General features: G+C 61.4%; 1 protein-coding gene across 6 annotated transcripts; it reads left to right on the top strand.

Annotated features, from left to right (window-relative positions):
- The first annotated feature begins 59,403 nt into the window (after positions 1 to 59,403).
- IKZF1 (IKAROS family zinc finger 1) lies at positions 59,404 to 138,592 on the top strand. Of its 6 annotated transcripts, none has more exons than XM_070424849.1 (8): positions 59,404 to 59,656; positions 72,542 to 72,595; positions 82,839 to 82,958; positions 112,400 to 112,660; positions 118,678 to 118,845; positions 123,680 to 123,805; positions 127,069 to 127,173; positions 135,709 to 138,592. In XM_070424849.1, the coding sequence occupies exons 2-8, from the start codon at positions 72,556 to 72,558 to the stop codon at positions 136,407 to 136,409; spliced, it is 1,521 nt and encodes a 506-aa protein (XP_070280950.1). In that variant the 5' UTR covers positions 59,404 to 59,656; positions 72,542 to 72,555; the 3' UTR covers positions 136,410 to 138,592. The 6 variants fall into 6 exon arrangements, with proteins under 6 accessions (XP_070280950.1, XP_070280947.1, XP_070280952.1 ...); XM_070424846.1 differs by having other exon boundaries at positions 127,069 to 127,203; XM_070424847.1 differs by lacking the exon at positions 59,404 to 59,656 and adding an exon at positions 64,840 to 64,970 and having other exon boundaries at positions 127,069 to 127,203.
- The last annotated feature ends 534 nt before the right edge of the window (positions 138,593 to 139,126 follow it).

Raw genomic sequence — 139,126 nt, 5'->3', positions numbered from 1 at the left:
CCCTCTCCCTTCCTCTCTCGCTAAAATTCAATAAGAACATTTTTAAAAAGAAATAACAGAAAAGAGGTATAGAAATGGACTCCTTTCTGTATAAAGAAAAATAAAACACGGAAATAAAATGGCTCATTGGTCCCCGACCCAGTGGGATGCCGAGGCCTGTGGGTCATGCTCTGTGGGCACAAGAGCAGCCGAGGGCGGGCCCTGCTGACAGGAAGCTCCCATCCCGGGAGGGGGCCCAGGTGGCCCCGGGGGAGGGGGCCGGTGAGTCACCGCCAAGCCAGACCCAGGTGGGTTCCGGGCTGTTCTGAGTCACTGCCCGCCCCTGTGGGCCCCGGCCCGCCCGGCCGGTGAGAGGATGGGGATGACTCACGGAGGGGCTGCCACCAGCCTCGGGACCCACTTTCCCAGAGAAAGTGATGTTTTGATTCAAACTTACTTTTTTAGCTCAAAATGCCGCTGGGTATGTAAATCACCTGTGAGAAGCTCCCATGAAAGTTCCAAACGTCTGAGGACACAGTTGAGCCGCTAGAGAAGAACAGAGGGGCAGGTCTCTGGTCGCTTCCTGATCACAGGTGTCCGGAGTCACTAAGGATTTCCCTCTATTTGTCCAATGGGAGACACTCGTCAGCCTGTGAGAAGCACAGTTCTTAGTGATTAAAGTGGATTCTAAGGAGGGAAATGCAAGCTGGAATTCTGTCTCGATCGCCAGCTTCTCACGAGTGCCGTGAGCGAGTGGGTTACGGTGTTGCCACCCTTGAACCTGCGTCTGCAGGGCATCGTCCTGGGATAAGGTGGCCTCCCTCTCTGCTCCGGCCGCCAACCAAGGCACGTGCCCTTGACCGGAATCAAACCCAGGACCCCTCAGTCCGCCGACTGATGCTCTAGTCCAGTGATGGCGAACCTTTTGAGCTCGGCGTGTCAGTGTTTTGAAAAACCCTAACTTAACTCTGGTGCCGTGTCACCTATAGGAATTTTTTTGATCTTTGCAACCATAGTAAAACAAAGATGTATATTTTTGATATTTATTTTATCTATTTAAATGCCATTTAACAAAGAAAAATCAACCAAAAAAATGAGTTCGCGTGTCACCTCTAACACGTGTCATAGGTTCGCCATCACTGCTCTAGTCACTGAGCCAAACCGGCCAGGGCCCAGTGTCAGCGTTCTGAGCCCGCCCAAGCTCGGCCAGACTCCACTCGGCCAGGCTCCGCTCGGCTCGGCTCCGCTCGGCTCGGCTCTGCTCGGCTCGGCTCGGCCAGACTCCACTCGGCTCGGCTCAGCTCGGCTCGGCTCCGCTCGGCCAGGCTCCGCTCGGTCAGGCTCGGCTCGGCCAGGCTCCGCTCGGCTGGGCCGCCCTGTGGATGAGGCGCAGTCGGTGCGTTTTCAGCTTCAGGGGGTGCATCACGTGGAGCCATCGGAAGTCCAGGAGGTCTGTGTGCGCCTCCTCCTTTCCTCTGTTCCATGGAGGACACCGAGGTCCATTTCTGAGGACAGGGAGGGCGTCCCACTGGTCCCCATGTGTGTCCGCACCACCTCACACCAGTCCTGCAGGCCCCCCACCGGGCCCTCCTTGCGGGGCCGCCGCCTCAGCTCTGCGCCATCAGGGCTGCTCCCTGGCCCCAGCCTCGCATCTTAGCGAGGAGGCTGATGGCGCAGAGAGGACCCTCATGTCCGGCGCTGCCTCGGTTCCGCTGCATCACACTGCCCTCCCCTCGGCCCCCACTCCACGCTCCCCTCCTCGAGGGGACTCCGGCGGGTGGGCACGGCCTCTGTGGGGTGGAACGGACGCGTGGGCAGCTCACAGGGAGACAGTGACGAGCATGGAAAGGGTCCGCGTGTCCTGCTGTGGGGACTGGAAAGGGGGAAGGACACGGCTTCTCCTTTGGATCCTTAGACGAGGCCTCAGGACGGTGAGCCATGGGGGGGGGGGGGGGAGCCGCAGGAGGGGACCCGGTGGAGCAGGCCTGCCCGGGTGCAGGGGGGCAGGTGCAGCAGGGGGGCAGGTGCTCCGAGCAGCCCGGGCGGGAGGCTCACGGGGACGCCGGGCCCTGGGTGCGGGGCCTGAGCTTGGACCTACGGCCGCACGCGTGCTTTCTGTTTGACGGAGGAACTTAAACTTTCCCCCCCGACAGGAAGAGCTCCGTCCCCTTCAAAAGAGGAATTTGTGAAACCGACACGGCGGTGAAAATAGCGTTTTTCGGACGAGACGTGTTTCAGTTTGCCGAGCTGACGGGTGCCGGGCGGGGATGTCGGTACGTGAGCTCACCTGCCCGACTCGGCCTCCCGCGGAGGGACGGACACACCAGGCCCACGCGCAGGACGGCGAACGCGGGTGTGGGAGGAGGTCCCGCCCGCCGCCCGCCACCTGGCTGTGCAGCCCGACACCGAGCTGCCCCGGGAAAAGGAGGCCGCGCTCAGCCAGGGGAGCCCGCGGAGGCCAGATGGCGTTTCTGAGGTTTGTCGCCGAGTGGAGCCCCGCAGGCAGGACAGCAGGGCGGAACTTTCCCGAGGGGCTTCTGCGAGGTTTCCAGCGCTTCCTAAATTAGCCCGACCAGCGAAACCGCGGGCCTTCCTGGCAGCGCCCGCCCGGCGCTCCCGTTCCCGTCCCAACCGAAAGCAGGAAGCGCCCAGACAAGTCATAACTCACCCTGCCGTCGGCTCCAAAATTATCCGCGAGCGCGTCCCCTGGCACCTGCCCCCCAGGCCGGGCGTCCGATTGGAGCAGGTCCAGGGACCGGCTTGTTCTGGCCGAGCCCGTTGCAGACACACTTCCCGCGCATGGACCTGCCTTTGTCTCGCTGTCACCCCGACCTGAGCTGAGCACGGCCGAGAGGAGCCGCCCCACACGCTGGGCAGGAGCCGCCCGAGCCCGCACCCTGCCCACCTGGGAACACAAGCAGGGAGATGCCCGGCCGGTGTGGCTCAGTGGTTAAGCATCAGCCTATGAACCAGGAGGTCACGGTTGGATTCCCGGTCAGGGCACAGGCCCGGGTTGCAGGCTCGACCCCCAGTAGGGGGCGTGCAGGAGGCAGCCGATCCATGATTCTCTCTCATTGATGTTTCTCTCTCTCCCTCCCTCTCCCTTCCTCTCTGAAACCAATAAAAACATATATATATATAAAAAGACAAGCAGGGAGAACACTGCTTCGAATTCACACCCTCGAGTGCCATCCGCAGAGCTGCCCTGTTGGCGGGTGAGCTTGAACGCGGGGTTTGAGCGGCGAGGTCTCGGTCCCCTAGTCCCGTGGTCGGCAAACTGCCGCTCGCGAGCCACATGCGGCTCTTTGGGCCCTTGAGTGTGGCTCTTCCACAAAATACCACGTGCGGGCGCGCATGTACAGTGCGACTGAAACTTTGTGGCCCATGCGCAGAAGTCGGTATTTTGTGGAAGAGCCACACTCAAGGGCCCAAAGAGCCGCATGTGGCTCGCGAGCGGCAGTTTGCCGACCACTGCCCTAGTCCAGCAAACCGAGACACTCCACACCCATTAGGGTGCCTCGTATCCACAGACAGAAAACACGTGTTGGTGGGGATGTGGCGCAAGGAGAACCGCTGGTGGCTGGGGGACTGAGATGGTGCAGCCGCCGGGAGAGCAAGTCTGAGCTGTGGGCGGTGGCTGCGCCCGTGCGAATGCATCAAAGCCGCTGCACGGCACCGCACAGGGGAAATGGTGCCTTTCTGCTCGGCACCTTCACGCAATTAAGCATTTTAGAAGCTCACGGATAGGGCTGAGCCCTGACAGTTCTTCTCACCAGAAACTCCGTCATAATCCACCTTAGGCTCTGGGCAAAGCTCAGCCCTGCTCACCGGGCAGATGTGAGGGCACAGAACCCCTGCTCTGTCCTCGGTGCCACCCTCGGGGCAGGTGTCCGCTGGGCTCCTGCGAGGGCCTCGCTATCTTGCAGAGAAGGAAGCTGAGCCCCGCAGCGCGAGGCCGCAGAGCCGGCCGCGAGGTCATTGGGCCACGGAACGAGAGGGGGCCAGGAGAGGGCTGACGTGATGGGGCAAGGCTTGGCGCTTGGCTGCTACCTGACTAACCCCCCAAAGCTTTGTGGCTGCAAACAAGGATGAGGCCTGTTGCCCTGGGAGCCCTGGCGGTGTGTTCCCTCTGCTGGGGCCGCCCCCACGGCGGGGGGAGGTGGGGTGGGGGAGGGCTTCTCACTCTCTTTCAACAAACCTACGGCACCGGCACCGACCGGACCGGGACGATGCCCGCAAGGGAGGCTTCCGCTCCGAGCCCATGCTCTCCTGGCCCTGGACAGCCTCCCCGGGAGCGTGCGGCCCTGCTAGTGCCCCCAGGGACAGAACCCCTGTGCTGGCCCGGCCTGTCCCCCAGGGCCTGGAAGCGGGTGGGGGACGCCTGCCCAGCACTCACCCCTGCAGCTCGAGGCCCCTTTCCTTTCTGCACCTCCTTCCTCGTCCCCTCTCTCCACCCAGTGAGCTCCCACGCCCCCCCGTGCCCTCACGTCCCCCGCCCCCTGTGCCGAGGCCCCTTTCCCAGGAAGCCGGCTACACCCAGGCCAGTAACCCCCCCACGTGACCTCCATGTGCGACTGTTCCCCGGTAACCACACGCCCACCCGAAGTGCTGCTCACCAGCCGGTCCCGTTCCCAGTCCCGCACGGTCCTGCCTGCGGGGAGGTTCAGTGACTCCCTGTGAGGGAGGGAGGGAATGAATGAGTGAGTGAATGAATGAATGAATGAGTGAGTGAATGAATGAATGAATGAGTGAGTGAGTGAGTGAATGAATGAACGGACGAGTCCCCTGCGTGGCCTGCAGGGACGTCCCCTGAGCCCATCACTGGCAAAGCAGGGCCCTGCTCAGACCTCGTTGGGTGCAAGGCCCCTCCCACCAGGCTGAGCCCACCTTCATGCCTGATCCCTCACCTCTTCCACCTGCAGCCCCAGAAGCCGCCTCGTGGTCCCGCCCGCTTGGCCCGGGGAAGCCTGGGAGCCGCGCAGGTGACCTGTCTGCTGGCGCCTCGGACGCCCCGAGCCCGGACCCAGGCCCCCGTCGGACAGAGAGGTAAGGGCTGTGTGCGCGAGGTGGGGCGGGTGTTGGCGTCTCCGAGGCCCCTGGTGGTGCTCAGGGACCAGACACGGGGCATGGGGAGGGAAGCTGGTGAGCGGGCCGGGCAGTGGCAGACACGGCCGCCCTGCAGGCCACAGGCTGCTGAGCGGAGCAGGGCAGGCGGTGTTTCTGGGGCCGAGGTCACGGGGAGGGCGGGGTCCGGCAGCTGCGCCCTGGGGGGGAGGCAGCCTTGTGTTCCGTGAGCTGTTACCCTCACGGGCCGTGCCGGGGCTGCTGCCCTCTGCAGGCTGCGACCTGCGAGCGTGTCTTCCCGGGGCCTGGGCGAGTCCAGTGCTGCTGGCGGCCCCTGCCCGCCCCACCTCCTGCTCGGCCCCACCTCAGGCAGGCATCTCAGCGGCCGGAGGGCACTGGGGCCGCAGGCGGCATTGGCGTCAGGAGCTGCCCCGCGGACAGGCCGTCTGGGCTGGGGTGCGAGCGCGGAAAGTCAAGTCCTGGGGAGAGCATTCCTTCCCCTCGCCCTGGAGTCCCGCTCCTTCCCCTAAAATGGGAACAGCAGAGCCCAGCCTGTAAGTTGGGTAAACGGCCAGCAGGTGGCAGTAGTGACTGGGCCTTGCACACCCACGCCCGGGCCAGCTCTGGTGGGGAAACTGAGGCTCGCCCCTGCACGTGAGCCCCCACCTCGGGTCGGGTGGTCAACCGTCCCTCAGAGTCCCTTCTGTGGCCGGGGCTGTCCCCCGGCTCCCAGGCACCCAGTCCCTCCCCTCGCGCCCTCACGGCCTGATTCCGAGGTGGACACCCACGTGCGAGGGCACCCACAGGCAGAAGGCACCCACGTGCGGAGGGCACCCATGTGTGGAGGGCACCCACAGGCAGAGGGCACCACGTGCGGGGTGGCAGGCAGGCCCAGGTCTGCGGGGAGCTGCCCTCAGCCCCCACCCTGGAGCCGGTGGGCCCTCCGGGCACTGCCCGCATGGAGGCCCTGCCCAGTTCACGGGGAGCCGTCTGGTGGGGGATAGGTGGGGCGGGGTCGGCAGGAAGAGGGGCAGGTTCTCTTCAAAGAGGGGGTGACATTTGAGCTGTTTGTAGCCACAGTGACTCACCTCCGGGCGGTGGGGCAGGTGAGGCTCTTCAGGCGCCTAGGACCAGGTGCCGCGGGAGCGGAGGAGGGGCTGGGAGGCCCCGGAGGGCAGCCAGCCGTCCTTACCTGGGTCACCTGGGGAGGGACAGACGTCAGGACGGACAGATGGGCCCGGACAGCAGGGCCTGAAACCCACCCACCCTCCCAACACCCACATCTGAGCCAGGGTCCCCTTCCTGAGCCCCCACAGCCCTCTCTCCTGTCCCTCCCCTCAAGCCCTCACGCCACAGCCTCTCCCGCACGCGTCTGTCCCCTGGGCCGGGTGGTCAGCTCCACGAAACTGTCGGACACAAGTGTTCGTTCCTGTTCCTCGGTGCCGCCCATCCCGGGACCCACGTACGGGGCGCTCAGTACAGGCCGGGCCTGATGGAGGGGGTGCGGGGGCCGATGCCTCTGAGTCCTCTCGGCCACGGGGTCTCCACTCGGCCGAGTGTGAGGAGGACGGTAGGGGGCACCCCAGTGCGGAAGGAGCAGGTCCAGGGCCCGGGGTGCTCAGAGGCAGATGGAAAACGGACCATTTATGTTCACATCCACCCTGTGCCTCACTCAGAATGAGGGGCCACTCTGAGCACTGGGGGGCCCTGGGGTCATGGGTCTGTGCCCTGGAGCCACACCCACTCCCCACAGGGAACTCAGGGTGCAGTGGGTGGGGCTGAGCAGTGGGCAGAGATGAAGTGAGGTTGGGGACAGCGCGGTGGCCCTCCGTGTGGTCAGGGAGGAGGCCCTGTTCCCGGCAGCTGGACGGCAGGGCGGCCGGGGCTCCCACACCTGAGGAGGAGCAGGCCCAGGAGGGGCGCTGGGCCCGGGGGTGGGGTTTCCCTCTGCGAAGGAGGGGCTGGGGCTCAGGTGAGGCTGACACAGCCTAGAGGCCTGCGCGGCCAGCCCTCTCTCTCGGAAAGATGGCGGCGGGATGAGGGTGCGGAGCCGGCAGGTGGCTGGTCGGCTGGGGCACCGCCTGGGAGAGCAGAGTCTGTGGTTTGATTCCTGGTCGGTCAGGGAGCGGATGGGAGGCAACCGATCCACGTTTCTCACAAAATGTCTCTCTCTCTCCCCGTTCATCTAATCCAGCGGTTCTCAACCTGTGGGTCGCGACCCCTTTGGCGGGCCGAACGACCCTTTCACAGGGGTCGCCTAAGACCATCCTGCATATCAGATATTCACATGACGATTCATCACAGTAGCAGCATTACAGTTATGAAGTAGCAACGAAAATAATGTTATGGTTGGGTCACAACATGAGGAGCTGTATTAAAGGGCCAGGAGGTTGAGAACCACTGCTCTAACTCTAAAAATCAATAAAAACGTGTCCTCAGATGAGAATTTGAAAACACACACAAAACCGAGTGAGGGAGCCAGGCACAGGGTTGCAGGTGTGGGACCCCGGTCTGCAGTCAGGTGAGGACAGGGCACGGGGCGGGGGCGGGGGGGGGGTTTGAGGGTGAGGGTGAGGGCACGGGGGGGGAGGTGAGGGTGAGGGTGAGGGTGCGGGCACGGGGGGGAGGTGAGGGTGAGGGCACGGGGGGGAGGTGAGGGTGAGGGTGAGGGTGAGGGCACGGGGGGGGAGGTGAGGGTGAGGGTGAGGGTGAGGGCACGGGGGGTGGTGAGGGTGAGGGCACGGGGGGGAGGTGAGGGTGAGGGCACGGGGGGGAGGTGAGGGTGAGGGTGAGGGTGAGGGCACGGGGGGTGGTGAGGGTGAGGGCACAGGGGGGAGGTGAGGGTGAGGGCACGGGGGGGAGGTGAGGGTGAGGGCACAGGGGGGAGGTGAGGGTGAGGGCACGGGGGGGAGGTGAGGGTTAGGGCACGGGGGGGTGAGGGTGAGGGTGAGGGCACGGGGGGGAGGTGAGGGTGAGGGCACGGGGGGGAGGTGAGGGTGAGGGTGAGGGTGAGGGCACGGGGGGGGAGGTGAGGGTGAGGGTGAGGGTGAGGGCACGGGGGGGAGGTGAGGGTGAGGGCACGGGGGGAGGTGAGGGTGAGGGTGAGGGTGAGGGCACGGGGGGAGGTGAGGGTGAGGGTGAGGGTGAGGGCACGGGGGGTGGTGAGGGTGAGGGCACGGGGGGGAGGTGAGGGTGAGGGCACGGGGGGGAGGTGAGGGTGAGGGCACGGGGGGTGGTGAGGGTTAGGGCACGGGGGGGGTGAGGGTGAGGGTGAGGGCACGGGGGGGAGGTGAGGGTGAGGGCACGGGGGGGAGGTGAGGGTGAGGGTGAGGGTGAGGGCACGGGGGGGGGAGGTGAGGGTGAGGGTGAGGGTGAGGGCACGGGGGGGAGGTGAGGGTGAGGGCACGGGGGGAGGTGAGGGTGAGGGTGAGGGTGAGGGCACGGGGGGGAGGTGAGGGTGAGGGCACGGGGGGAGGTGAGGGTGAGGGCACGGGGGGTGGTGAGGGTGAGGGTGAGGGCACGGGGGGGGTGAGGGTGAGGGCACGGGGGGAGGTGAGGGTGAGGGCACGGGGGGTGGTGAGGGTGAGGGTGAGGGCACGGGGGGGTGAGGGTGAGGGCACGGGGGGAGGTGAGGGTGAGGGCACGGGGGGAGGTGAGGGTGAGGGCACGGGGGGGGTGAGGGTGAGGGCACGGGGGGAGGTGAGGGTGAGGGCACGGGGGGAGGTGAGGGTGAAGGCACGGGGGGGGGTGAGGGTGAGGGCACGGGGGGAGGTGAGGGTGAGGGCACCGGGGAGAGGTGAGGGTGAGGGTGAGGGCACGGGGGGTGGTGAGGGTGAGGGCACGGGGGGTGGTGAGGGTTAGGGCACGGGGGGGGGTGAGGGTGAGGGTGAGGGCACGGGGGGGTGGTGAGGGTGAGGGCACGGGGGGGAGGTGAGGGTGAGGGCACGGGGGGTGGTGAGGGTTAGGGCACGGGGGGGGTGAGGGTGAGGGTGAGGGCACGGGGGGTGGTGAGGGTGAGGGCACGGGGGGGGGGGGTGAGGGTGAGGGTGAGGGCACGGGGGGGAGTTGAGGGTGAGGGCACGGGGGGAGGTGAGGGTGAGGGCACGGGGGGAGGTGAGGGTGAGGGCACGGGGGGTGGTGAGGGTGAGGGTGAGGGCACGGGGGGGGTGAGGGTGAGGGCACGGGGGGGAGGTGAGGGTGAGGGTGAGGGCACGGGGGGGGTGAGGGTGAGGGCACGGGGGGAGGTGAGGGTGAGGGCACGGGGGGAGGTGAGGGTGAGGGCACGGGGGGTGGTGAGGGTGAGGGTGAGGGCACGGGGGGGGTGAGGGTGAGGGCACGGGGGGGAGGTGAGGGTGAGGGTGAGGGCACGGGGGGGGTGAGGGTGAGGGCACGGGGGGAGGTGAGGGTGAGGGCACGGGGGAGAGGTGAGGGTGAGGGTGAGGGCACGGGGGGTGGTGAGGGTGAGGGCACGGGGGGTGGTGAGGGTGAGGGCACGGGGGGGAGGTGAAGGTGAGGGCACGGGGGGTGGTGAGGGTGAGGGCACGGGGGGGGTGAGGGTGAGGGCACGGGGGGAGGTGAGGGTGAGGGTGAGGGCACGGGGGGTGGTGAGGGTGAGGGCACGGGGGGTGGTGAGGGTGAGGGCACGGGGGGGAGGTGAAGGTGAGGGCACGGGGGGTGGTGAGGGTGAGGGCACGGGGGGGGTGAGGGTGAGGGCACGGGGGGAGGTGAGGGTGAGGGTGAGGGCACGGGGGGAGGTGAGGGTGAGGGCACGGGGGGAGGTGAGGGTGAGGGTGAGGGCACGGGGGGAGGTGAGGGTGAGGGCACGGGGGGTGGTGAGGGTGAGGGCACGGGGGGAGGTGAGGGTGAGGGTGAGGGCACGGGGGGGAGGTGAGGGTGAGGGTGAGGGCACGGGGGGGAGGTGAGGGTGAGGGCACGGGGGGTGGTGAGGGTGAGGGCACGGGGGGGGTGAGGGTGAGGGCACGGGGGGAGGTGAGGGTGAGGGCACGGGGGGAGGTGAGGGTGAGGGCACGGGGGGAGGTGAGGGTGAGGGCACGGGGGGGAGGTGAGGGTGAGGGCACGGGGGGTGGTGAGGGTGAGGGCACGGGGGGAGGTGAGGGTGAGGGCACGGGGGGGGTGAGGGTGAGGGCACGGGGGGAGGTCAGGGTGAGGGCACGGGGGGAGGTGAGGGTGAGGGCACGGGGGGTGGTGAGGGTGAGGGCACGGGGGTGGTGAGGGTGAGGGCACGGGGGGAGGTGAGGGTGAGGGCACAGCTGGGGGCACAGCTGGGGGCTGTGTGGAGTGGAAGTGAAGCCGGGTGGGGCGGTGGGAGGGGAACTGGGTGAAATGCACAGAAGGATCAGTGGGTGGAATCGGAGGGATGAGCTGGGAGGGGGCGGTGACGTCATCGAAGACCTTTGGCAGTTCGGGCTGAGGTTTCGGGCTGATGGAGGCCACACTTCTGTGGCTGGGGGTGAGCGTCGAAGGCCCCCTCATGACTCACGCAGGCGGCCAGTCCCCGCTGCCCAGCGCCTGGGCCACCCGACCTCATCGCCGGCGGCTGCTCCCAGCACTGGGCCTCCTCTCATCTCTTTCTCTTTTTTTAATGTTTTTATTGTTTCAGAGAAGAAAGGAGAGGGAGAGAGAGACACATCCATGATGAGAGAGGATCATGGATCGGCTGCCTCCTGCACCCCCACACTGGGGTCCGAGCCGCACACAACCCGGGCCTGTGCCCTGACGGGGAATCGAACCTGACCTCCTGGTTCCTAGGCTGACGCTCACCCCTGAGCCAGGCTGGCCGGGCTGGGATGTAGAATTTGAGGGTCTTCCCTGCGGAGCTGAGGGCTGTAGGGGGTGTTTCTGGTGAGACGACGGGCAGGGAGGGGCAACGCAGCCCTAGGACCAGACAGAAGACGCGCTCAGGTGGCTCCCGGGCGCTCTCTGCCTCTGGAGGCCGCCGCCCAAGGTGCGCCCAGCTCAGGGGACCCGCCCTCCCACGTTCAGCCTCTGCACCCTGTCTGCCCTTTCTCTGCCCGAGGCCGCTCGTGCCCTCCTAGTCGTATTGTCAGAGTTTGCCCAGAGCCCTCCCACCGGGACGAGGCAGACCTGGGAGCATACAAAGGCGTGGCATCCGAGAGCCCCTGAAACACACAGCTCCGCTCCTTCTGAGCCCGAGACTGGGAGTGCCCCACCCGCCGCCAGCCCAGCCCATTTCCAGGTGGGAAAGCTGAGACCAGGCCAGGGAGGCTGGTCCCTGTCACGGGCAGATTCCCGGCCCCAAGGCCCCAGTGCCTGTTCCCACCTTCCAGGGTCCCCATCCCTCCCAGGGTGCGTGTCCCTCCCCGCCCGGCCTGCTCTCCTCTCCTCTCTCCCTGGCCCATGGCTCCTGCCCCGGCTGCGTGGGGGCCACACCAGGTCACAGAGCATTTCACAGGCTCTGTCCTGGGCGGGCACCGGAGGGAGGTGCAGACAGGCCCACAGCTGCCCCGAGTGCCTCCCTGACCGGCCAGGGAAGAGGAGAGGCCGGCCACACGGCCTGGCCAGATGCCCTGGGATGGCCAGGTCGAGGGGACGGCTGTCTGTCTGTGAGGTGACCATGGAGACAGCACCAGTGCCATGAGGACCTGAGGGTGGAGGGCCCGAGGGGGCCTGGCTGGGCCTGAGGCTGTGGGAGCGGCTGCTGAGATGGAAGGAGCCGGCTCAGGGGGTGGAGAGGCGGGGGCAGGGGGGCCTGTGTCCTGCAAAGGGGCCCGATGGCCAGGCAGGCACCGCAGAGGACTGGGCACAGGAAGGCCAGGTGCTGCCCGGGGCCAGGGCCGAGGAAGCGACAGGCAGGACAGAGGCTGCCTCCTGCTGAAGTTTCAGGACCATCCCACGCAGACTCTGACTCTCGGAGCAGGGGTCCTCACGGAGGCAGCAGCAGCAGGGGCAGGGCACTCCGGAGCCGCCGGGTGGGGGTGCAGGAATTGGGGTCTGTGCCGTCACCCCCTCCCTGCTCCCGGCTGTTATCTCCCCATCAGCACGCAGGGCCAGGAGGCACCGCGCTGGGCCTCCGGGTGAAACCACATCCGCACCTCGGCTGCCGCTGGAGCGCGGCCTTCCCAGCTGCCTCCGCTTCCTGCCAACAGCCTCCGCTCAGCCCGGCCCAGCTCCCTCTCCCGCTCCCTGGCCCTGCTCCCCACTCCCGGCCGCGGGGCCCAGGCCGCAGCTCAGTCTGCACAGCCAGCGCCCTCGCCCCGTCCACAGCCAACCACGTGCCAGCCCAGCCTCTGTCTGCACAGCGAGGGGCCCGGCCCCCCGAGAGCAGTGCTGACCTCGCTTGGGCAGGTCACAGCTGTTCCAGGCATAGGCCACGAGCGCCCACGGGCTGAGCGTGGAGAGTTCACACGGCCAGGTCTCCTAGGCCGCTCTGGGGGGTGGGGGTGGGGGGCAGGACCCGGCCTCCCTGCCGTCTCCCGTGTGCACCCCATCTTAGAGCAGCCTGCGGGAGAGGGCGGACCGGGGGAGGGGCCACATCAGGGTTCGCGGGCACCACCCCCCACACAGGGGGTCAGGAGCCTCTGGCCAACGTGGGCCCTGCCTTGTCCATCACGGGGTCCCCTCTCTGAGCCCCGTGTTCTGAAGCCACCGAAGGAGGCCAAGTGGCCTCCGCCCACGTGGCTCCCACAGCCATGGCCGCTTGGACGGAGACCTCGTGTGACTGGGCGGCCGTTCTAAGGGCCTGGGAGTAAGTTCCGCTCCGACCGACGCGTTGGGAAATGTTCTTTTTGCCCGATTTCTCCCGAGAATCGACCACCCCTCGCAGCCTGCCATGTCCAGGGTACAAGCCAGGGATGTGGTTAAAAGGCTCCCGAGAGGTTTTGGGGAAACATTTTACTGAGCCTCAGCCTCGGCCCGTGAAGACCCGAGTGCGGCGACTGCCGGTGGCCCCGCGGCCCCTGACGCCGGCTCTCAGCTCGGCCCCTCGAGGTGCTGTGGGTCTCAGAGGACCTCGCGGGCCATTTGACTGACACTGACGGCGTCCGTCTCCGATGATGATGATGACGGCGGCGGCGAGCCTCCTGCTCATTCCCCGCCGCCATCAGGGACGAGGTTTAAATGCCGAGAGGAAAGGGCCGGGAAATGATGCAAACCCGCCGATTGCGCCGCTGCCGGAGGCGATTTCATTACCTCCCGCTTCCTACTTCTAATGTAATGGCCGGCCTTTTCCTGTTGCCCAAGGGCAGCAATTTCCACCGGAGACATATTTCTTGCCCGGCCTTTGGTAATCATGGATGCCCGGGCGATTGCCCTTCTCGGCACGAGAGCGGCGGCTTCCTCGCTCGCAGCCGGGAAACCTCGGCCCACAGTCTGTGTGGCATCTCTCGCAGAGGCGAAATCAGAGTGGTCTCTTTATATATATTTTTATTGATCTCAGAGGGGAAGGGAGAGAGAGAGAAACATCCATGATGAGAGAGAATCATCGATCAGCTGCCTCCTGCACGGCCCCCACTGGGGATCGAGCCCACAACTCGGGCCTGTGCCCTGCCCGGGAATTGAACCGTGACCTCCTGGTTCAGAGGTCGACGCTCAACCACTGGGCCACGCCGGCCGGGCTCGGCGTGACCTTTAGATGCTTAGCAGGAACCACTTCTCAGGTTGCCACTTGTCACTCAGCCTCCGGGGAGTGCGGGCCGGAGCCCCCCCTCAGAGGGCAGCATAGCAGGAGGGAATGTGCCCTGAGAATGAACGCAAAGCCCGTTCAGCACAGAAGCAAGACCCACTCTCTCCAGTGGGCAGCCCTGTGGGTGGGCGGTGTCCCGCAGTGTCCTGGGGGGTGCAGGGCCCCGCCAGGTGCGCCCAGAGCCCCGGGCCCGGGAAGAACCAGGTGTGGGGGCTGCAGTCCCTGGGCCACAGCTGAGAGCCTGCGCTGGGGCCAAGCCCAGGCCCCAGGGATGTCCCGCCTGCTGGTGGGGTCCCCCGATAGGGAGGCCAGAGCCTGGCTGGGAGAGGGGCTCAGGGGGGCACAGGAAGGGCCCGGTGGGAAGGCCCTGGACATCCATGACCTCCATCCTCACGGGAGCCTGGGAAGCTGGGAGTGGTCCAGAGACACAGGCAGCTCAGAGGGCGAAGGGATTTGCTCGCGTTGATGAAGCTGACGAGGGGGAAGCCGAGTAACCACGGTGGACAAGCCCGCGATGCTACCGCTACAGCCTGTCACTCAAATCCACAGCCGGCAGCACCGGGGTCACCTGGGAGCTCCTCAGAGATGCAGGCCTGAGCCCACCCCGACCTCAGATAGAGTGGGGTCCGCAGGGGGTGGGTCTGCCTTCCTGGGGAGCGCCCAAGGGCTCTTCAGGGTCAGGTCTCAGCATCCAGGGCAGGGGTGGCGGTCCGGTCTGGAAGGGACTGGGGACTCCCTGGAGGGCAGCCCCATGAGGCCACGTCAGCAATGACATCCTGAGGAGTTGGTGTTCCAATCTATATATATAAAAGCCTAAGAGACCGTTAGGACCGGTCGACTGAACGACCAGGTGACCGGTCGCTATGACGTGCACTGACCATCATGGGGCAGATGCTCAATGCAGGAGCTGCCCCCTGGTGGTCAGTGCGCTCCCACAGCCAACCTCCCGTGGCTGGCCAACCTCCCGCAATCTCTCCCCCCGGCCGGCCAGCCCTGATCAGCCCTGATCGAGACTGGGTGAGACGGCCCCAATCGGCCCCAAACGCCGGCCAGGCCAAGGGACCCCACCCGTGCACGAATTCGTGCACCGGGCCTCCAGTGTGATAACAAAACCCGAAGAAAGTCATGCGCAGGTGAGAGTTCACGAAACACGCACGGGCCAGGAGATGTGGCGTCTCTAACGGACGTGGGGCTTACAGCTTTTTGTCCATCTCCCCATCCGACCCTTCGTCGGGATGGCTGAGGCCGATGTGCTGGGGGGACCCAGTTCTTGTCCCACTTCTGTCTCACTTTACCTGCTCGCTCGGTGCCCTGTGGTTATCATCTCGGAAGTACCGGCAGGAGCTAAAGGAATATGCCCTCAGACGTAAGCTGAGCCTCTAGGTCCGTGGTCGGCAAACTGCGGCTCGTGAGCCACATGCAGCTCTTTGGCCCCTTGAGTGTGGCTCTTCCTAAGCCTTAGGAGAACCCTAATTAAGTTAATAACAATGTACCTACCTACATAGTTTAAGTTTAAAAAATTTGGCTCTCAAAAGAGATTTCAATCGCTGTCCTGTTGATATTTGGCTCTGTTGGCTCATGAGTTTGCCGACCACTGGCCTAGGTTCAAATGACCCAAACCCTCACCTAACGGCATGTCCGTCCGTGGTAGTTGCTATGAGATGGGGCGTCTCATAACCAAAGCGAGAGAGAGCGAGACCCCACTGAGGAGAGGGAACTGGCACAGGAAGGTGGTTTAGAAAAAGGGGGGGCCAACACGTGAACGGATGCTTGTTAACTGCCCAATACAGGGGCAGGGCCCGGCCGGCGTGGCTCAGTGGTTGAGCGTCGACCTATGAACCAGGTCACAGCTCGATTCCCGGTCAGGGCACAGGCCCGGGTTGTGGGCTCGATCCCCAGTGTGGGGTGTGCAGGCGGCAGCCGATCCATCATGCTCTCTCATCATGGATGTTTCTCTCTCTCTCTCTCCCTCTCCCTTCCTCTCTGGAATCAATAAAAAAATTTTTTTTAAAAGGGGGTTGGGGGTTGGACGGACATTAGCATTCAGTCACATGAACAGTCCCGAAGCTCTCCTGGGCGTTGTCCCAGGGCCCTCGGGTGTCGGCCGTGTCCCGGGCCCCAGTCACCTGGTGCTGCTGAGGTGGGAGCGGCCGGCAGCACCGTGGACGGGCACTGGCAGGAACAGCTCCCGCCGTGCGCGTGAGAGCCAGGCTGGGGCTGCCAGGCAGCGCCCTGAGGGTGCATATGATGCGCTTGTTTCTGGGAATGTGGTCGCTGTGCGATGCTGGGACCATCGTCCTCTCCAACCTGAAGTGATGAGGCCTTTACCTGACTCGGAAGCTTCCCCACATGCCAGAGTGACGGAGCCTGGTGACCGGCCCGGTTTCCTGGCGGCTGTAACCTCACCGCCCTCTGTCTCTCCCCACCAGCGGCTCGAACTTCAGGTACATAGCCGCCTGCACCCAACCACGCACCCCGCCCCAGCCTCCGCTCCTGAGCCGGTTTCACCGCGATCCCTCGCTCGGCCCCCTCTCCTCCCCCCACCCAGCCGGTGGGGCTTGGTGGCGTCACTGCCCTCGCGAAGCTGCACGGGGCTCCTGCTCGGGCCCTGGTCTCCGGCGGCCCCTGCCTGCGGACGATGGCTCCCTTCTCGGTCTCCATCCTCCAACCCCTGGGCTTGAATCTGGCCTTGGGACACCTCACATGGTGGCGAGGACCTCGTCTCAGGAAACCCACCTTCCAGATGTTTCCATCCCCCTGACATCCTGTGTGCTCGTGGTCTGTCCTTCACCCACCCCTGGGAGCCGGCCACCTCCTGCCACTCTCAGAGCCGACAGCTTTCCTGGAACCGTGACTGAGACGGGCCCCCCGACACTCTGTCCACCTCCCCCACCCCAGGCGGTGTGCTCAGCCCCGTGGCCTCCCCCAGCCCCCGTCGGCATGTCCTGCTGAGCAGACTGAGCCCCCCTGGGCTCTCTTCTCTGCCTCCCCACGTGGCGGAGGGTGGTGTTCCTTCTGTCAAGCCCTCCCCATTTCAAGGTGGAGGAGCCGAAGGAGCAGCAGAGTGCGGGCGAGTGAGGGACGACTTCCTGTGGGGAGCATCTGACACACGTCATGGCGGGGAGTTGGGAAAGGGGTGGAGGAGCATCTCCGAAAAGAGGAAGTGGAGCAACACCAGCAGGGCCTGGGCAATCGCCGCCCCAGGAAATGGAAGGAGACTCCTGTATGGGGAGCCGCCGGGTGGGACGGGACGGGACGGGACGTGGGGAAGGTGTGGCTGCCGGGCAGCGAGCGCGGGGTGGTGGGTGGCGAGGCCCCCTCCCTCCAGCTCTGCACTCAGGGGCCAGCCTTGAGCGCATGCCACTTGAGAGACGCCAATTAAACATTCAAGGTTCAGATGTCAGAGCTCAGCTCTGTCAGAGCCACTGTGATGATGAGAAATAAGGAACCAAAGATGAGAAATTGATTTCCAGGTACCAGTGCATTTTTTAACCCAGGAAAGCAATGTCTACCATAGACTTAAGCCGCCCCGAGCGTCTCTGTGGGCCACCTGATAATTCTCATTAAATGTTCACATGTAGAGCTATGTCTAATCATAGGCACAGACATACAGACGTGTCTATCAATGCATACGTGTGTGTGTGTGTGTGTGTGTGTGTGTGTGTGTGTATAAAGCACACACAACCTGCTGGGAAGAAATTAAGTGAGTAATGCCATGTGGTTACAATCTCAAAAATGTTGGCAGCCGTAGCATCTTGCTTCTCACTCACTGGTTCCGCTTAACGTAGTGATTGGAAAAAGAATCCTGACATTTCCTGGATCCTGACTTCAGCCAAACACACCGAGACAGGCTGGTGATGCTTTGAATAGGCTTTTCACCGATCATTCTTTAAATAGAGAGAGATAAAGGGGCTGGAAGGTCCATGATCCCAGATTACTGCGTGTCGTGCACAGCTACAAAGCTTAGCTCTGCCTCTTTAACCAATGCGGAAATTAATTTATACCTGGGATAAATGGATTAAGGGAGCTTTACATCCAAGTGTGAAGGATCAACGTAAACCAGTGTCCTGTTCTGCGCTGTCCTGTCATTGGAGAAGTTTCTCTGGTTGGCTGGGAGCCTGGGAGCACCCCCCATCCCCCCTTGCTCCCTTGCCTCCTGTGGACTCTGAAATCCTATTGTCACCAAAGAAAACAGACCAATATCTCTTAAGGATATTGTTGCAAAAACCCTCAAAAATACTAGCAAACCAAAGCTAGCAATATATTAAATGAATAAAAAAACATGTGTATACACACCAAGTATATATACTTGGCTTGTATATGGCACGTATAAATATATTTGGTGTACATAGTGGATAAAGGAATGCAAGGTTGGTTTAACATTTGAAAATCAATTAACATTATACAACTCAGCGATGGAATAAAGGACAAAAACATAATTACCTAAATAATGCAGAAAAATCATTTGACAAAAATCCACTCCCTTTGTGATTAAAATAACATACACACACAAAAAAAAAACTAATAATGGTTCACTAATCTGCTAGGGCTGTCGTAACAAAATATCATGGACTGGGTGGCTTAAATAGTAAAAATTCATTTTCTCAGTGTTTTTGAGGTTAGAAGTCCAAGATTAAATTGCCATCACATATGATTCCTAATGAGGCCTCTCTTTCTAGCTTGCAGATGGCCTCCCTCTTACTGTGTCTTCACATGACTTTTCCTCTCGGGGGGGGGGGGGGGGTGGGAGGAGGAGAGAGAGAGGATTCTGGTATCTCTTCCTTGTATAAGAACAGTCCTATCAGATTAGGACCCCACCCTTATAATTTCAGTTAACCTGAATTATCTTCTTAAAGGCACTGTCTACAAATGCAACCACACTGAGGGTTTTGGCTTCAACCTATGAATTTGGGATGAACACTATTCCGTGTACAGCAGACGGGACTTCCTGAACCTGATAAAAGGCACCCATAGAAAGCTCATACTAACATCTTACGTCATAGGGAAAGATCGAAGGCTCTCAGGAACGGGACAAGGGTGTCCACGCTTGGCCCTTCTATTCAGCCTTGTGCTGGAGTTTCTAGTTAGAGCAATGAGGTAAGAAAAGGACAGGAAAGGTATTCAGATGGGAAAGGAAGAAGTAAAACTATATTTGCAGGTGACATGATCTTGTATATAGACTGTCCTAAAGAATTCACAAGAAGTATTAGACTTATTAAATGTCTTCAGCAAATTTTCAGGAAACTAGATAATTGTGCAAAAATAAGTTGTAAATCTATACACTAACAATGAACAATCCAAAAATGAAATTAAGAAAACAGTTTTATTCCTCCAACTTTGTTCTTCTTTCTCAAGATTGCTGCAGCTATTTGGGCTCTTTTTTAAAAATTCCATACTAGAGGCCCAGTGCATGAAATTCATGCTCAGATAGGGTCCCTAGGCCTGGCCGGCAATCAGGGCCGATCCGGGGCCTTCCAGTTGCTAGGTGGGGCCTTCCTTCACTCCACGCCGCCCCCTGGTGGTCAGCGCACATCATAGAGATCGGTCAAAATCTCGGTCTCCCGGTCGAACTCCCGAGGGGACACTTTGCATATTAGCCTTTTATATAGAGAGATGAATTCTTGTGATGTTTGTTCTAAATCTGTTAATTAAGCCGTTGGTATTTTAATAGGGATTGCGTTGAATCTATAGATTGCTTTGGGTAGTATGGACATTTTAATGATGGTGATTCTACCAGTCCTGTAGTTTTCCAAGTACAAGTCTTTTATCTCCTTGGTTAAGTTTATTCCTAAGTGTCTTATTTTTGTTGTTGTTGTTGCAATGGTAAATGGGATTGTTTTTAGTTTCTCTTTCTGAGGACTCATTGTTGGTGCATCAAAATGCCTTCGATTTCTGGGTGTTAACTTGGTATCCTGCTGCATTTACGCTGCACTTTTTTAAAAGTTTGTGTTATGCTTTAAACTTCACAAGATGTTTGCACGTGTCTGAAAATTTTATTTCATAACAAACAGTCTGGAAGTCGAGGAAGTAGCATCACAGTTATTTCATAGCATAAAAAAGACACAGTGAGCCCTGGCTGTGTCCGTACGTGAAAAGGTCACGGGTTCGATTGATGGTCAGGGCACAATCAATCGCTGCAGGTTCCATCCTGGGACCGGAGGCACCTCTGTCTCTCTCCTTCTCTCTCCCCCTTCCTCTGTCTCTGAGAATCAATGAATATGTCCTCAGGTGAGGAATTTAAAAACAAAGACACAAGTGCAGTGCTTTACTTAGGACCTAAACCTGTGCCTGAAACGTCCTAGAAACGTAAAAGATGAATGAATGAATGAATGAATGAATGAGCGAGCAAACCAATGCGGAAAGTTTAACTGACAAGTTCCGTCGCTGTGAAGGGGTGCGAGCTGCAGTTAACCCCACAGTCGAGCCAGAATGGGAGCCAATGCCTGCACCCCCGCCGGGCACATCCATCCCGCAGTGTCGCGCTGTCTGCCAGAAGTATACTCCCCGCACCACCGTTCTGTTCTGCCAGGAGCTGTAAATAATTCAGGCAGCAAGCGCTGTACATCCATCTCCCCATGAGCGCGGGCCGCCGAAAGCCGAGCCGTCGGCCAGACGAGAGCCAGGCTTTCTCAGGCTGGAAGGCACGGCTGTCCTGAGCGGAGCTCTGATGAACGAGCAGGGAGAGCACGTCCTCGGAGCCTCCTGCGCACGGTCCCACGGCACCTGCCCATTATGGCCGGGGCGTCCTGACACCCGGGCGTCCCGGGGGCTGCGGCGGCCTCTCGCCTCCGTTCAGAAGCCCATACGACAGAACAGGAATGGTCCCAGTCAGGGGCTTGGCTGCTCGTCACTGTGGCTCATGCATCGTGCGTGACGTGTGATGTCAGCCCGGGACCCTTTCCTCTGGGCCCCAAACACCTTAAAACTGAAGAGACGTGTCCAATTGTCAAAGGCTGTTTACGTGGCACAGGCATGAGCATACGTGTGACTGTTAGATCAGAGAGCGTGTGCCATCTGCACACTGGATCCCAGGGGCACGTATTTACACACGCAGGCTTGGCGGTCAGTGTTGCGACGGTGTGGCACCCAGGCCCAGGGACGCAATGGCATGTCCTGGGTGGGAGTCCGGCACCGCTGCTCCGCGTACTTCTTGGTCTCCGTCTGTGAAATGGGCTCACGGCACCACCTCAGAGTGTTGGCGCGAGCATCACAGGGCAGAGTCGTGCAAAGCCCTTCGCACAGCGCCTGGCGGGCGGTGATCCCCCCGCGCTGCAGGCTTCCGTGAAAACCCACCTCGAGGCGATGGCGGCGGTCACGCAGGCCCCGAAGGAAGCAGCCGATAAAACAGTGGGCAGCCCCGACGACACAGACCTGCAGACTCGGCTGCCCTCTCGCACGGGTTCCAGGCTCAGTCGCATCCGCATGAATTAACAACAACAATTTGAAAAGCCGCGTTCCGTGGTCAGGACTCTCAAAAGTCACTTTGCTCCAGGAGACCGGGCCTCGCTCAGAAATCCAGCCCCAGTTGGGACTCAGATCCTCGTACGAGACGGCAAAGCCGCACAGCCAGGGCCCAGGTATGAGCTGCTGCTCGGCCAGCAAGTGAGGGGAGGGATGCCGAATGCAGCCGAGATGCCCTTCACAGGTTGGAGGACCAGGTGAGGGATGCAGGCCCGGGGCCGGGGCCGGGGCCGGGGCTGGGGCTGGGGCTGGGGCTGGGGCCAGGGCCGGGGTGTGCGGGGAACTCCTGCTCTCAGGACAGTGAGGCCCAGGTGAGCTGCGTGAGGCCCAGGGGCCGATGCAGCAGTTCAGGCCCAGGAAACCCACCTTGGGCAGCAGGGAAACTCTGGAGCAGGTGCCCAGCCCTGGAGGGCGGGGTCGGCCTTGGGCGCACGGACCTACCTCACAGTCCATCCTGCCTCCTGCCCTTGGGGCGACTCTCTCCCTCAGGGCCCCTCTGGTTGCCCGCGTGAGAACGGCAGTGTCGGGGTGCAGCACACACTAGCCAGCCGCGGCCCTCTTACCTCCCAGATTAGTAATTTCATATGGTGCAGACTCAAGCTTCGTCGGCACGCCTGTTAACGAGGAAGACAGCAGATAGCGTGGGCGGTCAGCACTGACGGCCTGGAGGGCCCTGTGCCCGGTGACACAGTCAGACAGGAGGACCAGGACCTGTGATTTCACCTACATGCGCGATTAACAGGAAAGGTAAACTAAAGAACAGAATGAAAACAGACTCACAGGTACAGAGAACAGACAGCTATCAGGAGTCGGGGGGTGGGGGACTGGGTGAAAAAGGTGAATGGATTAAGCAAAAAATAAAATAAATAAAATCCATCGGCAGACAGCAGCACGGTCATTCCCAGAGGGAGGGCGGGGGTAGGCAGGAGAGACTAAAGGGGGATGAAGATGATGGAAGGAGACGCGGCTTGGGGTGGGAACACAGTCCAATACACAGAAGACGTATTGATAAAAGTGTACGCTTTAAACCTATGTAATCCTATCAGCCAGTGTCCCCCCAATAAACTCAATAAAAAAGGGAAACCCAGCTGGGGGGGCGGGCATACACTTGAGCCTCGGTCGGCTCGCGCCCATTGCCTGACCCCCGCGGGAGGACGGGACAGGCCGGGGCGGGAGAGCAGGGCAAGGCCTCCCCTCCGTCCCCACAGCTCGACGCCCTCGCACCTTGATGCCTGCAGGGTCCCACCTTGTTCTCGGGGTGGGGGGGGGGCGTGCTTACAGCAGCAGCAGTTGGAGCTTTGTGGCTGCGGCTGGCCCCTCTCCGCGCCCCCGAAAGCGAGTGTAGCGGCCTGGACAGCCCGCGCGGGGAGGCGAGGCTGTCGCCCAGGCCTCTTTTCAGGCTCAGGGCGCATCCTCGGACCCTGTTCACAGGGTCGCCTCCGGGGATGGCCCCTGAGGACCGCCCGCCCCCACCCTCCCCCGCTGTCGGGCCCAGGGAGGCCCCGCCCCGGGTGCCCTGTGGGAGGACAGAGGGGCTCCTCGCCTGAGTGGGTGGTAAGTCCCAGTGTTCCGGGGGCTCTCCCCACCGGGGTCTCCCTGCGTCACGGCCTGAGGGGAGCGGGGATCTGGGCGGCGAGCTGGCACTTCTTAGAATCAATCCCCTATTTCCAACCAAAGGTCACCTTCCCCATTTCGCTCTTTCCACGATGGTGGCCACACTTCCTGATGCTGGTTGGCGAGGGGGAGGGAGGGGCGGCTCCGTGTACCTAGTGGGGAACACCGGGCGCCGTGGGTGCCGTGGGGCGGGTGCTGTGTCCCGCTGCCCCGTGGGCATGGAGCAAACGGGTGCCGCGTCCTGCCTGGTGTCTGAGCTCTCGTGACGGCTCTGACCCCGGCCCAGACACACAGGTCCCGGCCCCTAACCAGGCAACGCAACTCGCCGGCACCTCCCGCTCTCCTGGGAGCCTGGGGCCCTCGGTGGCGCGCACCGCACGGCAGGGGGGACCCCCTCCAGCAAAGCCCAACGGGACCCTCCCTGACCCGGCCCATTGGTGGACACATCCCCCCTTCACCCCCTTCAGGAGGGAAACGGACGGGACAGGGACAGCTCCTCTGAGCCAGGCCGAGCCTGGACTGTCCCCTTTAACGATGGCCACATGGAACTTCTTCTCCGGGTTCAGCAGCTCATTGCATTCCCACGGGGGTTGACCTTGGGAAGTGGGGAGATCAGCGGGACCCCCCCCACCTCCCCCCGCCCGGCGAGAAGCGTCCCTCTCTCTTCCGCTCTTCCGCTGGACTTTAGGGTTTAGCGGGAGCGAGTCTGGCCCGAGCCAGTGTGCTCAGTGGTTAGAGCATCGGCCCACAGACTGAAGGGTCCTGGGTTCAATTCCGCTCAAGGCCCTGGTTGCAAGCTTGATCCCTGGTCCAGATCAGGGCGCATGCGGGAGGCAACCAACCGATATTTCTCCCTCTCTGTCTCTTCCCTCTCTTCCACTGCTCTCTAACAAATCAAGGGAACGATATCCTCAGGTGAGGATTAACATAAAAAATAAAAAATAAAAATAATAAAGGGAGCAGGTCTCATCCTGGAATGTGAACATCGCTCTCCCCGGCTCCAGGCTCCGCGCTGCCTCCTGGCGGGACTGAGGGCGGCCGGGGTCCAGGCCCGGATCGCATCCTGCCGGGCCAGCTCTGATCAGCCTCTAACGCAGCGGTCCTCAGCCTTCTGGCCCTTTGAATACAGCTCCTCACGTGGTGACCCAACCATAACATTATTTTCGTTGCTACTTCATAACTGTCATGTTGCTACTGTGATGAATCGTCACGTAAATACCTGATGTGCAGGATGGTCTTAGGCGACCCCTGTGAAAGGGTCGTTCGACCGCCAGAGGGCTCGCGACCCACAGGTTGAGAACCGCTGCTCTAACGTGCTGCCTGCTCCGGACCCTACTCCACGCGTCCTGTTAGGGAAACCCCACTGCCAGCCGGTCACTGGGTATTTTGGAGGCCAGGCTGCCCGGAATCCCAAACACGGCACTTCTCAGGGGGACGCGTGCCTCGCGCCGAGGGAACATTCCGGAAGCGAATTCCCCTGGAAGCTAGCCAGCTCCTCATAGTGAAGCCTGCAATTAGAGCGACCTGCCACCAGGAGGCAGTGGTGTTGACTCGTGGCCTGGCCTCGGTTTTTAATCAGAAACCCGCAGAGCACAGCACATTCTCTGTTTTCCTGACGCCCTCAGGGCCCGTGCCTGGATGGAAACCAGCCGTGCCCTGTGTAGGGCCTGGACAAAACAGACACGGTCTTGAAGTCGCCGGGAACGCGCCTCCCGGAGCCGCCGTGGCGGCACTGCTCCCTTGCCGGCCGTCCCCTGGATGTGCATTTCCATCGCCAGGATCTGCGTGTGTGCACACTTGTCAGCAGGTAGCCCTGACCCTCTCCGGTTCAGGAGGCACCGTGCTTGGTGGTCAGCGTGCTGGGTTTCACTGCTGGCCCCGCGACTCAGACCAAGTGACCGAGGGGCTGTGCTCTGCCATGTCCCTCCCCGCCCGGCCCAGCGTGCTCCCCGCGGGTCAGGAACCGGAGCCAGTGCGGGCGGCGGGGCGGCCAGCCCTGGGCCTCCCCTCGGGGCTGGTTTCCAGAACCTGTGTTTTCCCAGTGACTTCACTGCTGTATCTGAATTGTCCAACTGAGTGGCAGGAAGCTGTTAACAAAACCCTCCTGTTAGCTTTTTAACATCGATGGTCTCTGTAGGAACGTCCCCTTTTTCAGCCTTAGTATCAACTAGTTGTGCATGCTGCTATTTTGTTATTCTTTTATCTGGCCAGGAATTTGTCCATTTGATTGACTTTTTAAAAAAAGTAACTTTTAAGCTGTTTCCTTATATCTAAGGTGGGAAGTCTTAGGCTCTCTCTCTCTCTCTCTCTCTCTCTCTCTCTCTCTCTCTCATCATGTTTGCTTTAGTCTGACAAGCGCAGTCATTTCACTCGGAATGTTTTTAGTTCCCATTATTGCAGCTAATCTTACATTCGGGTTGAAATCCGCCATTTCATCGTTGGCTTGCCATGGGCTCCACAGGTTCTGCGCTGCATTTCCCTCCTTTTGTATGTCTGTATCTTAGATTTTAAAATTAATCTATTTTGAATTTCATTGCTCTTCCCCCTCTTTCCATGACAGCGTCGCTGTCTCTGACCGTCCCTCCAGCAGCCGCTGAGGTCTCACAGCTTATCGAGAAGCGTGTGACCACTTCCTAAGCATGCGAACTCCCTTCCTGCCCCGGCCAGGGTTTTCGTGGTGGGGGTGGGGGTGGGGGTGGCGAAACCTTTTGATAAGGATATTGTTGTGGATTCCCCGCAGGAGCCCGGGCCCCAGCCCTCCTTGCATTTTATGGCCCCGTCTTGCCAGACTGTAGCATCCCACCACCACCACGGCTCCGACACGGGTGCAGCCCACACGTCTCCTCCAGGCTCCTCCTGTTACTCACATGTGTGGGCATTAGCTCTAGCCGTGTTGTCACGTGTGTGGGTCCGTGTAGCCACCACACAGTGACGATTCAGTGGAGCTCCCTCGCCACGCGGTCCCCGCGCTGGGTACTACCTTCCTCCCAGCCACTCCCTCCCTCACCCGCACGCTCACCTCTGCTCTTGGACACGCGTGTGCCTTGGTCTGTGTGTACGGTAGCTAGCACCTGGTGCGTTTCTTTGTGTGGTGTTCTTAGCGGTGGCTCTGAGGATTGCGATTCACACACCACACACACCAGTCCCCTGTTGGCAGCCTGCTAGCAGGCAGAGGGGAGTGTGGAAACCTCACTCGCACTCAGGGCCCCTTCCCTCCCCCACATTGTTTCAATCATCAAATATCATTTATAAAACTCATGAGCTCTTGCCAGTGTGCTCAGTGGTTAGAGCATCGGCCCACACATTGAAGGGTTTGATTCCTGGCCAAGGGCATGTACCTGGGCTGTAGGTTTGATCCCTGGCCCCAGTCAAGGGCAAGTGCTGGAGGCAACCAATCGACCTGTCTCTCTCACATTGATGTTTTTTCTCTTTCTCTTTCCTCCCTTCCTCTTTCTCTAAAAATCAATGTGAAAAATATCCTCAGGTGAGGATAACAAAAAAATAAAATAAAACAAAACTCAGGAGGCCCTTTATATACTAATACTAGAGGCCTGGTGCACGAAAATTCATGCACTGGAGGGGGGTCCCTCAGCCCAGCCTGCCCCCTCACAGTCCGGCAGCCCTCAGGGGCGGGAGGCAACCCGGCATCAGGGGAAGGCGACGCCCCATCAACCTCTGCTGATGCCACTGCCGGCAGCGCAAGCCTCGGGCGGCCCTGGGCGGCTGGGGGGCTGAGGGGACTGGGGGACTCCGGAGGCAGGCACGTGGAGCGGCCGCATGCCTGTCTTCCTGGCAGGGCTGAGGGGACTGGGTGTCACCATCTTGTGGCTGTGGGTGCCACCATCTTGAGGGTGGGACAGTCAATTAGCATATTCCCTCCTTATTGGCTGTGGGCACCGCCATCTTTGTGATGGCGCGAGGGTCAATTAGCATATCCCCTCTTTATTAGATAGGATTTATGTTCTTTCTCTTGCCACTCAAATAGACTGAGAAAATACAGAATATCAATAAAAAGATATAAATTACTATTAAAAAACAAATGAAAATTCTGGAGTTGAAAATAATAATCACTGAAATTAAAAATTTCCTAAAAGGGTTTTACAGTGAACTGGAGATGGTGTAAGAAAAATTCAGTAATCTTTCAGACAGAGTAATAAAAGCATTCAATTTGAATATCAAAGATAAAAGATTGAACAAAATGAGCAAAGCCGCAGAGACCTGAGTATAACATCAAGTGTATCAGCACACAGGAAATGAGAGTCCCAGATGAGCAGGAGAGAGAGAAAGGGGTATAATACTTATTTGGAAAAAATAGTAACTAAAAACCTTCTAATTGATTAAAAAATATCAATCTCTAGATCTGAAAGCTCAATTAATTCCAATTTGGACAAACACTGAGAGTTGCACAACCAGACACATCTCAGTTAATTTTTTAAAAGATAAAAATGAGATAAAATCTTGAAAACATCAAGAGAAAAAGAATTTATCCTGCAGAAGAGAGAAAAACTCAATTGATGCTCTCTTCTCTTTAGAAACAATGCAGGCGGAAAGCAATGGGAAGCCACATTTAAGGAGCTAGGAGAGAAAGTGTCAATCAAGAATTATGCACCCAGTAAAACTACCCATCAAAGATGAAAGAGAAATAAAACCATGCCCAGCTAAACAAAGACTCAGGGAACGTGTCGGCAGCAGGTCTGCCTGCCGGGAACTCCTGGAAGAAGTTCCGAAAGCAAGTCGACCAGAAGGAAATTCAAACCCACAGGATGAGATGTGGGTAAATACCAAACACTCTACAGGCATATTTTTCTTATTACTTTTCTTAACATCTTTAAAAGGCATAAGAGAGTGTAAAGCGATGCTTAAGAATACTGTGTTCTTCAGTAATAACCGATATAGCCGTAACCCATATGACAGTAATAACTCTAAGGAGAAAGGAAGAGAAGGAGGTGCAATTGAGCAATGTTTCTATCTGAAGTAGGTTGTTGCGATCAGTTAAATATTATAAACCCTACTATCGTCATTAAGAAAATAAAACTTCAAAAATGTATTTTAAAAATCAGAGAACTTAAAATCCATTTCTCAACAGAAAAACAAAAAATACATAAGACAAGGGGAGAGCAAATGTTAAAAACTGACACCCGTCCATCCATCTGTATCAATAACTATATTCAATATAAACGGATGAAACACACCAAACAGAAAGTGCAGATTGGCAGACTGGTAAAAAAATAATAATAAATAATAATAAAAAATAAAAAAGCGAGACTCAGCCATATGCTGTCTGCAGAAAATACATCTTCGATTCAAATACACAAATAGGTTGAAATCAGAAGGATGAGGAAAGAGATCCGTACAGACAATGTCCATGAGAGAGACGAAGTGCCCACACTCGTCGCACAGAAAAGAAACTGAGAAAAGGGTTTTCTTAGAGACAAGGATAGCCGTTTCGTCGGGATGAAGACCATCAATATATCAGGAAGATGAACCAGGAGAAACGCATGTGTGTGCTGAGTAACACTAAAAATACACCAAGCAAAAAGGTGACAGAACAGGAGAAATAGACAATTCGTCAATAATAGGCATTTTGACAATTCTCCTTCAATAGTGGATGGAAGAGCTAATCCGGAAAGTAGCGGGAACTCAGACGACTTGAACAACGTTCCCCACCCGCTCGCCCCCAGTGACCTCTGAGGCCCTCTCCTCGCAGACACGCTCCTGGCTGACCCAGACCCTGGGCCACAGGACAGCCGACCCTGAAAGGACTGACGTCACGTGAAATACGCTCCCTGACCGCGATGAAATTAAATAAGAAATCCACGGCAAAAACAAATCTCGGGGATAACCCCGATATTTGGAAATTAATCAACACACTTCCTTTTTTAAAAAAAAATATATATATATATTGATGTCAAAGAGGGAGGGAGGGAGAGAGAGAGAGAGAGAAACATCAATGATGAGAGAGAATCACTGATCGGCTGCCTCCTGCTCACCCCACACTGGGGATCGAGTCGCAACCCGGGCATGTGCCCTGACCGGGAATCGAACCCTGACCTCCTGGGTCATAGGTCGACGCTCAGCCCAACCACTGAGCCAGGCCGGCCGGGCTCAGCAACACACTTCTGGATAACCAGTGCGTCAATGAAAAAATTAGAAGTGATTACAAATATTTTACATCGAATGAGATGAAAACGTAGACGTCAGAGTGCGTGGGCGGCAGTTCAAACTGGGCTTCCAGGGAATGGACAGGTCAACCTCTGTGTGAGGAGGGGTGGGTGTTTCAGACCAGTGATGGGAGCTCCAGCGGACACTCTGGAAGGAGAAAAGCCCCGTGAGCCGCGGCCGGCCCAGGGCACCTCACCCGCTGACGCTGTTCTCGGCATCACGCACTCGCGCACCATCTGACGGAGCCGCGGGGAGGGGCCCGTGTGCTTTTTCTTTCAAGGGCCAGGGAGTACATATTGGGAACCCCCCCCCCCAAAAGTACGCACACACTTTGAATAATTACAAAGGCAGTGTTTATTAAAATGCATTTCATTTTCAAAATTGAGCCGGTCGGCTGCTACAGTGCGTATCCGTTTCGGGGACGCCCTGTAGTGTAGGCGTTTCAGCCACAGGCTCTTTGTAGCAACTCCTCAGCCCTGGGGTGACAGCGTGAAAGCAGCCATTGACACGATTTAAAAACGCAAAAGCACCCTCAGCTCAGAGGCGAGAGCAGTCGGTGGTGGACCGAGCGGGCGGACAGAGCGGCCTGGCCGGGCCTGCACACTGGGCGGGTGGTGGGCAGGGTCAGGCAGAGGTGCCCTGTGAGCCTGGAGCCACCAGGAAGGGCTGTGTTCTCAGTTCTGTGCCTCCCGCCAGCGAGCCCGGGCGATGACGGGTTGAGGTGAGGGCAGCTCCTCACCTCCCGGATGAAAAGGGAACCAGCCTTCGGGCCAGAAGTAGCAGTTCCTAGAAATGTGCTCTTGGTTTGGGTGAAGGCGGGAGGAGGGAAGGTCCGAGACTGGCATCTGCGTGCAGTGCGCGCCGGGCCCCACGGCTCCACCTCTGCACAAACAGCTCCCTTTACACTCGGCCCAGCGGCCAGCCGTGGGGAGAAGTCGGGGAACCCGCCCGGGATCCCCAGGAGGAGGGATGGGAGCGGAGAGGGTGGCAGCTCGGGACCTGGGGTTTCTTTCCTGGAAGCGGGCTGCTCTCCCTGCAGCTCCCTCTCAGGCTCGCTCTCCCACCTCCTCTGTTCCTAGAACTTCTCTCTCACTATTAACGTGGGGAGACCAGGGGGAACCACAGCCGGGGTTCTTGGGGTTCTCGCAGCAGCTCTGGCGTCTTCCCTCAGGAGCCGGGAGCTGCCACTCCGCAGGGTCGGTCCCGGAGTGGCCCAGCCACGCGTGGTCCTCACCATCTGCCCGTCTCAGGGGGGTGAGGAGGAGCCAGGAAAAGCGTGGGAGTGAGTGTTCTCAGAGCCACAAAACATGGTCCGGCCGGTGTGGCTCAGTGGTTGAGCATCAACTTATGAACCAGGAGGTCAGGGTTCGATTCCCGGTCAGGGCACAGGCCCAGTTTGCGGGCTCGATCCCCAGTAGGGGGGGTGCAGGAGGCAGCTGATCCAGGCTTCTCTGTCATCATGGATGTTTCTCTCTCTCTCCCTTCCTCTTCCTCACGGAAATCAATAACAACATGTTTTTAAAAGTACAAAACATGGTGCAAGTGTCTGCCGGGCGGTCCATCCTCACCCGTCGGCTTTCGCCTTGTTTTCTGTTCCAGAAACGGACACACCTTGCGAGCCAGTGGCTGTGCCCTCGAGCCCAGCAGGCTCCCTCCCGGGGGTGGAGAGATCTCTATGTGTGGGTGCCCCGAGAGCGAGGCCACCCATGCTGTCCACCCACCACCCAGCTCTGACGGACTGGGTTGTAACTTTCCCTGGCGGCCATTCTGGGCAATATTTGTTCCTGGGAAGCTGAGCATAAAGATAGGACCGTCCCCAGCTCCTCCCAAGGCCTCGCCGCCCGGGGGGGAAAAATGCCCATAAAACCCACGCCCCATTGGGAGTGGGTCCCGTGGGCCCTGGCGCTTGAACCTGCGGGGAGAGAAGCATCAGACGCTCAGCTGGGAAGGCTGAGCTCTTGCTGGCTGCCTGCTTGGGTAGGAAATTTCATGCGAGCAAGTCTGGCTGCCTGGTTCCCAGGACTTCCTGATTTTTGAAGGTGTCAGAAATTCTTTGAAAACAGAAAAAAAAAAAGCCACGGTGGTGTCCTGCGGGCGTGAGGGAGGGCGGTGGGGAGGACCAGGAGGAAGTGTTCGGACCCCCCTTTTTCCATCCCTGACGGGCGGGCCTCAGCGTCACCTGGGCCGGCGGAAGGCAGGGCCCAGTCCCCTGCCTGCCCTTGGGTCTCGGGTCCGAGGCCTCGGGTTCAAGGTCTGTCTGTCTGTCTGTCTGTGCAGAGAGGGCGGAGCAGGCTGCCCAGACCTCCCCCTGAGAGACCCTCCCAGGCCTCCCCAATAACCATGAACGGAGACACCATCTCCCCAGTTCTCACCGATTAACCAACACAATGCACACGCCACCTTGTCGGCTCTGCAAACGCCCACCGTCAACACCCCACTTGGTAGCCAGGGACCTGCGCATTCTGTTTACGCACAGAGTGTACAGAACACGGGCGTGTTCTCCCACTGGGGGCTGGTGTGTAGTAAGGGGAGCGCCCCAAAGAGGGTGGGCTGTGGCCTCGCCGGCACTCGGCCCGTGGTGGAGGGCTGAATGGGTGGGGAATTCCGCTGCGGCCCTGGTTCCCAGTCTGCCCCCAGGAGGGTGTGGAGGTGGAGGGGAGGGTGGGTGTGCGGGCAGCGGGCACAGCGGGTCCTCTCTCCCCGGAATAGAGCTCCAGCTTCAGGGGGGCCTCCAGGACCGGCTCGCTCAACTCTGCCTTTCCATCCGCTAATCCACTTCCCAACATTCCCAACCTGTAGTGGGGCTATTCCCGTCCACGCAATGCTGGGGAAGCAGGAGGAGAGGGGAGGAGGGAGGAAGAAGGGGAGGGGGAGGGGGCGAGGGTTCTCCTCCTGCCCCTCTTTTGTGGCTGAGGGAGCCCATGAGTCACCCCTGGGTCCAGTTCCGTGGCCACAAGGCCGTCCCCCCTCCCCCGTGGACAAGCAGGAAGTGAGGGAGGGGCGGGGGGGGCATGGAGTGCTCTCAGCAGGAACCTCGCTGCCAGCTCCGAGCTGGCCCTTCAGTGTGAACCTGGGCTCCTCTGTCTGGTCTGGAAGCTCCGGAAGGAAGGGTCCGGAAGGGTCTTACTTTGTCACCAGCGCCAACACCCTCTCCTGCTCCTTCCCTCTCAGTGCCTGTCCCCTACAATGACCTGCGCTGGGAAGTTGCTCTCACCATCCAGCCCGTGGGGGTATCGGGCCTGGGCTGTGTCCATGAGTCCGTCCCTCCGGGTGCCCCATGTCAGCACTGGGACGGCTCCCGAACACGGAGGCGTCGAGTCTTCTCTGGTGGCGCTTGGCCGCGGTGGAGCCGGGGGCCCAGGGGCCATGCGTCCCCACATGGCACGTGTCGGACAAGGGCCTGCTGTGCTGACGGGCGCATCCATTGCACGTTTATCAAGGACCTGGTGGGGAGCGATGCCCAGGCTGGGGCCAGGGACGCTCCGGCCGCACCATCTCGGAGGCAGGGCTGGTCGGAGCACCCACAGGTCGCCATGTGTTTGATGACGTTGGCTTCTGTCATCACGGCAATGCCGTTTCACTACAGAAAGAGGACGTGCGTGTGGGGCACAGGTGCAGGCGGGTCCTCCTGCTCATCCGCCCACCTCCTTCCTGCGGGAGGGCCTCGGGGAGCTCAGGAGGCCACGGGAGGGACGAGCGGGGGGATGGCGAGAGGAAGGCCTGGGGCTCGGGGTGGGGGGGGAGGCGGGCGACAGGGCCTGGAGAGGCGGGGACCAGGGAGGCCATGCCAGACGCAGGCACATGGCAGTCAGAGGGAGCCCTTCGGACCTGGTTCTGAGCTGAGAATAGGGAACTGGGACGATGCTAAAAGGGCAGCCGGTTTTCTAGGAAAGTTCGTCAGGCTCCGTGTGAGCTAAGTGAGGAGGGGACAGTCCAGAGGTAGAGAGCAGGGAAGGGGGCCAGGGCCCGGATGGGGGGCTGTGGGCCTGGCTGAGGGGGTCACTCACTCATCATTCATTCACTCACTCAGTCACTCACTCATTCATTCATTCACTCATTCACTCACTCACATATTCACTCATCCATTCACCCATTCACTCACTCACTCACTCATTCATTCACTCACTCAATCATTCACTCACTCATTCACTCATTCATTCATTCATTCATTCATTCACTGTCTTGAGTAACCTCTTACGCTGCCCTTCTAGATACTCAAGTCACAACAAAGGAACAAGGCACACAATGCTTTGCCTAACGGCACCTGCCTTCTAGTCAAGGAGACTGACAATTAATAAAAAAGAAATAACAGGTCCTGGCCAGGCAGCTCAGGTGGTCAGAGCATCATCGTCTCATAGGTCAAGGTTGGGGGTTCCATTCCCTGTCAGGGCACCTGCAATAGCAACCAATGAATGCATCCATATATGGAACAACAAGTCGATGTCTCTCTCTCTCTCTCTCTCTCTCTCTCTCTCTCTCTCTCTCTCATCAATAAAAGTAAATAAGGAAGAAGTCGCTGCAGGGAAGGGTGGACGGATGCAGGGCCCAGTGGAGGCTGGGCCAGGTGTGCATGGTAGAGGGGAAGGCTCACTGACAGAGGCCACAGCAGCATGGACGGCCTGGGGGTGAGCACAGGTGAGGGTGGGAGGGTCAAGGCCGGGACAGAGGGGCCAGCATCCAGGCAGCAGCAGGCAGGGGCTCTGGGACGGAGGACTGGGATGGACTGTGGGGGTGAATGCGAAGGGGGGAGTCTCTGGAGACAGCGGGGCTGGTCCGTGCCGGCTCCGCAGGAGGGTAAGGAGAGGCTGGGCTGGGGAGCATCCAGGACGAGGCCGCAGGAAGGCGAGGGAGCCGTGCCCTGGGGGAGGGGAGCGTCAGGTGTTAAGAAGAAGGGAGCAGGAGCAGAGGTGGCCGTGAATCCTCTGTGGCCGGAGGCCTCTGTCTTCTGAGGGCAGCCGTTTTCCTTCGCACCAACGTGGAGTTTCCGACAGTGGACGGGCCGGCGAGGCCACACACGACCTTTGGGAGCCTGAGCCGGGGGCAGGGCGGCCCCACCCACCTCACCAGCAAGGGATGCGGCCAAGGGACTAGACACGGGCGTTCTCCATCGGAACACGCCTCACTAGCCTTCAAGGTCGCGCCATCAGAGAGCGGCCCTGACTCAAAGGTGTGTTCAAGGTGGCTCACGCCCTGGCTGGTGTGGCTCAGTGGATAGAGCGTCAGCGGCTTTCCCCACAGGGAGGGCAGGGCCAGGGCCAGGCAGGTGGTCTGCAGAGCCCAGGGGGGTGCGAGAGGGGCCGGGGAGGGGTGAGAGTGGGTGGGACCTGCAGGGAAGGGCCCTCAGGGCTCCTCCCAGCAGGCCTTGCAGCGGCAGGAAGCCACCCACCCCAACAGCAGAAACCACAGGCTGCTGCAGGCGGCCGCCCGCTGTGCCCTGACACAGGCACGCCCGGGCCGTCCCCATGGCGCCGCCTCTTTCCTTTCGCTGCTGGAACCCGCGGGTGCTGCTCGCTTGGGGCCACGGGGTGTGGACAACCAGGTCCCCACCCCCCAAGGGCCCGGCTCCCTCCCGGCTGCACAGGCCGGCCACCTGCCCTGGTGGGTGTGTGGAGAGCAGGTCCTGTTTGTTGGCCGTGGCTCTAAGCAGTCAGGGTGTGTAGTTTTTGTTTTTGTTTTTTTAATATATTTTTGTTGAATTCAGAGAGGAAGGGAGGGAGAGAAGCATCCGTGACGAGAGAGGATCACGGATCGGCTGCCTCCTGCACGCCCTCCACTGGGGATGGAGCCCGCACCCGGGCCTGTGCCCTGACCGGGAATGGAACCGTGACCTCCTGGTTCATCGGCCGACGCTCAGCCCCTGAGCCACGCCGGCCGGGCGGGGGTGTGTTTTTAGCTGCCCCGTCGCTGTCACTGTGGGACCCTGTCGCTCCGTGGACGAGGACAGGCGGCCACGGCTGAGAGCTGCAGACCCCCCTCTGGGCCTCTGCCCAGAGCCCCCTCTTCCCGCGCCCCTGCCGTCCCTGCCCAGCCCAGGCCCCAGTCACACAGCGGACCGGCTGCTCCACCTCCTCCTGCCTCCCCTCTGGCTTCCAACCGCTGGGAGCTGCCCCGCCCGGGGCTCTGACTCCCGGGGACACACCATCACCCTCCACCTCTGGCCCTAAAGGGCTGGGAGGCAGGGGCCACTGGTGCCTCCGCCGTCGGGGGCGCAGAGTTGAAGCAGGAAGGGTCCAAACCAGGGCGGCCGCTGGGCAGAGGGGGCTCCACAGCCGCCCCCTGGAGGCCCACGGAGGCCGGGGCCCTCGCTGGCCAGCCGCCCCCAGCGTGGAGGCCTGGGGGCCTCTGTGGGGACCCCCCGACTCGCAGGCTCAGGGGGCTCTTGCCGGATCGCACCACCTGCAGAGGCCAGGCGACCAGTGCCTGCAGCCGCCCTGGCAGGGCCCTCGCCGCGGTGCTGGCCGCTGGCCTCGGCCGCTGAGCCCCTGGCACACAGGCCCCGCAGTTAATGGCCACCTGCCCTGCCCCCACTGCCACCAGAGCCTGCTGCTCCCGCTGCCCACTGGGCCTGGACCTGGGAGTGGGGACCGCCCGGCCTGGCCCCGGGGGCGCTGAGGGTCTGCAGGTACCCCGAGGGATGAGACAGCAGGGACTAAATAAAAAACATTACGACCAGTGAAGGGAGAGACAGAGAAGGAAAACATGTTTCCATTGCCCAAGGCCCAGCCTGCTGCTGCAGCTCCGACTCCCACAGCCCCCGCGCCCCACTCCCCACAGCCCCACCTGCTGCTGCAGCTCCGACTCCCAGAGTTCCCCCGCCCCCCCGCTCCCCCCAGCCCTACCTGCTGCTGCAGCTCCGACTCCCACAGCCCCCCCGCCCCCCACTCCCCCCAGCCCTACCTGCTGCTGCAGCTCCGACTCCCACAGCCCCCCCCGCCCCCCACTCCCCACAGCCCCACCTGCTGCTGCAGCTCCGACTCCCAGAGCCCCTGGCCCCCTGCATTCTAGATCGCAGCTCTTCGTAGGGAGTGGGGAGGGCAGGGGTCAAGTGGCAGCACACAGCAACCGGAGACTCCGAGGACACGGAGCCCGCCGGCCCCTCTCTCTGCAGCCTGCGTGGCCATAAGCCAACAGCCCTGGCGACTTGGGGCCAGGCTGCCTCCTCCCCAAAGGCCAGAGGGTGGCTGGTGCCTGAGAGCTGCATCTCAGCCCTGTGTCTAAATTTTTGAGCCAATATAACAAATTTTTGTTATATTGCGACTTTGCAGCTGCAGCTATTTGTGCTGGAATAAGGAGGTGACGTTCCCACCGGCTGGACGTGGAGTGAGTGGAGGCCCGGGAGCCTGAGAGCTGCTCCGGGCAGACAGCGATCGGCCTCGTCTCCTCGCCCAGATGCGGGAAAGAGCCAGACTCCCCCGGGGAGGGCGAGGGCTGGCCGCGGCCAGCAGAGCAGGCCTGGCCTGTGGAACACGTGTGCCACGCGGGGACGGTCAGCACGGCTGTGTCTGCCCTACGGTCCTCCCTGCCTGTCCCCTGCTCGCAGTCCTCCCCTCGGGGGGCCTTCTGTCCGTGCCCGGGCCTCTGTGAGGCTCTGAGTCAAAGGGGGTGACACCTCTCTGTTCTTGGCGTGTTGGATTCCTGCCCTGGGCACGGCTTGTGGAGCGTCTGAATGGCTTCAGCAGCCTCCTCTGAGGTGACATGCGAGTGGCACTGAGTCCACGGCCAGTCATGGGGGCGTGGGCCCTGCACAGCCCAGACCAGCTGTGCATCACCCCGCTGGCCACAGTGTTCCCCTAGGAGCCCGGGACACCTCCTGGGCCCCGTGGAAGGAGAAATTCACTCAGGGCTGCAAGAGTGAACATTCACCCTTCCACACGGTGTGACTTAGAGCGTGCGGTCTGGGTGGGAGGGCGGAGCTCATCCCAGGGAGAGCCACCTGTGGGGTCCAGGGCGGAGGCCGACACTGTAGAAGGCGGCCACAGAAATGGGAAGTCACCGATTTCCTTTCTGGTCCACTGGACCCAGCTCTTCCTGCCTCTGCTGTTGACTCTTACATTGGAGCTGATACATTTCCAATATTGTTTAGATAAGTTTCAGTTGTTTGTTGAATTTTAAAATTTTACCGACTCATCAGGTATTAAATTATTGTTCAAGCTGCATTTTGTTGTCATGAGGTTAACTGTTAACTCGTCTTTTCTTGAGCACATGGCACACAGTAATGTTATGAGGATCCATATTCAATCTCCGTCATATTCATAGAAAACATTTCCCCTGAAAAACATTTCCCCGTTTGTTTTCCTTTTCCTTTATTTTATTTTTATTAAATGCTTGTTTGATAGACGTTTCCTACGTTTATGTTCCATGTCATTTACTTGCTTTCTTCATAATTTATTATATTGGCTCAAAAATTTGGAAATAGGAAAACTTTCTGATATATACTTTACTTTGCTATTTATTTCTGGAATTGATAGGACGTACCAATTCTATAGTTTGAAAACTATCAACTATTCCATGTCATTAGTTTTTCTAAGATTCATGCCTTAGACTTATCTGTCTATTTTGTCTCTGTGTATTTTCTATTGTATTCTCTCTTCTTTCATCACATTTCTCAGGGGCCTGTCAGTTGCCCGTTAAAGAAACTCAGTTTGAACGGCCATGTGTAGTGCTAGGTGACTTAGTAAAAATCTAACAGTGGGAACTGTCACCCAGCCCACCGTTCTTTTGACCTGGTTTCTGTAAATGCTGCCTCTGACTCATATGCAGCTTGTAGACAAACAGCATGTTTGTATGAGAATCCTAGGAACTGCCCTGGCCGGTTTGGCTCAGTGGTTAGAGGGTCGGCCTGCGGACAAAGGGTCCCAGGTTTGATTATGATCAAGGACACATACCTTGGTTGCAGGCTCCTCCCTGGCCCAAGCCCTGGCCGGGGCACGTGCAGGAGGCAACCAATCGATGTGTTTCTCTCACATCGATGTTTCTCTCTGTCTCTCCCTCTCTTCCACTCTCTCTAGAAGACCAATGGAAAAAATAACCTCGGTGAGGTTAACAAACAAACAAAAAAGAATCCTAGGAACTACCTTCAGAAGCTGTAGACTCCCAGATGCAGGAGAGTTGCTGACCTTCAGCCATGGAACTAGGATGACAAAGACCAGCCCTTCGTGTGACTGGCTTTGAGGTCCTTATCGGGATGGACTGCTCTGCATGTAGAGACCTTTTCACCCCCCTCCCCTTGATTTTGTCCTGCTCCCCTCTCCCTCCATATAGAAACCTCTGCCGCACTGAGCTGAGAAGTGGGGATGGCCTTGTGACAAGAGTCCCCCATCTCCTCAGGGGACCGGCACTTGAATAAACCCCTTTTCTTTTGCACCAGCACCTGTCTCAGGAGTTTGGTTTCTATCCCGGCAGGCAGCCGGACCTTGGTTCCAGTTACAAAAGGTTGTTGAGAAGGTCACAGCTGGGAAGGACACGCTGGCGTGGAGCGAGAAGAAGACCACGGTGGTGCGGGTGGGGCATGCAGTGCGCTCTGCCTCCCTTCCTCTCGCCTCCCAGATCCTGGTTTTATCCCTGTTTCCAGTGCGGGTGCTTCTCCACACGGAAGAGAATGTGGGTGTGGAGCTCTGGCCTGACCTTTCACAGCTCCATCACCCGGGCCATGGGATAACCTCTCTCTGTCCAGCCGGGGTGCCCTGCTGGCCCAACACACAGAATCAAATGGTAACTGGTATTTCCTCAAGAAGGAAATTCTCAACTCTCAGTAGTGAGATGACTTTAAAACTCCCCACTTTAGCCCCGACCAGCATTGCTCAGTGGTTAGACCATCGGGGGATTCGATTCCAGTCAAGGGCATTGTACCAGGGTTGTAGTTTTCCCACCTGGGGGTGGGGGGGGGTACGCACGGGAGCCAGCCAATTGATGTGGCTCTTTCACATCGATGTTTCCCTCTCTCTCCTCTCTCTCACTACCCCTCCCTTCCACTCTCTCTAAAATCAATGGAAGTATCCTCTAGTGAGGATTAACAAAAAATGAAATAAAAAATAAAAACGCGCCACTTTACATCTGAGCCCTTCACGACCCAAAGCCCCCCGGGACCTGAGGCAGCCTGCAGAGGGACTAGGAGCCCAGCAGAGCTTCCGTCCTGAGCAGCACGGCTCCAAGGTGAGCCCTGCCAGGCCCCCTCCTCCCGGGAACGACCTTGGCCTCCGGCCTGGGGTGAGAGCTGGGCTTGCCCGAGCTATGGGGATGTGGGGGGCCTCAGGGCCACTACGGAACCCCCACATCTGCCGTTTACTCTCGGAAAGAGATGTTCGTCTCTGAGTCTAACTCTGGACGCTCGTTTTATGTGAGCGAATTGTAAAGCTTTCGGGTCAAGCTTTTCTCTGTTATTTTAACGAGGAGGAGGAAGGCCCGGAAAACTACAGTCTTTACAGAACGTCGCCTGGGTGTCCCCGTCTGGGTTACTATCGCCGTGTCGTTTGTTCATATTCCCTCGGCCCGTCCTCCTTCAATGAGCTGCCCTCGTCCTGGGAGCTGGTCTGCGGGGAACTGCCGAGCCCTCCGCCTCCCCAGTGCAGGCAGGTTGACTTGATTTGCGTCGCGGGCTTCGGGGTTCATCACACTATCAATAACTCACCCTCCACGGAAGGCGCTGGGGGAGGAGGCCTCTCTGTGCTCCGGCGGATTTCGGGGGGATGATGTGTAAGGCTGGGCACCCACATGCTGAGAATGAGGGACGTGGAGGGGCCGGCGTGGGTCCTGCTGCCCCGCCCGGGGACCTGTGGAGCGTGGGGGGCAGTGCTCAGCCCACTGGTGGGGAGCGGGCGGTGTGGGCAGCCGGGCGGCCCTGCAGGTCCTGCTTGTGTGAGGAGCGGCTGATTTCCCGGAGAGGCCCTCGCGCCCACCCACAGGGCCCGGCTTCGCCAGGTGCCGCTCCTTTCGCTCGTGTCCAGGGAGCCTGTGGGAGGCAGCGGATCCCAGCGAACCCGGCACAGTCAGGTCAGGGCGGGAGCCACACCCCAGGAGGGGTCTGCCCACACGCGGGACCCAGAGGAGTCTCTGGACAGTTCTTCTGTAATCCTTACCGACAACCTTTTTTCCATCGATTTTTAGAGAGAGGAAGGGAGGGAAGGGAGGGAAGGGAAGAGAGAGAGACACGTTGATTGGTTGCCTCCCGCACGCGCCCCGACCAAGGCTGGGGATCAAACCTGCAACCAAGGTGTGTGCCCTTGACCAAACTCGAACCTACAACCCTGCCGGCCTGGGCCAAGGCTCTACCCACTGGGCCGCCAGCCAGGGCGACGGCTCATTCTTAAGTGGGGAGGGAAGTAGGAGGAGTCGTGCCCAAGTAAGGAGAAAGCTGCTGGAACATTCTAGAGAGGACGAAGGGAGACAGTCTCCGCTCAGATCCGCGCGGCCGGAGCTGCTTACAGGCAGGTGTGAGTGCGCACAGGGTGGTGTCGGCCAGAGTCCTCTCCAGTCCCGTCACAACCTCCACGCCAGGAGGGTCGCCGTGGGGGGGATGGGGGACCCACGGGGACGTGGACCTGAGAGCTCAGGGCGCCGGCCACAGACAGGCCCGGACGCCGCTCGGCTGCAGCTGCACCGGTGGAGGGAGAGCCAGGAGGGCGTCCAGGTGGGTTCGCTGAGGGCTCCGTGCTCTCAGCCACGCGCCTGGGCCGTGGGGGAGCAGCCAGCGTGGGGCACAGAGCCTGGTGGGGGGAGTGGGAGCCAACGAGGAGGGGGGACCTGGGGCAGGGGGAGGGGGGACCTGGGGAGGGGAGGGCCTGAGGGCCCACTTCCCTGCATCCTGTCTTCACCACCCACGGGGGACGCAAACAGGGAGGCGCCTACAGCGTCGTCCGCCGGGCTGTGGGCGAGCAGAGAGCAGGTGGTGGGAAAGGAAAGAAGTTCATCCAAAGCAGACACCCTGAGGTCAAGGCCTAACTGGACGGCTGGCCGCGGAGCGAGGCATCTCACCCCTCTGCCAGGCGGGCAGCGGCATCTGCCTCGGGGCGTGAGGGGCGTGAGGGGCGCTCATGAGGCAGCAGGACTGTCCCTTGGCGTCTGGAAGGCGGTGACTGGGCAATGCCCTGTTTCTCCTGGGGTCCCTCCCTCAGGGACCAGGAGCTTGGCCAAGCGCCCTGGCCCCTCCCTCCCAGGCTGCGAACAGCCTCCCACGGAGACGGGAGCAGGAGCCCCCGGACCCAGTGACCAGGGGCCTCGGGCCCTCCGCTCCGCACAGTTGGGGCTCAGGAGCCGTTTTCCTAACGAGGCTCAGAGCACACGCCGTCCAGGTGGGGGAGAGGGGCCCGTCGGCCTGGGAGGCGGGGAGGGCGTGCGGGGCGGACGGCCCTGGGCGTGTCGGTCAGCAGGAGACGGTGTGAGACGCGTGTGGTGAGACGAGCACACGCCGGTGACCGCTGTCCCGTGCGCTCCGCAGTGACGGTTCCGGGGACGTGATGGCGGGAGGGCAGGCTCTGTGTTGGGCTGGAGTGTCCGTGAAGGAGGGAATTGGGTCCCCTCCCAGCCTGAGAGCCACGTGTCTGTGAGCGGAAGGTGTGAGAACGCCGTCCACACGCTGCCGGCCGCACAGGCACAGGCACAGCAGCCAGAGAAGACCCACTGCGGGCGCCGGGCTCCGCAGATGAAGTGCAGGCGGATGGTCAGCGGGAGGGAGGGCAGAGGGACAAGCTTTTCTAACCTGACTGGGCAAGGCCCGATGGCTCTCGCTCACCCCCTTTCCTCTGTGCCTGAGTCCACACGCACGCATTTTAAAATTTAAAATAAAAATAAAATATATGTTTATTGCTTTCAGAGAGGAAGAGAGAGGGACAGAGCGACAGAAACATCAATGACGAGAGACTCATGGATCAGCTGCCTCCTGTGAGTGCCCCATTGGGGAACGACCCCACAAGCCGGGTATGTGCCCTGACTGGGAATCTGACCGTAACCTTCTGGTTCATAGGTCAATGCACAACCAACTGAGCCATTCCAGCCAGGCTAGAAAAGTATTCTTATTTTCCAATATTTACCAATAGTATGTTACTTGATTTTTCTATCTTTGGACTTTTACGTGCCTTTGTGACTTGCTCTGTCCACTCGCAGCTAAGTTCCTGGCACTCGTCGTGGTGGCGTGGAAGGCGGAGTTCGAGCTCTCACCTGCTGAGTGTCCCACCCTGTGCACGTCACAGGTCCCGACGACTCACCTGCCAGGGGAACTTCTGGCTCCTACGGTTTTGTTATTGCAAATGGTGCTGCTCTTCGTTATCTTCTTGAATACTTTAATGTCTTGCCATCTCGTTACATGATAATACAGTTTTGATTTGCATTTACCTAATGACTAATGAGTCGAACATTTTTCATGTGTTCGTGTGTCATTTATGGACCCTTTTGCAATTGCCTATTCAATACCCCTGTCGGTGTGCGACTGCTTTGCTATCAGTTTTAGAATCTGATTCTAGGGTTCTTCATCTGTTCGGAAAGTGAGTAATGCGCATTCTGCATATACTCTGGAGATGACTGTTACACGTATTTGTGAAGGGCTCATCCACTTCCAAGTTTGTCTTTTCACTCTTTTTTATAGACGTTTGCAATCTTTTCCTTTCTAAAATGTGTTTTTGTGTTAAAATTTTCCTTACGGTGACGTCACGAATGGATTTCGCTGTATTTTCTTCTTAAAAAGACTTCGTGCTTTATAATTTGGTTTCTAATGATTTGGCCTAGGGGACTGGGCGGAGGAAGGGGTTAATCTTTATTGTTTTGACAAATTATTCCCCAACTATGTCATAGAAAAACCTTTCCTTCTCCATTATTTGCAAACCTATCTCCAGTGTTACGTTTCCACACGCCTCTGAGTCTGTTCCATGGATCGATTTGTCTGTTTCCGCACCAAAACCCAACCAACTTAGCCGGCCAGTCCTCCACACGTCTCGTTAGCAGAGGAGGCTGTGGCCCCGTCTTCCGGCTCAGGCTGCCTTCAGCTGCCCTGAACGCCGCGGAAACGCTCTTGCACATGAATGTTAGGACTCTCCCGGCGAGCTCCTTAGAATGAAGGAGGTTGGCGTGGACTGAACTGAATCCCTCGATCTGGAAGTCCAGCACCGTTCGCACATTGAGTTTCCCATTCATGAACATGGTACACATCTCTATGGAAGGCCGTGATGGTGGTGTGTTTACTCTCCTTCTCTCGTGTGTGTGTTTATATGTGATGAGGCTTTTCTTCCTTCACGGGGTGAGAACTATCGTATTTGTTGTTGCCAGTGATGCACTAACTTCATAGCTCTCTTTGCTGGAGTCTCTTTTGTCTGGTAGGAATAAAGCTGTTTGCTTGTTTGTCTGTCTGTCTCTCTATGTGACCGCTCTGTCCTTCCCCCCAGTTTTGTTTGGATCCTTCTGAAATCATCCGTTGCGTGTCTATTGTAAAACGTTTGGTTTATGTTTAAAATCCACCCTCAAAATCCAATCCATCTCAACAAGAGAATTCAGCCTTTGGAAAGAGATTGTAAGTAAAGAGATATTCTGATCATTTATGTCACTTTGCCTTTTCTGTCTGTTCTGCTTTTTTCTTTCTTTTTTCGTGTCTCCTTTTGAGTTCAGCGGTACGTGTGTTCTTCGATGGTAGCTAGGACGTTACTCCTGTTCGCTCAGCGGTCGCCACGGACGTGTTACCATGCGCACTTCACACACCAGGGAATGACTATTTTTTACCTCGACCCCGATCGTGCTGAGCCGGCCAGCAGCTCAGCGCCAGCCTCCTTCCTCCTGACTGACATCCTGTTGCAGCCGCAGCCCAACGGAGCTGCGGCCAAGGCCTCAGGTTCCACCTGGGCCCTGTTGTTCCTGAAGCTGAAGTTCATTTCCAACGCCACCCTCAGCTCTGCCGGATGCTCCATCGCCGGCTTCGACGGAATAATCATCGGTGGGGGCGGCAGGGGGCCGCGGGGGAGGAGATGGTGTCAGCTGGGCCTTTGCCCGTGGGGAGGGCCGGCGGGTCTCCTGGTACCTTCCCTGCCCACAGGTGCCAAGTGCAGCCGCGTGGCTCGGAGGGGCGCTCAGAAGCTGCGTCCGTCCGTCAGCACCTTCTAAGTGTGGGGGCTCCGTCTCCTGAGAAGGTCCCACAGTCACTTTCAGGGGAACTCGGAGCGGAGGCAGGAAGTGGTGAGCTCACCCGGGAGTCAGTTGGCAGAACCAGAAATAGACTTCAAGCTTCAGGTCTCACTCTCACTCAGACAGGCAGGGCGCTCTGCTCAGATGCAAGGCCCGGGGGGGGGGGGGGGGGGGGAGCGGGAGGCAGAGAGATGGAGAGAGAGAGGGAGAGAGAGAGAGAGAGGTGAAGAGAGAGAGGGAGAGAGAGAGAGAGAGGTGGAGAGAGAGAGAGAGAGAGAGAGGTGAAGAGAGAGAGGGAGAGAGAGAGAGAGAGAGGTGGAGAGAGAGAGAGAGAGAGGTGGAGAGAGAGAGAGAGAGAGGTGGAGAGAGAGAGAGAGAAAGGGAGAGAAGGACAGGGAGTTCACAAACACCAACTTGAGGTGGAAACAAGAGAATTGTTTGCCTAAGGACAGCCCCCCGCCCCCGAGCATCTGAGGACCTTCTGCCGAGTGAGGGGGTGGGACCATTCCCACCAGAGGACCCCACGGGCCGGGGCCTCAGCACCTCCAGCTGCCCACTTGGTCTTGTCATTTCTGAGTGGGAAATTGTCCGAAGACTCCGTCCCTCACCAGCAGGGCGTCCCGAGGACGGGCGTGGAGGGCAGCGGATGGTGTCCGAGGGCCCTGGGGAGCCAAGGGAGAGGTGCGCTGTTTGTTCAGTCTCAGCTGACAGTCAGCATCATTCTGTACTGGAGGCGCGGTGCGCGATATTCGTGCACAGATCAGGTCTCTGGGCCTGGCCGGCGATCAGGGCCAATGGGGGCCTTCAGGCTGCCGGCCGCCGGCCGGGGCCTTCCTTCGCTCTGCGCCACCCCCTAGTGGTCAGCACACATCATAGCCAGTGAGCGAACTCCCGGTCTCCCGGTCGAACTCCCGGGATGACACTTTGCATGTTAGCCTTTTATGTACATAGATTAGTGTCAGGTGTGCGGCAGAGCGGGCAGACAGCCGTGTGCTTTACCACGTGTCCCCCGATCGTCCCGGTGCCGCCTGCCCCAGGCGTGGTGATGACAGCATCACTGACCATGTTCCCGGGCTGAGCCTCGGACCAGCCCGCACGCTTGCTGGGAGGGACACTCCACGTGCCTCCCCCAGCTCCGACCGGGTCGGGCCGAACCGCGGGGAGCAGGCGGTGCTCAGCTCTGAGCCTTTGCAGAGAGACTGGGCTTGAACTCTCTTTGGCTCCCCCACCCCGTGTGGGAAGCCTTCCGCCGGGGGGCCTCTTGCGGCCCCGCACACGGGTCCCGAGGGGAGGCCGAGGGGAGGCCGAGGGGAGGCCGAGGGGAGGCCGAGGCTCCACAGGTGAGCAGGTGGTTGGAGAGAAGCAAGCGCCAGCCAAGCAGTCCTTCCGACGGCCGCTCTTTCCCAGAAATAAGAGGCGACAGAGGAAACACACGTGGGATCTAAATCTGGTCAAATTTGCAGAACTCGGGGTTTCGCTGGGTCAGGACCCAGTAAAAATAGTCTCGGGTGACTCCGGCCAGGAGAGCAGGGAGAGGGGCGGGAGAAGGCACTGTGAGATTTCACTTTTCCCAGCTTCCTGTTATGGTCACTTCTGTCTCTGAATCACCCCTCTTTCCAGCGGCCTCAGAGGCCCTGGGGTGACCCGGCGGGACAGACACAGTGCCCGGGCGTGGCAAGGGGAGGGAGGGGGTATATTTCAAGGCTGCCCTGGAGGCGGGTCCCCGGTGACCTGGGAGACAGAGGTGGCCAGACAGCTGCTGCAGGCAGGACCCCCCTCACTGCCTGTGGCCGGAGCCCTGGGCGCAGCCTCAGGGAAGAAGAGCAGGAAGGGAAGGCCCTTAGTCATCGGAGCTTCCAGCCCCGGCGGTGTCATCTGAAGGCCTTGCGAGGGGCATTCCCGCCCGCTCCCAGGCTGGTTCTTCCTGTCAGCACTCCCATGCGAGTGCTCCTCTGTCGTCCAGCTGTCCTCCCCAGGCCTCCTCCCCACATGGCCCTGCTCCAGGCCGGGTCGGAGCCCCAAATCGGGGACTACAGGTTCCTGTCGCGCATTATTCCACGGAAGGTGGATGACAAGACCAAGCCACGCTGTTCAGATTTCAGTGCTATCTTAACTCAGCCACTGAGCTGTCTTCGTCGTTCAGGCTGCGCCAACAAAACACCATGGACCCAGCAGCTACTAAATAATAGACCTTTACTTGTTACAGTGTTGGGGGCTGGGAGTCTGAGATCAGGGTGCCCGCAGGATGGGGTGAGAGCCTCCCTCCCCTCACAAACTACTCATGTGCCTCACAGGGTGGAAGGGGCGGAGCTCTCTGGTGGCTGTTTTATGAGGGCGCTAATCCCATACAGGTGGGCCCCACCCTCCTGGCTTACGCACCTCCCATAGACCCCACCTCCTAATACAAGCACATTGGCAGTTAGGGTTTCACATGCATTTATGGGGACACAAACATGCATTTATAAAGAAGCCCCTGGCCCTAGCCAGTGGGGCTCAGTGGATAGAGCGTCGGCCTGTGGACTGAAGAGTCCTCGGTTTGATTCCGGTCAAGGGTACGTGCCCGGGTTGTGAGCTCAATCCCCGGTAGGAGATGTGCAGGAGGCAACCCATCAATGATTCTCTCTCATCATTGATGTTTCTGTCTCTCTCTCCCTCTCCCTTCCTCTCTGACATCAATAAAAATACATTTTAAAAAACAAAGAAAGAAGCCCCTGTCTCCCTCAAGGCTTTCGACATATTTTTCTCCTCTTCTTCATAGCAGTCCCCATCCTTAAGGGCATCCGAGGTCACGTGTGTCTTCCTCACTCATGTTTAGGGCGCTGGAGTGAAGGCATCGTATCTTAGTTCTCCTCCCATGTCACCGGCGTGGGGCCAGGCCCGTCGCTGGCATATAGCAGTGAACAGGTGACATTAGATGGACGAATAAATGGTGGAGAGAAGCAATTAGAAATTGAAGGTCGGGCCAAGCCGATACGGCTCAGTGGTTGAGCATCGACCTATGAACCAGGTCAGGGTTCGATTCCTGGTCGGGGCACATGCCTGGGTTGCAGGCTCCACCCCCAGTAGTAGGGGGCGTGCAAGAGGCAGCCAATCAATGATTCTCTCTCATCATGGATGTTTCTGTGTCTCTCTCCCTCTCCCTTCCTCTCTGAAATCAATACAAAGATGTATATTTTTAAAGAGAGCATGGAGTGCGCACACAGGCTGGTAGGAATTCTAAATGGTGCAACTGCTGTGTAGAGTGGTTTAGTTAGCAGGCCCTCAATCAACTGAACAGAATTACCATATAGCCCAGCAGGTGTGCCCCTAGCAGATGCCCACAATAATTCAAAACAGGTGTGCAGACCAAACCCCGTCCACAAATGCTGGTTATGGCCGCTCCACTCACATTCGCCGAAAGGCAGGAGCCGCCCAACCCGACCGGCGGGTGCGTGGACGAGCGACACCCGTGGGGTGGAGTGTTGCTCCGCTGTGAACGGCCCGCGGCGCTGCCACGGCTGCCACATGGGTGAACGTCACGCTCCAAACCGTGTGCTCAGGAGGTAGACCAGGCGCGGAGGCCCACAGACCGGTTCCCGTGGCCGAGGGGAGGCCGGGGAGGGCTGGGTCGGGGACGGGCCTCAGGCCGCTGAGCTGCCCACTTCACGTTGGCCGCGACGTGGATGCCATGTTCTGTGCACTTTTCTCCCAGTTGCTTCGTAAGAACCATGTGCTCCTCTCACGTGTGACCTGCACACTCACACGTTCTCTGTGCTGAGCTTTGGGGAGTGTGGGCCTCTGAAGCTAAAGGCCGTGGCACTTCTCATTTCCGCTCTGCCGCAGCTCAGTGTCTCCAACGCCGTGCGCCTGTGCTGAGGGCCAAGGTTTTCCTGTGCGTTTTCCGTGCTGTGGGCATGTCCACAGGCAGTTCTGCTTCAGGGACCAGGGTTCCACCGGGTGAGGTCGGGGCTCTGCTCTGTGTTCAGCTGCTTCTCGATGGAGCGGGCGTGTCTCCTCCCTCACCTCCCCCTCGAGCCCCCGTGCACCGGTTAACAATGCGGATTTTGTCATCAAAGAAAACACGGTCATTTCAAGAGAAACATCAAAAGTGCTTTATTCAAAGTCATGTCCATCGCTAGCTACACATTTCCCCCATCTTTCAGGTAATTTGTGGAGACCGTCCCAATGGAGCTTTTCTTGTTTTGAGGCAGACCGTTCAGAGACCCAATTCCACTTCTTCGTACGTTTTGAAGTGCTGCTCACTGATCGGAACAAGTGGGAATCGGAAGGAGCAAGGTCTGATGAATACGGGGGGTGGGTTAATACTTCCCAGGCAAGATCTCTTAATGTGTCTTTAACTGGTTTTGAAGTGTGTGATGGTGCGTTATCATGAAGCAAAATTACTTTGCCATGTCTTCTGGCCCATTCTGGCTGTTTCACCATCAAAGCGTGGTTCAAATTGGTTATTTGTTTTTGGTAGCGATCAGTTTTAAGGTTTCACCTGGTTTTAGAAGCTCATAATACACCACACCTTCCTGATCCCACCAAACGTAGAGCATTGTCTTCTTTCCAAAGCGATTTGGCCTTGCAGTCGATGTTGATGGTTGACCTGGATCAACCCATGATTCTGAGCGTTTGGGATTCTCAACATAAATCCACTTTTCATCGCCAGTCACAATTCTATGCAAAAAAGACTTTCTTTCGTGCTGTTGAAGTAACATTTTACTGATGACTTTTCAGTTTTCCATTTGTCTTTCGTTCAGTTGATGTGGCACCCATTTTCCTTCCTTTGAAATCTTTCCTATTGCTTATAAACGATCGGAAATTGTTTCTGGGCAACGTTTAATCTTTCTGCAAGTTGCTTTTGGGTTTGACACGCATCTTTATCCAATAATGCTTGTCATTGTTGGTCTTCAAACTTTTTTGGTCGACCTGGACATTCTTTGTCTTTCACATTAAAATCATCACTTTTAAAGTGTTTAAACCAGCGTTCACAAGTATCTTGAGATGGAACATGTTCACCATAAGCTTCCCGAAGTATACGATCACTTTCAGCAGCACTTTTCTCCAAAATAAAGTAATGAATTAAAACTCCCCGCCAATGCTCTTTTTTTGGCACGAAATTCAACATTTTTTAAGCATAAAAATATCTATGCTGTTAACACCTTCAGCAAATTTGACATATGAAGTTTTGAAGCTTGTTGTCAATACAACAAAATAGCATACATATCAAATCGCATCTATATCAACATATGTGTAACTCCATCTATTAAAAAAATCCGCATTATTAACCGGTACACCTTGTTTGTGTTAGAGCGGCCAAATCATACAGCTATCTTTTCCCGTTAATTTGGCCTCCACACGTGCATGCTAAGTCTTGGGTCCCAGATGCGTGGCGGATGCGTCCCACATGCTCTTGGAGATGTAAGCATGTGTCTGATTCTATAGCTCCACATGCTCATGTGTGGAGACCAGTACCAGCATCTCTCCTGTGATGAGCATTGAGATTCTGCTCAGTTTTTCTCTAAAAGCCTCATTCTAATGACCATTTTACACACACACACACGCACACATGCGTGTACACACGTACACACATGCGTGCATACACACACCCTTTTTTGAGCATGTACAAGGTGCTTCTTGAAGTTACAAAGTGAAGGTACACATTTTACCTTTTGCTTCCTAGTGACGTGGAATCCTACACTGTCCTCCAGACCAGTGGTCGGCAAACTGCGGCTGGAGAGCCACATGCGGCTCTTTGGCCCCGTGAGTGTGGCTCTTCCACAAAATACCACATGCGGGCGCACGTACAGTGCAACTGAAACTTCATGGCCCATGCGCAGAAGTCGGTATTTTGTGGAAGAGCCACACTCCAGGGGCCAAAGAAGCGCATGTGGCTCGCGAGCCGAGGTTTGCCGACCACAGCCCTAGACGACTCTACAAATGTCACCAACGAGCCCCAACGTCTCCATCCCCTTAACAACCTTCCAGGTGCCGTAAGTAAAACTGCCTATCTTGTCACTGATTCTCATTTTCAGTGTCTAACCAGGGGTGGGCAAACTTTTTGACTCGAGGGCCACAATGGGTTCTTAAACTGGACCGGAGGGCCGGAACAAAAGCATGGATGGAGTGTTTGTGTGAACTAATATAAATTCAAAGTAAACATCATTACATAAAAGGGTACGGTCTTTTTTTTTTTTTAGTTTTATTCATTTCAAACGGGCCGGATCCGGCCCGCGGGCCGTAGTTTGCCCACGGCTGGTCTAACCTCTACTGAGCGGGATAGATATATTTTTGCATTCCGTGGTCTTTTGTATTTCTTTTGTTAACGGCGTGATTAAGCCCTTTATTGAGTTATTTCTTTTTATTTTTTATTCATATGTAAGAGCTCTTTGTATATGAGCAAACGTAACCCTCTTTCCTATTCAGTGTGAATATTATCTCAAAGTATCACTGTCTGTAAACAGTGGTCTTCTTGTCTTCTTTCCTTTCTTTTAAAAAACCACTGGGTTAGGCATATTCAGATGTACAGAGACAGGGCGGGCCACACATGAGCTCCCACACGACGTCGCCCAGCGCGAAGGCAGACACTACCACCCAGCGCCATCTCACAGCCGCCCCTTTTGCGGCCGTCGCTGCTGCTTTTGTTTGGCCGGAGTATTTGAAGGCCGTGCTCCTTTTACCCATAAACTCATCGCTGATCGACAAGCACATTTGGCAGATAACCACATGCTGTTTTCCCAGCTTGGCCTCCTTGACTAACAACAACATTTACCGCCCTGTAGACCCTTTCGGGTGGCGCATGTCCACTCCCATACGCACCTGGGGGCCACTTTCTTTCGCCTGTTTTGCCTATTAACCCGGAGACAGTGGGGTGGACGTGGCAGGGTTTCTTGAACTCGGGTCTGTAATGCTTATCAGAGTCTCTTTTCCTACCAAGAGTCTGTCTCCACTCAGGTGTGAGCTGCACACTCACCCCCTGCTCTTGGCTGCGCTTTGGGGAGTGCGGGCCTTTGAACCTAAAGGCAGTTGCAATTCTTATTTCCACTCAGTGTTTCCAGCGAAGTGAGTTTGTGCTGAGAGCTCAAGGTTTCCCTGTGAATTTTCCATGTTGTAGGCATTTACATAGGCATTTGGGGAAGTTCTGGGTTTTCCCCACAGCATTTCCCACTCCCCACGCTGCCTCCCTCACAGGCGCAGTCAGGATTTCCCCCAGATCAAGGCACTTGTTTGCGCCCCGTGGGAGCTCATCCCCCGCCCAGGGGGCAGGCAGCCCTTCCCAAGAGTCCGGTCCTCACAGGTGTCTCCCTCCTTTGACTCGGGGTGGACTTTCCCGGGAAACCCTGCCCCGGCCGCACATGGCGCCCCCCTGTGCGGGCACTGCCCAGCCCGAGGCAGCTGGCTCTTGGTCGTCAGCACCATCTGCTTCGTTTATGCTTCGGGTCAGGGGATCGCTTCGGTGCTTCTCTCCCTCACGGGAGTCCAGCCGCCCAGGTCTGGCCAAAGGGTTCCGTCAGGCGTGAAGGTGGTGGTGGTGTCTGTGTGTCCTGGTGAGCAAAGGCCGTCCTCCCAGCTGAGTGCGCCCTCAGTGCCTGGGGCCTGGGGATGACATGGCCCTGGACGACGGAGGTCGGTGGACTTGGAGACCACAGGCCTCCCCCGGGGCTGCTCTCAGCTCCGCGCCATCCACAGAGATGAGTGCCCTGCCAAAGCCAAAGTCAAATCATGAAGTCATGGAGCACCAGTGAGGAGCCATCGCAGAGGTCATCTCGTCCACCAGGCTGACCTTGGGAAGGAAGACACCAACGCTTAGGAAGGTCAACAGGACGACGAGCCCAAGGCTGGAGAGAGAAGCGGGACCATGACCAGGTCTTCTAACTCTCACTAGGGACCCTCTCTACCTACCAAACCAAACCAAAGAAGCCAAGTCCTCCCAGGCTGCGGACTCTCCATCTCCCCAAGCTCTCCCGCAGCTCAGGAGGCCGGGGCCACCTCCCGGAAGCCGTTTCGTTGATGGCCAAGCCCAACATCACCTCAGTTTGATGACGGGGTTGACCGCCATCATCAAACCGCGTCCCGGGAACTTGGATTAGAACTCGCTCGATCTGGGGTCTCGTTGACTCAAGTCTAGACCCTCATGGCGGACCTCAGGAAGACGGCCTCAGGGATGGCCCGGTTGGGTGAGCCGACGTGTGTGCCGAAGCAGAAGAGGGCAGTTGCCTCGGATCAAGACGGAAAATATACCCCGGAAGAGAACACACTGTGGGCCCAGGTGTCCTTAGAAGGCCCCGGTCCAAAGTTGGGTCCCACCCTACCCTTGACCTGTGTCGGTCCTTAAATTCCTTGGCCTTTTGTCTTTGAAATGGCAACAGGGTTGGGTCTTTAAGAGAAGAAATAGATAGTTCAGTAGTTCTCCAGGTTTTGTGCAGCTGTGTCTCGTGTTTGACAATCTTACGCTCCCCGATCTGACAGTCTGCTGTCACTAACCCGTATGCATATAAGGTGTATGTTACCCCCATGCCTACCCGAGTCTCACTTAGCCACCGACGTCTGTCTTGCAACTGTCATGAGCGCTAGAATAATTATTTTTCTTTTGTGGTGTCAATTCCTCTTTCTGTCATTATTCACCTGGTTACACACCCTCCTCCCTCCCCGATGAAAGCATGAACCGAGCACTGAGCCTTCAGCGTCCCCCTCAGCACACCCCGATGGGGAGAGAAGAGCTCGTCTCGCTCTCTGCTTCATCAAACATCTACTGCACCCCCTCGACGGGGAGGGGGCCTTTTTGTACATTTAACGAATTCAAGCAATTTAGCGGGGGGCGAGGTCTATGTAAAGTGCTCCAACACGAGGGGAAGGCAGACACTGGCCCTCTGTCTCAGAACCGGTTAATGGAAGACGTGAAGTCTCCCGGCGCGTCACGGTGGGTTCGCACCGTGCGCCTAATGCACTGCTGGGAGGACCCTGAGAGGCCTGCACCACGGGGCGGGGGGCGGGGGGCTGACAGGCTCCTTCCCTGTCAGCTCGGCGGTGGAGGCCCCGATGCATGCTACCAGGAAATGCTCCCTGCAAAGGGACCTGGGAGAAGCGGAGGAGCGCGGCCACATGGTCGTCCCTCAGCGCTGTCCATGGTCACCCCGAGGCCATGGGGCAGTGACCACGGACACGCCTCTATCTATCCCAGTCAGGGAGTCAGCAAGGAATGGGTCCCGTTGGCCTGCCTGCACCCGTCCATTTGCCAAGCCTTAGCTACAAATATACAGATCAACAGGCCCGGCCGGTGGGGCTCAGTGGTTGAGTGTTGACCTATGAACCAGGAGGTCATAGTTTGATTCCCGATCAGGGCACACGCCTGGGTTGTGGGCTTGATCCCCAATGTGGAGTGTGCAGCAGGCAGCCAGTCAATGGTTCTCTCTCATCATTGATGTTTCTATCTCTCTCTCCATCTCCCTTCCTCTCTGAAATCAAGAAAATTATATATGTGTGTGTGTGTATGTGTACGCACACACACACACGGTGTCCTGAAAAAATGTATATAAACTCGACAGCTGATAGCTCAATGGATGTTTCTTTCTTTTCAGGTTAGCCCATTGGACCCATTGGGATCCATAATGATTGGAAGCGTGCATCCGTGTGGGGGACCCGGCTATGCTCACAGAGCAGAGTGGGCTCCTCACGGGGGGCAGCCCAGTAACCGCACACGCGGCGCCCGGGAGAAGGTGAGGCATCAGCCGAAACCTGCGGGTCATGGCGAGGCGGCACCATTCCCTGTGCTTCACCTGCCGCGCTGGGAGCTGCTTCCCCCAACCTCCGCGTCCAGTGAGAGAAGAGCCGTAAGGGATCCAGCTCCCTGGGGAGGAGACGAGTGATGAGTGATGGGCCGACGCAGACATGAATCACCCCCTTCCCCAGGTGCCGGCGCCCTCCCCACAGCCCCCCACGCTCGGGAGTGTCCAGGAGTCTGCGCGGGGAGCCGGCCAGCGACGCGGGCGATTGCTGATGCCCTTCCTGGTCCAGCGGCCAGTGCTGAGTGTCTGCCTATCGACCGTGTGCTTGGCTTCGCTCTGAGCGCCGGGTCGGGCGTCCAGCTCCCAGGGCATCCATCATGTGCTGCTCGCTGTGTCTTGCGGGCTTAATGGCCTTGGCGTCCTCGGGGCCAAGAGCGGCTCTTCCCGGGCGGGAGGGGTGCGGGGATCTGCCTGGGCTCGCAGATCCTGTCCAGTCGGGGAGCAGTCACACCTGCATGCAGGTCTGCGGAGCCGCGTGCAATATTGATGAGATGCCCGACGGCTCGTCTGCACCCGACAGCCCAGCCCGGGCACGGCACCCTCAGTGGCTGGGCGTGTCCCCTGCTGTAGCCCGCGATCTCACCAACGCGTATAAATCCCCTTTCTCTGCTCGCCCCGAAGAGCAGGGGATGCCTTCTGCTCGACCCCCTTCGCTCTGTCTATTAATCACAAAATGCGGGGTCACTCGCTGCAGTGCCCTGGAAACGGGGGCGCTCGGCGGAAAACGCTTACGAGACGTCGTCATGGACATAAAGGGATGTTATGATGGGAAGTCAGCCCTTCGAAACACTGATTGGGCGAAAGGAGTGTGTTTGGGCCGGGAGTGGAAGGAAAGTCACCCTCTCCTGAGTTGCTTCGCATAGAATATGAGTGCTTGTCCTCGCAAGGGAACCGTGTCTGCAAGGACGAATCCGACAGTCAACACTGAGGGGACACACGGCCACTGGCCAAGTCGCTAGGGACCATGTCGCATCGTCAGTAATTCCCAGCTCACCCACCGAGAGAGACGGGCTCAGGGCTTCCTGTGATCGCCCGCTCCTCACGCCGCCCAGAGAAAGAGGGGCCGGGTCCTGGGACGACCGCCTGCAGCCGTGCGGGCTGGGGACTGGGGGCCGGGAACGTTCGCTGGGGCTCTGAGGGGCCGCATTTCAAGTTCTTTGCTTCCTTCTTGGGCGACAGCGCGGAGGGAGAAGGACGCGTGGAAGGGTGGGGAGCGTGAAGCGGCCACGTGTCTGAGCGCCAGGAAGGCAGAGCGGGCCGTCTGGCTGGAAGTCCTCGCCGAGCGAGCAGGAGCACGGTGAGGAGGGAGCATGGGGCTGCGCCATCTCGCAGGTCCAGAAGGACAGAAGGACAGAAGGAGCTCCTTCCAGCTCCAGCCTCGGGAAACAGCTCCCCTGGGACTGGAAGCCCTTGTCATCTACCCTTTGCCTGAGTTAGAAAAGTCAGAGAAAACCCTTCAAAGGCAGGACCGATACTGGGAATGTCTGTGGAGCGTCCGGGCTCCTGGCGCTGAGGACACAAAAACCAAACCAAATCAAATCTCTGTCTTCGCAGAAAGTAGACAGATCATGTTAATGACACGCACGTTAAGGGGTGGTAGGTGGTGTGAGAAACGGGGAGGGAGGGGGGGGTGGGCAGTGACGCCTCAGAGCCCAGCTGACAGTTGAGCAGCTGGAAGCAGGTGACCACCGGCAGGGAGCTGTCCAGGGGCCAGCAAAGCAGAGCAAACTGCTGGACGCCTGAGCAAGGGGACAGCAGCTGGCCGGGAGTCGTGGGGCACAGGTGGGGAAGGAGGGCGATCGTGTCCTCCTGGGACTCGGGCTGCAAAGAAGCTAGGATCCGACTCAGCTGTTTCTGGGGCTCCCAAGTGCCGGGGGCAGGGACGGAAGGTCTGCAGGTGACAGGGGACCTTTGCTGGGGCCAGTGTGGTTGCTACGGAGACCAGGGCTGCTGGGCCTATGGCACCTGTTGGAGGCGGAGCCAGCGGGAGGGTGACGGACCACATGGTAAGAGGTAGACAGGCATCAAGGTGCCTCCGAGGGTTTTGGCCTCAGCAATTTCCAGTCTCTGTTGGAGGAGGAGGGGCGGGGCCGAGAAGCAGGTTCAAGGGAAAGATCGGGGTTCAGGTTGGGGACGTGGTAAGAGTGAGATGCAGGGAGACAGGGAGACCCACCAGGGACAGGTGTGGGGGAGGCTGTGGGGCTGAGCCGCAGGTGTGGGGACATGTTGGTGACAAGGAACACTGTGTCCTGGCCTCGTCTGGGAGGCCCAGCGCTTTGGGGAGGACTCTGAGGAGCAGAGTCCATGGGCTCCTGAGCTCCTACCTGCCGACCTTCGACCCTCGGGTGCCAATGCGATGCTCGTGGGAGGTCCTGTAACTTTAAGCCCCGATAGACGCTCCTGGAGCCGGGACCTGGCACAACCTAAGCTGCCCCTTGAAGAACGCGGCGAGCTGCCGCCCGCTGCCACGCGCGTTCCTCCCTCTCCCCACGTGCAGCGCTGCCCGGCTCCCGTGAACGCGGACAGGACCGCGGATGTGTTTTCTATTCTTCACGACACCTTCTTTTCTCCAGTTCACCCAGCGGTTCTCAACCTGTGGGTCTCGACCCCTGAAAATACATCCTGCATAGCAGATATTTACATTCCGATTCATAACAGTAGCAACATTACAGTGATGAAGTGGCAACGAAAATAATTTTATGGTTGGGGGTCGCCACACATGAGGAACTGTATTAAAGGGTCGCGGCACTAGGAAGGTTGAGAACCAGTGTGTAGTGCTTATAACATACAACATGTGTGCTCACTCGCGGTTATGTCACCGGCCAGGCTCCGCACAGCCGTGGGCCAGGAGCAGGTCAGTGCTGGGGAGTCAACGTTACAAGCGGATGTTCAGCTGCCAGGGCGTCGGCGCCCGCCCCTGCGTTGTTCAATGTCAGCTGGCGGCCAGGTCAGGGTGAGTCCCAGCTGTGAGTCCGGGAGCTCCACACATGCCACCTTCCTCGCCGGCTTTCCGGGGGGGGGGGGGGGGGGGGGGGGGGGGGGCGGGGGGGGCGTGTCGCCTCCTGAGAGTCTCCGTGGGGAGAGGGGGAGAAGGAACCACGTGGGTTCCAGGTGTCCCCACCGAAGACAGAGCCCTCAGGTCCTCCTGCCAGCAGCAGCGCCGCTAAGCCTCCGCTGCGGGTTCAGCGGGAACCTGGTTCTCGGGTGAAGTGACTCCGCTGAGGGCCTGCAGGGAGCCGCGTGGGCCGGACGGACGCTCCGTGCAGAGCCCGCAGCCCAGCCCCTCTCCTGCCGCCTCTGAGACTGGCCGGTGGACCTCAGAGGTATTAGCGCTGGAGAGAGAGGCGGGAGCAATGCAAAACACCGGGACTAAGTCCCCAGGTGCTTTACAGACGGAAAGCCGGCCGCACCTTCCTCTTCCCTGCGTGTGCCGACCCCGCGGCCCTTTATCAAGACCCATGCTCGCAGCCCTGGCCTGGGTGGCTCAGTGGTAGAGTGTCGGCCTGTGGACTGAAAGGTCCTGGGTTTGATTCCTGGTCAGGGCACATGCCCGGCTTGTGGGCTCCATCCCCAGTAGGGGGCGTGCAGGAGGCAGCCGATCAGGGATTCTCTCTCATCATTGATGTTTCTCTCTCTCCCTCCCCCCTCCTCTCTGAAATCAATAAAAATGCTTTTAAAAAAGGAAGAAGCAGAGGCGCCCCACACCCCCTGGGGCCCGGCACCTTCTGCTTGGCCTCCCCCGCCCCCCCCCCCCCCCAATAACTCATTAGGATGAAGCATGTTTATTTCTTGTGCAGATACGGACAGTGAGGGCAGGGGTTCAGTCACTTGCCCCCGGCCCTGCAGAGTAGGGGGTCTGGGAATGAGAGTCTTGGTCTATACCTGGCCCTGCCTCTTCTGGGCGTCGGGCAGGGAGCCAGCTGGTCGCGGGCCCAGGAGGTCCCTGCAGGAGGAGTGGGCTGGGGCCGGGGTGATGGACAGGCGTCTGGGATGTGCATGGAGGGTGGGAGGGACTTGGGTGGCACCAGGGAATCGGCTGTGGGTGCCAGGCCCGCCTTCCCTGGCCTCTGCTCCCTCCGCACTTAGCTGCCGAAGGGACATCTGGGCTGGTGCCCCGCTGGCTCTTCTGTCCACCTGGAGGCCTGACACCTGTCCCCTCCCTGCGCCCAGCCTTGCTCTCCCGCAGGGAGGCAGCCCAAGGCCGGCTCTCAGCTCACAGGTGCTTGGCTCTCACCAGCGCCCTAGGACTCGCCCCAGGAGCCCCCCAGACAGTATCTCAGCCCTCCCTCCGCCTCCTGGCAATGTGGTTGAATTCAGGATGATGCGTCTTCTCTCTGAGCACCTGCCGCCTGGCTCAGGTGGCGCTGCGCACCAGGTGATGGGCTCCGCACAGCAGAGCAAGGAGGTGCCACCCTGCCCCCTGCCCCCTGCCCCCTGCTCCCTGCTCCCTGCTCAGGGCCACCTCGGAGGCGCACAGAGCCGCGCAGCGGGGCCACCTTCGCCATCGCCTCCTCCCACCGCCCTTCACACCCGCGTGTGCGCAAGGCCCGGTGGAAGGCGCGATCCTGACTCGCGCGAGCAGGTGGGAGGGAAGAGCGCCCAGAGGTATTCCATTGGTTGTCTGGGAAGAGGAGCCGCGTTTCCCGCCCCAGCGGGGATCCATTGTCCCTCCCCTCGGGGGGGCATCAGAACCGGGGGTCGCAGCCCAGTCCGGGAGCCCAGTGGCCCTGTCCCGGGGCGGCGGGGCTGGGCGGGCAGGGGCGCCCCCGGACGCGGAGAGCGCTTCCCGGTGTCCGTGCCCGGCGAGGCCCCTGCGCCTGGCGAGATGCGGGGCCTAGACCGGCGGCTCCGGGCGCGGGATCTGACGGCGCGTGTCCCCTCCTCCCGCGGCCACGCCCGCGCCGGGCGCCCAAGGGTTAAGCGCGGGTCCAGCCGCGCCGCGGGCGATCCCGCCGCCAGTCCCAGGCGCACAGCACCGGCCGCCGCCTGCCGCACGGGGCTGCGGGGCGATGCGGTGCTGGAACGAGGAAGCGCGGCGGCGGGGGGCGGGTCGGGTGGCGCTGCGCGCGGGGGCGGCGGAGGCGCGCGGGGCGAGGCGGGCGCGGAGGGCGAGCGGGCTGCAGCCGGCGGCGCCAGCAGGTACGGCCCGAGCCGCCCCGTCCGGGGCCCTGGGGGCCCGGCCAGCCCCGGGCCGCCACAAAGTTTGCGCGCGGGGCCCCGGAGTTGCGGTCGGGAAGGTGCCGCGCGCGGGCCACCGGGCGGCGGGGCGGAGGCGGGGCGCTGGGCTCCCGCCGGGCTCCGAGTCCCGCACCCCGCGCCGCGCCTGGACCCGTCCCGCTCGGCGTCCCGCGCGTGTCCCGCTCAGCGTCCCGAGCGGCGAGCGGCGAGCGGGCGGGGGCCGGCCGGCTGCTGGCAGGTGGAGCCGGGACCCGCGCGCGCAGCCCCGAAGTTGGCGGGGCGCGGGGCGGCGGCCGCAGGGGGCGAGGCGCGCAGGGCCAGGGGCGCGGCCCGTGGGCGGCGCTGTGCGCGCGGGGCAGCGGCCGGCAGGCAGCGCGCGCAGGTCGGAGCGGCGAGGGTGGGGAGCGCGGAGAAATGGGGAACAATGCGAGCGAGCGGGTCCAGGAAGTCGTTGTGAAAGGCGGCCGGGAAGCGCGCCGCCGACTTCGACGGGCGCTCTAACCAGCGCCTCGCGCCCGCCGGCGGCCACTGCGGCCACAGCCCTGGTCCCCGAGCGCGGCCGGCGGCACGCGCGGCGCCTGGAGCCCGGCGGGCGCTCGGCCCCGGCCCCGCGGCTGCTCTCCTGCCCCAGGACCAGTCTTGGCCCCCAACGTGAGCCGCACACATCCACGTGAGTGCTTTGGATTGGATCTCAAAACGGGGAGTCGGCGGGGAGAGACGGGAACAGAGGAGGGAAGGGAAGGAAAGGCCGGCGGTAAGAGGGCCCCCTGGTCCCCGCGGCCGCCTCTGCTCTGGGGTGGGGAGCGCGCAGGTGCAGGGCCTGGCGGGGGGACCGCGCTGGGTGCCGGCACCGGGAGGACCGGCTCCGGGTCGCGTCTGAACTGATCGGAGCTGACGCGTGAGGTGCGGGTCGGCTCTGGGCGTCATTCACAAGGAGGTGTTGCTGTGTTTCTCTCTTATTTTTTGGGCGAGAGCTTTTGCTTTTGCTGTGCAACACATGAGACTGCGTCCGCGCCTCTTTCTGCGGAAGAGAGTTCGCCGGTTCGAAAAGTTGGCCGTACTTTTGCCGGCTGCGGTTTGGGCTCCCAGCTGCGATTTGGGCTCCCAGGTTCGGAAGCCAACGCCTGGGTAACCAGGCATCGGGTTACTTGCCACAAAATTTGAAATGTGTTTCCAGGATGCGTTGGGGACCCTGGGTGCTTCCTCAGGGCTCTCGGGAAGGTGTGAGGGTGTTTTGTTTTTCTGCTCTGGAGGCAGAGGGTGGCATCTGGGGATCTCCTAGGGTCGGGTCAGGCCCAGCGTCCAAAGGCGGGGCGGCCTCCCTCGGGGTGCACGCTCAGGACCCCTCCTGGCTCCCCACCGGGTGTTTCAGCTCCCCGGTGCCTGGCTTTGAACTTGAGAGTCAAACTGCTGTTGAAACGTCTCCTCGCTCAGTGAGATCAACTTCTGTGCAAAGAGGAGGAGAGGGTGGAAGTTGAAAATATTTAATGTGCAGGGTCTGTGAGCGCGGATGGAAATGCAGATGGTGGCGAGGGCTGTCGCTTTGGCTAATGAGTTGAGAGGAGACAGGACCTGCAGGGAATGGTCGGAGCCTCTTGAATTTATTTCTTTGTTTCAAGATGTTCGTTGGGGAGGGTCCGAGGGCCCGCCTTCTACATGGGATTTGGGAAGTAACCGGGTAAACATTATTGATGTCCCATGTGTCAGGATGGCTTCCGCGACCGAGCAGAGGATTGCGTGTGTGGCTTAAAACTTAAACATTTAAGGCGATTGAAACGTCACAGACTGTGCGGGCCGTGCTGAAAAAATACTGTGTGCGCCCAGGTAGAGAGAGTGATGTCGCATGGTAAAGTCCGGGGCTGTCCTGGTCTGATGGGACATATCTGGTTTCAAAATTTCCCACAAACGTCCACGATGATCCCTTCTTTGACGTGAAAAACAAGCAAACGTGTGCTTCCTGGTCTGAAAGGCCACCGGAGCCGGCGCCTGAGACATTTCCCTGCCGGACCCGGTCCTGCTTTCTTCCCTTTTTGTTTCACGGGGACGCGCCGCCCCGCCATGCTGCTGGGGTGACTCCTCGGTGTCTGAGCTCCCGTGCTCCCGCCGAAAGCTGCCCCCGCCCCCCCCTATGCCCGAGCCCCGTGCGGTCAGAGCCCCGGCTCGGCGGAGCCCACGGCCCGGGAATGAGTGTGTGTGCCATGGCGGCCCGGGGAGAAGTTGGCCCCCGTCTCCTGGGGAAGGTGCACTGTGGCTGTCCCTGCAGCCACTTCCCTTGTTGGGAAATGACCAGGGCGAGCTTCCAGGGCCAGGCCGGAGCCCGCAGGTGGGGTGCTGGGCCCCGCGCCCCCCTGGCCGGGCTGGAGGCAGAGTGGGAGGACGGGCTCTGTGGATTGGGGACTCTGTCCCACGTGGCTCGCCGTTGTCGGTTTCACATTTGGCGGGTGTAGTCGCAGCTCGGCCGGGTAATGGCAGGTTTTGAAATGTGAGAGAGCAGCGTGTACACCCTGCCCGCGGACGGCCACAGCACCCACCCCGCCCCACCCCGCCCCCGGACACGGACTGTCTGCTTCACGGCTCGGTGGGCACGAGTGGATCGGGACGTGGGCACACACACACACACACACGCATGCACGCAGCACGCACGTGGCATGCAGAGGGCGCCTGGGGCAGGTGGGGGGTGTCAGCATCGCGGGAACGGAGCTGGTGATGCAGCCGCTCCGCTCTCGGTTCCGTGTGCTTTTGGCCTTGGAGTAAAGCAGGCTGGGTTTTCGCACGGATGACGGTCCGTGTAGGCACCGTGCGTGGGGCCGCCATCGCTGCGCGCTCCGGGTGGGCGCGGCGGCCCGGACCTGCCTCGGACGCGCCCTGGGAGGCGCTTTGGGCTCCTCCTCCTCGTCTGTGCGCCGCGACACGAGCCTGGCGGTGCAGCCGGGTCCGCAGGCCGGTGCCCGCGCCTCCAGCTCATGGAGGGCCGCCCTCTCACGGCCTTGCTGCCTGTCAGACTCACAGGCCTGGGCGGGTCTGTGTCCTGCGACCTGGTGCTGCCCCCGTCCCCGCCCACCACCCCCACCACTCCCCGCCCTGCGCCCTGCTCCCTGCACTGTCCCCGCGTTTGCAGGGGCACAGCCCAGGTGTGCGTGATGTCCCTGAGACAAGTGACCCACCGCACAAGCCCAGGCCCGCTGGGCCGTGACCCCTCGAGCAGGTCCTGCTGCTCGGCGGCACCTGTGCGCTGGGCTGGGGCTGAGCCAGGCCGCCCGGGGTCAGTGTCGGCCGAGGAGGGAGCTAGGACTGGCGCTCGCAGGGACTCGGCAGCCCCCCCAGACCGGTGGTACCTGCTGTGGGCTCACCACGCCCCCTCTTCTCCGAGGACACCCCTGTTCCTGCTGCCGTGTGGGGGAGACTCCCGCCCCAGCCCCTCCTCCTGTAACTCGGCTTGGCCTTCGGTTTCCCGCGCTGTGGCTTCAGCAGCTGAGGTGGCGCGGTTGTTAGTGTTTGGTGACATTCAGACAAATATTTGTCAGATCTTGTGACACATTAGGAGTGAGGACAAGGGGGCTGCATAGACGTTGCCAAGTGGAGAGGAGGCCTGGCCCGCCCTGCGGTGGTCTGTGTCCCTGTCCCTTCCCTGTCCCTCCCCTGTCCCTATGCCTCCCCTGTCCCGTCCCTGTCCCTTCCCTGTCCCTATCCCTCCCCTGTCCCTTCCCTGTCCCTGTCCCTGTCCCTTCCCTGTCCCTCCCCTGTCCCGTCCCTGTCCCTGTCCCTGTCCCTGTCCCTGTCCCTTCCCTGTCCCTGTCCCTCCCCTGTCCCTTCCCTGTCCCTGTCCCTGTCCCTATCCCTGTCCCTTCCCTGTCCCTGCCCCTCCCCTGTCCCTGTCCCTGTCCCTATCCCTGTCCCTGTCCCTTCCCTGTCCCTGCCCCTCCCCTGTCCCTGCCCCTCCCCTGTCCCTGTCCCTGTCCCTGTCCCTTCCCTGTCCCTGTCCCTATCCCTATCCCTATCCCTTCCCTGTCCCTTCCCTGTCCCTGTCCCTATCCCTATCCCTGTCCCTTCCCTGTCCCTATCCCTATCCCTTCCCTGTCCCTTCCCTGTCCCTATCCCTATCCCTGTCCCTTCCCTGTCCCTGTCCCTATCCCTATCCCTATCCCTATCCCTTCCCTGTCCCTATCCCTATCCCTTCCCTGTCCCTGCCCCTCCCCTGTCCCTGTCCCTGTCCCTGTCCCTTCCCTGTCCCTTCCCTGTCCCTATCCCTCCCCTGTCCCTTCCCTGTCCCTGTCCCTGTCCCTGTCCCTGTCCCTTCCCTGTCCCTGTCCCTCCCCTGTCCCTTCCCTGTCCCTGTCCCTGTCCCTATCCCTGTCCCTTCCCTGTCCCTGCCCCTCCCCTGTCCCTGTCCCTGTCCCTATCCCTGTCCCTGTCCCTTCCCTGTCCCTGCCCCTCCCCTGTCCCTGTCCCTGTCCCTGTCCCTTCCCTGTCCCTGTCCCTGTCCCTTCCCTGTCCCTATCCCTATCCCTATCCCTATCCCTATCCCTATCCCTTCCCTGTCCCTTCCCTGTCCCTGTCCCTATCCCTATCCCTGTCCCTTCCCTGTCCCTATCCCTATCCCTTCCCTGTCCCTTCCCTGTCCCTATCCCTATCCCTATCCCTGTCCCTTCCCTGTCCCTGTCCCTATCCCTATCCCTGTCCCTGTCCCTTCCCTGTCCCTATCCCTATCCCTTCCCTGTCCCTTCCCTGTCCCTGTCCCTATCCCTATCCCTATCCCTTCCCTGTCCCTTCCCTGTCCCTGTCCCTGTCCCTTCCCTGTCCCTATCCCTATCCCTGTCCCTGTCCCTTCCCTGTCCCTATCCCTATCCCTATCCCTATCCCTATCCCTGTCCCTGTCCCTTCCCTGTCCCTATCCCTATCCCTATCCCTGTCCCTTCCCTGTCCCTATCCCTATCCCTTCCCTGTCCCTTCCCTGTCCCTGTCCCTATCCCTATCCCTGTCCCTGTCCCTTCCCTGTCCCTGTCCCTATCCCTATCCCTATCCCTTCCCTGTCCCTTCCCTGTCCCTGTCCCTGTCCCTTCCCTGTCCCTATCCCTATCCCTGTCCCTGTCCCTTCCCTGTCCCTATCCCTATCCCTATCCCTATCCCTGTCCCTTCCCTGTCCCTGTCCCTGTCCCTGTCCCTATCCCTGTCCCTCCTCTATCCCTGTCCCTTCCCTATCCCTGTCCCTTCCCTGTCCCTGTCCCTGTCCCTGTCCCTTCCCTATCCCTGTCCCTTCCCTGTCCCTGTCCCTTCCCTGTCCCTGTCCCTGTCCCTATCCCTGTCCCTCCCCTATCCCTGTCCCTTCCCTATCCCTGTCCCTTCCCTGTCCCTGTCCCTTCCCTGTCCCTGTCCCTGTCCCTTCCCTATCCCTGTCCCTTCCCTGTCCCTTCCCTGTCCCTGTCCCTGTCCCTGTCCCTTTCCTATCCCTGTCCCTTCCCTGCCGAGGGCTTGAAGGGAAGCCCTGAGGCCCGTCCAGGGTGGCCGCCTAATGGGTCGTTGCCTCCTTGTCCTTCTCACGTTTTCCTGTGACAAATGGGCGAGGCCAGGGGTGCCCCACACGGTGGGAAACGGCCCCCTCGGGCGGACACCTGGGTGGCAGGTGCGGGGCCGCTCCAGTCCCGCTCGCTGGGGCCTGGCCGCTTCCCCTCTCCCAGGCCTGCCTGTGGGGAGCACTGTGCCTGCAGGGCCCGCCCCCCACCTGCGACTCATCGCAGCCCTGATCTCCGCTGGGGAGCAGGAAGCCGCTCCTTCCCTCTTCCCTCCTTTTTTGCATATTGGCCTGTGGGTCCTCCTTCCTCTCTGCCCGCCCCCCCCGGGAGGGAGCGTGAGGGCGGCAGACAGGAGCCAGGAGCGGTCACCGCCAGGGCCTCCCGGAGCCCAGTGCAGGGGACCCCGCGGCCTGAGGACCCCCCCCCCGCCGTCCCATCCACGCCGGGACTCCTGTGGGCAGTGTGGGCTCAGCGGTGAGTGCCCCCCGCCCCGTGTTGTCTGCTGGGCTCCCCTGGATGGAGGCCCAGTGTCTCCTGCCCCAGCGCCCGCCGCCCCTCCCAGCCGCTGTCGGGGTGACGGAGAGGGTCCTTCAGACCCGCGGCTCTCTGCGCGTTGGGGTCCCGGGGGCCACCTCCTGGCGGGGAGCCGTGGCCTGGGGAGAGGCAGGGGAGGGCCGCCCGTGGGAGAGCGCCTCCCCCACTTTCTCACCAGGCCCATCCGGTCCTCCCCGCACCCCGTGGCGGCCCACGGAAACCGGCCCCTTCCTGCCACGCGGTGCCCGGGTTCGCTCTGCTGACGGGCAGACGCGGTGCGGGGGCCCGGGGTGCGGGGCCCTCACTTCTCCCCCCACCTGCTGGCGTTCACGTGAGGGATGTTGCTGGGACCACGGAACCGACTGAGACGGCGTAGCGCGGTCTTCAGGGCCGTAGACGCACCGAAGTGAAGTGGGTGTTTGCGCCCCGTCTCTCAGACCCGGCCCAGCCCGCGCGCAGGGCGTTTGCTGTTCGTTTGAAACCGTTTACACGTGGACGATCCGGCGGACGCAGTCCCCGGGGACAGCCAGGCGCTCCCTGGTCGTGGCCTCGCCAACTGGGGCACATCTTTGTGGTGAAATCTGGGGCACACCGGGGCGCCGGGGCCTGCCTGTGCCCAGCAGGGGGTCAGTTCCCAGCCTCGGAGGAAGGAGAGGGAGGCGTGGGTCTCCGGCTCCCGGGGTCCTGAGGGTCCGCCCAGCCGCCCAGGGCGCCCCCGGCGGCCAGCAGCTCTCCCGGGACCCGGAGGGCCCTGCTCGTGGGCTGAGTGCTGCGGGCAGCAGCTTGGAGGGCCTGCACCGATACCCAGCCTCTCCCAGCCTGTAGTGCAGCGGTTCTCAACCTGTGGGCCGCGGCCCCTTTGGCGGTCGAATGCCCCTTCCACAGGGGTCGCCTGAGACCATCCTGCGTATCAGATATTTACATGACAATTCCTAACAGGAGCCACATTACAGTTATGAAGTAGCAACGAAAATAATGTTATGGTTGGGTCACAACCTGAGGAACTGTATTAAAGGGCCAGAAAGTTGAGAACCGCTGCTCTAGGTGCCGTCCGCCCTCGCCCGCGGGCTGTGGGAGCTGCCGGACCGGGCTTTGTGGTTTTCCTGCCTCTGCCCGGGATGTATGTTTCCCCGAATTTAAAGAATTTTCAGATTAATTTAGAGCAGACAAGGCTTTGGTTAAAAAAAAGTGATTTGCTCAAAAGGAAAACTTAAAACAGTGAAGATGAATTATTGAAGCGCCTGGAGGGGCTGCGGGAGCCTGGGGGGAGGGGGGGGGAGGGGGGGGGTGAGCTGGAGCTGCCCCGCCCTTGAGGGCATTTGGCGGATTATAAATAAGGCCCCGGGCGGAGCCGGAGGAGGAAGTTGTAGCTCCTCCGAGGTCCTGCGGGTGCCCCTCCCCCGGGTGCGTGGGGCCTGGGCTGGAGGTGGTGGCGGGAGCCCCGGGCTGCACCGCTGGGCCCGTTCCCTGGGGTTGGGCGGCCATCTCGGCGCGTTGAGGTCCAGGCTGAGCTCTCCTCACGGGATGAAGTGGAACCGGGAACGGGTCCTGCTCACGGATCCGAGGACAGAGCCCATCAGAGCGCCCGGTGCCGCTCCCCCCTGTCTTCTTAGGCTCCTCGCCCAGCGATCCTCGCTGCCCGGCCGCGGTCCGTGGAGGGTGATGGTCACTGTATCACTCAAGGGGCAGAGCGAGTGCTTTGTAGCTAAGCCGATGGCGTGGGGGTGGATGAGGTGCGTGCGGAGGTGCTAGGGCTCCTGAAGCCGGAGCTGGCCGGGCGGGATCTAAGTTTGGGGTCTCCGTTCTGTCCGAAGGCGAACAGGGGTCTATGACGAGGCACCTGCTCACTTGCTGAGAGCTGATCGCTGTGCGGCGGCGGCAGAGAGCGGCGCCCAGATGCCGGTCTCGCAGGAGAAGCCCCGACAGCCCGGCTCCACGCGGCCTGAACAGTTGGGAGGGCGTCCGAGGGTCAGGAAGGCCGCCCCCTCCTCTCCTCCTGGGGCTCCCGGGAAACACCCAGCATTAGAGGGGGCGGGCAGCCTTTGCACTGCGAGCAGCAGGACCGCGCAGGCCCCGGCTCACAGCGCACCCGGATGCGTTGTCCCCAGAGCCCATTTCTCTGTGAGGCTGAGATGTAGGAAGTAGAGACGGTCCCCAGCGTGAGAGACGCTGACGGCTCCTCCTCCGACGTGCTCAGTGGGCTGGTCACGGAGGTCCTGGCGAGCGGCACGCACCTGCCTCGGGGGGGTGGGGGGGGGGGGGAGATGGGGAGGCGGACTGCTGGATGTGCCGCGAGGATTTGCATAATTTCACTCCCTTGGGTCTAAGCAGAGCAGGGCCCTCAGCACAGGGGGCAGAGCCCGGGAGCCGCGGGGCAGAGAGCGGGGCGGTGGGGACAGCGGCCTCCTCCAGGTGCTCCGGGCTGGGCACGCGCCTCCTGCACATGGGGCCGCGGTGACCGGCTCCTAAAATGGGAGAAGCGCGGAAACAGCAGGAGCCGCGCTGGTCCCTGGTCCTCGCCGCCTGATAACCACAGGCCAGGCCGGGCGGCAGCGGGGCTCTCGCGGCCTCACTGGGGCGGGCGATGCTGTTACCTGTGGGTGTCATGGTGTCTCCCTCCTGCCCTGCACCGAGGCGTCGGAAACCGGGGAGGTGGGAGGAGCGGGTCTGAGCCTAGATTTTCACTGAAGGGACGAGGTGCACACAGCCCCGAGGTTTGAGGGGCTGCTTAGGGAGTGGCCCGGCGAGGGCGAGGGTCAGACTCGGGGACAGTGGCCCACGCGTGTGAGTTGTGAGGCTGGGTGCGGCGTGGACAGGACTTTCGGGGAGTAGTGAGAGCCGGGGTGCGGAAGGTCCCCACAGGCGGCCTGCCCCTCCCGGGGGCGGGGGGGCACAGGACAGGGCAGATACGGGAAGGACATGGGAGAAACATAGGACATGGGACGGGCAGACACGGGAGGGACACGGGGTTTGCGATGTCAACTGTCCTGGCCCGCGGCTCCCGGCTCCGAGCCTGTCCCGGCTGCAGTCAGCGTGTCTCCAGCCCCCTCCCTCCATGGTTAGTGGCTCGTCTCCCGCCGTCTTTCTCCGTCCCTCGGAGGCAGGCGGCTCCACGCAGCGGGTACGGCCGTGGTCCTTCGTCTCCCGTGGAGCGCTCCTGCTGAGAGTGTTCTCGGCCACGCAGCTTGCGGCCGCCTCTGCCCCGCGCCGGCCCCCCAGCCCCCCCCCCTCCCGCCTTAGGAACAAATGAGCTCACCTGCCCTCAGACAGCAGGTTCACAGAGAACCAGCTGGAGGCGTTTTCTGTGGCTCAGTTTGTGGGGCGCGGGGGGGCAGGGGGGTGGGGGGGGCACAAGCTGGATCCTGCCGCCCGTGTGACTGGCGCCAGCCGCCCCTGTGGGACAGTCGTGAGCATGTGTGGTCGGCAGCTTGTTTTTGAAAAATGAAAAGGACCCAAAAGGAGACGAGGGCACGGAAGTCTGTGCCCCGGCCGCTCTGTCAGGCCGTGGGGAACCCCGTGAGGTCCCCGGGACGCGCCCCGAAGGCCGCGCACACAGGGCGGGCTGCCTCTTTGAGGAGACGGCGTCCCTCACACTGACAGGACAGGCCCCGGGCGTGTCGTCTCCTCGTTGGCAAACGAAAGGGCAGAGCTCGCTGTGACCTCAGGCGCCTGACACAGCCCCGCCCGGCCCCCGGGCCGCCCCCACCCGCCCCTCGAGGCCAGCGTCACTGTGGGCCAGGAAGGTGCCAGACTCACTGAGAGCAGATTGGCTGGTGGCGGGGAGGGTCGGTGCTGCCAGGGGACCAAGTGACCAGGATGGAAATGGATGGGGGGGGGGGGGGGGGGGATGGCAGAGTCTTCCAAAGAGCGTGCGTGTTTCCTGCTGAAATCAGGGTGACGCTGGGCGCTGGGCTTCGAGGTCCCGGCCGGCAGGAACCGTAGACTGAGAAGGTGTCACCATCGCACGGTCGTGGGTTCGAATCTCAGCTCTGTGGTCTCCGAGGCGTGTGCCCGCACGGGCCCCTTCTCTCTCAGCCTTGGGCTCCTCATCTGTGAAATGGGAATGATGACATGGACTGCGCACGAGAGCTGTACCGCCTCAGGGTGAACACCCACACCTAGCACGTGGGCCCCGCGTCCCGGCCTGGCACGCAGACACCCCGGAGGCGGTTTCACTGGAGCCACGGAACCCCGGCCCCTTTCCGTCTCCACGTGTATCTGGCCTGTGTGACGTCCCCAAGAAACGCTGTGAAATGTTACTGGGCAGACAGTTACCTAGACAGTGTGTGTGGGGGGAGTATTCGCATGTATGTGCGTGTGTGTGTGTAAATATGTATGTGTATACATGCATGTGTAAGTATATGTGTAATTATGCGTGTGAGCATATGTGTGCATATGTGCATATGTGTATGTGTGTGTCATTTTTGTCTCTTGTGCTGAGGAATAGCTGGCACAGAGCATTACATTAGTCCCAGGTGTGCACTGTAATGACTTGGCAGCTATATATTTTTATTCGGTGCAAAATGACCTCGAGATTGACTGACATCTGTGGTCACACAAAGCTCCAGAGCCCGTGTGTCCTGGGAGGCGCTGTGGCGGTCACCGTCCTGCCTGCGCCGGGCCTGGTGGCTGTGGACTGTCGTCCTGCCGGCCTGCGTTTGCTTTGGGGGAAGAGGCGGGAGCTGCTTGAGGCTCATGGAGCAGAGCTTTCCCGGGGGGCTGAGCCGCGAGCTCTGTGAGCGGCCGCGCGGGGCTGGGACCGTGGGCGCGTGGATCGGAGGCTTGGAAAGGCACGCGCCGTGGGCTTCCTGGGTCTCTCGTGCTTTTGAGTCCGCTGAGGCAGACTCCTCACTTCAGGACCATGGAAGAGCCGGGATTTCAGGCAAACACTGGGGCGGGTGCTCATCCTGGAGACAGGAGGGGGCGGGGCATGGGAGGGTCCGAGGCTGCCGCCCCCTGCAGACTGGCCCACTCCCCGCTGTCCTGCCCAGGGCTCTCCGTGCGCCTCCCAGGGACAGGCAGCTCCCGCCCCTCGTGGGTGTGGGAGGAGGAAAGACAGGCAAGGTCAGGAGGGTGTTTCCAAAAGCCTCATCGTCCCCAAGAGAGAGACACAGAGACACAGAGACAGAGAGGGAGATGGAGGGAGAGACGGAGAGACACGGAGAGGGAGGGAGCAGGGAGAGGCAGAGCTCCCCCTCGGTGGGGGAGGTGCGCAGTGAGGGCGAGTGCGGCCTGGGGGACACCATCACAACGCCGTCCCGTCTTCGCTCACCTCTGCCTCCGTTTCCCGTTTCCGTGTGCGAGACAGACGTGCGGCTCCGCGGACGGTGCGCCTCGGGCTGCAGGCTCACGCAGGGGGGGGGGGGCTCGCGCAGGCGCTTGTTCCCGCTGCGTCCGAGGCGGCTCGGCCTCAGGCCTGAGGTCTGTCGTCTGGGCTTCCAGGGGGACAGCACAGATGCTCCTGGGCCCCTCCCCACCCTCCCCTCTGGCCAGGGAAGGCAGGGACATGTTGTGAGTGCGCGTCTGTGGCCCAGCCCCTCCCTGATGGGGAGCCCCTCCCAGCGGGCCAGGCTCTGAGTCTGTCCTCTCCCTGACACGGCTGCTTCCGGGGGGCAGGAGCGGGGCCTGAGTGGGGAAGTGACAGGCATTGTCTGGCCTTGATACACGAGAAGAAGTTGTGAGAAATTTGTGAGAACTGGGTCACTCGGGAGGAAGAAGCCCAGGCCAGGCCAGCGCTGCAACGGGGTGTGTCCAGGATCTGCTGCCCGGAGACCAGCCCCCACCGGCCACCCACTGGGGATCGAGCCGCAACCCGGCCTGTGCCCCCTGACCAGAAATCGAACCCTGACCTCCTGGCTCATCGGTCGACACTCAACCACTGAGCCACGCCGGCCGGGCCTGGGGGACGTCGGACACCTGCTCGGGTGACCCTGGGCCTGGCGCACTGCTGGCCGCTGGGGCTGGGCGTCTGCCTCTGGCTGCTCTGTCTCCTGGGTCCTGGGGCCTTTTCCCCTCTGTGGCCACCAGCCGAGCCCCGGGCCACACGCAGCCTTGGACACGCGTGTCGCCCCTGTGACTCCGTCGGCAGCCTTCACACATAGGGGAGCCCCCTCCCCATCCAGAGAAACCACGGCCACTCGTGTCTTCATGACCAGACGGACATCTCGGGCTGGAGATCTGTGCCCCATAAACACAGGCCTGGCCTCTGCCTGCAGGGCGGTCACCCTCGCTGCAGAGGGCGGGGTCCCCTGAGGGCCCCCCCTTGTCCAGGTCTCTGCTGAAAACAGGCCACACAGCTCAGACCCACACATCAGACCAAAGAGACAGAGGAGGCCCCAGAAAACTGACCTGATTGAGATTCAGGAACAGACCCAGCCAGCCGGCCAGCGTGGCTCAGGGGTGGAGCTTCGACCTATGAACCAGAGGTCACGGTTCAGTTCCCTGTCAGGGCACAGGCCCGGGTTGTGGGCTCGATCCCCAGTGGGGGGCGTGCAGGAGGCAGCCGATCCATGATTCTCTCTCATCACTGATGATTCCATCTCCCTCTCCCTTCCTCTCTGAGATCAATAAAAATAAATAAAATAAAACAGACCCAGGTTGCTGGGTGGGGAGAGGCCTCTTCTGAAGGTGCCCAGCCGAGCAACGGGGAGCAGACCATGGAGGTCCCTGCGGGGTGGTCATCCGCGAGGCCCCCGAGCCCTCCAGGTGCCGGCCGGGCCCGGGTGCAAGCACAGCACAGCCTGCCCCCTGCCCACGTCGGGGTGGCCGCCCGGGCGGCCGTGGGCCATTTGCCGTCGTCACCCACGGGCACCCCGTCCCGGCTGCTTTCTCTTTTTAAACCGTCTGGGGAGCCGGCGTCTGTCAGCAGAACAGGAAGCCGGGCCTCTCCGGCTTGTCTCGCTGCCGCGGTGGCTCGAGCGCGGCGAAGGCGGAGGCAGGGCCCGGAGCAGCGCGGGACAGAGATGAAGCGCCCGCGTGGCCCATCTGCCAGGCGGGAGGTGCATTCATTATTGATGGACGGGGCGTGCGCGGCTCCGCTACGCAGCCCGCCTGGGTAAATGAGACATTCTTCAGCAAATTGCTTCGTTTTTCTGATTGCTGATTGTGCGCGTGTCACCGGGCTGACTCAAGGTTCATCGATGCATGCTCAGTAAATTAGAAAGAACATAGCTGTGGATCAGCCGGGAGAATGAATGCGGGCCCTACAATGACCCGGGGCCATTTAATTTTCTGCTTAATTTTGTTGCAGTCAGGTTGCATTTTGGGTTATTATGCAGCAGGAAATTAACAATAAATAACAAATTTGGTCCTCCTGCGCCGGTAATGATATTTTTATAAATCTTTGTAATGCCGCCTTTTCAGGGTCCCGGTCTGTGCCCGTCCCAGGCGCCCGGCGCGTGTGCGGGAGGAAGGCGCTTTATCCGCACGGATCACCTCGCTCACGGCCGGCTCTTTAGCGCGCGCTCACACCTCACCGGCCTGCGTGACACTAACCCTTCCTCTCTTCTCAGGTAACCCGAGGACCATGGACGGTGACGAGGGCCAAGACCTGTCCCAAGTTTCAGGTGAGACCCTCGGAGGCCCTGTGGGGGTTCCGGTTATGTTCCCGGGGCGGGGCGCGGCGGGCGGGGGCCGGGGGGGGGGCATGCGGGGCTGCTGGGCAGAAGGGAACCCCGTGATGGAGTTGGTGTCAGTGTTTAATGTCAACCCTTCGAGGCCGTCCCAGCCAGAGAAGCTGAGCTGAGAATCTCCAAGTTACGATTAGCTCTGCTCTGAAGCCCGAGAGCAGCTGGGAAGGACTTACTGCACGTGGGTCCCTTGGCGGGGGGGGGGGGAGACTGGTTGATCTTCTCTGGACCCGAACACCTGCCAAGGCCCTTGTTTAAAAGTGAGAAAAAGGGACGGACAGGAGTGGGGCGGGGGGGGGCGGTGGCGGGGGGAGAGAGAGAGAGAGAGAAGGGGAGGAGAAAGTAGCTTGGAAAAGTTTGGGGGCACAATTTAGAATCTCTGCTAAGCCTGGAAGCAGCATTGCTTGCCTTCCCCATATGTTTATTTTTTTTTCTTTTGTTAATTCACCTGAGGATATTTTCCCATTGATTCTTAGAGAAAGTGGAAGGACAGAGAGAGGGAGAGGGAGAGGGAGAGAAACATCAATGTGAGAGAGACACATTAATTGGCTGCCTTTCACAGCCCCGACCAGGGTTGGGGATGGAGCCTGCAACTAATGCACGTGCCCTTGACGGGAATCGAACCCCAGACCCTTTAGTCCATGGGCCGATGCTCTACCCACTGAGCCACACCAGCTGGGGCCCCTTATGTGTATTTCAAGCCGTGTTGGACGCGGCCCTTCTCGTCACAGGGACAGCAAGTGGAGCAGTGAGCAGTAGGAGGAGGCCGAGGGTGGGTCACCGGCCGTCCCAGCGGTGGCACTGCAGCCCCGCTCCCAGGTGTGTGGGTGAGGAGCTTCCTGTCGGTGCTGTGCGTGTGGGGGCAGCAAATGGGCCCCCGGGGGTTCCGCCTGTTATACTTACAGCCTCGGCTCACGTCCGCCCAGGCCGCCGACCTGCCCACCGGTTCCCCAGGTGTCACTGCATCTGCCTCTTGGTCTGATCCATCCCCGTGATGGAGACCAGGACCTGGGGTAGGCCCTGCCCCTGGCTGCTCTGAGCTGTGCCCACCTGGAGACGGACCCGCTGCGGGCACAGACGGCCTCTCCTCCGTGCGGCTGCGCCTGGGGGGGCAGGCATGGACTCGCTCTCAGGGCTGCAGCGACCAAGCCGAGAGCCAGCTTTTCATCGCTGGCGCTAGGCCCTGGGAGTGCCGCTGGGGGCGTGAGAATGGGTCCGAGAGTGTGGCCTCCTCTCCAACTCAGGGGTTTCCCCAGACACGCCCTCCAGGTGCACAGAGAGGGTGACAGGCGGCGCTGGCGCTGGTGCTAACGTTTGAGATCCATGGACGTCCGTGTCCTCTTCATGCAGCTCTGGGCAGTGAGGGGATCGGGATTCGCTCCGTGGGGAGGCGTCAGGGCCATGCGACGTGAGAGTGCAACCTGCACCCTCATTCCTTCGCATGAAGGAGACCACACACACGCACACACTCGCATTCACACACACACTCACACTCACATTCACACACACACTCACACTCACATTCACACACACTCACATTCACACTCACACACACATATGCTCACACTCTCACACACACATTCACACACATACACACACATCCAACTCACACACATTCACACTCACACACATTCACACTCACACACATATGCTCACACTCACACACACATTCACACACATACTCACACATTCACACATACACATTCACACACACGCTCACACATACACACGCTCACACACACACTCACAGAATCACACACATAGTCACACAAACACACCCCACACATGTACACAGTCTCACACAATTACATACACTCACATTGTACGCTCACATGTATGCCGCACGCGCGCGCACACACACACACACACAGGCGCAGGGCATCTGGAGCATCTGTGCTTCCTCCGGGCTGCCTCCTGGAACCTGGGGCAGAGGAAGGCTGTTGTGGAAGAGACGGACGGCTCCTCGCCGCCCCTCTCGGCTTTATTTGAACTGATTTCCCTGAAGCACATGCTTTGTTTTGTAAAAAGATCTGTATCAACGAGAACCGAAAGGATGTCGTGAAGACAGAGCTGGGCTCTGAGTCTCGAGTGGCCTGGCTCCGGGGGGTCTGGCTCTGCCGGGGGTGACGCTGCAGGAGGGTACTGTGAGCCCTTCCCTGGGAGGGGCCCCCCGCACCGCCCTGTGTGTGTGTCTGTGTGTGTGTCTATGTCTCTGTGTGTGTCTGCGTGTGTGTCTATGTGTATCTCTGTGTGTGTCTGCGTGTGTGTCTCTGTGTGTGTGTGTTTGTGTGTATCTGTGTGTGCGTGTCTGTGTGCGCACACGTGTGGATGGGGGTGAGAACGTCAAAGCCACAGGAGGTTACACATTCCACAGCAGAAGGAGGCTCCTGCATGGCCTCCGCCCCTCGGCCCTCACCTGGGTGCACCGGGGACGGTGCCCCTGAAGAGGAGACCCCGTGGCCATGGGTCCCCTGCCCGGGCCAGGGCTGAGGGCCGAGGGCCGAGGGCAGCCTACATGTGCTCTGTGTGAGGAGCAGCCGCTCAGCTCTGGCCGTGTGGCCTAGAGCAGAGCCCCTTCTCTTCTCCTCTCTGGCGTGCCCTCGGCCTGACGCTCACCCCCAGGGGACCTGCGCTCCGCTGTTGGCGGGAGGCCCTCGGGTGGGGCCCTCAGACCGGCTGCCGAGGAGGCAGCTCCGTGGGAGGACGGAGGTTTGGTCTGGAATCAAGTTTGTACCGTTGGACGAGGACGTGCGTCCTCCGAAACCTCATCACACTGCGGGTCCGTGCGGAGCCCCAGCGCTCTGGGCGGCGACTAGAGCCTCTACAGGGCCCACACTTTTCAAAAGACGTTTTTACTGGTTTCAGACAGGAAGGGAGAGGGGAGGGGGAGGGAGAGGGGGAGGGGAGGAACATCCGTGATGAGAGGGAATCACGGACCGGCTGCCTCCTGGACGTCCACACTGGGGACGGAGCCCGCACCTGGCCTGTGCGCTGAGGGGAAGAGACCCCTGACCTCCCGGCTCACAGGTCAGCACTGAGCCACCGACCACACCGGCCGGGCAGGTGCCTGCATGTGTCCGCAGTGCACGGTCCGTGTGTCGTCACACAGCACGGAGGGGGACAGTGCTGGGCGCTGCACATGCCTGCTGTTCCCGTGGTTACGTAAACATGTGCCCAGTGAGCGTGTGAGGGTCGCTCACCTCGCTGTTCTCTTACCCTCATGGCGGCCCTGCGAGGTCAGCCAGCACCCGGGGTTCGGCCTCATTTCCCTCGTGAAAGAGCTCTAAGGAGGCGACTCCGTCGCGTCCCCTCGGTCTCGAGGCCACAGAGAGCTCGACCCCGACCAGCCGCCTTCCCGTCCCAGGGCGCCGCCTGCGGCCCGAGCTGGGGTGACTCCATAGCCGCCTCTTCCCACCTGCTCGGCCCTCCGTGGATTGGCCTGGGGGAGGGCCACCGCCCACGGGTGGGAAGTCCACACCTGCAGGCTCTGCCCATCGCGAGGGCTTCCATGAAGGGGCGCGTGTCCAGCGCGGAAACCTTCAGCGCGAGGCGTCCTGGGGCGCCGGTCTCAGCGGCCACCCGCAGACTCGGGGCTTTTAGGCAAATCAGGGGCCTCTGAAGGTGCCGCGAGGGGGGCGAGGGGAGGCCGGGGACGGCGAGGAGGCTGGGGGGCTCCGGCTGCCCCCGCGCAGGCTGAACACGCTGTCTCCCCCGCCTCCCGCTGCTCCGCGGGCTCCTGTCCATCAGGCTGCCCGGGCTTCGCGTCGCACCCCCACTGTCTGCATTAGTCCCTCCTCCCCCCGCGTCGCACACAGTGAAGTGGCGGCCGGGAGGCGTCCTCGGCCAGGTACAGCCTGTCTTGTTTTCTCATAAACAGATTGGCCAAATTTTTCTTTAATTTTTTAAATCATTTTTTTTTTATTTCTTGACGACAGTGGGTGCGCACTGTTGTATGCGTCTCAGGGTGCAGCCAGCGATGAGAGTTATACACCTTGTCAGGGGGCCGTCTGAAACCTCACCCCCACCCGACAGGAACCTGGCCGTTAGAATACGCGAGACCTGTGCCCTGGCTGCACGCCCACCCGTGGCTGCACCGTAACCACCCTCTGCTGCGTCCCTCCCTGCACCCACCCCCCACCCTCCTCCCACCGGGCCATCCGCAAAAAGGTCCACTACATTTTATTTTGAAATAATTGTTTATTTTCAAAAGTGTGTTTTTATCCCTGGAAACAAGTTTCAGCATAGTGATTTCAAACGATAAATTGATAGAAATAAACTTCAATGAAAATTAGGTTTTATGGGCTGTGACCATGTACCTTGTGTGTGAAGTGCTCATTGAATACCAACTTCTTCCTCACGTAAACCTGAAAATGGGCCGTGGCTACTTTCCTGTCTGCCTGTATTGCCAAACCAGTGGTGTGCACAGCTCTTCAATTTTTCCTAAACGCTTCCGTTTTCCTAAACCACGCCTTCTGTTCCCGGGATTGGGCCTCAGTGTAGTCCAGCGTTCAGGACTCGCTCTAAGATTTCCTTTGACCTTACGGTTTAACTCAGTGGCTTGGCTTCTGCTGCTCCTCCCATTTTTTGTTGTTATTTATTTATTCTTTTCTTTATTGATTAAGGTATTATATATGTGTCCTTATCCCCACATTACCCCCCATCACCCCCACTCATGCCTTCACCCCGCTGGTGTCTGTGTCCATTGGTTGGGCTTATATGCATACAAGTCCTTTGGTTGATCTCTCCCCCTAACCCCCACCCTCCCCTACCTTCCCTCTGAGGTTTGACGGTCTGATCGATGCTTCTCTGTCTGTGGATCTCTTTTTGTTCATCAGTTTATGTTGTTCATTATATTCCACAAATGATTGAGATCATGTGATATTTATCTTTATCCAACTGGCTTATTTCACTTAGCATAATGCTCTCCAGTTCCATCCATGCTGTTGCAAATGGTAAGAATTCCTTCTTTTTTACAGCTGTGTAGTATTCCATTGTGCAGATGTACCACAGTTTTCTAATCCATTCATCTACTGATGGGCACTTAGGCTGTTTCCACATCTTAGCTATGGTGAATTGTGCTGCTATGAACATAGGGGTGCATATGTCCTTTCTGATTGGTGTTTCTGGTTTCTTGGGATATATTCCTAAAGGTGGGATCACGGGGTCAAATGGGAGTTCCATTTCCAATTTTTTGAGGAACCTCCATACTGTCTTCCATAGTGGCTGCACCAGTCTGCATTCCCACCAGCAGTGCACAAGTGTTCCTTTTTCTCCACATCCTCTCCAGCACTTGTCGTTTGTGGATTTGTTGATGATAGCCATTCTGACAGGTGTGAGATGGTACTGCATTGTCGTTTTGATTTGCATCTCTCGTATAATTAGTGACTTTGAGCATGTTTTCATATGTCCCTTGGCCTTCCTTATGTCTTCTTTCGAAAAGAGTCTATTTAGGTCCTTTGCCCATTTTTTTTTATTGGGTTGTTTATCTTCCTTTTGTTGAGTTGTATGAGTTCCCTGTAAATGTTGGCGATTAAACCCTTATCGGTGATAACATTGGCAAATATGTTCTCCCATGCAGTGGGCTTTCTTGTTGTTTTGTTGATGGTTTCTTTTGCTGTGCAGAAGCGTTTTATTTTGATGGAGTCCCATTTGTTTATTTTCTCTTTAGTTTCCATTGCCCTAGGAGCTGTATCGGTGAAGAAATTGCTTTGGCCTATGTCTGAGATTTTGCTGCCTGTGGGTTCCTCTAGTATTTTTATGGTTTCCCTTCTTATGTTTAAGTCCTTTATCCATTTTGAGCTTATTGTTGTGTATGGTGTGAGTTGGTGGTCTAGTTTCATTTTTTTCAGGTATCGGTCCAATTTTCCCAACACCATTTATTGAAGAGACTGTCTTGACTCCGTTGTATGCTCTTGCCTCCTTTGTCAGATAGTAACTGAGCATACTGGTTCGGGTCGATCTCTGGGTTCTCTGTTCTGTTCCGTTGAAGATCGATGACATTTTAAAAAGCAGTCGGGGTTACAGGGACACACCAGCGGGAATTGGGCAGAGAGGACGGGCCCTCCTGGGGGCGTCCTGGTTCCCTGTGGTGCCGCCCGGCTCCAGCCCGGGACCTGAAGGGGCCCAGGCCCCAGAGCGCCATGGAGCACCCCAAAGTCCTCCAGGGGGGCCACAGGAGAAACCGGGGTGTGCCTGTAGTGTCTCAACTCCCACCCCGCAGCCTGAGAACCACAGCTGCTCAGGACAGACGCGTGCACACCCCACACTCGCCCCGCATCCGGCCATCGGTCCTTCGTTAGACAGGGTCTCCACTCTCAGGTCTGTGGAGCCCCCAGGGGGTCCCCGAGAAAGCGAGTGGCCTGGGTCCCTGGTCGCCCAGCCTCCCCACTGTGGCGCCCCCACTTTTCCCAGAAGACGGTTTCACCCACTGAAGTTCTGTGTGAGATCATTCTCACCAAGAGATGAAATAAAAGTGAAAAGACTGCTCTGACCACCCCCTGTGGCCCCCGAAGGGTAAACCCAGTGCGGGAGGCCTCCGCGAGCTGTCACGTGGCGTGTGCCCCCCCCCCCGCACCCCCCCACCCTCCTGCCCGAGTGCTCCCCCCCCCCCCCCCCCGCACCCTCCTGCCCGGGTGCTCCCCTCCCCCGCACCCTCCTGCCCGGGTGCTCCCCCGCCCCCCGCACCCTCCTGCCCGGGTGCTTCCCCCCCCCCGCACCCTCCTGCCCGGGTGCTCCCCCGCCCCCCGCACCCTCCTGCCCGGGTGCTCCCCTCCCCCGCACCCTCCTGCCCGGGTGCTCCCCCCCCCCCCCGCACCCTCCTGCCCGGGTGCTCCCCCCCCCCGCACCCTCCTGCCCGGGTGCTCCCCCCCCCCGCACCCTCCTGCCCGGGTGCTCCCCCCCCCACGCACCCTCCTGCCCGGGTGCTCCACCCCCCCCGCACCCTCCTGCCCGGGTGCTTCCCCCCCCCCCCGCACCCTCCTGCCCGGGTGCTTCCCCCCCCCCCCGCACCCTCCTGCCCGGGTGCTCCCCCCCCCCCCGCACCCTCCTGCCCGGGTGCTCCCCCCCCCCGCACCCTCCTGCCCGGGTGCTCCCCCCCCCACGCACCCTCCTGCCCGGGTGCTCCACCCCCCCCCGCACCCTCCTGCCTGGGTGCTTCCCCCCCCCCCCGCACCCTCCTGCCCGGGTGCTTCCCTCCCCCCCCGCACCCTCCTGCCCGGGTGCTCCCCCCCCCCCACGCACCCTCCTGCCCGGGTGCTCCACCCCCCCCGCACCCTCCTGCCCGGGTGCTCCACCCCCCCCGCACCCTCCTGCCCGGGTGCTCCCCACCCCACCCCCCCCCCCCGCACCCTCCTCTCCTCGGGAAAGAAGTGAGACAGGCGGAGCCCTCGCTGCTCTCCGTCTCCCATGGCGGCGATGACGCATTAGTGACGTCACGCGCCTGGACAAGGCCGGGGTACAGCCCAGCAGTTTCACTCCGGTCTCCGGCCTTCGTTTTCCGGGGGAAATTCCCACCGTTCAGCCGACCTTAGTCCCTGCACCGGCTCCCGGTGTCCCCACAGCGCCCGCCCGCCCGCGCGGCCTCCGGACTGACCGCCTGCGGAGTCCCAGGTTGGCCCCGCTCCAGCTCGGCCTCCTCGGCCCATTGCGGGTCCTCCGGGAAGGGCGTGTCCGGGGGTGGGCGTGTCTCCGGTAGGCGTGTCCCGGGGGTGGGCGTGTCCGGTGTGGGCGTGTCTCCGGTAGGCGTGTCCCGGGGGTGGGCGTGTCCCCCCAGTGGGCGTGTCTCCGGTAGGCGTGTCCCGGGTGTGGGCGTGTCCCCCCAGTGGGCGTGTCTCTGGTAGGCGTGTCCCGGGTGTGGGCGTGTCTCCAGTGGGCGTGTCCCGGTGTGGGGGTGTCCCGGTGTGGGGGTGTCCTGGGTGGGGCGTGTCCCGGATGTGGGGGTGTCCTGGGTGGGGCGTGTCTCCGGTAGGCGTGTCCCGGGGGTGGGCGTGTCCGGTGTGGGCGTGTCTCCGGTAGGCGTGTCCCGGGTGTGGGCGTGTCCCCCCAGTGGGCGTGTCTCCGGTAGGCGTGTCCCGGGGGTGGGCGTGTCCCCCTAGTGGGCGTGTCTCCGGTAGGCGTGTCCCGGGGGTGGGCGTGTCTCCAGTGGGCGTGTCCCGGTGTGGGGGTGTCCCGGTGTGGGGGTGTCCCAGTGTGGGGGTGTCCCGGTGTGGGGGTGTCCTGGGTGTGGGGGTGTTCTGGGTGTGGGCGTGTTCCGGTGTGGGGGGTGTCCTGGGTGTGGGGGTGTCCTGGGTGGGGCGTGTCCCGGATGTGGGGGTGTCCTGGGTGGGGCGTGTCCCCGGTGTGGGCGTGTCCCGGTGTGGGGGTGTCCCGGTGTGGGGGTGTCCCGGGTGTGGGGGTGTCCCGGTGTGGGGGTGTCCCGGGTGTGGGGGTGTCCTGGGTGGGGCGTGTCCCCGGTGTGGGCGTGTCCCGGTGTGGGGGTGTCCCGGTGTGGGGGGTGTCCCGGGTGTGGGGGGTGTCCCGGGTGTGGGGGTGTCCCGGTGTGGGGGTGTCCCGGGTGTGGGGGTGTCCAGTGTGGGGCGTGTCCCCAGTGTGGGCGTGTCCCGGTGTGGGGGTGTCCCGGTGTGGGGGTGTCCTGGGTGTGAGCGCCCAGGCTCTGAAGGGTCAGGCTCCCCGCCTCCCACCCTGCGCTCCGGGCCACCAGCAAACCCCTCCGGCCCGTGGCGCGGCCCGCCTGCCGCAGACAGGCCACCGGTCGCTCCTTCCATCGTCGCTTCTGTCCACCTTCCGGGGGTCCGTCTCGCCTGCTCCCCTCCCTGAGGGTCATCTGCACGAACGTGGGGCCTCGCGGCTGTTCCTGGCCTGCGGCTGACCTCTCCTCCGTGTTGAGGCAGGTGGACAGGTTGCCATGGCGTCTGGGGCGGTGTCTGGGGCGGGGCCTGGGCTGGACCTCCTTCTCCCCCGTCAGGTAGACACGGGGCGTGGGGAGCCCCGGCCTTGGTAACCCTGCTTTGTGGGGGTCACACTGAACTTTCATGCTTCAGAGATGAGGACCCGCAGGCAGGATTGGGTGAGCCCTGGGGACCCACGGGCCGGGGCGGCCTGTCCACTCCCCAGGCTGCCCCCCACCAGGTGGGTCAGGCCAGGCAGCTGCCGAAACATCCCGACAAGAAGGCGGACACCCCACACCGTGCCTCTCAGCAGGGGCCCAGCCTGCCGACCTTGACCACGAGGTCAGGGAGGGTGTGGCGGCCGGGGAGGCCGGGAATCGGACACTCCGCAGGCCACCCCACCGGGCACCCTGACGGACACCCCGCAGAACAGCCGGCAGAGGGCGTGGAGCGGGACAGGCTGCCTGGCGGGGCCTGGACTCCTGGTGCTTGGACTCTGGCGAGGTCAGGGTCGTGTGAATGGGGGCCCGCCACGTGCTGTGAGATAAAAAATAAATAGAGCCCTGGCCAGTGTAGCTCAGTGGATAGAGCGTCAGCCTGCGGACCAAGGGTCCGGGGTTTGATTCCAGTCAAGGGCATGTACCTCGGCCCTGGTTGGGGTGCGAGCAGGAGGCAACCAATTGATGTGTTTCTCTCTTCCACTCTCTTTAAAAATCAATGGAAAATTATCCTCGGGTGAGGATTAAAATAATGATGATAATAATACAAACCAACCTAAGTTCCAAAATAGAAGGAGGATTTAAATCGAAGCTGGTGCGCCTGCACAGTGGGTGTGACACAGGCGTTAACTGAAGGGTGGCCCTGTGGTCACGGCAATGTCTTAGGCAGGAACTTCATTTTTATGAAGAGCATGTATCACCCCGTGTTGTCTACAACATGTAAATGTGTGGGCGTGCACACACACATGCACGCACGCACGCACACGCATGCACGCACATGCACACGCACGCACACACGCACGCACACACATGCACGCACATATACACACGCACGCACACGCACGCACACACGCACACACACACATGCACGCACATATACACACGCACGCACACACACTCCAGGGCTGTAACAGTGGGATCAGCAGTGCATGTGGTTTACGTGTTTGGCCTCCTCCTCCTCTGAGGCCACACCAGGGGAGCCTAGGCCCCGAGCCTTCCCCGCTGGCCTCTGCCCAGTGACCAGGGCCCCCAGCGATGGCCACACCCCGGAAACTCACCTCTCGCCTCTCTCCACAGGGAAGGAGAGCCCGCCAGTGAGCGACACCCCGGAGGACAGCGACGAGCCCATGCCGGTCCCCGAAGACCTGTCCACCTCGTCCGGAGGCCAGCAGGGCGCCAAGGCCGACAGGGGCACGGGTGAGTCGGTCGCGGCCGGCGGAGGTCCCTCCGTCTGCTCCTGGGAACTTTGTCTCTGTCCTTCTCCCCACTGTTTCCCTCGGCCGCACGCCCGGGAGTGCAGACCCCAGGACAGGCCCTTTGTCCGATAGACGCTCCCCGCAGCTCGGCCCGGGACCCTGCGGGCAGCCCCGGGGCCGCGTTGGGGGCAGCCGCCTTGGGGGCACATCGCCAGCCCTGTCCTCCGTCCTCCGTGCCCGGCGTGGGGAGATGGGGGTTCGTGGGTTCGGCTGCTGACAGTCACCATCCCGGGTGTCGGGGAGGCCCCCTGTGCTGGAGCTCAGGGCGAGAGGGTGCACACCCGCAGGTCACGCTCTCCCTCCCGCACGTTCCTCAAAGGCGACATTTAACTGAAAATAGAAAATCTGAAAATCAGAAAAGAACAGTTGATAAACACACATCTCGGACAGCTCAGTGGACACACTCACACCCGGTCCATGGAGGCCCAGACCCTGGTTCCCGGGCCCTGCTCTCTGCACGTTCACATCGACACACACGCCCTTAACTTGCCCGGGACCCGGAGAGGGGCCTCGGGCCTCGGGCCTCGGGCCAGGGAAACCATGTGGACTCGCACCCACTAACCTTCGAAATGACCCGTGCGCCGGACATCCGAGTTAGGGCTCTGGGGGCCATCCTGGCGGCACAGGGGAGCTGTCCCCCAAGTGCCCTGCAGCCTGGGGGTCAGAGTCCCCACAACATCCCTTAGGGCTGACTCCTGGGGGGGGGGGGGGACAGCACACCTGGCGCCAGTGGCCAGCCACGTCCCAAAGGCCCACGGCCTCTCTGTGGGTGGCCCCTGTGGGCCCGAGTGCTTGGTGCTGTGCCCCTGGCAAGAGCCCCGGCCCCCGGTGCTCCTGACGTCCCCAGACTGCGTTCTCGGGGCACCTGGGAGCCGGCGCTGCTCCTACCGCATGGGCGTGGCTGCGGGGGGCGGGCCTGCCAGGCCAAGGTCTCCTCCAGGCGCCCCGGCCACGGGGAACTCGACTTTGATGCTGCTTCTCCTTTCACGATCAAGTTGGTAAAAAGTGAGCTTCGGAGTTTAAGATGGAGAACACCCGGCAGACCTCTGGGGGTGCCCAGCCGCTGACGTGGGCGCTGGGACAGTCGGGAGCAAAGGCTCTGGGGGCACAGGCCACGCCGGGGCCACGGCAGGGAAGCCACGGAGGGCAAGGCCCAGGCAACACCTGTTTTCTCATGAGGGTGGACCAGGCTCCTGGAGTTAACGGGGAGCCCGGGGCCGCCCCAGGGAAAGGCAGGACGGTTTCTGCAGAGCAGGGCGTGAGCAGGGCGTGAGCGAGTGAGGAATGCAGGGCCCAGCCCCCACCTGCCCGCCCCCGGCTTAGAGGCCGTCCTTCCCGATGGGGGTGGGCACGGGCATCCGCGTGCGGAGTGTGTCACCTCCCCGGTGTGCGCTGTGTGTGGGAAGCAAGGTGAGCGTGTGGAGAGCATTAGGAGCCCGGCCCGCGTGGCTCTGTGGCTGAGCGTCGGCCTCTGAACCAGGAGGTCACGGTCCGATTCCCCGTCAGGGCACAGGCCTGGGTTTCGGGCTCCATCCCCAGTGAGGGGCGTGCAGGAGGCAGCCGGTCTGTGATTCTCTCTCATCATGGATGTCTCTCTCTCTCCCTCTCCCTTCCTTTCTCTCTAAAAATCAATAAAAGTAAAACGTTTTTACAAAGAGCGGTAGGAGACGGTGTGAGGCCAGGGGATGAGGGAGCTGAAGGGGCTGCTCCTGGCGGGCTCAGAGCAGGAGGGCCGGGCCAGGACAGGAAGGGGAGCGCCCGCCCTGCAGAGGCAGTGGGGCCCGAGGAGGGAGCGCGGGGGGCGGGGGGAGGGTCCTGGCAGAGCTGGGGGAGGCACCTCAGACGGAAGGAAGGAAGCACCAAGTCCGAGCCCCTCTCTGGCCCGACCGAGCCTCGGGTTCCTCATTTAAAGTGGCGGCAGCAGCTGAGCCTGCTTATCTCCTGGGCAGACGCGTCCCCAGCACCGCGCAGGGTGGGTGAAGGGAGCAGCAAGCTGGGCTGCGGACAGAGTAGCACAGACAGAGGGAAGGGACGGACAGACAGAGGGACAGGGCAGGGCCGGGCAGAGAAGATGGCAGCTTAGGCAGACGGAACAGGTGGAATGATGGCTTATGAAGAGGGTAGCGGACCCCAGAGCGGCCTCACCGAGAGAGGGGAGGGGAGCAGGGCATGTGGACACCTGGACGGAAGAGGGAAGCGTTGATTTTAACAAAACGATCCAGGTCCTAACCGTGAGCAAGGACCCTGGGCTCCCAAGGCTGTGGCGACCCCCTGCCCGGAGGTGCCTGTCCCCTCGGAGAGGAGGGGTTGGGGCTGGGGCTGGGGCGGCCCCGCCCCTGAGTGCCAGGGCTGGAGCAGAGATAGGGAGGCTCAGAAGCAGGGCACCCACCCAGCTGTGCCCTGAGGGAGACCCGCAGACACGCTGAGCAGTGAGAGCAGAAGGAAGGGGAGTTGGTTTCCTGCCCGGAGCACTGGACCTGGGGCAGCCATTCCTACTGGGAGGGTGGGCAAGCGTGTTGAACGCCGGGTTTGTCTCTAGGACGCGCTCAGCTGGCCTCTGCTGCCCGGTGCCCGCCCGCGCTGGGCCCGGCTCAGGTCGGGCCCCCTCCCCACAGTCGAGTCGAATCGCACCGCCTCGCACCGCCGTGGGAGCAGGTGGCTTCTCGGAGCCTTTAGCTCACCTGGTCCTTCCCTTCTAGGAGCTGGACCAGGGTTTCCCTCACCCTGGCCAAGATGGAAAAAAACAAGAAAAGTAGAAAGAAACCTTTATTTTTCCCCCCTCATTGGAATCCAGAGAAATGGTTAAGTGTGGAAAAACAAATTTTCTTTTTTGCTCCAAGAATTCTAAGTAAAAAGCCCTTCACCGGGTCTGAGTTGGAGGACAGAAGGGGGCATGGCAAGAGGGTTTCCTGTATGTCTGCTTGGTTACTCAGTGTCAGATCTCACCTTGGTTGTAAGGTTTCTGACAGGATACGGAGGCCTTGCTGAGGGTGGAGGCGGCTGCGGCCCGGCAGCCTGGGGGGAGGGGGTGGCCGGTTCCACCGTGGAAGGTGGAGGGAGAAGCTGGGCCGGCTGCCTGGAGGCGGGCAGCTGGTGGAGCGGATGCGCTATCTCGTCAGCAGTTGCAGGAAGTGCTGCTATCTGCCCGCATCGCCCGAGCCGATAAGCCCGAGCTGGGCGTTATCTGGCGGCATCTGAACGGAGCTGCAGCAGCTCGGGGTGCAGGGGCCGCTCTGGGGCCGCCGCAGGCCAGGCTGCTGGACCTCAGGGCCGGGCCCGTCCGGGTTGGATTCTTATTTTCCCCTGAGAAATACCGGCAGGCACCTCACCTCCCTGCTTCTGGCCGCTCCTCTTCAGGCTGAAGGGCCCGGTGGTTTGGGCGGCGGCTCACGAAGCCCCGTTCCCACCCTGTGACGTGGTCTCTCGGGAACGCCTGGTGGAGGCCACAGGTGTGGGCAACTGGACGTAGCCATGCCAGGCCATTCCAGTTGGAGAGACGCCCATTGTCCTGAATTCCCAAAAACTGGGACCTGGCGTTCAGAAAAAGTATGTTGCCAACCAGTAAGTCCCGCAACTTTTGGAAACAGAGGCTGTGGGGGAACAGGTCGAGGCTTCCCGCTTAAAGCAAATGTTAGGTTTTGTGTTGCCTCCCCTCGATGGTCGGTGGCGACCGGCGCAAGTCAGACCTTCACAGAGGCCGTGAGCGCCGTGAGCACTGTGAGCATTGGCACTGACATTAAATCCGTGAGTGTGTGCGCCGGGGACCTGCAGAAGTGTGTGGGATGGTATAGAGGAAGGGCAAGGAAGGAGGGGAATGAGTTTCCTGATTTAGGGGAAAGGTCTAGAAAGAAATGTGGCGGGAAAGCCCCTGGGAAAAGGGAGCAAAAAGAGGGGCAGGTGAGCAGGACGAGCTGGAGAAGGGCCCTCAGATGGTGGTGAAGTCCCAGAGCAGCTCAGGGGGTGGAGGCGTAGGTGGGATGTAAATGATGGTGAGGGTTATGGAATGAGTGAGTGAGTGAATGAATGGAGTGAGTGAATGAGTGAGTGAATAAATGAATGAGTGAGTGAATAAATGAATGAGTGAGTGAATAAGTGAATGGTGAATCAACAAATGAGTGAATGAACGAGTGAATGAATGAATGAAGAGTAAACTAATAAATGAGTGAGCAAGTAAATGAGTGAATGAATGCATGTGTGAATGAGTGAGTGAATAAATGAATGAGTGAGTGAATAAATGAATGAATGAGTGAATAAATGAATGAGTGAACAAGTGAATGGTGAATGAACAAATGAGTGAATGAATGAATGAGTGAGTGAATGAATGAGTGAGCAAGTAAATGAGTGAATGAATGAATGAATGCATGTGTGAATGAGAGTGAATGAATGAGTGAGTGAATGAGTGATTGCATTTGGGGCCTCCCTCCTCTCGCAGGCGGAGGCTGTAGGACAGTCGGAGAAGGTCAAGTGGGTTAGGATTTAAGCTTCACCAGGCAGATTATTTTAGGTCGGTGTATCTCACTGGGCACAGGTGGCATTGGGGGCAGAGCCGATTCCTCCCCGGGTGGGATATTTAGCCACCCATGTCCCACCTCACCTCGGTCATCATGCCCCTCCAGGTGTCCCCCATATTTCCCAGGTGAGAACCCCACTGCACCCCACCATTTCACCCAATGCCTTGTCAGCCACGCGGGTCAGCTCGCCTCACGCCCGAGAGCCCTGCCCATGCAGAGGGCAATTTGCAGCAGGTTAGTTGAGCTTTTTAAATGTAGCCAGCGTATCCCCAAACCTGGCTAATGAATTAAAAGAAGAAAAGAACATCTGCAGCAGAACTGGACCAGAAAAAAGTTTGTCAAAACTGGATCGTGGCTTTTCTGACCAACTTCCAGTTTTAACTTTCTGCCTCTGAAGGTGTTAACGGAAAAGTTGCTTATTTTTACAAACAGAAACCAGTGTTCATCTTATCTTCGCTTCATACTGGCAGCTCCTAGGCCCGACCACCTCGCGCCCAGCTGAGTTACGAGGGGAAATGCAGGCTCTCCCGCGAGAGGAGACGAGTCTGGTCCCGTTCTCTGCTTGGCTCCATCTGTGTGGAGAGCAGAGCTAGCTGTGTGCATCAAACAACCAACCGACATGTCGTTAACTTTCCTTTTACGTGAGGTTTCAGAAAGAAATGGAAAAAAAAAAAAAAAGGTTTTGAGCTGTGGTTGCCAGTTGCCACCTGTCCCATCTGGTTAGGACATTTTCTGATTTGGGAAGTGTAAATATAACCCAGAAAAAAAAGCTTCCCTCTTATGCAAAAGCAGAAAGGTTGAGGCAGAGCGGAGCCTACCCAGGGCCCTGCCGTTTCCACAGAACCAGTGCTGTTCCGAGGAACTGTGGCCCCGGGGATCCGGCCTCCAGGACGCCGCCCGCAGCCTCCCGGGCCCGGCCTGCGTGCCTGAGGCCAGGACTGTGCCGTCCAGATAAGCCCAGAAGGAACCACAGCTCCCACGTCATCCAGCTCTGGCCGAGCTCTGACCCTGTGCTGTTGGGATTTGAGGAGGTGGAGCGGGGAGGGTAACAGAAATTTGCAGGCAGCTCAGGAAGTGCATCCCGGGGGTGGCCTGCTGGGGCCAGGGCAGACAGGGACCATACAGGTCCAGAGAAGCCGTGGGCTCTGGCTCAGCTGTGGGTAGCTCAGAGCAACGTGGTTGGAAGAATTTACACCATGGCAATTGGCAGATGCCGGATGAGGCTTTGGCTTTGCTTTGTGGGGTCTGGGTTACCTGCTCTGCTGGTGCACCTAGAGCTTTGGCATCTCGACAGCCACCTTGGGGAGCAGGAATCATTGTGTGGGTGTGGGTGTGGGTGTGGGTGCGGGTGCTATGGGAGAAAGAGCCTGTGGGGGAGCTGTGGGAAGGGAGGGGTCAACGTAGGTTGTCCAACAAGGGTTGATAACAAATGACTCTGGGCTGGGGCTGTCACACACTGGGAATGTTAGGCCGACTAGACTCTGTAGGTAGGAGACTTCTCGAGTTCTAGTTGTGGTGCTGGGAGACTGTGATTAGAAGGGGATTCTGGGGCATGTTATTATTATTATTACTGCTAGGGGCCCAGTGCACGAAATTCGTGCACAGGTAGGGTCTCTAGTGGCTGCCGGCTGCCGGCCGGGGCCTCTCTTCACTCCGTGCCGCCCCCTGGTGGTCAGCGCACGTCATAGCGAGCGATCGAACTTCCAGCTGGTCGAACTCCCAAGGGGACACTGCATATTAGGCTTTTATATATACAGATTATTGCTGCTGCTGTTATTTTGGTGTGAAGAACTTTGAAACGCAAAGCAGGACTGGTCGGTACTCCATGAGTATGTCACTCGCATCCCAGGGTTTCCCCAGGAAAGCATTAGCCCCGTGACAGCCTTCAGGACTTGGACTTGGTGTTCCGAACGCAGCGTGAATTCCTCGGACTGAGCCCCGCCCTGAGGTGTGTGCAGAGCGAGGAGGGCCTCTCCTGGGGTCCCCGGGCCTGTGGCTTCCTTAGGACTCTCTCCGGGGGCGTGGCCGCACGCAGGTGGCTGGCCTGTGGGAGGACGGGGCTCTCTCCGCGGGAGGCACCTGGCACTTGCAGCAACTGGAGTCACTCAACTGCCGCTTCTGCCCTACTTTCAGGGCTGAGCTCAGCTGCAGGACCCCTGGCGGCAGGTCTCGGGCAGGTCTCCAGGCGGCCTAAGGGGGGCGGGGGGTTGGGAGGGGACGACTTCCCCTCCAGGTACCTGACTGCAGCCTGCAGTGCCCAGGCGTGATTCCCGGGAAACCTGGGCCACCTGTCTGTCCCCGCGGCCGACAGTCACAGCGCCTGGCCGGGGCCACCGTCCCTTCTCAGAATGAAGGACTGGCGCATTAGAGGAGAGAGCCTGCTGAACGGGAAAGGACTTTCATTAGGGCCCTGCAGACAGCTGTGACGGTTTATGATTGTTCTCGGACCCAGCGGAATGGGGCCGCTTTCGCCTCTCTCTGCCTCGCTCGCCAGTGGAACGCACAGCCATAGAGGTGATTCTGCCGCCCGGAGCGCTCCGGCCTCCGCCCCCTCGCTGTGAAATAATGACCAAGAACCGAGACCCGGCCTCGCCACCACTGGCCGCGCCCGCGCCTCAGTTTCAGCGTTTCAGCAGCCGCGGCGAACGCGCTCAGGGCAAGGCTGTGGCTGTAGTGGTTTCAGTCCCGAGATGCCCACAGTTGTTGTTTCATCCTCAGCCGGCGTTTCCGCACAATGGGAAGCAGCTGCCGTCACCCAGCCGGTCTCCACGCTCACGCTGTGTCTGAGGCTGTAGCCGAGGGCGTGGAGGGCTGTCCGGGGCGTGCGCCGGGCTCGGCGGTTCCCGTTTCCACCGCCGCTTCGTCTCCTGATCACCTGGACGGCAGCGGCCTGTGCATCGCCGCTCCGTGTGCGGGCGGGCGGGTGCGGCCAGCCGGGCCTCGGGCCTCGGGCGCCCTGGGGAGTCGCAGCCACCAGACGGTCCCCTGAGGCTTCGTGCGTGAACGACAACCCGCACTGGGGGCGTCTGTGTGAAACATGGACCTGTGTCCCAGGGCAGCTGGGCTCCGAAAGAGAATCAGGAGCCCTGCCGGGCGACCAGCGTCCAGTGGCCGCGTTAAAAAAGAAAGTCGGGCCTGTGGGTTCGCTTTAACATCCTTTATTCAACTCCCTGAAGCACCTCAGCGTCAGCCTCACGGGTGTTCTGGTCCTTTTTGCACCGCGTCCTGAGGCTGGTGAGTCCTTTAGCTCCCGGCCCCTCCCGTCCGGGCTCTGACGGGGCGGCCGGGCGGCCTGCGGGCACATGGGGCTGCGTCCTGCACAGGAGCGTGTGCGGGACCCTGGGAAGTGGAGCCACAGCCGGTCGTTGATGGCGTCGCGAGCGTAGTGTCTAAATCCGTTGTCTCTCCAGGGCTTTTCTCAGTCGTCATCACAAATGACTGAACCTTCGCTGTGCCCCCTCCACTGCGGGCCGCGCTGGTTTAGACGGTCTAGGTCCCGCCCCGGTGCAGCCTCTGGTTTATTTCACGCGGCTCTGCGCTGCTTGTCAGGCCTACAGGCCCTTGGCTAAGTACCAAGGGGCGCGGACACACAAAACATGACACCCGCCGCCCGGAGCCCAGCAGCCGGTCATGCGGGAGGTGTCGCCTGTGGCCTCGCTCTCGCCAATCAGTCTGTGCTCATGCGCTCACTCCCTGCGTCGTGTCCGGGCGGGAAACCCCTTCGATCCTGGAAACAAGGTGTTGCTCTGTGGACACACAGTCCATCCGCGCAGAACGCATGGTGGACGGGCACCAGGGAGCCAGCCTCACACCGAGGCCCAGGTGCCGGGGGGCCAGGGGCAGTGCTTTCATTCTTTAGGGCAGGGGTCCTCAAACGACGGCCCGCGGGCCACATGCAAATACAAATGTTGTATTTGTTCCCGTTTTGTTTTTTTACTTCAAAATAAGGTATGTGCAGTGTGCGTAGGAATTTGTTCATAGTTTTTTTTTAAACTATAGTCCGGCCCTCCAACGGTCTGAGGGACAGTGAACTGTCCCCCTGTTTAAAACGTTTGAGGACCCCTGCTCTAGGGGGTGGGGAGCAGTGTGAGGAGGGAGCAGCGTGAGGGGGGAGCAGCATGAGGAGGGAGCAGCGTGAGGGGGGAGCAGCGTGGGGGAGGGAGCAGCGTGGGGGAGGGAGCAGCGTGGGGGAGGGAGCAGCGTGGGCGAGGGAGCAGCGTGGGGGAGGGAGCAGCGTGCAGGGAGGGAGCAGCACGAGGAGGGAGCAGCGTGAGGGAGGGAGCAGCGTGAGGGAGGGAGCAGCGTGGGGGAGGGAGCAGCGTGGGGAGGGAGCAGCGTGGGAGGGAGCAGCGTGCAGGGAGGGAGCAGCACGAGGAGGGAGCAGCGTGAGGGAGGGAGCAGCGTGAGGGAGGGAGCAGCGTGGGGGAGGGAGCACCGTGGGGAAGGGAGCAGCGTAGGGGAGGGAGCAGCGTGAGGGAGGGAGCAGCGTGAGGGGGGGAGCAGCGTGGGGGAGGGAGCAGCGTGAGGGGGGAGCAGCGTGGGGAGGGAGCAGCGTGAGGGGGGAGCAGCGTGGGGGAGGGAGCAGCGTGAGGGGGGAGCAGCATTGGGGAGGGAGCAGCGTGAGGAGGAGCAGCGTGCAGGGAGGAGCAGCGTGGGAGGGAGCAGCGTGGGGGAGGGAGCAGCGTGAGGGAGGGAGCAGCGTGGGGGAGGGAGCAGCGTGAGGGAGGGAGCAGCGTGGGGAGGGAGCAGCGTGAGGGGGGGAGCAGCGTTGGGGAGGGAGCAGCGTTGGGGAGGGAGCAGCGTGGGGGAGGGAGCAGCGTGGGGGAGGGAGCAGCGTGCAGGGAGGGAGCAGCTTGGGGGAGGGAGCAGCGTGAGGGAGGGAGCAGTGTGCAGGGAGGGAGCAGCGTTCAGGGGCAAAGTCTCTGCTTCCCCTCAGCTCCCTCGTCCTGAGCACCCACGACCCAGGCTACACTGCACCCTGTGGCTGTGCTGCTATTGTCTTAAGGTTTTTTTTTCCTTCCTGTCTCCCTCCCTCACCCCCTCCCTCCCTCCATCCCTCCTTCCCTCCTTCCTCCTCTTCCTTCCTTTCTTTTGAAATTGATCTCAGACACAGTTTCATGGAGACACTGGTCCTGACAGGAGGGTGTGGTCCCGTCTCACCTGGACGTCTTCTGTGACGAGGGAGTGCACGTGCCAACCTGCAGGCCTGTGCTGAGGTCGCCTGACGCCCTGGGGCGCCCGCCTGTGGGCCAGGCTGACCGTGCGGAGCAGCGCGGCCCGTGGTGCTCATCCGGCCGCATCGGACGCCGCCCCGCCGGCTGCCGGGCCTCGGGCCTGTGCCGTGGGCACTGCCACCCTGGGGAAGGCCCGCCTGGAGGGAGCTGAGAGCCAGGAGGCAGCACGCCACCGTCAGATGAGAGTGTGGACACAGAAGGGCAGGGCCGGCCCGTGCGGCTCACTGCTGGGCGTCATCCCGGGCACCCGGAGGTCAGGGTTCGGTTCCCGGTCAGGGCACAGGCCCGGGTTGTGGGCTCGATGATCCCCAGGGTGGGGCGTGCGGGTGGCAGCCGATCCAAGATCCTCTCTCACCACTGATGTTCCTCTCTCTCCCCTCTCCCTGTCCCTTCATCTCTGAAATCAATACAAATATATTTTTAAAAAACAACAAAAAATATTTTTTTTAAAAACCAAAGGGCAGGGAGCAGCCCTTACTGAAACCGTGTCCCTGAACACGTACGTCAGACGCAGATGGAGAGTAAGGGAAGTGACTGTTTTCGGTTCTGCCGCGTGACTGGAGCTGGCTTCCCGGTCGGGAGCCTGTGGAGGTCACCCCCCACCCCCCCCCCCGTCCCTAAGGGGACAAGCCACCTGAACCCGCAGCATCGGGGGTCTTGGCCATGAGCCGTGTGCCTCCATGGAACCGCCTCTCACCGCACGCTCCCAAGGAGACCGGAATGTTCTGGCCCCTCAGCCTGCGCCCGGGGAGCGGCCGGAACGCGGCTGGCGTGGAACCCCAGTTGCCATCCCGTCCTGAGCCCATCGCCAGCTGCTGGCTAGCGGCCCCGGGCGCCCAGCTGGGAGGCTGGTCCCTGGGAGCTAAACGGGGAGATGCCAACGCAGCCCAGCACCCCTCCAGGGGGCCGAGGGCGTCCGCGTCCGGGAGGCAGGGGGCTCCCTGCAGGGTGGCTTTGGGGGTTGGTTGGTGAGAAGAGGGCTGGGAAGGGCCCGCTCTGTCCCAGGTGCCCCGAGAGGCGTGCGAGAGAGAAGCTTCTGAGGCTCAAAGCATTTGCCCTCCGGGAGACAGCTGAGCAGAGAGGAGAGTGGTCAGAAGGGTGAACACAGGAACAGCGCATAGGACACACCGTCTGCCCTCCCGCTGACAACCGCCTGGCCTCACGCACCTGCTGGTTGGTGTGGTTTCTTTTTTCTTTCCTTTTTTTTAAAGCATATATTTTTATTGATGTCAGAGAGGAAAGGAGAGGGACTGAGAGAGAGGAACATCAGTGGTGAGAGAGGATCATGGATCGGCTGCCTCCTGCACGCCCCACGCTGGGGGTCAAGCCCGCAACCCAGGCCTGTGCCCTGACTGGGAATCGAACCCTGACCTCCTGGTTCCTGGGTCGACACTCAGCCACTGAGCCAGGCCGGCCGGGCCATCCATGGTCGGATTTGAGGGGCAGAGAGCGGGGAGGAGGAGAGCGGCCCTGGCTCCACGTGCCCTCGCTCCTGCGTCCTCAGGTCTGTGCGGCCTGGACCGCGGTCCCCACCCTGGAGGCCGCAGGTGCCAGAGACGCATCTCCCTCCTCCCCGCCTGCGCCTGGCTGCCGGCCTCAGGACGGGCTGGGATGGGGCTGTGTTGCTGGGGCTGTTTCACGGGGCGGGGGTGGGGGGGGGGGGGTTGGAACACTGACCAGCAGGCCCTCAAGTCCTACTCTTATTTCCACAGCCTCTTCGCAAGGCGCCGGCAGAAAACGTAGCATTTTTAATTTTTTAAAAAATATTCAATTCATCTGCTTTGTTAGTGGTATGAGCTCCCGGGCCGTCCGGACAGCGTGTGGGGACAGAGGCAGTTCACGATAGTTCGTCTGCAAACCGGGCCCAAGGTCAAAGCCGGGCTGAGGAGACCATGGGAAACCATGTACAAGTTCCTGAAAGTGACCAACACTCATGCCAGCATCAAAGCAAGAGCAGAAGCCTCGGCCGTTCCCATGGACCGTGCCTCCCGGGCACGCCCTCCGCGCAGCCGCGTCCTGGCGGCCTCGCGTCACAGTTCCTTTTGCTGATCGGCTGCAGTCCCTCTTCTTAATGGATCTTTATCGTGGAAAGTGTTACAGAGCCTCTCCTCCCCCTCCGCCCGGCCCTGGCCTCGCTGTGTCTGTGTCCACGGGCCGTGCACGTGTGCACACGAAGGCTCTGGCTCATCGCGTCCCCCGCCCTCCCCCCTCGGAGAACCCTCAGTCTGTTCCCTGCCTCCGCGTCTCCGGGTCTGTTTGTTCCTCAGTTATTTTGTTCACTGGCTTCCGCGCTGAGTGAGGTTGTGGGGTCCGGGTCTTTCTCGTTGGCCTTGTTTCGCTTAGCGTGACGCTCTCCGGTCCCTCCGTGGCCTCGCAGGGTGAGCGGTCCTTTCACGGCTGCGTGGGGTCCCCGGTGTGGAGGTTCCCGGCTTTCTGTTCACGCGCCTGCTGATGGGCCACAGGGTGGCCGCGTTTTTTATCAAGTTTCATTTTCACTCTCGTAAGTGACACTGCTTCCCTGTGACACACCGGTCCTGCCGGGATCCGGCCTTCCTGAGCCGGGGGGCGTGTGCGGGGTCCCACGAGCTCACAGCTCGATCAAGAGCAGGGGAGCCAGGTGATGGGGGGTGAAGGGGTGGGGGGGGAGCCAGGTGACGGGAGGGACCTGGGAGAGCATGTGCTTCCAGGGGCGCTGGTGGCCGGCTCGCCACGGGCCTCTGTGCGGTCGCCGTGGCAGGTGGCGATGCTGGTTGACTGTCCCTTCCCACTTGCCCGAGTCCTTGGGTCAGGAAGGCTCCCCTCTCAAGACCCACAGAGCAGCCGGAGCCTAGGCCACAGGCCACGCAGCTGACCCGGGAGCCGTGGCAGAGCCGCGAGTCCCGCCGAGAAAGGGAAAGGTCGCTCACGCCCTCACGCGACGCCCCCTCAGGGGCTGTGAGCAGAATTCTCCCTCAGCCCTGGCCGGTCGCTCAGTGGTTAGAGCGTTGGACTGAAGGGTCGAGGGTTCGATTCCCAGTCCAGGGCACGGACCTCAGTTGTGGGTTTGATCCCCGGCCCCAGTCGGGGCACGTGCAGGAGGCAGCCAGTCAGTGTGTCTCTCTCACATCGAAGTTTCTCTCTCTCTTTCTCTCTCCCTCTTGTCTCCCCCTCCCCCTCCTTCCCTCCCAAAACGCAATGGAAAAATATCCTCAGGTGAGGATTTAAAGACAAAACCTTCTCCCCCGGAGGAGAGAAAAGGGTGGTACACACTGGGACCCAGCTCCTGGGGGCTGGAAGCAGACAGCTCTGGGCGGGCTGCCTCCTGCGGGCGGGCGAGGGCAAGGCTCAGACCCAGGAGGCAGGGCTGCGAGGCCGCGGGCGTCATGGCCACACAGAGGCTCTGCCCGCGGGACACGCAGCCGCTCTGTGTCAGGAAGGAACCCGCTGACCCCGACAGGGGTGGCACCGCAGGCAGTGACGGGGAGGGGGGGGAGCCCCCACAGCAGGACTTGGGTTCCGTAGTGGACGGTCAGCCAGTGAGTGTATCTCACGCAGCGAGAGGACCCACCCACATGTGCAATCGCTGCGCCGGGCCCTGCGCTAAGGATGCCAACGGCGCTGGAGCCTTTGCCACCCACCCACCCACCCACTCACCTACCCACCCACCCACCCACCCACCCACCCACTCACCCACCGGGGAGAGCGGCGCTGGTCCTGGCGACGAGGCCCATCCTTACATTCCGTGTCATCCTCCATCTCCTGGGCGAGGAGGCCCAGCTGTGTTCCCGCACCACACGCCACCGCAGGCAGCACTGGGAGGGATCAGGCCTCCTTCTGGCTCCATTGCTGGTTCTAAACCAGCGGTTCTCAACCTGTGGGTCCTGACCCTTTGGGGGTCAAACAACCCTTTCACAGGGGTCGCCTAAGACCATCGGAAACACATATATAGTTACATATTGTTTTTATGATTAATCACTATGCTTTAATGATGTTCAATCTGTAACAATGAAATTGGGGGTCACCACCACAGGAGGGACTGTGTTAAAGGGCCGCGGCGTGAGGAAGGCTGAGAACCGCTGAGCTAAACGGCCGGGTTAATTCCCGATCCAGCCACACAGCCTGTGCGACCAGCCTCTGCGATCCCAAGGCTTTTGTCCTCTGGCCCCGTGGCCGCCCGTGTTTTCTGCCTGTGCTGTGGCGACACCTCCTCCGAGCAGCGCCGGGGGCACTGTGGGCCGTGCTGGCGCCCGGGGGGGCAGGGGGGAGTGAGGGAGGGGCTCCCGATAGCCCCTGTGGTCCGGCCTGTGGGCAGTGTCTGCTGGGCGCACGGTGAGGACGGGGTGAGCAGGGCCCACGCAGGCCTCCCTGGGGACGGGACGCAGAGGCCGCAGGGAGGTGGGGGACCCCGGAAAGACAGCAGCACGGCTGTCGGAGGACCTGGTGCACATCCAGTCCCTGCAGCAAGGGGGACTCGGAGAGGCTGACAGGTGAAGTGGGGGAAGCAGAACCCTGGCCCGGGGAGCGCCGTGGGGCCTGGCTCCGGGCGAGGGGACGAGCCTGCCAGCTGCAGAGCGGGTCTCCCGACCGCGGCCCCAGCAGCCGAGCGGGGCCAGGGGACCGACTGGGTGTCAGCAGCAGAGCCCCCCCCCCGCCCCCCCAGTGACTGCCAGATGGAGCCTGTGATCCTGTGGCCGCTCAGGAGGTGGTGGGTGGGTGGCCCAGGGAGCCTGGGAGAAGGAGGGCTCATCCCCGTGTTGTCAGCGATGCTGGGATGTGTGGGGGGGGGGCAGAGGACCCCTCCGTGCGAAGCTGGAGTCAGGGCTTGGGGACAGGCCCGCTTGTCCTGCTCCTGTGTCACCGGGTCTGGCAGCCCAGGGGCCGTGTGAGAGGTGGAGGGGGCCGGGCCAGCGAGGGGGCCTGGGCTCGAGCACCCGGTGACCCTGCGGCCCTCCTCCCGCCCAGCAGGCACGCGCCGCTGGCCGCACAGCCGGGGAGCAGGGGCGCACGCTGGCCTCCACCCCGTGCCCCCCCTCCCCCCCGCGGGGCAGCACTGGCCTCCCTGGCGCGGCCCCCTCGGCTGGTGCTCAGGGCGCAGGAGCGGGTGCCGGGGGGACGTCAGGCCCCGCTGGGACGTGAGTGACTGACCCTGACCGGGTGAGGAGGTCACGTTGCCGAAGAGCCAGCAGCGGCCTTGCCCGCGGTGAGGGGCGGTGGCAGGTGCCGTGCAGCCGGGCAGACGCCCTGGGCTGGGTTGGAGGCGGGGGGACGGGGCGATCGCAGGTTGGACGGGAGCTGGACCCGGTGCCGGGGTGACGCCGGCAGGCGTGGCCACGCCTCACATCCTGCCCCGCGACCGCCTCCCCCGCCGTGAGAGACGTGAACCTGGGGGTGAATATCCACACTGTGAGGTGTCCGTCACCTCTGCGCCTCCTCCCTCATGTGCATCCTCGGTGACTCACAGAGGCGGGTCTCAGGGGCGACATCTCCTGCGCTGAGCGAGGGCTGGGGCCTGCCGGGGCCGGGGAGACCCCCACACGGCTGCCCCTGGGCCCATCCATTCCCTCCGAGAATTCCATCTCTCAGCAGCCAGCCCAGGACGAACTGTCGGTGCTGAGCCGAGGTCGTGAAACACTCCCTACCGCCCCGTTGTCCACCAGGTGCTGCCTCCTCTTTTTTTTTTTTTTAATATTTTAATTGATTTCAGAGAGGAAGGGAGAGGGAGAGAGAATCCTTGATCGGCTGCCTCCTGCACACCTCCCACTGGGGATCGAACCCACAACCTAGGCATGTGCCCTGACCAGGCATCGAACCCGGGACCCTTCAGTCTGTAGGCCAACGCTCTCTCCACTGAGCCAAACCAGCTAGGACTCTCCTCTTTAAAAAAAAAAAATGTTTTAAATTGATTTCAGAGAGGAAGGGAGAGAGAGAGAGAGAGAGAGAGACATCAGTGATGAGAGAGAAACGTCAATCGGCTGCCTCCTGCACGCCCCACCCTGGGGGTGCGCCCTGACCCCCTCTTTTCCTGTCAGTGAACAGAAAACCATGGGACCCCAGCCCCTGCAGGTCTAGGACAGGGGAGGGGAGCGGGTGTCAGCATGTGAGGACTGGGTGTTTTCCTGTTAAAAAGTCATTTATCACCGGGAGCAACCAAGTGTCCCGGCCCCTGATGAAGAGGCCGTGCATGACTGCACCTTCGGCGGAGGCGCAGCTCGTGTCATCACTCCCAGCAGGGCGCCAGCTCACCCATTTCCTGTTTTTATCTCAGAACTAACGTCCTGTTTTCCTCCCCCTCGATTTCCTGGCAGCGGGACCCGGGAAGCAGGTGACACGGGCCCTCAGGCCCCGCCCGAGGTGCATGCACGCTGCACGCGGTGGCAGCCAGTCCCCGTCTTTGCACAGGACGAGGGTGTGAGGGGCGAGCTTCCGGCCTAGGACACGGGAAGGCGCCCCGCAGGCTGCCAGCTCCTCCTCCTGCAGCTGGGGGGGCGTCTCTGCACCCCGACACTTTCTGAGCTGCTCCCACTGCCTTCTCCATTGTTGGCAGATTTTAACCCTCTGGACAAGGAATCGTTCCAGAACGTACTAGACCCACCAGGGATTCTTTCAAGAATAGCTTGAGCCCAGCCGGCTGGCTCAGTGGTCGAGCATCCACCTATGAACCAGGAGGTCAGGGTTCGATTCCCGGTCAGGGCAGGCCCGGGGTTGCAGGCTCCATCCCCAGTGTGAGGTGTGCAGGAGGCAGCCGATCCATGGTTCTCTCTCATCACTGATGTTTCTCTCTCCCTTCCTCTCTGAAATCAATAAAAACATATTTTTTTTAAAAAAAGAACAGCTTAAGAACACCTTCACCTTGTCTTCTTACCGCAAGTTTACGCGTGGACAAGCCAGCGTTGGAGAGGCCGTCTGGGCCCCGGCCTGGCTCACTGTGAGCTCGCAGGCAGGGGGCTGCCCGGCATTTCATGCACCTGCTCATTCATTCACTCACTCACTCACTCATTCATTCGCAAACATATCTGCCCCCAAAGGCGCCGGCTCCGTGCCCACGTTTTCCATCGGCTGCCGACCGATGGCAGCCACGTAACCAGGAGGAGCCCCTTGGCCAGGTGCGTCCTGAGCTTCCCTTAGGAGAGAGTCACCCACGGACAACGGCCCCGGCCCCAGGACCCGCCTCTGAACCCCGTGTCCGTTGGGATAGTGTTTTCTGCCTCCTCCCTCCCCCTTTCCCTCTCTCTCTCCTTCTAGTCTGCAGCTTCGGGTCTGCTGGCTGTGAGATAAGGAGAAGGCGTGCTGTGACCCGCCCTCGCGCGTGGTCAGTGAGGGCACAGCTCCGGGCGCGGACGGGAGGGGCTCCCGGGGCGTAAACGTGTGGATCTGAGCTCAGAGCCGTGGACTTGCTCTTCCCGGCTGCCCCGAGGCCGGGCTGGCTCCTCCCACTCGGGACCTGTGGCCTCCGTGGCTGTAGGTGGCGCCTCCCCTCTGGGTCTGTGTAGTGTCCACCGGATGAGACTCGGGGGGCGGGGGGCGACTTCATTGTCCCGAGTTTGCATGTTTACGTCAGCGATTCCGAGTGAGGCTGGCACCTCCTCGCCACACACCTGGGCCTGAGGTCTGGCTGCCCACCCGGCAGACGTCTGCTGGCCTTTCCGAGTTCTCACCTTTGACCTTGAGGCCTGACCTTGGGGGGGGATCAGGAGGTGGCCGCCTTCTTTCCGTCTGGTCTCCAGCCGCAGGTCAGGGCTCTCTGGGGTCGCCTAGTGGCATGACTGAGGTGGAGGCCAGTCCCTTGGGGACAAGTGTCTTCAGGGTGAGCCCAGGCCTGCTGCCCAGAGGCTGGGGGAGCCGGGTCCCGGGGTCCCGGGGTCCTGGGGGCGGGGTCTGCACCCACCTCCTGAGAACTGAAAGGACTCTCCTGTTAGCAAATCTCTCAACCCGACAGCACGTTCCTGAGACTTTCATTTATGGAAACGTGTCGGCGGCCCTTTCACATGCTTCCCCGGCCTCTGTGACCGCGGAGACGCCGGGAGCCGGGGGCCGGGGGCCGGGAGCCGGGCCTGCATTGAAACTCGGTGGCCGTTGGCTTGGTCCTGGGAGAGGCAGCCGCCTGGGTCCTCGGCCACGTGAACGGGCGTGTGTGTGCGGTGCGGAGCAGTGCGGTCCTTGCTGTGCTTCGGGTGTGAAGCCCTTGGAGCTGCTGCTGGGAGCGTCTGCTCCCCTCCGGGCGGCGGCGAGCGGAGGGAGGGCGGCCTGACTGACTGGGCGGCGGCACACGGTGCAGAGACGGCGCAGAGGGTGTACGTTGGAGGCCGGTGTACTCTTACTAACCAGTGAATAAGTTTAATTTAAAAACTCAATGGCAAAAGGATCCGGGACTCGCCCCCACCCCGCACCCACCCGGAGTGACCTGTCGCCAGGCGCCTCCCTGGTCCCTGCCCAGTGGCCACAGGTGGGGCCTATGCCTCCCTCTCCTCTGAGCTGCCCGAGGGGTGCTGGGGGTGTGCAGGGCCCCCTTGGCCACGGCTGCCCCGGAGGGTGACGGGGTGGGCCTTGGCTGCTCTGGGGGCACAGCCCCTCCCCCCACAGCTTCCCACCCGGGGCAGAGGGCAGAAAGCAGGGGGCTCCGGGGAGGGGCTCTGGGTTACACCCAGGTGGGGAGGGGGAGAGGCAGGCTGAGGACCAGGCAGATGGCAGGTCACAGGGTGTCCAAGGTGGGGTCTTGGCTGCCACATACTTTTTTTACACACACACACTCACACACATACAGACACACACACATACACACATAATACACATAGACACTCACACACACACACACACACACTCACACACACTCACACACACATACACACACACACTCACACACACACATAGACTCTCACACAGGCACATACACACAAAGACACACTCACACACAGACACACTCACACACACAGACACACAGACACTCACGCAGAGACACACACAAACACACAAACACAGACACTCACACAGACACATACACACAAAGACACACTCACACACATACAGACACACACACATACACACATAATACACATAGACACTCACACAGACACACACACTCACACACACACACACTCACACACTCACACACACATACACTCACACACACTCACACACACACATAGACACTCACACAGGCACATACACACAAAGACACACTCACACACAGACACACAGACACACTCACGCAGAGACACACACAAACACACAAACACAGACACTCACACAGACACATACACACAAAGACACACTCACACACAGACACAGACACACACACAGACACACATAATACACATAGACACACACAGACACACAGACACTCACACACACTCACACACACACACAGACACTCACACAGACACATACACACAAAGACACACTCACACACAGAGACACACACATACACTCACACACAGACACACTCACACACACAGACACTCACACACACTCACACACACACATAGACACTCACACAGGCACATACACACAAAGACACACTCACACACAGAGACACACACATACACTCACACACATAATACACATAGACACACACAGACACACAGATACACACACAGAAAAGAGCAAGGTTCAGAGATGAGAAACCCACTTGCCAAAACCAAAGGAAAAAAGTGCCCACAGCTTTGAGCCTTTCCTGGTCCCGGGGAGGATGTTCAGGTAAAGGACGGGTGGGGGTCAGGCCTGCGGCCGCGGGTGCGGACTGCTCAGCAGCACGGAGAGCTGGCTCCCGGTGCTCCCATAACGCGGTCGGGTCACCCGAGGTCTATCTCAGGAGGGCACGCCGTGCATCGTGGTTCAGGGGCTGCTCGGGCTCCTCAGGGCCACACCAGTGTCCCAGGGCCCGCGGGGGGGGGGGGGGGCACACGGGGTGCAGTCAGAGGGGGGTGTCCCAGGAAGCTTGGGGTGGAGTCCACTGGTGGGGGGAGGGCGGGGTCTTGGGGGAGAGGGGCTCCCTTCCTGCAGCCCTGACACTGGGCCTCGACCATCAAAACTCTCTCGGGTTCCCAGGGCGGCAGGAGCTGGCCCGAGCTCCCTCCCCCCCCCCCCCAGAAACTCCCTCATGGGCACTGAAGTGGAACCCCTCCAGGGTCCGTGTTGTGGGGTGGGGGGCAGTGGCAAAGGGTGGAAGATATAAGGAGAGGTCAGGGCACCGTCCGGCCACCACCTGGGAGGACCCGTAGGACAGTCCTCAGGCCACAGCCCCACCCCCAGCGACCCTGAGCCTGGGGCCCGCCAAGAGCACCCAGGAGAGACGGGGCCCCGCAGGGCACAGGGCGGGCGTCAGGGGTGATCAGCAGTTTCCTGGGGAGCAGCCTGTCTCCTGGGAAACAGGCACCAGGGAATGTTGTGTGTTCCTCTTAACCCAGCCGTGGGCAAACTACGGCCCGCGGGCCGGATCCGGCCCGTTTGAAATGAATAAAAAAAAAAAAAAAAGACCGTACCCTTTTATGTAATGATGTTTACTTTGAATTTATATTAGTTCACACAAACACTCCATCCATGCTTTTGTTCCGGCCTCCGGTCCAGTTTAAGAACCCATTGTGGCCCTCGAGTCAAAAAGTTTGCCCATCCCTGTCTTAACCTGTGCCAGGAGGGAACCCCCTGGGGCTGGGGGACCTGGGGGAGACCTGGGGGGGGACCTGGGGGGGACCTGGGAGGGGCTGGGAGACCTGCGGGGGAGGGGGGCGGCCTGGGACAGTGAGCCGGGGGCCCGTGGACCAGGGACAGGGAGCTGGGGGCCGGGACAGTGTGACATGAGCGGTTTCTCCTTTGCTGAGTCACCGGTTGCTGGAATTCTGCAGGGAGGGGAGGGAGGGCAGCGGGACCCACCCTCCGTGTGTCCAGGGGGCGATACTTTATCTCTGGCCTCCCCAAGGCCCGGCCTGGGCTCCTGGAATCTCTGGGGCTTGACGCGGCGCCAGCCACGGGGACAGGAGGGACAGGCGGGCGTGGGGGCGGCCGGGAGAGGACGGAGGCAGTGGGTCTCGGGCCCTCACCCCCCTCTGCCTGGCTGCCCACCTCAGCCAGGGGGGCCGCCCCTGGGACAGCCGGCAGCCCCCACACTCGGACGGCGGGCGGTGGGCGGGCTCAGTCAGAGGTTTCCTCTCGTCTCCGAGGCTTCCTGTACCAACCCCCTTTCCACCTCCACGGCCGCTCAGCCGGGGCTGCCGTCAGCCGGGCCCCGGAAGCCACATCTGAGCCTCAGTCGCACCAGCCACCGGCCGGGGCACACCCAGTGCCACTCGCCCTGCTGGGGAGCGGGGGGCACGCTGCCCACACCCGGACGAGGGCAGCATGCGGGCCCAGTCCCTCTCGGCCTTCTTCCCCTCCCCGTGTTGTGAGTGGACACAGCCCCATCCCTCCTGCCCTCGAGGGGGCTGCCCAGGGCGGGTGGCCCCTCACACCTGCGGCCACGCAGACTCAGAGCCACTCGACCCCACCAGCAGCACCAGCACCAGCACCAGCAGCACCTGCACACCCACTCCTGTGCGCCCGGCCTGGTCAGGGAACTCTCTCCCATCTGCGACCCGCACACAGCTCCCTCGCTGGAGTCGGATTTGGATAGAAACACGAAAGACCCTCCCGCTGCCACTGAGATCCTGCCTCCCCGCCCGCCCCCCCCCCCCCCGCCCCCGCGCCTCCCCCTGCCTCCCGCTGCCTCCCTGGCCACTGCTCAGGCTTAAGTGGTTCTTAGTGGGCACCTGGCCTGGGCGTCCGGCCCGTGGGCCCTGGTGCCCTCCTTGCTTGGGGGCCCTGCTCTGGGGGGCAGCAGGCGACAGTGGAACGCATTGCAAAGGTCACTGCAAACCACGCTCACGCAAGTTAATGAGAGACGCGGTCTGGCCGTGCCCGGGAGGCTAATGTGATTTAAAGAAAATGATACAAGTCAAAGGCCAGCACATTTCTGAATTCTCCTAAATACAGATCGGACCGTGTGCACTGCCAGGAAAGTGCCAGGGCTGCTCTCGGACTTGAAGGATGTTTTCGCGCCTCCCGGAGGTGGCCACGGCAGGCGATCACAGGCAGCTCAGTGCAGATGATGGTGCGGGGGATGGGGGGGGGGGGGGGGCGGGGGGGCGGGGTCTTCCTTCTAGAAGGTTCCTCAGCCGGGCCGTCGGAGCAGGCCCCGGGGTCCCAGGCATCAGCAGCCTCTTTATAGGGACGTGTAGAGGCGAACGCACGGGACTCCTGGTGAGGAACTTGGTTCCTGAGACTTGGAGAGCGAGACGCTGAGTCCCTTGCTCGCACCTTCTAGGAGACCATGGCCCGAGGTTCGGTGGAACTGGCCGAGGCCGAGCCGTCGCTCCCCTGCTCCCCGGTGTCGGCTTCGAGGACGAGGGGAGGGGTTTGCTCTGAGGGCTGTCGTGTGGGGGACTCTGCTGGTTAATGCGCCCTAGTTTTCGTGTGTGTGTGTGTGCGTGTGTGTATGAGTATGTGTGTGTGTGAGAGTGTGTGTGTGTATGAGTGTATGTGTGTGAGTCTGAGCGTATGTGAGTATGTGTGTGTGAGTGTGAGTGTATGTGTGAGTGTGTGTATGTGAGTGAGTGTGTGTGTTGTGTGTGTATGTGTGTGTGTATGTGTGAGTGTGTGTTGTGTGTGAGTGTGTATGTGAGTGTGTGTGTGTGAGTGTGTGTGTATGAGTGTGAGTGTGTGTATGTGTGTGTGAGTGTATGTGTGAGTGAGTGTGTGTTGTGTGTGAGTGTGTATGAGTGTGAGTGTGTGTATGTGTGTGTGTGTGTGAGTGTGTATGTGTGTGTGTGTGTGTGTGGGAATGTATGTGGGAGTGTGTGTATGCACATGTGTGCTGCTGCCGTAACTGACATAGCTTCCCAAGGCCCTCCGTCACAGGACAGTGCGTGTTTCGAATGCTGACCCTAAGGTGTTGATCCGATACCCTCTCTGATTGGCACATTTGCACGCCGACCACCAAAAGCACACACTGCAGACCCGCCTTGCGGCCCAGGCTCCTCCCTGGGACACGGTGCCCGTCCTGCCCCGGGACCTGGTGAGGCGGGGACAGCGCCTGAAAAGGGCTTGGGCGCACCCGGCATGGCCAGGCTCCAGCGGCCACCCCCAGGTGCGGGCTGGCGGGGAGACAGTGGACAGGACAGGACAGGACGGGACAGACACGCCGTCACGGGTTCCTGTGTGGCAGCGACCGTCCCTCCGTGGGGACTAACACTCTCCTTTGGGGCGGGTGCGCGTGAGCCGCGGGTGTGCGAGCAGCAGCCAGACCCCAGGCCCGCGCCCCCGGAGCACAGGTGGCTCCGCAGCCACAGCCAGGGTTGGTTTAGACGTGTTGCGGTTCCATGGGAATCACACACTAAGGACACAAACGTCGAAGGCAGTTGTAACTGCTCCAGGCCAGGAGCGGGGCTCTCAGAGTGGTGAGCGGGCGACGTCCAGCGACGGTGCTGGGATCCAGCGTGTGTGGCTCGGTCGCGGGGACACGGCAGCACGGGGACGAAGCTGTGCTTCAGGGCTGACCGCCCCCTGCAGTCCCTCCCGGTGGGACGCCTCTGAGGCCTCGCCTCCTCGCACCCAGAGCCCCTCCGCTTGAACCCCCCCTTCTGTGCCCAGCGCCACGTGAGCCGGGCCTGGGGCTGAGGGATGCGCTGAAACCTGCCTCTCACATCAGTCGCAGTGACACCCGGTCGGCAGCGTCCGGGGACCGTGCAGTTATCATCAGAGTTTTATGTCGCATCACGTCCTGCAATGTCCCCGATTTAAAAGGTAATAGTTACCTTCAGACCCTTCGTCTGAGATGGCCGTGCCTGCAGGACGCGGCGCGGCGAGGGGCAGGAGGCCGAGATGGAAAGGCCCGGGGCAGCATCGCGCTGACGAGGGACCCAGTGGGCCAGCATGCCCCCCCCCCTGCCCCGCGCCACCCATGGCCTCTGTGAGTTGTGGCCGGGGAGGGGGAGGGAGCAGGGGGAGGGCCGAGTGTTTGCTGGGACAGGACTGAGCCGGGCAGCTGAAGCCACTGTGGGTCCGAGGACAGGCAGCAGCACGTGTGGAGCCGACATGGTGCCAAGCAAGAACGCGTTCTTTAAAAAGCGCGGCTTCCCGCACGCACTCGCCGCGCCTCTGCACGCTCTCACCGCCCTCTCTCTGCTTTCTTGTTGCAGTTTCTTATGGGGCTGACGGCTTTAGGGATTTCCATGCAATAATCCCCAATTCTTTCTCTCGTAAGTATATGCTTTGCTTCTAAGTAACCGTGGACATGTGTGTTCGTCTCACCTCCGCTCCCATCGTGTGGGTCCTGTGCGTGTGCTTCTCATCACCTTTCGCATGTTGTCAGTGTGAGATCAGTGCAAACAGCTCCCATCCACCACGCCACCTCCACAGCAAAGTGCACACGTGGCATGTTGTTTACTTATCTTTGAATGTATTTTTACTGATTTCAGAGAGGAAGAGAGAGGGAGAGAGAGAGAGAAACATCCATGATGAGAGAGAATCCTGGGTCGGTTGCCTCCTGCAGGCCCCCCACTGGGGATGGAGCCCACAACCGGGCCTATGCCTTGAGCAGGAATCGAACTGGGACCTCCTGGTTCCTAGGTCGATGCTCAACCACGGAGCCACATCGGCCAGGCCACACGTGACATTTTAGATGTGAAAGGTGCCATGGAGCGTCACTCTGTAGCGACATGGCGTGTGAGCAGTGGCACACGGAACAGTGGCATGGACGGAGTCGCCGCCCCCCCCCACACACGTACACACACGTACACACACGTGCGCGCGCGTACACATACTCACACACACACACATGTACACACACATACACACACACGTACACACACTCACACACACACACATACTCACACACACACATACTCACACACACACGTACTCACACACACGTACTCACACACACGTACACACGTACTCACACACGCGTACACACACGTACACACACGTACTCACACACACATACACACACACACACTCACACACACATACACACACTCACACACACATACACACACACTCACACACACACACATACACACGCGTACATACACACACGTACACACACACACACACCGCTCGCAGTGCTGTTACTAACGTGGGTCATCTCCTCTCTGCCGGGGAGATGAGGAAATGGCCGGGCTGTCTGTCACCACCCAGCAGCCCGGCCTGCGGTCGAGGGCAGCCGTCCACGCCTGCAGGACGGGAGCAGGCGCGGGCTGTTCGTTGCTCAGAGTGTTCATTTCAGAACCGAGAGGAGACGAGGCCGCGGGCCGCGGGCGGAGCAGCACCAGCACTGGCGCCGCGGGCCGCTCCTGATCTGAGCTGGCAGCCCAGGCAGATGTCCTTCCATCTTTCAGTTTTAGGCATCGAGGGATGAGATGACACTCGTGTTTCGCAGCATCCTGAGGGGGTGGGAAGGGATGGAGAGTGCTTTTCAAGGTGCACAGGGAGCTGCATATTCAAAGCGATTCAAGCTGGTGGCCCCTTAGGACTGGCAGCGTCAGAGCCTGGAATAGTCCGTCCTCTGATGCTGTGACTGGGAAGCGGCACCCGCTAGGGCTGCCCCGGTGCGGGGTGTGTGTTTGGGGGGGGTGGGGGGGGTTCTGACGTGGCCGCTGTCGGGAACAGGGGCAGCGAGGTCCCGGCATCCTGTTGTCAGAAACCGTTAGGCTCCTAAAGGGTTGATCACATCAGAGCCTCCCTCGCAGCCCCGACTGGCTGCCCTCCCAGTTCACAAGGGTCCAGCGGGCTTTCTCCTACGAATGCTCCTTTGGCCCAGCTTTCAGACGCCAGCCCGATGTTTACTTCTGTGGGATGGACACGCATGTGTATAAGATGTTTACATACGTGTGTGCCTGTGCACGTGTGCTTCTGCGACTGTGTGAGGCAGTAAGTGCGGGGACAGGGAGCTCATGTGAGTGTAGAGGTGGACGGTCACACGCCTGCGACGTTAGGAGGTCCGGGCATCTCCGAGTCAGATAACACGACCTCAGCACGTCGCTGACTCGGGGGCGTGAGGCTCGAGCGGGAGGAGCGTCCAGGCGGGTCCTCGGGTGAAGACGTCCGAGTGAGAAACATCTCCATGTCAGCCCTGCAGCTCCAGCGCGACAGGTGGTGTGTGTGTGGATGCGCTGCCTGTCCACGTATTCACACAAATGGGCCCACAGGTCCTCGTGTTTCTCTCTCTTTCTCCCCCTCCCCCATGTGCCCAAACCTTAACTGTCCCCCTGGCCCCCTGGCTGTACTGCACCCCACCCAACAGCAACCAAACTGTTCTGGGCCAACACCGCCACCTAGTGGTCATGCTGGAGAAGGGTCCTCACGCCTCAGCACCTCTTTTCCCTTTTTCTTCTTAAAAATTAAAGACATCACCTGTGTAAGCCCCGGACCGGCTCCCCGCCAGTGTGCGTCCCTCGTCGCCGGAGGAAGTGCGTTTCATACGCTTCCTCTTTTCTCTCTCCCCGACTTCATCCCACTAAAAGGCCTGAAACATGAAGTAAGGCTTAAACTATCCCTGATCACACTTCCGTCCAACGGAAAGAAAACAACCTGCACTTAAAATGGTGTACATTGTAATGAATGGCTTGGTTCACCTTTAAAATGCTCAACACTTTTCATAACCCTCCGGCACAGGGTCCGGGGGGTCGTCCGTTAGCATCAGAGTTTTCTGTCACAGCACGTGTCGCCGTTTCTGCAGCCGCTCACACACGCCTGCCTGTCGCCTCCTCGCACACTTTCGTTGCTTGCCCTCCTCCCAGCCGCGTCCCAGTGTCCCCTCCGCGGGATTTTTACTGGCCAGTCGCCCTGAGGCAGGAGTGCTCTGTCTTCCTTCGTTCTTCATTGAAAACAGTGCGCGCGGCCATCCCGGGGCCTGAACGCCTCCCGTGGGGCCGGCTTCAGAATCGCTTTCTGACAGAGCGTGTGTGGCGTTGGCTTACGCGGCGCCTCCGTCCCGTTCCCACTTTCACGGTTCCTTCTCCTTCGCCACAGAGACCGGTTCTGTCTGCGTTTCCCAGGAGCCCAGACAGGGGTCCTGGGCCCGTTCCATGGGCTGGGCCTCTTCAGCTCTGGAGCCTCCCCCCGCCCCCTCATCTCAGCTGGTGGATGCCGGGCTCCTGTGAAGCCTGCTGTTGGTCTGGTTCTGTTACAGCTCAGACCTCGTGTCCCCGGGCGTAGCCAGGAGAAGGTCCCTCCCTCACGAACCACTGGTCTCCTGCTTGAACCTCTGGGGTGAGGGTGACGTCGTGCTGGCTTCCCCTCACGCTGTCCTCGCCCCTCTCGCCTGACAGGGTCCCTGCTCCGCGCCCATCGGAGCGTGTGCCCCTGGGGCCGGACACGCGAGTGTGGGCCGGCTCTCAAAGGGGCACGGCCACCCCACGTCTTTCCTCTCAGGAGAGCGTCCTTACCTTCTTTTTTTTTTTTTTTTTAAAATATATTTTATTGATTTTTTACAGAGAGGAAGGGAGAGAGATAGAGAGTTAGAAACATCGATCAGCGGCCTCCTGCATACCTCCTACTGGGGATGTGCCCACAACCCAGGTACATGCCCTTGACCGGAATCGAACCTGGAACCCTTCAGTCCACAGGCCGACGCTCTATCCACTGAGCCAAACTGGTTTCGGCCTTACCTTCTTTTTAATTTCTTCTAAATGGAGGGACTCCCACCCTGGCTGGTGTGGCTCAATGGATAGAGCTTCAGCCTGCAGACGGAAGGGTCCCGGGTTCGATTCCGGTCACGAGCACAGGCCTAAGTTGTGCAGGAGGCAGCCGATCGATGATTCTTCCTCATCATTGATGTTTCTATCTGTCCGTCTCTCTTCCTCTCTGAAATCAATAAAAATATATTTTAAAAATAAATAAATAAAAATAAATGGAGGGACTCCCCCGTGCCAGCCACTGGCAGACCCTGAGGCGGCTCCGCGGCCCCAGCCCAGGGCCCAGGTCATCTGAGAGCCCACACCGGGTGGCCCGTGGCTCCGCCCTGGACGCTGCTTGGCCACAGGACACCACACCGTCACTTTCCTCTCTCGGGGCCCCCAGGAGACTTACAAGCAGGGGGGCAGCGAGCAGCGACCTGCCCTGGGCTCCCCTCTTCTAGGCTCCCCTCTGACCCTGTCTCCAGGGTCCCCTTTGCCCCGACTTCTCAGTGCGCGGCCAGCAGCCCTGTCGCGGCTCCTTTGCTGTAACATTCCTGAGCCAAAGCCCCGCTGAGTCTCTCTCTCCGGCTGCTTCCAGACGAGGCTTTCCCGGGAGCCACAGCAGCCCCCGGGGCCGCGTCTGTGGCTGTCATTTTACTGCTCAGCGAGTCCCCGCAGCCCAGCGTGGCTCACTTCCTTCCTGTAACATTTCTAGGGCCAGAGCAGGGCCCTGCCTACGCTCGCCTGTGGCCTCTGCTATCCTAGCCTTTCCTTGTCTCACGGTCCACAGCTGTAATGAATGTGCTCTCAATCACCAAAAAAAAAAAAGGAAGGAACTCGGAGCCCCCTGCCCTCTGCCCGCCTGCCCCCTGCCCGCCTGCCCCTCGCACTGTCCCCAGGAGCGGCCGCGGCCGCAGCGAGGCCTGTCCATCTGAGTGGCCAGAGCAAGCGGGCATTTCTGGCAGGTGCTGCCCGCCACCTGCTGGCGGGGACTTTGGGAAAGCGAATCAGTTCTGAAGGGAGGCCTCTACCTGGTAAATGCGGGAGACAGAGCCCAGTGGAGGAACGAGGGAGGGGACCACCCACCCCCAGGCCCGGTTCCTGGCCTCCCAGCCCCAGGAGCCCTGGCCCCACCCCCCACCCCCATGCGGCAGCTTGGCCTCCGGGCCGCCTCTGACGCAGAACTGGCCGCACCGCCGCTCCTGTGCGCCGAGCCCTGGCCTCGCCGTAGAGCCCGCCAGGTGGTGATTAGACATCACCCAGGTGTTGGTGGTCGGAGGCCTGAGCTTTACGCCTATTCTCGGTGCAGACGCCGTGGACTGTGGACCGTGGGCCGTGGAGATGAATTCCCTTCCACCGGGAAAGGTAGCCGGCAGCACTGAGGCCAGGGAGGCCGGGAGGCCGAGGCAGCAGCACCCACTGGGGCCCCGCACACGGCTCCCCGCCTGTCTGCTGTCCTTGCTCCCTGAGCTGCTGGGACTCAGCCCCTCGTCTGGCAGCTGCTTGGGGGCGGCGGGGAGAGAAACAGGCCCTTCAGAGCCGCCGCCTGCCGAGGGGCCTAAAGGGAGGAGCCACCCTCACTCCTGGGTCTCCAAGTCCAGGCGGCCGTCAGCTGGGTCCGTGTTCCATCGCTTACTTGTCTGTCAGTCTTCTCTCCAGAGAGCTGCGGGAATACTTGCGGGATGGCGGTAAGGAGGGGCTTGGCCACACGACACCCCGGCCCCGGCCCTGACGCTGAATGGGGGTCACCCTCACCTTCTGGGCGGGCCCCCCGTGGAGACGGCGCAGGCTCCCCAGAGGCTCCACGCTGTCCCCGCGACCCGGGGACCCTACCCTGCTTAGGGCGAGGCCCCGCCTTCCCTGAGTAAAATAACCTCAAGGTGTCGTCTCCCCTTGCGGACGGCCACGGGGACCTGCGGAGGGGCAGGCGGGAGGGCCGTGGTCCCCGCCATCCGCGTGGGGCGCCGGCCCCGCTGCCGCCGGCGGTGACAGTGCCTGTGTTGTGTCTTTCAGCCGGTCATGTGAAGGTAGAGGCTCAGAGTGATGAAGAGCGTGGGCGTGCCTGTGACATGAATGGGGAGGCGTGTGCCCAGGACTTGCGCGTGCTTGGCGCCGCGGGCGAGGACGTGAATGGCTCCCACGGCGGCCCGGGCGGCAGAGCGCTGTCCGGCGCTGGAGGCATCCGGCTTCCTAACGGCAAACTGAAGTGCGATGTCTGTGGGATCGTGTGCATCGGCCCCAATGTGCTCATGGTGCACAAGAGAAGCCACACGGGTAAGGCCTGGCGCGTCCCCCAGGGCCGGGGCCCAGCTGGCGGAAAGGCGGGCACCGCGGAGGCTCCCAGTGGGGTGCGTCCTCCCCCCCTCCCCCTCCCCCCTCCCCCCGGGGCTGCAGGGAAAGGGGCTCCCTCACCGCCAGGCCGACCCCAGAAACCAGAGCCCGAAACCGGGGCTGGCAGCCTCAGGCCGGTGCGGGCGGCGGCGTGTCCGGGTCCCGCCCTCTAAGTGGGGCGGTGGGTGCCGTGAAGTTCACGTGCAGGGAGTCGCCCTTAGACAGCGAGACGGGACCCCACAAACAGGGATGAGAACCCCAAAACCTCCACCTAGACCGTCGCTGAGAAGCCGGCCGAGCGCACACGTGTTACGTCCCAGCGTCAGGGCTGGGTGTGCGGGAACCCGAGCGAGCGACAGCTCCCAAAGCGCAGTCCCCTCCCCTCCCGCTCAGGGCAGCGTCTCCAACCTCAGAGTCTGGACCGGCCCGACACCCACCCCGTCTGCTGGGGCCTGGGAGCCCGACGGGGGAGGGAGGTGCAGTGCCCCCACGGAGGACGGCAGCCCGCGTCCGCTCACCCCGGGGCGGGGGCGGGAGAGTCCCCTGTGCCCAGCACTCGGTCCGGGGGCCCACCGTCACCTGCTTCTCCCTCCGCTGTCCGGTCCCCACTAATGGGGTGCTTTTGCCTGTGCCTCGCCTCCCCGTCTCTTGAACAGAAACGCTGCTCTCCGCCGTAAACGTGGACAAAACAGTCCATGTGCCAGCCCCGTGGCCGCAGAGCATCTGAGTCTGCCCAGCCCGGGGCTGGCCCAGCAGGTGGTCACGGAGCGGGCGTCAGCCCCACGCCCGGGGGGGGGGGGCGGGGGGGACAGGCCACGAGGAGAGACGTGCTGTAGCGACAGGGCGGGTGCCTGAGGAGTCCTGGGCGCGAGGCCGCCTCGTGCGGGTCCCCTGGGGGAACCCCCGGGCACTGGGCCAGGGAGCTGTCCGGGAAGGGCAGGTGTTGGCGGCGTTGTGACTGTCATGGTTGAGTCAGGGCCGTTTCTAGGATGATGTCTTCCATCGGTCGTGCATCTGGGGGAGATGTTTATTTTCAAGCAGCATTCGTTTTCTGTAAAAATGCATATTTTAAAAGTGAGCGAACTTTGTTTTTCCCGATGGGTCCCTGACTCCTGGAGTCCCCGGGGAGGCCGGGTGTGGGTGAGGCCGCTGGACGGCTGCCGGGCCCCTCCCCTCCGCCCCGTGTAGTGAGGTGCGGGGAGGGGACAGTGGTTACTGTGACGGACCCCCCCCCCCCCCCAGTGCAGGAGTCGCCCTCCCAGCTGAGAGACTTCCCCATGGTTCGTGTGGGGCCTGACTCCCGCGCACGGCCTCCTAAATGAATGGGTGCACGGTCAGTCCCGCCACCCTCCACCGCCCGGTGCAGGGAACCGCGTTCCCTGGAGAGGCCTGCGGGGTGGCGGGGCGCGGCCCGGGCTGACAGCTGCCCGCTTCTCCCACGGCCAGTCCCTCGCTCAGAACCAGGGACCGTCTCCATGGCGCTCACAGGCAGACGCGCAGGGGTCACGGGACAGGGAGGGACATGGCCGCGTGGGTGACCCGCAGGCCTGCACAGAGGCGTTGCGCACGGGGATCTGCGTGGAACATGCAGAAAAGGCCCGCACCCTCTCCACCGGCCCCTGAGTCTCAACCTTTGAGAGCCGGGCGCTCGGCGCCTATGACAAGGCCGAGCCTGCTGGGCCCAGAGGAGGCCTGGGTGCTGGCCGGGCCGAGCGTCTGCTGGGGGCAGGGGCACAGCCGAACGGGCATTTCCGAGGGCCCTTCCTTGGGGACTAGGTGAACCTAGTGAGCTCAGGGCCCGAGAAGCCAGGACCCGCCCCATCCCCCGCCCCCCCCACCCCCCCCACCCTGCAGCCCGCACACAGGCGGCTGCCCCGGTGCCTGCTCTCGGGGCTCCCGTGGCGTCTTGGTGCCGTCTGAGCGGCTTATGGAGACCACACTTCACTGCCTGGTGGTGTAGCTCCGTTTCTTTCTTTTTTTTCCCAAAGAAAGGTGGGCAGAGACCCTGTGACGAGTTTCAGAGGCTTCCCCCCACCCCCGATTTTTTATTGATTTTTAGAGAGCGAGGAAGGGAGGGGGAGAGAGAGAAACACTGCTGTTCCCCAAACCGCTGCCTCCTGCACGCCGCCCACCGGGGACTGAGCCCACCACCCCAGCACATGCCCCGACCGGGAATCAAACCGGCCCACAAACAGCCACACGCCGGCCGGGCTCAGGCTCGACGTGTAACGCAGGTGTGAGGGCGCGGCCCGGCCAGCGCCTCCCGGTCCAGGTGCGACTCGGTGGTGGGTGGGGAGAGGCCGCAGGGCAGGAAACCGCCAGGCACCGTGCTCTGAACGCTGGGGTTTCTAACAGAAAAGATAAAAAATGTGCCCAGGTTACTGCGGGGGGGGGGGGGGGGGGGGCTCTGTTCCCACCCGGGAGGGGCCAGGCCCCAGGGCACACGGGGCTGTGTGCTGCCCGGACTCGGCCGCCACCGCAGCACCTGCGGGTCAGGCAGGAAGCGTGTGATGCAGGTGCTGCGTCTTTACCCGATTCGGCGGTTCAAAGGGCACGGCCTTCCTACCAAGTCCGGGGGCTAAACACTCGACTTGAGTGCAGGATGTTGAAGTCCGCCTCCCGGCTCAGTGCGCGGAGAGGCAGCCTGGGGAGCTGGCCTCCCTCAGCCCCACAGCACCAGCCGCCCGCAGGGGGCGCCATGGCCTGGCCGCTCAGGGATACGGGTCCAGCTCTGCGTCCATCTGACTGCAGGCCGGCCCCTCCCCGCGGCCCCCGGGAGGGAGAGGGCCTGGAGCCCACACCCTGCTGTGTGGTCACCTCACGGAGCGCGCTCTGTGAGTCCCGGGCCGCGTCACACGCGTGCCAGCGCGGCAGGAAGAACCGGCGTCCAGGAGAGCTGGCCACGGGGGGAGGGAGGGGGCGAAACGCAGGCCACACAGAGCCGCAGGCACATCACGGTCTCCCTCTCGGGACGGCCGCCAGCTTCCCTCCCGCCCTGCTCTGCGGAGGGGACACGGCTCCCAGGGTCTGTCCTTCCTTTTCTTTAAATATTTCTATGGAATCCAGAGAGGAAGGGGGAGGGAGGGAGAGAGAAACATCAAGGATGAGAGAGAAGCACTGATTGGCTGCCTCCTGCACACCCCCCACTGGGGACCGAGCCCACACCCAGCCGTGTGCCCTGACCAGGAATCGAACCCTGACCTCCTGGTTCATAGGCCGACGCTCACCACTGAGCCACGCCCACCAGGCCAAGGGTCTGTCCTGTGTGTCTCCACTGAGACACCGGCTCCCGGCAGGGCCCCCCCTGGGCTTGCCCCCCACAACCCGCAGACCTCAGGAGCCAGTGCCTCGTCCACGGGGAGGGCTCTAGCTGTGGGTCGTCCAAACACGTGTCACTGGAGTGTCCCCCATCCCCGTCTCCAGCATTTCCACCGCATGAGACCTCCGACTGACTGTCCTTCCAGAACCCCCAGTCTGAGGGTCCCCGGGCACAGCTGGGTGTCCCTGCACGCAGGGACCTTTCTCTCCTTGGGGTCACACAGGCACATGCACACGCGTGTGTGGGAGCAGGGCCGGGGTGTTCCTGACAGACAGTGACATGCTCCCTCTGGTGGGCGCTCCTCAGGGTGCCTGGCCCCCCTGCTCATGGGCTTGTGACTCGAGGGTCAGTTCTAGTTCGTTCGCCCTGGCTCCCGCCTGCTGGCGCTAACCCTCTCCGCTCTGTGTCCCGTCCGGACGGGTTTGGGCGCGCCTCACGTATCCTGGTTGGTGTCAGGGTCTCCCCCGCCCACCCCGGCTGCAGTGGGCGTCACTGCGCATCAGCTCCGGCGGCCACAGCAGCACCCGCCTCACCACAGAAAGGGTGGCGCTGTGACGCCGGGTGCCCCGCGGCCTGGGGGAGACACTGGTGCTGGTTTCACCGGGACGGAGGCCGCGGCTGGGTCACTTTGGATACAGGACGGCGCACACGCCATGTGAGCCCATTGGGAAGACTGTGAAATACGCATCGTAACGGGTTCGTTTTCCTAAGAAAAGTCTGTTCCCAGGAGGCGTGTTTCATGGCAGCTCAGCACCAGGCGTGTGTTCATGGCAGCTCAGTACCAGGCGTGTGTTCATGGCAGCTCAGCGCCAGGCCTGTGTTCATGGCAGCTCAGTACCAGGTGTGTTTCATGGCAGCTCAGCACCAGGCCTGTGTTCATGGCAGCTCAGTACCAGGCGTGTGTTCATGGCAGCTCAGCGCCAGGCGTGTGTTCATGGCAGCTCAGCACCAGGCCTGTGTTCATGGCAGCTCAGTACCAGGCGTGTGTTCATGGCAGCTCAGCGCCAGGCGTGTGTTCATGGCAGCTTAGCGCCAGGCGTGTTTAATGGCAGCTCAGCACCAGGCTGGGTGGTCATACATAGAGCATCTGTTTTGGGGGAGCTGCCGTGTTTCCCGAACAGGACACGGGCCTCACCGTGAAAGTGAGCGCTGAGTGGCGGGTCCCAGCTCCGAGTCCAGCGCCCGCATTGTCCCAGGTGCCCGCTGCTCCCCTGTTGGGCCCAGAACTTAGGGGCGTGCGCTGCCCACACAGCAGAGCGCGACCCCGTCCTTGGCCACCCCGCCCACGGCCCCGCCCGGAGACAACCCGAGTCACAACGAAACTGCATCCTCGAGTATCCGCAGTGAAGCTGCCACACCTGTGGGCAGGCCCCGCCGTGGCCTCGCAGTTAGGGCAGCGGAGATGCCTCGCTGGGCACTGCCGGGCCAGGTGGCGCGGGGCTTTCGGACGATGCGGAGTTTCCATCCCGGTCTTCACGCCGCCTTTTCTCGGCTCCTCCTCCTCCTGCCGGTCCCCGCGCTCTCTCTCCGTCTGTCTCCTTCCTGGTCGCCTGCGAAGGGACAGACAGGTAATGGAGAAGAAATTGAAAGGGAAATACAGGGAGATGTAAATGAAAAGAAGTTATTATAAGTGTTATAATGAACTGCCTTTCATTTAAATATAAGAATGTAACGCTGAAATGAACTTGTGATCCTGAAATGCATTTTTAATGAGTTTCCTTTTTATTTTGCTGCTTCAGTGGCATATTTTAAAGACCCTTTTGAAAAAAGCCACATTAAAAAGCCCCACCAAATGCCACAACACGCAGAACTGGATATTGGTTTATTCCAAAACTGCTGATCAGGAAGAGCGGTTCCTCATCACAGCACGTTGCAGCCACTTTATTCAAATGAGTTTGAATTTGCATTGTGATGTGCCGTCCTGATTTAGGGGAAAAAATTAGATTTTCAGATCAAATTGACCCAACCAGTGAAGCGTGAGGGGCTGGCAGGTTGCGTCTGAGAGCCTGACGTGCGATCAAACCTGCAGCCGGGGACGTCGCTGGCCCGTGGGAAGCAGCTTTCTTGCCCGCGTCCCCCTCTCGTCCAGGCCGCGTCCCCCTCTCGTCCAGGGCGTGTCCCCCTCTCGTCCAGGGCGTGTCCCCCTCTCGTCCAGGCCCCGTCCCCCTCTCGTCCAGGCCGCGTCCCCCTCTCGTCCAGGGCGTGTCCCCCTCTCGTCCAGGGCTTCCCCCTCTCGTCCAGGCCCCGTCCCCCTCTCGTCCAGGGCGTCCCCCTCTCGTCCAGGGCGCGTCCCCCTCTCGTCCAGGGCGCGTCCCCCTCTCGTCCAGGCCGCGTCCCCCTCTCGTCCAGGGCGCGTCCCCCTCTTGTCCAGGGCATCCCCCTCTCGTCCAGGGCGTCCCCCTCTCGTCCAGGGCGTGTCCCCCTCTCATCCAGGGCGTGTCCCCCTCTCGTCCAGGCCGAGTCCCCCTCTCATCCAGGGCGTGTCCCCCTCTCGTCCAGGCCGCGTCCCCCTCTCGTCCAGGGTGTCCCCCTCTCGTCCAGGGCACATCCCTCTCTCACCAGGCTGCGTCCCCCTCCCGTCCAGGGCGCCCCCTCGGGTCCTCCCGGGCCGGGCCTGCGCTCACCACCTGTCTCCCTGCAGGAGAGCGGCCCTTCCAGTGCAGCCAGTGCGGGGCCTCCTTCACGCAGAAGGGCAACCTGCTGCGCCACATCAAGCTGCACTCCGGGGAGAAGCCCTTCAAGTGCCACCTCTGCAACTACGCCTGCCGCCGGCGGGATGCCCTCACCGGCCACCTGCGCACGCACTCCGGTAGGTCCTCGGGCGCGGGCGGGGCCAGGGAGCCCTCCCTGCTGGTGGCCCGCTCCCGGGTGCAGCCCTGATGACTGGGTGGCATCCGTGTCCCGGTCATCCTGCGGTTTCCCCATGAGCCAGGGGAGGTGGGTGGGCAAATCGCACAGGAAGTCCCACCTCGGCGAGAGTATTTCCAAAGAGGCCCTGCCCCTTTCCCATCAGGTAAGTGGGTCTTTTTAAAGCAGCGGTTCTCAACCTGTGGGTCGCGACCCTTTTGGTCGAACGACCCTTTCACAGGGGTCGCCTAAGACCATCCTGCATATCAGATATTTACATGACGATTCATCACAGTAGCAACATTACAGTTATGCAGTAGCAACGAAAATAATGTTATGGTTGGGTCACAACATGAGGAACGTATTTAAAGGGCCAGAAGGCTGAGAACCGCTGTTTTAAAGGATGTCCTAGCTGTACTCTTACTGGGCATCACACTAATGCCCAGAAAGCCCCAATACACGTCTGTGTGGCTTGTCAGGCCACACACGTTCCTGGCCACACACAGGGTTTCAGGAGCTCAGTAGCCATCATTGCAAAGGTGATAATGACCCTCACCAGGGCCTGTCCTGATGGGTGGACGCCTGTCCCCGGAGGGCACGCTGACCCCCTGGGCCCGGTGTAGCTCCCGCACCGGGAGCCGTCATCCCTCCACCAGGAGGACACGTCCCACACTGTGGCCAGCACATCCAGGGCCGGAGGGCACGCTGACCCCCTGGGCCCGGTGTAGCTCCCGCACCGGGAGCCGTCATCCCTCCGCCGGGAGGACACGTCCCACACTGTGGCCAGCACATCCAGGGCCTGAGGGCACCCTGACCCCCTGGGCCCGGTGTAGCTCCCGCACCGGGAGCCGTCATCCCTCCGCCGGGAGGACACGTCCCACACTGTGGCCAGCACATCCAGGGCCTGAGGGCACCCTGACCCCCTGGGCCCGGTGTAGCTCCCGCACCGGGAGCCGTCATCCCTCCGCCGGGAGGACCCGTCCCACACTGTGGCCAGCACATCCAGGGCCGGAGGGCCAGCTGCGTCGCAGTGAGCAGGACGCCCTGTCCTCAGCTCCCGCCGTGAAGCACGGCCTCAGATCAGATCTCTGCCCCCTGAGCAGCCCGCTGTTTCCCATGACCCGGTGGCCCCACTCTTCCCGGCCAGAGGAGGGCGGTGGGCCTGCGGGTGGGCCCCTGTCCTGCAGGAGGCCTGGGACAGAGGTGACAGGCCCTGGCCCTGCCCACGGGGCCGCCCATGCCCACCAGGCTGTCTCCCCTGAGCAAGGCCCTGGGACCGAGAGAGGCTGCAGACCAGCTCCTTCACGACCTCCCGGGCGGCACCGATCGGAGGGGCCGCCCCTGGAGCAGGGCAGGGTTTCCTGGGCTCAGACCCTCTCCCTCCCCAAGGGGAGCGCGTGTAGTTAGTGTCGGGTCCAGGGGTCTCTTCTGTGTCCGTGGATGTGTCCCCATGTGCCAGGCAGCCCAGCACCCCCTCTCCGGGAGGAGACAGGTGCCAGGCAGCAAAGCCCCCCTCCCCGTGCGGTGACGCAGTGTCCGAGGGGCGGGGAGCACGCGGGGAGGGCGGTCTCTGGGTGGGAGGCCTCAGGGAGACTCCAGCAGGAAAGGCCCGAGTGCAGGCTGAGAGGGGAGGCCTGACTCACCTTCGGAGACGCCCCGGATGCGCAGTTCAGCAAGTGGCCCCGAGAGGGGCCCGGGCGCCGGTGAGCACGCGCTGTGGACGCCGGTGACGGTCCTGCCAGCACAGCCGCGGAGTTCACCCGGGAACAAGGGGCTGGGGTCCCGGAGCCCCAGGCGTCCCCTCTCCGTCCTGACCTCCTTCCTGGTCATCCGTAAGGAGGAGGCTCCCAAAACACTCGTGGTTGTTCACTTGTGACCGTTGGGGTGAGGGTCTTAAAATCTGCCAGGAAAGGAGCGGCTCCTCCCAGCGAGCGAGCAGGTCAGCCAGGGTCACCGTGGGGTCAAGGTCACCACCCCATCCGGGACGGGGCAGGCGCTGCAGGCGACCGGGGCGTTCTCCCGTGGAGGAGACGGGGCCTCCCCACAGTGGGAGGGTGGTGAGCGACAGTGGCCGTCTCTCCTGTTTCCGTGTGTTGGTAACGAGAGGCACGTGCTGTCCCGTGGCGTGAAGGCGTACAGGCACTAAGTGGCAAGCAGGGCCCGTCAGGCCTCAGGTGTGACGCTGCGGCCTGGGGCCACGCCTGCCAGGTGGTCGGGATGGGGCGTGGCAGACCCCGTGGCTGAGGGGCCAGGCAGACATCAGCCAGGTGACGGGCACCGGCCGGGGAGGAGGCACGCCTTCCCCCCGGGCTCGTCCTCAGCTCACGGCGTCCGGGGTGGCGCTGACGGACAACAGAATCTCTCCTGCATCCTCGTCAGTCCCAGGAGCGTGGGGGGCTGCCCTGTCCTGCCTCCTGTGACGCTCAGGGGAGCAGGTTGGTATTTTAGGGCAGTGGTCGGCAAACCGCGGCTCATGAGCCACATGCGGCTCTTTGGCCCCTTCAGTGTGGCTCTTCCACAAAATACCGGCGACGCCTGCCTGTTCCTTCAAGGCGGCCTGCTCTCCGCTGTGTGAGGAATGCTCGGCGACAGAGGTGGGCTGTACGCCTGCTGGGGCCACGATGAGCGAGGGGGCCATCCTGTCATGAGAAAGCCATCCTGCCCCCAGGCTGCTGGTCACTCTGACGTCTCCCGGTGCCGTGGACGCACGGCTCTCAGGAAAAGGATTCAGGAATGTGGCCGCCTCCCGTGCTGGGGAAACAGCCACTGCTCCACCTGCCAACGACTCCATCCGGCTCCTGGCTTCCCAGCGGCTGTGCCGAGTAGCGAGGTCCCTGCAGAACTGCCCGACACTGACAGCGGGGGGGCCCTTCCTTCGGCACCGCTTCCCGGGAAGTTGCGTGTTTCGCCAGACTTTCTCCCCTGGAGAGCACCGGGCGATGCTTCTCTGTGCGCGTCAGTTCCGCTGTCAGTGGACGCGTTTCTTAGGTCCAGAGTCCACACCAATCACATACGCAGTGACGGGCACCCAGACCCCAGGACGTATTCCCGGACCTTTGCTGAGGTTCTGGCTTTTCCAGGAAAGGACGCGAGGGGCTCTCTAAGGGCTACTTGTCCCAAAGGAACACGCAGCTCAGGCAGCGTCCTGTATCTCAGCGGGATTCCCTTGGTGTTAGGGATACGGTGCCTTCTGCAGGTGACGGTCCTTTCTCCTACTGAACGTTCCGGAACGCTGTGGGGTTTGTCTCGGTCTCCGGAACCGTCGCTTCTGTCCACCTGCGGACAATACAAGCTTCGGTTGCCCATTTCACCCAACATGCCTACTCGGATGGTTTTGATTTTTATGTGAGACTTTCAAGTGAGTGAATCCAACGTGAGGAGGAGGAAGGAGACAACGCTGGTCTGAGAATCAAAGTGCACATTCTTCTTCTTTGGTTAACCCTCACCCCAGGATATTTTCCCATTGATTTTAGAGAGAGGGAGAGAGAGAAACATCGATGTGAGAGAAACACACCGATGGGTTGCCTCCTGCACGCGCCCTGGACAGGGCCTGGGCCGGGGAGGAGCCTGCAACTGAGGTACGTGCCCTTGACCAGACTCGAACCCGGCACCCTTCGGTCTGCAGGCCAACGCTCTATCCACTGAGCCACACCGGCCAGGGTGGCAGCACATGTTCTTTATCGAAGTCATTGAAGACCTTTGTCTGTCTCACCCCGTAAAGGTCTGGTAGGAAAGTCTGGAACTCAGGCCCGGGGGAATCCTAATCCCCTTCCCACAGCCCTGCCCCATAAAGGACTCACCGCCTGGAGCCGCCGCCCGCCCTGCGTGGCATTTGCATTTACCTCGTCATCCGTGACAGCTAAGCAGGGCGAGAGCTCCCGTCCTCCGGACACTGCCCACCGGCCAGTGCTCAGCAGCCGCAGGTGGCTGGTGGCCGCCCCGTTGGACGCGCAGTAGAGCAGGGCCCCTTCGCAGAGCGTCCAGCTGGATGGGACGGATCCGGAAACCTCGCCCTCCTGCGGGCCTTCAGGAGAAACACAGAACTTGAAGTGAGACAAGACAATGCCGTTTGGAAAATACATGCTCACGGCGTTGAAGATACTCATCGCCGTGGTTTCCTGAGGCCTCCGTCACCCCGCTTCTGCTCGGTGGAGTTTCCTCGGGGTGCCTTAGGTCTGGCCCCGGGGACAGGAGTCCGACCGAGGAAAAGAATCTCTTTTTTTAAAAATATATTTTTATTGATTTCAGAGAGGAAGGAAGAGGGAGAGAGAGATAGAAACATCCATGATGAGAGAGCATCATGGATCGGCTGCCTCCTGCAAGCCCCCCAACTGGGGATCGAGCCCACAACCTGGGCCTGTGCCCTTGACCAGAATCGAACCTGGGACCCTTCAGTTCACAGGCCGACGCTCTATCCACTGAGCCACACCGGCGAGGGCAAGAATCTTATATGACTGGCCAGCACGCGCCTCCCTCCCACCTCTGCCTGGGGACCCCACCCCTGTCACACCGCGGGGGCGCGTTCCCTCCCGGTGGAGGACAGCGATTTCCGCAGGAGAGACGTGGTCAGGAGCGGGGCGAGCGCAGGGGGAGCGGGACTCGCAGGGGTCCTGAGAGCATCGAGGAGACCCTGGCGTTGGCCTGGTGGCGGCTGGCAGTTCTGGCCGGTCCCGGCGCTCTGAGCTCTGAGGGAGGGCCCGCTGCCGCCTGGCTGACGACTGTGTTGCATGCCCCCCCCCCCCCCACCCCGAGGCCGGCGTTTAATCGGGGTCTCGAACTCGGTTCTGTCTCTGCAGTTGGTAAACCTCACAAATGTGGATATTGTGGCCGGAGCTATAAGCAGCGAAGCTCCTTAGAGGAACATAAAGAGCGCTGCCACAACTACTTGCAAACCATGGGCCTTCCCAGCACGCTCTACCCAGGTAAGCGCCCGCCCGCCCGCCTGCCCGCCGGGAGGGAGCCGCCCGCCCAGGAGCCTCGTCCCCAGAGGGGCGCGACCGCGAACCCCGCCCCCTGAAATCTGGGGAAGTTTCTAAGATACTAGTGACCGTTGACATTTTGGGGTTTGTTTTTTTGTGTGTGTTTTTTTAATTTTTGGTAACTTTTGTTTTTGATCCTCACCCAAGGAGTAAGGATATTTTTTCCATTGGTTTTTAAAGAGTGGAGCGGGGGAGAGGAAAGAGAGAGAAACATCGACGTGAAAGAAACACATCGATGGGCTGCCTCCCACTCGCGCCCCAACCGGGGCCTGGGATTGAACCTGCAACCGAGGTACACGCCCTTGACCGGGAATCGGGCCTGTGACCCTTCAGTCTGTGGCCGGCGCTCTGACCGCTGGGCGACACCCGCCAGGGCTGGGAAATGGTTTTTAGCCGGGAGTACTGGTTGCTTCTTTGTGCCGAGTCGCCAAGCCAGGACGTGAACACGCTGGAGAGACGGCCTGCGTGAGGTGTGTCCACTCAGCTCCCAGGCTGTCCCGGCCGTGGGCGCGAGAGCACGGCTGGACGTGGCCCCGCGGTCGGCAGCGCGCGGCACAGCTCTGGCGACGCTCACCTGTGAAGTGAAAACGGCCACGCCCCGGGCGGTGTGGCTCAGTGGGCAGAGCGCCGGCCCTCAGACCTGAAGGGTCGCAGGTTCGGTTCCGGTCAAGGGCACGCACCGTGTTTGCAGGTTCCATCCCCTGCCCTGGTCTGGGCGTGTGCGGGAGGCAGCCAACCCCTGAGTCTCTCTCACATCCGTGTTTCTCTCGGCCTCTCCCGCTCCGTCCACTCTTTCTAAACATGAATGGAAAACATCCCCGGGGGAGGGTTAACCAAAAGAAAAAAAATACGGGAGTGACACTTCCTGCCGGGCCGACGGCACAGGAAGAACCGAGAGGAGGAGCCGGCGTGAGAGCGTGGAGCGTCCACACGGTCACACATGTACCGGGACACGGGGTTAGGGCACCCAGGTGCTGCCCCCCGACACTCCGTTCTCTTCTGCCCTCCATGGCAGTCGGCGGAGACGTCGACCGTCCGTGTGCTCGATGGTCAGAGTCACTGCATCCTGCCATGGCCGCTTGGCGCTCCGGGAGCCTGGAGTCCCTCCCGGGATGTCCTCGAGGCGAGAGGCTCCAGGTGGGCTCGTGCTGGCGAAGGCCCTGGGGACCCACAGAGGCACATGGATGAGTCCCCGGAGACGGCGGCTGGGATGGGGGCAGGTGGGGGGCGGGGCTCCTGGCTGCTGGGCGTGGCTGTGCCCTCCCTGCCTCCGGTCCCCTGTCCTTCCCACGCCCCCACCCGCCCAGGGGGCGCCCGCACAGGCTCTCCCCTCCGTCCCCTCAGCCGGGCCGGGCCTTGGGATGAGGTGCAGACAAGGGGGCATACAGGGTGTGAGAGGAGTGTTGGTGACCACAGCAGCTCTGAGTCAAGAGCACCCTGGTCACTGTCGTACAGGGGCCCTTTGAGGGAACGGGGGGGGGGGGGGGGCAGAGTGGCCAGGAGCTGGGAGCTGGGGCTGGCGTGTCCCTCACTGAGATGGCCCTGAGGTTCCCTCAGGACCCAGCCTCCTGGCAGAGGGGAAACCAGGCCCTCGGAGAGGGAGGGGACGGAGCCTACGGAAGTCCGTCGGGGGGAGTGCGACCGGCGAAGGGAGGGGTTTGGGCATCGGGTTGGCCGTGTAATAAACACACGTTCCTCGTGTCCAGTGTGACGTACACGGTGCCGTGGACCAAGCAGAGAGAGATTTTCTCACCGTGGCTCTCAGAGCGCCCAGCGAAGACAGAACGATGAGAAACAACCGTATCGGGCAGTGCGAGGGCATGAGGAAGAGCCACGCGGAGGCCAGAGAGATGGGGGGGTGTCCCTCAGACCCGGGCGTGGCCAGCACCACAGGAGCTTGGGCATCTTGCTGGCACCTGGGGGCCGTGTAGCAGGAAGGACCCTGGGAAAGTCGGTGGGGAGTTGGCGGCTTTGCAAGCAGAGCGCTGTCTGGTGCCTGTTAAACTGCAGCTGCAACTCGGGGCTCCTCGAGGGACAGACGGCCGGGGGGAGAGGCTGCAGGATCCGCTTCCCATGCATCCGGGGGTCAGATGGGCTTGGAGGCCGGACAGGGGCACTGAGCAGGGAGGGGGGCCCACGGGGGTCAGATGGGCTTGGGGGCCGGACGGAGGCACTGAGCATCGGAGGGGGGTCCCCGGGGGTCAGATGGGTTTGGGGGCCGGACAGGGCACTGAGCATCGGAGGGGGGTCCCCGGGGGGTCAGATGGGCTCGGAGGCCGGACGGAGGCACTGAGCATGGAGGGGGGTCCACGCGTCCTCAGCCCCGTGTCTGTGGGTAAATCGTGGGGAGATGGAAGGGTTCCACTTCCAGACGAGACCCTGCAGGAGGCAGCGCTGTGTCCTCCGCGGGGAAGAGAGACGCAGGCATGAGGAGAACCGAGGCCACAGGCTCCCCGCCCGCGGCTCCCTCTGGCTCTGACCCTCGCAGTCTCCGTGGCCCTGGGTTTTCCTGCGGCTCAGGGTCCAAGCGGAGCCCGCTCTCCCCGTGCTGCCAGGGCCTGCCGCGGCGTCCTGAGCGTCATCTCTGCCCCTCCGTCAGTCCGTCCGTCCATCGTCCGTCCGCGGGCTTGGGGAGGGGGCGGGCCGGGCTTGCTGGCTCTGGCTTCCCTCGGTTCTCAGAGGCCCCTCAGGCTTGGCCGGGGTGGGGGTCGGGGAGTATTCGAAACGCTAAGGGGACGGGTCAGGGGGACACAGTCATCACCGTCCACTCTTGGGGACAGTGGTGAGGCCCGGCCCTTGGGTGTTGGGGGCGGACGTGCAGACCAGGGGGGCCTGGAGTGGGTGGCTCTGGGCAGCTCTGTCCCTGGCCGGTCACTGCTGAAGGCCTGGCTACTTTTTAAAAAAATATTTTTATTGATTTCAGAGAGGAAGGGAGAGGGAGATAGAAACACCAATGATGAGAGAGAATCATGGGTCGGCTGCCTCCTGCACGCCCCACACTGGGGATCAAGCCCATGACCCGGGCCTGTGCCCCGACCGGGAATCAAACCCTGACCTCCTGGATCATAGGTGGACGCTCAGCCCCTGAGCCAGGCCGGCCGGGCGAGGGCCTGGCTTTGTAGGCCTCTAACGCGTGTCAGATGGACGCTGGGCGACCGTGCGGTCCCGTCAGCGTTCCTGAGCGCCCTCCGTGTCTTTGGTTCTAGTTATTAAAGAGGAGGCGAACCACGGCGAGGCGGCCGAGGACCTGTGCAAGGCGGGCGCCGAGCGAGCCCTCGTGCTGGACAGACTCGCAAGTAACGTCGCCAAACGTAAGAGCTCTCTGCCTCAGAAATTCGTTGGTAAGAGTTCCACGTTTGCTGTCTCTTAAACACAACGGTGTGGGTGTGAGCCTCCGGCGCCTAGCGGAGGGTCGGAGCAAGCAGCGCTGGCTCCTGGGAGAAAGCAGAAGAGGGGGGGCCTTCCTTCACGCCTGGGCTTTCCCCAAGGGGCTCACACAGGACAGACGTTCCCCCGGGGGCTCAGCCAGACGGTGTCAGGAGGGCCAGGCACTGGCTGGGACCTGCCTGTGGTCACTCGGTGGGCACTGGGGGTGGCGGGTCCGTGGGCCCCGGGTCCGAGTGTGGACACTGGGGGTGGCGGGTCCGTGGGCCCAGGGTCCGAGTGTGGACACTGGGGGTGGCGGGTCCGTGGGCCCCGGGTCCGAGCGTGGACACTGGGGGTGGCGGGTCCGTGGGCCCAGGGTCCGAGTGTGGACACTGGGGGTGGCGGGTCCGTGGGCCCCGGGTCGGAGCGTGGACACTGGGGGTGGCGGGTCCGTGGGCCCAGGGTCCGAGCATGGACACTGGGGGTGGCGGGTCCGTGGGCCCAGGGTCCGAGTGTGGACACTGGGGGTGGCGGGTCCGTGGGCCCAGGGTCGGAGCGTGGACACTGGGGGTGGCGGGTCCGTGGGCCCAGGGTCCGAGTGTGGACACTGGGGGTGGCGGGTCCGTGGGCCCCGGGTCGGAGCGTGGACACTGGGGGTGGCGGGTCCGTGGGCCCAGGGTCCGAGTGTGGACACTGGGGGTGGCGGGTCCGTGGGCCCCGGGTCGGAGCGTGGACACTGGGGGTGGCGGGTCCGTGGGCCCAGGGTCCGAGCATGGACACTGGGGGTGGCGGGTCCGTGGGCCCAGGGTCGGAGCGTGGACACTGGGGGTGGCGGGTCCGTGGGCCCAGGGTCCGAGTGTGGACACTGGGGGTGGCGGGTCCGTGGGCCCCGGGTCCGAGCGTGGACACTGGGGGTGGCGGGTCCGTGGGCCCCGGGTCCGAGCGTGGACACTGGGGGTGGCGGGTTCGTGGGCCCAGGGTCCGAGCGTGGACACTGGGGGTGGCGGGTCCGTGGGCCCAGGGTCCAAGCGCGGCCTGGCTCGGCCTGGCTCACGGCACAGCCGGCACCCCAGTCTGAGCGGGCGCGGCCGTTGTCACACGGAGCGCCCTGCCCCCGCCCTCGCAGGGTCCTGAGCAGACTCGGGCAGCGCCTGCCGGGAGGAGAGCCCTGGAGAGGGGCCCGGCCGGGCGTGCGCTCCCAGGGGCACCTCCACCTGTGCCGGGCCGTGAGGGCGCGCGGGGCCCCGCCCGCAGGAGGGTGCCGCCCGCTGTGGGTGATGGGCAGACGCACCGAGCATCACCAGGCCGCACAGGAGGGCAGACCAGAGGGCAGAGGCACGGCTGGAGCCACCTGGGTGTCGGTCACGGCCACGTGCTAACACGGTGGCCTTGGTTTAGTCTCTGTGTCTCACGGGGTTTTGTAAAGTAAGGCCAAGGTTGTGAGAACATTTAGCAACTGTCAATATTAGGTCAACTGTTACCACTGGGATAAAATAGACAGAGGACAGGGCGGGGCCCTCAGGGAGGAGCACAGAGCTCTAAAGGGAGGACTGTCGGTGGCTGCGGGTTGAGAAGGTGGCGGAAGGAAGTTAAAGACACTTTTGCAAACCACCGGCTGGGACGCTGGGGAGCCGCCCACACGTGTGAGCTGCAGGCTGTGCCCAGGAGCCCTGCGCTTCCTGAGCAGCGTGGGGCGGAGTCGTGGGCCACAGGAGGCTGCTGGCCATGGGCGTCAAGTCCCCTGGGCTGGGGGGAGGGGGGTTGCGGGGCTCACCCCTGGGCTGAGGGGGTGCAGGGCTCACCCCTGGGCTGAGGGGGTGCGGGGCCCACCCCTGGGCTGAGGGGGTGCGGGGCCCACCCCTGGGCTGAGGGGGTGCGGGGCCCACCCCAGGGCTGAGGGGGTGCGGGGCCCACCCCTGGCGGTAGGACAGTGGCTGTCGGGGACCAGGGAGAGGCAGCAGGGCGGACGCAGCGAGAGGCCAGAGGCTCGTTGGGGTCACTGCCTCTGGGAAGGGGTGCTGGGCGGCTTCCTCCTCGCCCTGCCAAGGCCTCTGTGGGGAAGGTGGGCTGGTTTGAGCTTTTGGAGGCTCCGCCCCGTGAGCCTCTGTGGGACCCCTGCCGCTGCCGCGGGGAGACCCCAGGGTAGGTGCTGTCTTGAGGCGTCGGAGCTCCCACGTTTAAAAAAAAAGAAGCCGGCTCCTGGGCCATGAGGCTGTGCAGGCCTCAGTGTGCGCAAAACAACCATCAGAAGGCGGCCGCAGCCATGTGCCTGTGTGTGCCTGCGTGTGCCTAGCCGTGTGCCTGTGTGTGCCTGCATGTGCCTAGCCGTGTGCCTGTGTGTGCCTAGCCGTGTGCCTGCATGTGCCTAGCCGTGTGCCTGCCCGTGTGCCTGCCGTGTGCCTGCCGTGTGCCCTGTGCCTGCCGTGTGCCCTGTGCCTGCCGTGTGCCGTGTGCCTGCCGTGTGCCTGCTGTGTGCCTGCCGTGTGCCTGCCGTGTGCCTGCCCGTGTGCCTGCCCTGTGCCTGCCGTGTGCCTGCCCGTGTGCCTGCCGTGTGCCTGCCCGTGTGCCTGCCCTGTGCCTGCCCGTGTGCCTGCCGTGTGCCTGCCGTGTGCCATGTGCCTGCCGTGTGCCTGCCGTGTGCCGTGTGCCTGCCGTGTGCCGTGTGCCTGCCGTGTGCCATGTGCCTGCCGTGTGCCCTGTGCCTGCCAGTGTTTCCCCGGAGGCTGGCGATGCCAGGCTTTTCTAAAACAACGGCCCTCAGTGGTGGGAGCTCAGTTCCCCTCCCACCTGAGCGCACCTTCTCCTCTGCAGTCAAACGGGAGGTGGGTCTCCAGGTCCCTTTAGCGCTGGACGGGCTTATCCTGGATGTAAACTCAGAGGCGAGGGAGGAGCTGTTGTCACACGCTGGCCGGTAAGGGGGCGGAGCCGTGGAGAGCCTCCAGGTTTGCATCCGAGAGGCCGGCTGGTGCCCGGGAGCTCACCACCGGGCTCAGCGGCCCCATCTGTGAGGGGCCTGACGCCTCCTGCCCAGGGCTGTTCTGAGGACCCACAGGCCCGAGGGGGCGGCAGTGCTCTTCACACTGGACGCGCCTTAGAACCTAATTTGTGGCCTGTGATTAAAATTAAACTTGGACATGAGTGTAAGTAAGTATTGGTTCTGGTGGCGCATTCCTTGCCATCACAGAAGTCATCCTCTGAGAGCCTCAGACACAGTCCGCGGGACTAGCGTGCCCGGCCAGAAAGGGGCCGCGTTCCATAGCAGTGCCGACCGCCGCCTTTAGTCTGTTTGGTGGTTGTGGTGAGAAGAAGAATAAGAAACTAACAATGAGCAGTAACCCTGCTGCCCCTTATAATCATCTCAGTAAACGTCTTCTAAGAAGTTTCCTTTTCCTTTTTAATTAAAAAAACACACACCCTATTGCATTACTTAGATGACATGTGGCTAATAGAAAGGATTTCAATGCAAAGATGAATATTTTAAAATCCCCACGAAACCCAGTATCCAGAAACCACAGTGTTCAGAGCAGCTGAGATTCGTCCCAAACAACCTCTCACTCCTACGCCCGAGTCCGTGAGCAGCGGGCGATGCACAGGGGCGTCCAGAGCGTCAGGTAAACAGTGAGGGTGCTGGCCGGCCTGTGGCAGACGCTGCTTCCGAAAGCCCCACTGACTCGTGTCGGAAGTGTGAGAGGCAAACAGGAACCCACTGGCTCGTCCTCAAATAAATATTTCCCCACAAAAGGTATTTTTTAATATTTTTATTGGCTTCAGAGAGGAAGGGAGAGGGAGAGAGAAACATCAATGCTGAGAGAGAATCATGGATCGGCTGCCTCCTGCAGGCCCCCTCCTGGGGATCGAGCCCACAACCTGGGCCTGTGCCCTGACGGGGAATCGAACCCTGACCTCCTGGTTCATAGGTCAATGCTCAACCAACTGAACCACACCAGCCAGGGACAAAAAGATATTTTAAAGGCTTTCTCTAAGATTAAACAGATATGCGTGAAAAACATTAAAACATTCACATTATTTTTAACTCATTGGCATCCCTTTGGCCGTATCTCCTGACTCCTCGCTTTGAAGTAAGTGTAGGGGCATCGCCCACCTCCAGGGCCCAGCTGTGTGTCCACGTTCCCCTTGTCTGGCTCCCGAATGTCACACCCTCCTGGGACCAGAATCCTCACCGTTTAGCCGTTTATTATTCACTCCGTATTTACAGAGAGTGGAGGCGCAGGCCTGGTTGTCCTGCAGCTGTTTTGTTTTTTAGTTTTTTCACAGTTACATTTGCTGTTGTGTGAGCTTCAGGGGGCCGTGTTTCTGTCGGGTCAGTCATCGCTTCATGGCTTGGACCTCACAGTCACGCAACGTTTTGCAGGAAAAGCCGCGAGGCGTTGTGCGTCCACCGCCGTCGGTGTTGGCGGCGGCCGCCCGCTGCCTTCCTACCTGCAGAGCCCTGGGCCTCGTGGGTGGCGTGGGGACCCTCTGTGTCCCCGAGAGCCTCTCAGAGCCAAGATGATGATGGCGCGACCTCGTCTTCTCCCGAAATCCCGCGAGAGCGCTTTCCTCAACCTTGGCGTTGCGTGTCCCCCCCGGGACGGGACCTGGAGCTTCGAGCTCGGGTTTGAGTTTCCCAGCGTGTGACCCTGGGGACTCCCGTGTCCCCTTTATTTCTGGAAAGTTCTCTTCTCGGAGGGCATCTCTGTCCCCTCTCCCGCGGTCTCCCAGGGGGCCACCAGCTCTCCTGTCGGGTCGCCTGTCCTGCATGTCTGTTAGGACGTCACCCTCTCTCTTCTCTGCGTGCGCCCCCGGGCTGTGCTTGCCTCTGTCCGTGCCTGCACGGCCTCGTCTGTTCTGTTCCCTGCTGCCTGGGCCCACGTGCTGACTCGGAGGCCACGCTGTTAGGATGGGCTCGGGCGGAGACCGCAGCTCCTGCAGGGCATCCTGTTGTTGAGACAATCAGCCTTCCGGGACCTTCTCTGGGGTCCGAGGCACGAAGCCCCGACAGCCGCTTCCTCTCTTCTGTGAAGTACGCGCCTCTCCGGGGCAGCTCGCTCGGCGGCTGTGCGGCTTCCTCTCTCCCTTTGAACCGCCCGAAGGTGCTCTCGCAGCAAGAGCACGTGGCTTTTCATCTCCTCGTTCTTCTCGGGCTGGTGCCTTCGACTGATGGCCCAACATCCTTCCCACTGTATCTGGGGCGTTTCCTGTGAGAGCTGCCTATGGGCGCCTCTGAATCTTGAAAGAACGCCGAGGGGGTGGGAGTCGGGTGAGGCGGAGCGTAGTTGTTAAAGGCTGTCTCTTTTATGTAAATATCTATTGATTTTCTTTTTAGAGAGAGAGGAAGGGAGAGGGATGGATGAGAGAGAAACAGCATCGATCGGCTGCCTCCTGCACACCCCCCACAAGGGAGGGAGCCCGCAACCCGGGCCTGTGCCCTGACCGGGAATCGAACCGACGGCCTCTTGGCTCCTGGGTCGATGCGCAACCACTGAGCTACACTGGCCGGGCTGAAAGGCCTCTCTCGGCTCGCTCCCCCTCGTGCTGAGATGGGGTTAAATGCCCTCCACTCCTCGGCACGGACCCTGGTGGGGCGGGCTTCCCACCCCCGGGCGTGGGCCCTCCGCACAGGGGGCGGCTTCACCGCGAGGACCCCTCGGGCTCCGCGGTCCCGGGCACCTGTCCCCGGGGACCTCAGAGGTGGCCGCGGTGTTTGCTGGGCGTGGCGAGAAGCACCTGCCGCCCGGATGCTGAGCTGATGTAGGGTTGGCGGTGCGGGGGCTGGGCTGTTCCCACGGGAGGATTGGGAGGTGAGGTGAGCACCCAGGCCAGGTGCTCCCTCCTTGGTCCTGGACTTGCCCACACACGTCTCCTCAGGACCTGCCTCTCTTCCCCGGTCGCCCCGGGATTGGGGGGTTCATTTTCTCCTTTGTGGGATGTCAGGGAGCAGGAGTCCTGAGGCTGTGTCACTCGCCACCATCTTCCGAAACGTGTGTGTGTGTGTGTGTGTGTCCCCCACATCCGTCTGTTGTCGACACCAAGCTTTAAAACATCTGGCTTCGCTGGTGCCCCGGGGAACCGGAGGGCCGTGACCTTGGGGGGAGCAGGGTGGCTTGGGGGGCCACAGGCACTTTTACGTTTATGAGAATTGTCCGCAGGGCCATGCCCGCCCCCCCTCCCCACCAGATCTGGCGAGGGAAGGCTGGGCGTGCGCCCGAGCGGCCACATCCTGTCCGGGTGAGGGTAAGGACTTAGCACCTCAACCCCACACGGGGCAGTCGTGGTTTCCGTCCTGCCGTCCGCCCCCTCCGCGGGCCGCCTTGGTGCCCTCACCCCCTGGCACGGGCAGCCCTGCTGGCCAAGGGGGCGGCTGGCCGCCCACCAGGTCTCAGGACCGCCCGGCACGTTGTCAGGGCCTGTGCCTCCCTGACCCCCACCCCCCTGTGCCTCCCTGACCCCCACCCCCCTGTGCCTCCCTGACCCCCACCCCCTCCCCCGTGTGTTAAAGTGAACGGAGCCAAGCCGTCATGTGATGAATGTCCGTTACAGGCGAGAAACCAGACCGTAGGACACTTGCAGGGGTGAGACCAACTCCTGGGCCATTACCGATGGTCACAGAGCTTTTTAAAGAATTATTAGTACCCTGGCTCAGTGGTTAGAGCGCCGGCCTGCGGACGAAGGGTCCCGGGTTCGATTCCAGTCAAGGGCACGTACCTCGGTTGCAGGTTCCTCCCCGGCCCGGGTGCCGGTCAGGGTGTGTGCAGGAAGCAACCAGTCCACGTGTCCCTCTCACATCGATGTTTCCCTCTCGGTCTCCCCCCTCCCACTCTCTCTAAAAATCAATGGAAAAACATGCTCGGGCAAGGGTTTTAAAAAGAACAAATAATAAGAATTATTAGCAAGTCCGCGAACTGTGGGGTGGTGTGTGGGGTAGTTGGTCCTTCCATGGCCCAGGTCTGGCAGGAGGCCCGGATGTCGGCGTCAGCGTGGAGGTGTGGGATCCTCCTGCCCCTCCTCCCGCCCCCCTCAGCTGTTGCCTGGGACTCCTGGGCGAGCCGGCGTGAGCTCCCTCCTCCGTCCCTCCCCCCTGCTCTTCCCTGGGGACCTGAGCCGGGCTTTCTCCCTTCAGCCCTCAGTGGCTTCAGTCGTCCTTTGGCCCAAGCCTCTGCGGGGTCTAGCCCTGCCCCCCGAGCCTGCACTGCCCCCCACTCTGTGCCCAGGGCTCGGGCCCCAGGACCTTCACCCGCCCCCAAGCTCCAGGCTCCTTCTGACCGGGTTCCTCTCGCTGCGGGACCCAGAGCCGCTCGCCGGCTGACCACACTCCCCGACCCGCTCACCGGGAGCCTGGGTGACACCGTCCAGAGGACTCGGGATGCACCGTGTAATCAAGCTTCGGGGTCCCCGCCCCCCCCCCCCCGCCCTCTGTGCTGCGAGGACGGGGACCATTCTTCCTGGCTCTCCTCTCTGTCCCGCTGTCGGGTCCGTAGATGTTCAGGGAAGATGTGTGGAAGGAAGGAAAGAGGTGTGGGGGGCGGGGGGGCGGGATGTAAATGGTCCCACACATGCGGCCTCGCGCTTCATATGACCTCCCCGCCTGGGAGCAGAGCAGCCCCGGGGCCTGACGGTGACTGTGACGTGACCCGCCCGCGTCCTTGGCTCCGCGCGGAGCTTACAACCCGTGTTCCCAGAAGGAGTCCTTCGAGGAAGTCCGTTTTCGCTCTTGATGAAAACGTTCGCTCCAAAGCTGCACAGATGTCAGCTCTGCGGGAATCAGCTTCCTGCAGACGGAGCTCAGGCGTGTGGGTCCGTGGGCGGCGCGTGCTCATGGCGGGTCCCGGGCAGTAGCTCCCGGGGCGTCTCCTGCCCGGTCACGTTTTGCCGGAGCAGGTGAGCGCGCCTCCCCCACCCGGTGCTCTCTGGTCTCTGCGGTGGCGGGTCCTGGGGCGGCGGCCGGGGGCGAGGCAGCGGGATCCCCCGTGGGGCGCGGGGCGCGGGGCGGGTGGGTCTGCGGGAGCCCCTCGCGTGGGTAGGAATTCCATCGCACAGGCGTGCGGTCCTCCCGCTGGTAGGCTTCCTCCCCGAAGAGCCAAGCTCCGCATGTAAACACATTATGTCATATTAGCCTGAGTTCGTGCGTTGCACGCTGTTGTGAACAACCACATCATCACACAGTTAATGGAATGAGTGTGTGACACGTTGAACATACCCGTTCCAGCGCTGAGCTCACAGGTGACCGTGTGTAATTAATACAAAGTTCTGTCTAGAGGAGACACGGCCCTGGTCCAGTCCGTTCGAATCTGTGCTGTAGGTGGACGGGCACCGTTTTGTTTCCCGACCCGTTTACTCATCTGTCCACCGGATCCCCCTAAGTGCCCCCCCAGGCGGGCTGCCAGGCTGCCCGGAGGCGGAGCTGCCTCGCCCTCCGCGGGCTGGGGGTTCGGGCTGTGTCGCCCCCGGTCCCGGCCTCGCTGATCGCCTGCCTCCCACAGGGGACAAGTGCCTGCCGGACGCGCCCTACGACGGCGGCAGCGGCTACGAGAAGGAGAACGAGCTGATGCAGACGCACGTGATGGACCAGGCCATCAACAACGCCATCAGCTACCTGGGCGCCGAGGCCCTGCGCCCGCTGGTGCAGACGCCCCCGGGCGGCGCCGAGGGGGGCGCGGTCCTCAGCCCCCTGTACCCGCTGCACAAGCCGCCCGGGGAGGCCGCGCGGGCCGGCCTGTCGGCCCAGGACAGCGCCGTGGAGAACCTGCTGCTGCTGTGCAAGGCCAAGAACCTGTCCTCCGAGCGGGAGGCCTCGCCCAGCCACAGCGGCCACGACTCCACCGACACGGAGAGCAACGAGGAGCACCGGGCCGGCCTCCTCTACCTGACCAACCACGGCGCGCACGCCCGCAACGGGCTGGCCATCAAGGAGGAGCTGCCGGCCTACGAGGTGCTGCGGGCCGCCTCCGAGGGCGCGCAGGACGCCCTCCGCGTGGTGGGCGCGGGCGGGGAGCCCCTCAAGGCCTACAAGTGCGAACACTGCCGCGTGCTCTTCCTCGACCACGTCATGTACACCATCCACATGGGCTGCCACGGCTTCCGCGACCCCTTCGAGTGCAACATGTGCGGCTACCACAGCCAGGACAGGTACGAGTTCTCCTCCCACATCACGCGGGGCGAGCACCGCTACCACATGAGCTAAGCGCAGCCCGCGGGCCAGGACCGCAGCGCCAGGCTGCCCGACGCTGCAATGTGGACCGGACCGACCAGACCAGGGCTCTCGTTTCCAGGATAGGGGTGGCTGTTGCTGTTTTTCTAAGTTGGCTATGAATTTGATCTGATGGGGTAACCGATCATGCAACCGTTGGCACGTTGATGTTTCTCTCTCCCCCCACCCCGCTTTCAGTTCAAAAAAATCCACAGAAATAATGCCCTCGGGTAAGGATTAACCAAAAAAAAAAAAAAAAAAAAGGATGGAGCCCACAGAGGTGGCATCCAGCGCCAGGGACTCTGTGCTCAGCACAGCCTGGCATTTTGAAACTGGCAGTGAGCACAACCGGCACCACGTGGCCGGGCACACCTGCCCCCGTGGCCGACGTCCACGCGAGAGCCTCCGTGGGCCCTGTGCGCTGCCCACCCGGCCCACGGTCAGGCGCTCGGCAGGAGCTGCTTTTCCCAGCGGCCTCGGGCAGGGCTGACCCGGAATTGTACGTAGCCCTTTGCTAAAACGCTTCCCCGCTCCTCACTGCCTCTTCTAGCCAATGCACTGCCCCTCTCCACCCTCCCTGTTGGGGTTTTCACTGGAACGCTGTTTCTCTGAAACACTGTATTTAAATAAGGTTCCCCAGGTTGGCAGCGGGCGATTCAATGATGTGGGGCCGGTGGCCATGCTCGGGCCTACGCTGCAGGGCTCCCTCGGACAGGAAGCCGGCCCCTGCCTGCCCTCCGCCTGGTCCTTCTGTGCTTGTCCTGCTGTTGGGCGGCGTGGGTGTGTGTCTCGGGTTTCCTACTCGCTCCCTGGGTTTAAAATGAACGTCAGGTGGTCCGGCCCGTGTGGGTCAGGGGTTGAGCATCGACCTATGAACCAGGAGGTCACAGTTTGATTCCCGGTCAGGGCACATACCCGGTGGCAGGCTCGATCCCCAATGTGGGGCGTGCAGGAGGCAGCCGGTCCATGATTCTCTCTCATCATTGATGTCTCTCTCTCTCCCTTCCTCTCTGACATCAATAAAAACATATTTTATTTTTATTTTATTTTTTTTAAATATATGTTTTATTGATTTTTTACAGAGAGGAAGGGAGAGAGATAGAGAGTTAGAAACATCGATGAGAGAGAAACATCGATCAGCTGCCTCCTGCACACCTCCTACTGGGGATGTGCCCGCAACCCAGGTACATGCCCTTGACCGGAATTGAACCAGGGACCCCTCAGTCCGCAGGCCGACGCTCTATCCACTGAGCCAAACCGGTTTCGGCAATAAAAACATATCTTAAAAAAGAAATAAGCCCCAGGGGAAGGAGGGTTGCAAGCCCCAGGCCAAACTGTTGGATATGAGGAGAATGCTCAGTTCGGCCTCACTGGCCTCCCCCAGCCCCAGCTTCCCTGGTGCAGGAAGCCTGCCCCTGCCCGGCCAGTCCCCCCGCCCCGTGGGGCTGAGCAGGGGCCTGACCTCGCTGGACGGCACTCGGGCGAAGGGCTGTCCCAGCCCCAGTCGCTTCGGGTACCAGGCTGTCCCGCGTCCGGCTCGGACGCAGTCGTATCACAAAACCGGAGTGTCCACTGGGAAACAGCCACCGGGATGGAGCTGGGAGGCTGTTCTTTTGTTTCGTTTTGTTTCGTTTTGTTTTGTTTCGTTTTGTTTCGTTTTGCTTTGTTTTGCTTTGTGTTTTCCTGTGTTTGAGATTTTCTTCTTGAGTTGGTAGCACCGACATTATCATTCTGAGACCAAAATGTTGACTTGTCACAAAATAAGAATTGGGTGAAAGGTGACATGAAATGGCCCGGCGGCCAGGCCAGGAAGCAGGTGCCTTCCTCGCGCCTGGGGTCCCAGGAGCAACCATGGGGAGCAGCTCTCCCCAAACCCTCCCATCTCAGCCTCCTCAGCGTGGGGTGTGGGGTGTTTTACTTTAAAAGGAGCCTGAAGCTATAGTTCAGAAGCCCGCATGCAGCCGTGCGATGGCTGCGTGGGCCCGCCAGGCCCCCTTGTCTGTGGGCGTGCAGCCAGGGCCCACAGCCGCCCACAGGCAACGGCACCTACGGGTCTGGGAGTGAAGAGAAGATGTTAAATTATTCCTGCAAGTGGAGAACCAGAGACCCTTTTGTACACATTTTGAGATGCCTCTGCTGTAGTCATAGAACCAATAAACTGTAGACTGCCTGCCTCACCATGACGTCCGCCTTGTCTAAGGGGAGGCGCTGCGCGGGGTGGTCCCTGTGGGCTCCGTCCCAGGCGGCCTGCGTGCGGCCGAGGGGGGGGTGGGGGCGGTTGTTCCCAGCCGCCTGAGCGCCTCCTGCCCCCTGTGCTGGGCATGGGGCCTGCGGGTGCATCACAGGGTGGGGCAGGTGGCAGGCCGCCAGGAGGACACCTGGCCTGCACGGCCCACCGGGGGTCGGGCCCACAGCCAGGGGCACAGAGGACAGAGGACGGTGACCAATGCAGCGCCTCCCACAGGGTCTTCACACGCACGCTGCACGCTCAGCCAGGGCTGGGGGTGCCCAGGGGCTCGGCTCCGCCCCAGAAGGGCATGACCGCCAACACACGCTGGGCGCCAGTCCTCCCTTCCGGAGAAATAGACAGGCGTCCTGTGGGTTCAGATCCAGGAGCAAGGGGAGGCGAGCAGGTCTGCACGGCACAGCGTTGGATCCAGATGCTGTGAAACCCCGTGAACCTTGGACTCCCGCCTGCAGAGCCGTGAGAC

The sequence above is a fragment of the Myotis yumanensis genome, unplaced genomic scaffold (assembly GCF_028538775.1).
Source record: "Myotis yumanensis isolate MYYU_CA2020_CCGP unplaced genomic scaffold, mMyoYum1.0.hap1 SCAF_9, whole genome shotgun sequence".
In the NCBI taxonomy this organism is placed as follows: domain Eukaryota; kingdom Metazoa; phylum Chordata; class Mammalia; order Chiroptera; family Vespertilionidae; genus Myotis; species Myotis yumanensis.
This window is presented reverse-complemented; position numbering and strand designations above follow the sequence as displayed.

Coding starts and splice junctions, on each gene's coding strand:
- IKZF1 (XM_070424846.1), top strand. CDS start 72,556: ATGGACGGTGACGAGGGCCAAGACCTGTCCCAAGTTTCAG. Junction 118,846..123,679: donor CCACCTGCGCACGCACTCCG/GTAGGTCCTCGG, acceptor CTGTCTCTGCAG/TTGGTAAACCTCACAAATGT. Junction 127,204..135,708: donor TCTGCCTCAGAAATTCGTTG/GTAAGAGTTCCA, acceptor TGCCTCCCACAG/GGGACAAGTGCCTGCCGGAC.